The 144,179-nt window shown below is 39.8% G+C and overlaps 4 protein-coding genes across 13 annotated transcripts in view; 1 reads left to right on the top strand and 3 right to left on the bottom strand.

Moving 5' to 3' along the window:
• CAMKMT (calmodulin-lysine N-methyltransferase) overlaps positions 1-28,191 on the bottom strand; it is a 212,994-nt gene extending 184,803 nt beyond the window's left edge. The window contains exons 1-3 of one of the 2 annotated variants that reach the window (XM_063390809.1): positions 28,005-28,191; positions 22,423-22,589; positions 14,143-14,207 (exon numbers count right to left, since the gene is read on the bottom strand). In XM_063390809.1, the coding sequence (XP_063246879.1) occupies positions 14,143-14,207; positions 22,423-22,589; positions 28,005-28,178 (406 nt within the window). In that variant the 5' untranslated portion in view covers positions 28,179-28,191. Of the gene's footprint in view, positions 1-14,142; positions 14,208-22,422; positions 22,590-27,843; positions 27,969-28,004 lie in introns of those variants that run through there. The other variant, XM_063390810.1, reaches the window with a different exon arrangement.
• Positions 27,724-49,125, top strand: PREPL (prolyl endopeptidase like). 6 transcript variants are annotated; one of them, XM_063390805.1, is made up of 15 exons: positions 27,724-27,778; positions 29,145-29,387; positions 32,008-32,208; positions 32,730-32,796; positions 33,452-33,655; positions 35,657-35,780; positions 38,062-38,278; positions 38,845-39,030; positions 40,462-40,665; positions 41,402-41,577; positions 42,962-43,178; positions 43,359-43,508; positions 44,375-44,498; positions 45,398-45,504; positions 46,347-47,107. In XM_063390805.1, the coding sequence occupies exons 2-15, from the start codon at positions 29,169-29,171 to the stop codon at positions 46,425-46,427; spliced, it is 2,277 nt and encodes a 758-aa protein (XP_063246875.1). In that variant the 5' UTR covers positions 27,724-27,778; positions 29,145-29,168; the 3' UTR covers positions 46,428-47,107. The 6 variants fall into 6 exon arrangements, 5 of the variants coding, with proteins under 5 accessions (XP_063246875.1, XP_063246874.1, XP_063246878.1 ...); XM_063390804.1 differs by lacking the exon at positions 27,724-27,778 and adding an exon at positions 28,811-28,950; XR_010079398.1 differs by lacking the exon at positions 27,724-27,778 and adding an exon at positions 48,325-49,125 and having other exon boundaries at positions 29,168-29,387; positions 46,347-46,873.
• On the bottom strand, positions 47,255-63,385 carry SLC3A1 (solute carrier family 3 member 1). Of its 2 annotated transcripts, none has more exons than XM_063390801.1 (11): positions 62,501-63,385; positions 59,872-60,343; positions 59,046-59,225; positions 57,945-58,099; positions 56,771-56,896; positions 54,498-54,611; positions 53,651-53,775; positions 52,279-52,477; positions 51,389-51,535; positions 49,249-49,365; positions 47,255-48,425 (listed from the first exon to the last, which is right to left on the bottom strand). In XM_063390801.1, the coding sequence occupies exons 1-11, from the start codon at positions 62,702-62,704 to the stop codon at positions 47,985-47,987; spliced, it is 2,280 nt and encodes a 759-aa protein (XP_063246871.1). In that variant the 5' UTR covers positions 62,705-63,385; the 3' UTR covers positions 47,255-47,984. The 2 variants fall into 2 exon arrangements, with proteins under 2 accessions (XP_063246871.1, XP_063246872.1); XM_063390802.1 differs by lacking the exon at positions 62,501-63,385 and adding an exon at positions 60,881-62,455 and having other exon boundaries at positions 59,872-60,345.
• A 7,618-nt stretch (positions 63,386-71,003) lies between these two features.
• PPM1B (protein phosphatase, Mg2+/Mn2+ dependent 1B) lies at positions 71,004-131,692 on the bottom strand. Of its 3 annotated transcripts, none has more exons than XM_063390800.1 (7): positions 131,502-131,690; positions 106,381-106,525; positions 91,888-92,751; positions 89,862-89,979; positions 83,943-84,054; positions 80,675-80,732; positions 71,004-72,864 (listed from the first exon to the last, which is right to left on the bottom strand). In XM_063390800.1, the coding sequence occupies exons 3-7, from the start codon at positions 92,731-92,733 to the stop codon at positions 72,835-72,837; spliced, it is 1,164 nt and encodes a 387-aa protein (XP_063246870.1). In that variant the 5' UTR covers positions 92,734-92,751; positions 106,381-106,525; positions 131,502-131,690; the 3' UTR covers positions 71,004-72,834. The 3 variants fall into 3 exon arrangements, with proteins under 3 accessions (XP_063246870.1, XP_063246868.1, XP_063246869.1); XM_063390798.1 differs by lacking the exon at positions 71,004-72,864 and adding an exon at positions 73,481-74,671 and having other exon boundaries at positions 131,502-131,691; XM_063390799.1 differs by lacking the exons at positions 71,004-72,864; positions 106,381-106,525 and adding an exon at positions 73,481-74,671 and having other exon boundaries at positions 131,502-131,692.
• Positions 131,693-144,179: the final 12,487 nt, after the last annotated feature.

Genomic DNA, 144,179 nt, shown 5'->3' with positions numbered 1-144,179 from the left:
GCAAACAATTGTGTCAGTACCTGCTATTGTCCTTCAAATTGTTTCATATACAGATGAAATTTACAAAGCCTACTAATTAATATAAACATATATATACACATACAATGTATTAAATATATATCTATAAAATATGAAACATATTACATTAAAGCAGTTATACATATACATAACACCTTAACTGTATTACTTAAATTCTTTTTTTGAATTGTACTTTTGGAATATCAAGTACTAAGCCTGTTTCATTAACTACTTTATGCAACATTCAAGTTGCCAATTCAAAAAAGAGGAAGAAGAGTAAAATTTGCTAATCATTTCTATGCCAAGTTTCAATTATCACGCTCCTTATTATTCAGCACAGAAAACATTTCAATAGTTACTAGATTCTCACCTCATTCAAATTAAAATAATTTGGGGAGATTTTTTTTAATCAATTTTAAAGGGAAGACAATGTTTCTGATTCATTTGACAAGCCTTGCTGAAGACAATGAGATTCTTTATATTACTAAGCCAAGTCAAATTTGACTTGTACTAAAAACAATTGAAAAAATATGACAGTAATTCAAAAGCTGACAATGCTTTCAAACATTTGGGGAAAGATGGCACATTGCAGTTCTAGTTTCATCATCTTACAATAATTATGTCACCAATAGGATCTTATTTCAGGCAGGGTCAAAGTAAACTGCCAGGTAAAAAAAATCTCTGACAATATCTTATTAGAAAACACCCTGTTAGAAAACCAGGTTTTCTCCTCCATATATATAAAGTGAACATACAGGATTATGTGTAATAGCTCTATATATACACCTATGTACATACACACATTAAGAAGTCCATGCCAATCAGACTGATTTACCTAAAAATCATAGGCTAATCTCTTCTGAGCAGCACACACGTCTGTAATTGAGGAATAAGAAACATTTTGCAGTTACAAATCAAATCCCTATATTTAAGTGTTTTGATTTGTAAAAGTATCTAACAGGAATAACCATGCAAACAAGGCCACGCCAAGGTAAGGTGCTGCACCTGGGGTAGGGCAAACCCAGGCACAAATACAGGCAGAGTAAAGAACTGACTGAGAGCAGCCCTGGGGAGCAGGACTTGGGGCTGCTGCTGGGTGAGAGGCTGGACAAGACCCAGCCATGGCACTGCCAGCCCAGAGAGCCAAACGTGTCCTGGGCTGCATCCAGAGCAGCGTGGGCAGCAGGGCAGGGAGGGGATTCTGCCCCTCTGCTCTGCTCTGCTCTGGGGAGATCCCACCTAGAACCCTGCATCCAGCTCTGGGGGCCAGCACAGGAGAGACATGGACCTGTTGGAGAGAGTGCAGAGGAGGCCACCAGGATGATCAGAAGGATGGGGCACCTCTCCTGTGAAGACAGGCTGAGAGAGTAGGGGTTGTTCAGCCTGGAGAATGGAAGGCTTCAGAAGACCTTACATAAGCCTTCCAATACTTAAATGGAGCTAAAAGAGAGCTGGAGAAGGACTTTTGAGAAAGGCATGTAGTGATAGGACAAGGAGTAATGGCTTTAAACTGACAGAGGGCAGGTTTAGATTAGAGACTAGGAAAAAATTCTTAATTGTAAGGAGGGTGAGACACTGGCACAGTTACCCAGGGAAGTTGTGGATGCCCTGTCCCTGGAAGTCTTCAAGGCCAGGCTGGATGGTTCTCTCAGAAACCTGCTTTGGTGCAGTGTCCCTGCCCATGGCAGGGGGGTTGGATCTGGATGGTCTTTAAGATCCTTCCGACTCAAACCATTCTATGAGAATTTGACTCATCATTTTCAGCTTTCTGCCTACTTTTTCACAGTTCACATCCAACTATTACAACAAAGCTCTTTAAGTGATAAACATAGAAAAAATCTGTTTATTTTAAAAAGAAAAAAGCTAAGAAAAAATTTAAATATGAAAACACAGAATTTTCACTAATTATTCTCACTCATCAGCAGTTCAATCTGATCCTAGATAATCCTTCCAGAATTAGTTGACATAATCTCTCTCTGTTAGGCTGTCACCCCAACAAACAATAAAATGTGTACCTGTGTACTTTAATACAAAATATTTACCATATCATTTTCTGAAGAGCACATAAAGAGAATCCTCAAAAGGAAACACTACAGTAATTATGAAGAAATACATTTTTGGAATAATGACAATCACAACAACTTAAAGCACTTAGATTACTTCTACCAATTTTTATTTGTCTGAAATAATCTATATTGTTTTGCTGTACCTACTGTCAACTAAACTAAGTATTTGAAAATCTATATTATATATGTTGATTGCTATCATAATTACTTCTGCCTCCCAATGGAAAGTGTGAGGTATTATAACTTCTGGATTAACATGAGAGATGTGCAACTGGCTCCTGCACTGTGCAAGCATTTACATTGTAAAGCATTTATGAGTTACAACAAAGATTGGAGTGAATGAAGTATCTGCTAAGTAGCTGACCTTGAAAATATATTCAATACCTCTAAGATAATTTACATTTTTTGCAATGCTAGGTATGACAGGATGTTTCTAACCCTGGAACAGGAAAATTCAATGGGAATTGGAAGGATAAATACTGCTTTTTCAACAGGTCCTTTGAAAACAAGGAAAACAATTAAATAAGAATTTTATCTGAGCAAACAATTAGAAGGCATTATTTGGAGGGCTTCCAAAAGTTGTCTATCTCTACTTTGATTCATATGATTCTATTGTCTTAGTCGGTACCTATTTGTTTTTATTTCTTTGAATTATGTATATTCACAGACAATTTTACTGTCCATTTAAAAAATATAGAGATCTTCATTTTTAAATGCCAAATCTGTATGACCATTTTATTCCTGTGTATCTTTAAAATTTTGTGGGTCCTACTGCGTTTCTGAGTAGCTTAGAGGCAGCTTAAAACCACTGTAAACTGTTGCCTTTCGCTACTGCTACCATTTATATATAATTAATTTTAAGTCAAGGCTTACAAAGCTGTTCACATTTTAATGTTCAACATTATAGTAAGTAAAAAGTCTGCTTCTTCATGAAAAAAGTTACAAAATTCCTCAGGAGTGTGCCTACATACAGCAAAGAATAATTAAACTTCTGCATTCATTTGTTTTTAAACATTCATAAATTCCTTACCTTGATAGCTATATGTCTGAGTTTCTTTAGAAAAAACAATAATAACTGTGTTTTATGAAATTTAAAAAGCTCAAGAAAGTGAAATATGTCCTATTAAAAAAAAAAAATTGAACGCAAGCTTTGGTTTGTACCTTGGACTTGTGAATTTTCAACCTTTTTCAAATATTATTATTAATCTAAGGCTAGATGCAACAAACACAGTTCTTGTTATTAATTAATATAAGTAATCCTCTGCCCTGGTAGCAGTTATTTTATATAAATAGTTGACTTTTGGTTTCAGCACTTTCTCTCAGATGCACGTTTGAAAGCAATGCCTGCTAATCTCAGCTGGCAAAGGCAGAAACATGACAGTGCATAAATACTGACAGTTCACTGCTGTTTAATAAATAACTGCACTAGTCCAATCAAAAGCAACCAAAATCCACCTACATAAATATATTTCCTGAGACAATCTAAGATTAAGAATCTTCCTCTGTTACTTCAACCTAGGAAATAATCATGAAATGGACTCTGATTCACCTGTCAGTAAGTAAGCTTCTCCCACAGGAGAAGCTCTCTCTCACAGAGAATTTTATCTTTGTTAGTTTTCCCCAGAAAATACAATGCATGATTTTAAGAGCAGATTATGTTTGTGGACAAAATTATCAAACTGACTCCTGCTAGTAATAAAACCCTCTCTGTTTATCTGGCTAAACTCATTTTTAGTAGAGTCTTTAACCATACAAACGAAAGGAATTAATATTTTCTACTTTGGGTATGGCCAATTAAATAGTAAGTAAACCTACAAATTGTTTCAAATTGCCACCATTTAAAAATGAGAACCAAAATACAGCAAAAGTAAGGACCTCGTATACAAGCTGCTTTGTGTTTTATGTTTTATTATGAAGACATTACAGCATTTTTAGCCTGACAGAATTTATACTAAGATGCTGATTTGTAAAATGGCTTAATACTGTACAGTGCTTTAGCTGTGTGAATAGATAAACTTTATGGAATGAGCTTATGGTGAGGTAGGCTACTGTCTTCACATTCTCAATTCATACTTACAAGGCAGATTGGAGTGGGGTTTTTTCCTGACATGCTGTCATGAGAGATTCCCCAATACATCTAGTAATATTGCTTCTTGTCTTACTGTCCAAAAGGAGCTCCATGAAGTGAGCACATAAAAGCTCTGAGCCCATTTTCTTTGCTAACTCAGGTGTGCTGACTGCCTCAGCTTTCATGAAACTACCTTGTGTTATAACCCTTAGACTCATGTCTGAAACCATATGAATTCTACATAAAATCTGCAGCTACCTCATAGACAGTTAATAAGCAAACAAAAAGTTACACCTTCTATTATTTTTGACAGACACAGATGAAGCATCTAAATAAAGGAATGGATTTGAGATTGTGAATGGATCAAGTTAGGAATCAAACTTACAAAGAGGGGGAGTGTTAATGTCACACAAGTCTCAGAGTGTCAGCTGTGGTGAATTTCAGGCCTTACCACTCAAGTGTAGAAAGGCCTCCTTACCGGAAGGACGACTAAATTTTATTGTCAGAGCAACTAAAGTTCAGTTCAGCAATGCCCAAGACTCTTTTTTGACACAGCTCTAAGTCCTTCAGTTTTGGCACCCCAAATGAGTGGCATTTAAAATGAGAAGGCACTCCTAAAGCAAATTTAACAAAGATCTTGCAATAAACCTGAATGTGGGAAAGGGTAGAAGTCAGGTGGTTCTCTGCATGCCACCACTGTAAGATGGCTTGGTTCTGCCTCTCATTTCTAACCATGAGCAGCTCTGTAACAAAATAGACACTTCCTACCTCTAAAATGTATCTAATATTTATTTCACAAATGTAATATTGTATGGATTTTTTAAAAATAAGAAGAGTGCTTTGGGGACTACAATATTATCTTCTGAGATGATATAAACCACACATTTAAACATGACATCAAATACTACCTTAAAATATGGGGAATAGCTTAAGTATAAAGCCAATCTAAAAATCAATTGGTAAAAAAAGCCCTTCAGATAGTGAAACACACCTTCAAACAGTACTGGCATAGATGAGAAGAAAGTAAACTTAACTCAAAAGCACGGGTCAGAGTTTGACAAAAAATACAACAGACAAGGAGGTGGTGTTAAAAGGTATAAAGACACAAATTTCTTTCTTGATAGTCCTGAATATTATTACAGAATTCTATTTCTCTGGTGCAAGAGGCTCAAACACATTTGAGTATTCCCAAATTACCAAAAAGGCAGCAAACAAAATAATAATTTTAAAAAACCCCAAGCCTTGCATTATTTCACTTTCTGTCACACTTATTAAATTAGGGAGATAGGAAATAAAGGGTATTAGGGTAGATGACTTTTACAATCCTATATTCATTTTTCCTAGATTACCAAACATGTCACAAAACCAGTACATAGCTCAGAGTAGTTGCAGTTCTCCTTCAGGACACCAAAGAACTACAAGACAGAACTATGCATAGAAGCTTAGATAGGATACATCTGTAGTATAAATAATTAAAATAACAGCTTTCAGAAAATGAATGAAATTGTAAGGCAGAGAATCATCAGGTGACTTTCAGTACATAAGACAATTATGCATTCTATAATTAAGTATAATGTTTCGTTCAATTCAACCTCTCCCTCATCTTCACGTAATTAAAAACTTGAAACGGATTCATGTTTTTCATTCTTTTATTCTAGTCCATGATAAAGTTCAACAATAAAAAAGAAATTACAGATTTTAATTTAAAAACCATTCACCAGAGGAACAAGATAAGAGGCTTGTTTATAGGGCAGAAACAGTAAATGTCTTGTATCAAAACTTTAGAAAGTCTTTTGACAATTTCATAAGAAACCGGCCAAATAAAATTTGATTAAGATGGGTGAAGAAAACTGACTATGGAGAAAAATGGGAATAATTCTCAATGGTTTGCTGGAAGAGCAGGTGAATTTAACAGGTGAAGTTTCCATAAATGCCTACACCAGACTGTGCTCTGTCCAGTGTTTTCATTGACCATCTGAAGGAACATGCCTATGACATTAGTGATTTATCAATTTTAGAAGTCCAGTAAGTTGAAAGACAGGCTTCAAAGGATAAAAGCAATGAATGGGAAGAAGTCTGGAAACAGGAAGAAGTTCAACAGGGAAAAACACTAGGTTTAAAATTGGGGAAGAATAATCTGCTGCATAAATACACAGTTAGAAATATACATAAATACAGTTAGAAATAACTAATTCCCACTGAAGAGGAACAGGACTTTATGGCAAGTCAACAGCTCAACACGAGTCAAAGTCATGCTGTTGTAAAAGGAAAATTCAATATTGGGATTACAGGCTGTAAAACACAAAATCTCTGGTTTACTTTGCATTATAGAAGTTTCAGCTGGAATACTATACCCAAATTTGACACTCTTCAAGAAAGATACAAACCAAATGTATGGAGTCTAAAGAAAAGCCAGAGCCTAGCAAAAACTGTAGCTTAAGAAAACATGATAGAGTTTGGTTTGCTGGACGTAAGTGGAAGAAGATATAGACAAGGCCATGAGATGATTTAATATACCTAAAAAGTGATTGCAAAAGAAAATTTCAGTTTTTGCCAAGGACCAAATGAGTAATAAGCTTAAGCTTTAGTAAAAAAAGGCTACCATTAGAGATGAGGAGATATCTTCTACCAGTAAGGAGAACAGATGTGAAATCACCATTGCTAGAACCAGTATGTTCTAAATCATTGTTTAAGGGATAGTCACTAAAACCTTCTGCAGGTGGGCTGCAGTCTTAATTAAAAACCACAAGGCTGGACTCCAGTAATTCTAACAAACTTGCAGTCATTCCTCACACATTTTCCATTTACCAAACCATTTGTATAGGAGGCTCTTTTAATCCACTAAGTTTGCCAAAAATTAATTCTTTATGTTTCTGAAATAATGTCTTATCCATCTTTTTCCATATTATTGAAAATGTTTTCTAAAGAGCAGATAAACCTGATATAATTTTATTTAAATGTACATACTCTCAATAACAGTATTTAATTTATCAAGCTAAGAACATGAATACTAGCTCTACATCACATTTTCATCTGATCACTGCTATGTAGATCAGTTTTCATCATATATTTCAGTCAGAACTATCATCAGACAAAATATTTTAAATGGATATATTCACAAAATGTTTCAACTGCTCATTTCCAGAAATATTTTATTCAAATTAGGGGGGGGGGGGGGGTTAATACAATTTTAGGAATTGGTGCTGAATTAAATTGAAATCTTTCACTGTGACATTTTCAAAAGAAGACGTGAGTTGACCCATTTGAATATGATTTTTTAATATTAGATACAGTGCAACTTTTGAAAAGTTCTCAAAACCACACTTGAAACAAAGCCTAAACAAGGTTCAAGTTATGCACAACATTTCGGCTGCATTTGTATAGAGAAAACAAATAACAAGGACTGCCCATGCTACCTCCCCACTCCAGCCTCTGATGAGGCTGTAATACAGTTCAGAGAAATGCCCCATTGGATCTGCATGTCAGAAACCACCAGCAGCATGTGGTGGTGTCAGACAGAAGGGAGACACTCAGGATGCGAAAAGCAGCACTGAAAGCATGGCTAGAACATGGCAAGTGAAAGGAACTGTGAGAACAAAAAGAACAATTACAAAGAAACATGCAATTTACACAGAAACGGCAACAATCCAGTGCACATCAAACACATTTGAAAGTATTTATTTCAATTATGCCCAAATTTGAAATATTTGGGAAATATTTCTCAAATGAAAAAAATTTCATTTGCAAAAACTCTAAAATATATTGAAAGACTAAGCTGAATTAAAACCACACCACATCTTAAAGGGTTGCATACCATTGTTATCCTGCCCTATCTCAGTTAAGGAGGTGACTAAAATAAGTTATCTAAAGCAAAAGTAAATCCCATGAAATTAATTAAAATCATTCATATTCTTCTTCTACCAACCAAATTTAAGGTGTTATACTGTATCTTCAAAACTGTAATTAATGTAAATCAAAAGATCCAATTCCTCGTGGTAATCCATTTGGAATACATGGAATACTTTCAAAAATACTTCACGTTGTAGAAGATTAGCATGAGTAGTACACTTAGAAACATACAAATGCCAACTACTTTTTAAAGATTAAGACAACAGATGATACCAAAGCATAGCTAATCAGAGTGCCAAGGTACAAAACACTGCTCGGCAACACAGAAAAGTAACTGCAGTTGCTCTGAGAGATTCACATATTTTTACCAAAAGGTTCTCATTGGAATAACCTGAACAGGAGAACCAGTTCCTACAGAAGTCTCAATCTGACCCAGGAAGAAAGAGGCTACACAGAAGGGCTCAACTGGGCTTCTTCACCTCCCACTTCTCTAAGCTGCTGCCATGCTTGAAAGTAGAGGCACAAAGACAGATAATGTTTGGAATACATTAGTAGGAAAAAAGTACATTAGAGGAAAGGGATCCCTGACCACAGTTATGACTTCTCTTTTCACACACAGGTTCCTGATAAACAGAAGATTTTAGTGAGTGGGGAAAAGCTGAATATTTCAGGACAGTACTTACAACACACAAAATCACTGATGTTCCATCAGAGAACAATCTCATAAAAAAAATTCTGGTAGCAAGAGTAATTTTAAAGGTGCCTGCTTCTCTCCATATACTTATTTTCTGCTCCATTCCATACGCCTTATGTCGGTTATGTCAACGTGACTGTTTGGGATGATGCTGTAAACTGAATCATTGAAGTGAATTGGATGAAGCAGGGAGGGAGGAAACAGCTGGTTTTTCTAAACCCTGATCATGAAATGTTTTATTTAAAAGGAAGCTGCATAGTGAATAGTAAATTGTAGGTATCATAAATACAATATTTCATTCAAAACGACACGTATCGTTGCTATCCAAACACTCTTCCAGACAATTTATTTTTTGTTGAAGACTTCCAAAGGGCTCTGAGTTTCTGACATGGTAAATAATTTCAGACTGCCACACCAGAGGAATGAGAGAAGGCTCAGAGGACAATGGGTGGCAGTTTCTTCAGGTGAGAATACTGACTGAGGCACAGGAAGCATATTCCAGCTGGCAGGCTTTTCACCACTGGTGATGTTTATTCAAAACAACGTGGGAAACTCCCACAGCAGCATCTGAAAACTGCACTCTACTCCCTGGTTGATTCCAGGTAACATTCCATGAAATACAGGAGCACCTCTGCTGCCATAAAGGATGTCATCTGGGTATTGTCCCCAGGTAACTTTATGGCATCTATCCTTCCAAGCATGATCATTCAGTAGCTGCCATCATCTCTCCACTGACGAGCTCAGATATCTGAGGCACACAGTGAGAGCCCTGAAGAAACAAGCAGCTCTCTAAACCCATCTTCATATGCTAACAGAAAGAAGATATCCTTCTTGCTTTAGTTATTTGAGAGAACAGATAAAAGAAAGGATTCTTTGTTTTAAAATAGATTTTTAAATATTTTTCTTCAGTAAATTTTAAATAAAGTTGGATAATTGCCAGTTTTAAGTATCATTTTAGAGTTAATATAAACTCAAAAAAGGGTGAAAATTAAAGAGAACAATAATTTGTTTTCTTCTTGATTTGTGTTTCCAAAAACCCTTGATGTGAACTTGAAATTTAAGAAAAAAAATCCTTGCCTTATATTATTTTCATGAAAAATATTATATGAAGGGCAAAAATATTCTTCAATTTAGCTAGCTTATTTATTTTGGAAACATATTAAAAAACCATCCACAAACAACAAATTTTTCCAAAAACACTTGTTGCAGAGACTAGAACTTCTAAATGTAAAATTAGCATAAACGAAAACAGTTCTAAAAATGTTGAGCTTTTTGTAACAGTAGCTATATCCAGACACTATGTTTTCATGAAATGATGCAACATTTTCCACCAATTAAACTATTAAAATAAAAAAGTCAAGAAATAAGTATGTAATTCTACATTTCCTGGATTTCACATAGATTAGCTATTTTCCTCTATAAACAGAGGCAACAGAATTTAAACCCATCCTGTTTATATCAATCCCAAATGAAAAGCTTAAGTGTTTACAGGATCTACGCGCCTATAGGAGTAAAGATTTTGGAGTGTGTGCCTGGGCAGCTCTGTAACTGTAGCACCCTCTGCTGCTCTTTTAGTTCTAAAACATATAATTGTACACTCAGCCAAGCAGAAAATAAAATGAGCATGTGTTGAATATGTTGTTTCTTGAAAATGAAATTATTAACTAATGCTATGTACATTTTACAAGAAAATGTTTTGCTTTTACATGTATTATATTTTCAACTTTATACTACTTGAGCATTCTGGAATATCTTGCTTCTGTGATAACATCAGTGTTATCATAGTGGATGAGTATTTGAAAATACACTGTATTTCGCTTATTAAAATTCTCCTTTATACAGCCTGTAGCTTGCTTAGACTGTAGGCAAATTTTTGACCCCAATCATTTAACCTAATTTAAATGTTTACATATTCTGCAATGATTAGTTCCAAGACAGAGTCATATAAGCACTTCAGTTATAACTGCTTTCTCCCACTTGAAAAGGCAAGGGAAGGAGACACCCTCAAAAGTTTATCCTTGCAGAATTTTCCTTAATTTTTGGACAATTTCTTCTGCCAGGATGAGCGTGGTGTGTGGTTCCGGGGGCCAGCTGATGCTATCCCACAATGGCACCACCAAACCTTCTGCCTGGCATCCATCAGTTCTTTTAAAGGACTATCTCAGGACTAGAGACGGTGTCAGGTTGTACCCTCTTTTTAACAGATGGCATATTGTTGCTTAAAACGAACAGACTGATCCTTTCCTTCATTCCAGCCCTCTTTTCCCTGCCTCCTGTTTATGCATAGAATTAAAGCTGAATGAAGTGCATTTAGCACTGCATCCTGTCTGTGTGGAGAATTCATTTAGAGTTTTCATGTGGAAACCACTCTCCCACAAAGGATGAGCAGAGAGAAAAAAAATTCCACACTTTTCTAAGAAAGTGAAAACCCGTTGCAACTTACAATGTGACTTTTTATTCACAATGGCAATCCTACAGTGCAAATGCATCTTCAGAACTCCTTCAGCAAAAGACAGAATACAGGTGCAGGTATACAAATACAAAGTTTCAACGAGCCATTGTGCAGAGGCAATTTTCAGAGTTAACAATTGGGACCCTGCAATACACCATTGACAGCTTCTGTAGTTGGCTCCCCTTCTATCCAGAATTCTTCCTGGTGTAAGGCAGCACTTTTGGAAGCAGTCACAAGTATTCCTCAAAAGCTGCTTATTGATATTTTATATAATGCTGCCAGCTAGTGGCACATCTTGTACTGAGTTGATACCTACTGGGAGTATGGAGACAGTGGAATTAACTGGGGTCTGCTCTACCACTTCTCTTTTGATGGTATACAGTGATGTGGCTGTCATAGACCATAAGCACAGAGATCAACGTGGGAAACAGAAAGACCACAGAAATGCTCCCTGAAAGAGCTTGTTTTAACAGAATGGACTTACTAGAAGAAACCAAAAAACTCCCTCCAAACCACAAAGAACATGTTATTTGAAACAAATGATTATGTTTAAAAACAAGTATTCTGTTTAATACAAAATTATTCCATAACCTAATAACTTCTAGAAAAAAACATTAATCTTGCTGATAAATATTCAGTATGGCAACCAAAACAAACACATGGAGCACTAAAACATTTTCCTGTTTTCTGGTAACCCAGTCCAAGTAATTTAAGTGAAATTTAGTGGCCAGTAAACAAATGCTGGCTATGCAGTGTGTCCCAAAAGAGCACTGAAGTCTGTAATTATTCAGTGCATCCCCCTCACAGAGCACGCTGCTGTGATAGCACATTCAGCTCTGGCTAGCTCCATTAGTATTAGATATTAGGATAAATATTTGATACTATCAAAGACCGTTTCAGAAATATCTGGAGTTTTTTTAGAGTACACTACGATTTGATAATAAAAAGTTCTTGCAGAACACTACAGAAATTATTAAAAACAGTCAACCTAATTTTAGAAAGACAGCAGTGGTTACCCTTGGGGGTAAAAGGAGGCAACATAACACCCTCATCCTTTCCACAGAGGGTTAACACAAAAAGAGTCAATAAATACACAGGAAAGATCAGAGAAAGAGCCAATTCGAATTAAGGGATAATGGGAGTGCACAGAAATTCCATCAGGTATGACCCAAATAGAGCAGCTCAGTAAACACATGGTTGGGGGAACTTTACTATGAGGGTGTGACAGACACATCATTATTCTGGCTTAGATACTGAGAATATTTATTCCATACAGGTGGTAGCAAAAAAGTGTGATTATTACACTCCAAGCCAGTACTGCATGCTGCCAGAACATAATAATTTTACAGTTACATTAATAGAGTGTAATATAGAGTGCACAGTAAAACAGGCATAAATCAGCAATAAGTAGATCAATACAGACATATTCTTACAGACAAAGACATTTAAAAATGGGGAAGCAGTGAATCTGGAAATGACTTGGCAAACGCTATATATAATACCACAGCATGAACCCTCAGAGCAATTCTCAACCCAAAAAGACAAACGTGAATCTTTGTATAAACAGAGAAACAGTGAGAACTACAAATGTCATATTACTCCTGTGTTAGCACTGGTGGTGTGCCTATTAAGAGTGTAAGTCTTGTTCTACCATCTGTAATCAATAAAAAAGTAGCTGAAATACTGGAAGAAGTTAACAGAAGAGCTGACAGCACATCTATCAATAGGAAAGCATATGAAAACTTCAGCAGAGTGAATTCTTTGTGTTAACAAGGAAATCTGTGTAGATTGAGCACAAACTCAGCACCCATACAAAGAGCAAGAAATCGTGTTACCATATTACACTGTCCTGATTCATTACCTGAAGCGCTTTTGGACACACACGCACACAGAGAAAGTATTTTCTCTGCTGTTCAAAATAAATGCTGAAGTTGTTATATAATGAACTAAAGTTTATTGAAACATAGCTTTAGAATATTAAGCCTGGAATTTTAGATAAAACACATACATCAAAACAGTTTCTACATCATTGGCTTGATAGGAAGGGGAAATATGTATATATTTCTTGAATATCTGGCAAACATTACCAACTCTATTTGAAAACAAACAAACCAGCCTGAAACATAAGGCAGAATAACCAAACAACAATTACATGTGTATCTCTAAATGTTAATTATATAACAGTAATTACTCATCACATCAAAAATGTTTCAATATGTTTGCTCGGCTTTGTTTCCACCATCTACCACAATTTGATTCAAGTCCATTAATAGCATAGATAATTTCATTAATAAGTATACCAAAGCAGAGCCATACTGGGTCAGACATTGATGGCCCACTTACAGCTCATCTTGCCTCAGGTTAATGCAGCCAGTAACTGATGCTTAGACAAGAGTGAAAGATCAGGACAAACATATCATCCTCCTGCCCCATTAACTCTCCTAACATCCAGCATGTCCTAAGCCATAAGTGATGTCTGTATATCTAATAGCCACAGTACATTTTTCTTGCACACTTTTTTCCCCTTCACTTTTTGAATTTATTTCATGCTTTCAGATCCAAAACATTATTTAGGAGGAATTTCATAATTTGACTGAGGGCTTTCTTTTGTGTTTCTCTGGTTCGAGTTTGTTCTCTCCAAGCTAGAAGTACCCTTGGCTGCTTCCCATGTTCCTTCACTGCTGTTCCTCATACAGCCACTGCTGGCCCCTGGCCAACACAAATCAATGGGCTAAAATAATGTTTTATCCAGTCCGGTCACTCTAATGCTCCCACCACAGCCACAACCAAAAATAACCTGCACTGGGAGAACTTCAGGGTGCATCCAACACAAACAACTGTGCTACACAAAACTGTAATGCTATGGTAACTCTGACCACAGTCATGGAGATTCCCAGCTAAATGAAATGGTAGAGGGCTCATACAGAAATGTTTTATATTGGTACTGTTAGACTTTTATCAGCATAGCACTGTACTTAAATAAACAATGACTTACAGACATTTCCCGTGTTGTCAAAACTTGTAAGAACATCTTTAACATTTAAGAGGCCATTGTGAAATCTGGAAGAAAACATAAATAGTGACTTTACTGACACATAAACCATAAAAAACCCCTCCATCTTCAAAAAAGAGATTCACTGAACACATTCACTTCTCACCACCCTCTTTCACAGTGAAGCAGTAAACAGGTGCTGCTGTAGCCACCAGGGGGAAAACAAGGGGACAATCATCAGTCTTCAAAATCCCAGTACTGAAATCCATGAATTGGGGAATGTGTTTCTCAGAAACTACTATCAGGAGGAAACCATTTCCAAGGAACATCAATTTTTATTTAGTTGTGGAAGTCACATAGAGAAAAGGAGGAATTTTGGTAAAGCAATTTCTTTGAAAGAAAAAAACCCAAAGAGTATTTTTGAACTGCAGCTGTATGCATATTCCTGTTTTCTCCCACAAAATCAAGAATATTTAATTAAATTAAAGCTATTGATGAAATAGATTAATATGTTCAGTGAACTGCATTTTCTTTGGTTTTACATTTGCACAACCCATGTGAAATAAACATTCAAAAGTGGGGATAAGAAATTAATTACCTAAATTTCATACACCAAGTGCAAGTTTTAGATTGCAGTGAGCAAAACACTGAAAGCAGCAGAAAGAATAAGCACCAAAACTGAATAAACATTTACCTAAGATTTGCCTTTAAATGTGCAGTGGCGCACACGTAAAAAAGTATCTAATCTTGTTTTAAATACTCCAAACTAATCCAAGCCCAAAATGAACAAAGTATTAGTCTTACACTTTAGAACAGATCATACAGCTGTTTCACAAACACTTTAAAGAAAATCTAGAAGCAATTCAACAAGACAGCGAAATATGAAAATATAGGGTCTTAATAATGTTTCAAATATAGCTCCTAAGGCTATATTTGGAAACATATATTTGGGAACACACTAATTTGAAACACTAAAAAAATGCAATAAATCCAAGAATTTTAGCACCTACAAAATTAGTTCTCATTCTCTCAGCTGTTCTTTTCTGAAGAAAGATTGCTGTAAGAATGGGGAAAAAATTCAATCATTTTGCAAACATGAAATTGCATACTTATTGTGAAAAACCCACTATTTATAGCTTCTGATAAGCTTAAGGATTAAATAAGGAACATTAACTTGTTAAATTTTGAGAAGCACCAAACAGCAACTAGACTAATTCTCACAAAAATGAAAATCAAATGTAAATCAAGTTAACAAACTGAACTGAGCTTATGAGCAGAGACAAAGAAATATATGAGATGTTACAAAAGATTCAACTGGACATTAATACTCTTCTCCCAGCTACATAAAAAAACAGCAAAATTACGTCTTCTCTGTAGAGGAAGCCTACAAGAATGCTGATGAACCACATGGATTTTTAATGTATTTCTTTTTTGCAAGTTTGTTTTCCATCAAATTGGACAACCCATGCAACAGAGCTGGTGCAAGGGAAGTGACAAGAAAGGAGACAGGATTGGTACTCCTGCCAGCCACAGAGCTGCCCTTTAAATTCTCCCCTGCTGACTCAAAATGCTACAAACTTTGTAACTGCTTATGTCTGGGGCTGTTGGGGGCTCTTACACAACTGTGAACGTCTCAGCTCTCTAGTGGGAGATGCCGAGGAAGCAAAGTAGTTTAATCTCTGTTGACATGCAGGGTAGTCTTGGGTTTTGGTTTCTTTTTTTCCCCCTCTCAATTTCTTTATGTACATAGTTCATATCTAAAGGAGATTTATCATGTAACTCTCCAAGTGAAGCAAAGGTAAGGATAAAAATGTAGTAGGTCTAGTACCAGTAGTTCAACAGAATGAAGAAAGAAAAACGGAAGTGAAGTGTCCTGGTTTAGAAAACAATACAATTTAAGTACTTCAGGGTCTAAAAGTTACATGCACCTGTAAACAAACACGGGTTTGGTCTCTAACCCCAAATTCTGCCATAAATAGTGTGCTACTCAGTCCTGCACCTAAGAAACAGAGCTTGTAGTTTGGGATCCACTGCCCTGCACATACATCCCCAGCAGTTCTGCAACAGCTGCTGCTTCAGTGTCCCATCCCATCAGCTGCTCCTCCATCACCAAACCCAGAGGAAACTGCCAAGATAAAGAACATTTGTTTTCCACGAGTGCCTGTCACCATCACAGCTTTCCACAGTGCAGCTGACAAACACAGAGAGTCTTAAGTGTCTTGTGCACTGAATTATCAAAGTCAAGGAAAGGAATCACAGAAGCTTGGGATTAAAACCCAACCCTTAAACTCCCATAAATTTCCACAGGTATCTCAAAATACAGAATATTAGTATTCAGTGCTTTAGAACATACAATTCAAAGAAGTTCAAAGCTCAGATTGTGAGATCAACAAAGTACTTCAAAAAAAGCACAGGTAAGCATCATGGAAAAAGTGAATTTCAGGCTGGCGTCGTTAATCTGATTCACAGTGTTCTTATAATAAGTCTCTAAGCTACAATAGGCAAAAATTTCTATGGCTGAGGCAGTGAGTAACAGAATACAAATCTATGAACAATAAACTAATTCAATTCATGTTTCTCCTGATAAAAAGCAAAGCAGAATTCCTGACTCTGGTCTACAAATAAATCAACTTTGGATGAAGTCAGAGAGAGTGAGATCAATCTTTAAATATATTAATGTTCCTTCCTCTCCAATTCAAGCAACACAAGAGGCAGACTTTTACATGTATATAAAAATAGCTGTGGATAGTACAAAAAAATCCTTCAATAGGTCCCTATTAAGGTATGCTTTTCATCAACCATAATGAAAGAAAAGTAGGTTCCTTCTTTTCTTTTATATTATTCTTAAACTGACTGATGAAAAATAACACAAGTAAGTATGTGTCTATATTCACTTTAAAAACATACAAAAGCTAAGATAGAACACATTTCCCCATAATATTGAAAAGGGAAGAAACCAAACACAACACATCAACATACACTATTAACCTACTTACAAATCAAAAGTACATTTGTGAAAAAGATGGGATAATGGTAAAATATTACTGTCAAAGGTACTTCACAAAAAGTGGTGAATATCACCGTCACTGTGGCCCACTAAGAACCTCAGAGTTACTGCAAACTTTGCTATCTGATCAGATGCTCTTTTTGGGCCAGAGTATAGCAAAAACAGTCAACTCTTCTGTCACTCCAGTTCTAGATCACAGCTTAATATAGCAAGAAACCAAAACAAAGCTTCTTTGACTATAATTCTTTTTCACAAATAAACACATCTTGGGCAACATAATGGAACAATCATAGCTTGATCAGTGAATAAAGTATGTTGTCAAATCACTTTTCATCTCTTTCCTCTATTTCCACCTCCTGGGGCCAACCCTTTATGCTGCTAAATTTACAGATTGTCTCTTAGCATGGAATAAATGGAAGAAAGCAAGTTTGTCATATCCACATAAATTGCCCCTAAGAAGTAGGCAGTATTCCTTGAAATTCATTTCCCTTCACTTTTTAAGTCTCTATCCCTAAAACAAAAATACACTAAAAATTCAAAATGTTATTAGCAGAAATATCCAAGAGGAACAGCCAATGGAATTCAGTCCTATACCACCTTCTAACACACTGCTTGCCACAGACAAGTGGTGTCTCTGCATGCCCCTCATTTCTAAACCACAGGTCTAGAATCATCTAATAGTTTCTGTCATATTTTTATCTATAGGTTCATTCATATTCAGAATAAAGACATGACATCTTGCAAAGTACACTTAACACCTTTTACAAAGATTTAACCCTTCCTATAACCTGCTGACATGGTTCTTTTCAGTTCTGCACTTTAGTACTTGAAACAGCAAATGACTGATCAATGGAAAATATTTTACCACAGAAATAACTTATTTCTGCACTGTTTTCTTAAAATGAGCCTACAATTTAAAAGCAAATCCATATCCTGAAATAGAAAATTTGAAGATATTGATTGCTCCTTTTTTAATTCAAATAAAAGAACAATTTTCTTGTCTAAAAGGCAGGCACCATCTCCACAGTCATACAGTGCATCTTTATGATCTATAATCACTTCATTACTAAAACTATTCATACAAAATTCAAATTTAAAAGCACATTCCTGATGAGTAATACAAGGATTTAGCAAGGCAGTATCAAATAAATATTTTTAAATAGTTCTATTTACTTGCTATGTATCATCCTATCCCTTCGAAAGCTCATATTCAGCATATGCATAATTTTTTAACAGCAATACTGCCACAGTTAAGTAGAACTTGAAAAAAGCTAACAAACACACCTGAAAGTTCTGTGAATAAAAACACAGGGGAGATGTGGAGACAGCGGTGCTGTCTATGTCAAACTGGAGTGCTTGGAGCTCCCCCTGGGGATGGACAAGGAGGAACCGAGAGCTGATGGGTGAGGATTAAAGGCAGGGCAGGGAATGGTGACATTGTAGTGGGGGTTTGCTACAGGGACACCAAGCAGACGAAACCCTCTACGGACAGGAAGAGGAGCAGCCTCGCATTCACAAGCCCTGGTCTTCGTGGGGACCTTCAACAACCCCCATATCTGTTGGAGGAACAACACACCAGGGCATAAAAAATCGAGGAGGTTCCTGAAGTGCTTCTTTCTTCAAGAGGAACTAACAACAAAGAGAAGTGCTATGCTGGACCTTGTTCTTTCCAGCAAGGAGGGGCTGAGGGGAAATGTGAATCTCCAGGGAATCTTGGCAGCCCCAGGACCATGAAATGGTGGAGTTTGAGATCCTTAGGGCAGTGAGAAGAGTGCACAACAAGCTTGCTACCCTGCACTTCTGGAGAGCAGACTTGGGCCTCTTCAGGGATCTGTTTGGCACAACACCACAGGAGAGAAGAGGGGCTCAAGAAAGCTGGCTAATATCCAAAGATCACCTCTGGAACGACACATCCTGACAAAGAGGAAGCAGACAAGAAAGCCAGGAGGCCTGCGTGGATGAACAAGAAGCTCCTGGGCAAATTCCAACACCAAAAAGAAACCTATGAGTGTGGAAGCAAAGTCAAGTAGCATGTGAGAAATACACAGGGATTGTCTGACCATCCAGGGTTCAGGTCAGGAAAGCTAAAGCTCCATTAACATCGTCAAGACAAGGAAGCAGTGTGTAGGAACATCAAATACAATACAAATTCAGAGGAGACTATGCTAATCAAATGAGGCTTTGTATTCTAACACAAGAAATTTCATTTTGATACACCTTTCACTGCTAACAAAACCCCACACTCACCAGACAGTCCCTTCGATACCCCGGAGCTACTGTGAAGTACCTTAGTACCTAAACAAACCTCAAGAGACCACTTCCCACCATGTATTATGAATCTGCATTTCATTAAGCACACTGCAGGTCACTCTTTAACCAGAAAAGTTATGGGGATTTTTAAAATGAGTCGATGATGTTTTACTTCAAGGATTTAGTCAAAAATCACACCTAAATTCAGCTTAAATTTTTGAAGCTGAAAATTGCCTTATACTGGGACTTCTGACTTTCTGTTTTGGAAGATTTGTTATTAAGAACCATGTAAAAAAATATAAACTAGTGACAGAAAAACACGGCATAAGCTCTTCTTTCTGAGATGTGAATCCAGCCTGAATTTAGTTAGAGAAACAGCAAAACCAACAAAATTCCATAAAGCATACACATGACTGGTAGTTCCTACAAAAGCTTCTATTTGCCTGACAAACTGGTCCCAAGCCCCTTTAGAGCAGTAATTCCAGCTAGGTCATAGCATATCTGAATATACAATTTGATCAGTTTTGACAGCCCTTGAACTGATATAGCTTGACCTTTATACTCTTTGCCAAAAGCCACTAACAACCTTATGAACTTTCTTAAGTATTTAGTCTCGTCAAGATATTAGCTGACAACCCTTTTAACATGGAACATACGCAATGAGCTTTTCCAAGAAGATGCTAATGCATAAGGAAAACAAATGTAGATGAAAATTCCAAAGCACTTTTGTCAAGATTTTAGAGGGGCCATAGTAACATTTTTTTTTTTTCCTGACAAAAAGATATAAAAAGGCTTTCCTATTCAAGCATGCTGCTCTGGATTTACCTGACTGAAGTTATTGTTAATATAATGCTCTTGTTAACTTGTTAAAATTGTTTCTGCTGTTTAATATTATTATAAATAATATTTTGCCAGTGGATACAGAAAAACCAAGGGAAGACTGTCAGACATACAGAGAATCCTTAAGTTTCGAACACATGATCAGTTCTCAAAGGTCTAGGAATGCTTACTCCAAGATTTCTTATTTTCTATATATGTATGCTTCAGCAAGAAGAACTGTTGCTCTGTTATGTATGTTAAACTGTTCTGCTGACCCCCTAAATTACTGCTTCTGCAAAAACAGGGAAGAAACTTTATTTAACATCAACTCATGGTAAAGTAAATTTTGTTGCAGCCTATTTATATCTTCTTGGCAAAAAACACAGTATTTTCTCCTTCCCTTCTTCACCTCCTGCAATATTCTGAAATAATAAATATACTCTATGTATTGTCACTGTCTCAGTGTGGAGAAAACATTTTAATATAGAAGTGTAAGACTAAGCAAGTTCTGATCATTATTCCTAAAATGATCAGTGATTACTATTTTTAGAGGTCACTGAATATCTTTTGGAAAGGAACAAATGCAGAGAAAACATCAAATAAAAATCCCCACCAGAAGACAATATCCATATTCTCCTCAATATTCGGTTTTGGAAAGGTGGTATGAGACTGCTCCAGCACAGAAACTGTACATTTCCACTGAACAAGATTAAAGAAACACAATAAAATAACTCACAAATAAACATGCTTGTTCAAAGTCTATAGTTGAGCTGTGTCCTATTATCAATGAAACCACTATTAGGCAAATAAAATGATGACACAAAGTGGTGGAAACAGAAGCACATAAATGCCAGAGCAGGCTCAGCCTGACATTCCCTTGGCTTCTGTACTGCCAGCACAGGTGAACCTTAGCTCATCTCCCACCTTAAAACTCCAGAGCAAGTAAATCAAGTGACAGTGAGTGTTGCAAGCCACAACAGTGAACTAAAGGAGTTCAGGGCTGCACTGTAAGGGACTGCAGCCTTGTTCAGCCCAAATTCTACCTAAACACCTTGTGTTTCCTATCCCCAGTGTGCCTCTGAACACCTAGAAACAAGGAATAGGGACACTGCACAAAGGTATTATGTAGACTGCCAGGGTTTGAATTATCCACAGCATTCACTGGTGGTTTACAGGAAAAGTCTATACATGCAAAAACACAGCACCTACTTTTATTACTAACAGAAGTTTTCCAGTGGAAAAGTTTCCTTTTGACATCACAGAGTGTAAGCTTGGAAAATGGAATATTAGGACTTTATAAAGCTCTAAATAATTTTGTTCTTTATTTTACATCCAGATTGAAATTTAAAAAGATCTGCATGTAGTGCTGTTGTGTTCCTTTAGCATGGTTTGTTTTTTTCTCATGAGTTCATTTTAAAACCTTGCAAATATGTTGCAGTTTAATGATGGTCACTTGTTGCGTTAGATCTTAATTTCTAAGCTTGACTTTAATTTAAAGTTCCAGGTAAACAAAAATGCACTTTTTGATTTGGGCTCTCCAGAATACCTTCCACTGTGAAGAATGCAAAATCATCTCCCTACAGAGACTAATTAGATGGTGCTGAACAAGTATCAATTCAGGGATTCTTAAGTTACTGTTGGAAATCTCCTGAGGCAAACCAAGTATGATAGATACAAAACAACGTGGAAAAGAAGACCAAATATAACAATATATCGATATAACAAAGATTACTTCATTAAGTATAAATTGTTTTTTAGGAATTTGGCTTCCATATTTTAAATGAAGCACTAAGAAGAAAACTGAATAAAATACAGATCATTACCAAAAACCTTTTAGAACATTATTAATAACATGTCATAAAAATTTTTATTAAGACCATAAATAACTATGTTCAAGTTTTTTTATATCCTATTTATAACTGAAGAATGTAAAAATAAAAAGCTATTAAAATATAAAATACATGCTTGTATTTGCATTGTTTTAGTTACAAGCATCAGTATTTTTAGTCAAGCTCTGCCACTTCAGTGAAATGTACCAGAGAGTCAGACAAGCTGCTTACTGTAACAAACATCTAAAAATAACATTTATCAGTTTATTTGTAAACTATGTCCTAGTTACACAAAACATTGGCAGAATGACTGATCAGTTTTATATCTGAGGCCCATTCAAGGTCTTAGAAGGTACTTAAAACTTAAATTGTGGTTACCTTAAGGATACACTGTACTTGGGATAAAAGATGCTTCTATATTGAACCCAGGTCCCAGTTTCCTCTTCTGTATTCTGGTCTTCTATTGAAAAGAGATTGAACGATGCAAACCTTCTTACAGACACTTGCTGGAGATGCACATCTTTCAAGTGCTTTTTCCTCAGAACCTTTGAAACGAAGAACAAATTAAACATTAACACTAAAACTTCCAAGAAAAGAACAAACTCACGCCTGTTTAAGTGAAGAGGCAAATCATAATGGCTATGCTATCAGCTAGTAGTTATGAATAACCAAGTATGTCACAGCTGAACAAAATACAGTGGTATTGATGGTAAGGGTCAAGAGAATGAGTTATGAATTATGTCTAAATAAATGTACAGCAAATGTACTGTGTTCAGAAGTACACAAAGTTGCTTTTTTAACTCACACTCCAGCAAATTCATGCAAAAATTAGAGGGGCACACTGGGTCCTTCCTCTCCTTTCATCAACTTTCACAGCTCAAGCAGTGCCCCCCACAAGCAATTTCTGTGCCACTCACTGTCGCTATAGAGGGGGGGAAAAGCCAACAACAAAAGTATGTTTTGTAGAATTTAAATGACAAACCCAAAACCCCCAAAACTCAGGTGCCCGAGTGCTGTGTGTTCCCCTGACAGACTCATTCCTAGCCTAGAAGCTTCTGCTGCACACCTGCAGAGATGCTGCCAAAGTTGCCCAAGTTGAGAAAACTGCTCCCTGTCCCAGGCCTCAGACTTTCAAACACCACAGCTGTCTATTTATTCCCCTACCAGGCCCCCATAAGGGGACTGAGACATGAGCCAGACTTCAGGTGAGCCCCAAAACACTCTGAGAGCACCAAGTTCAGTGCTAAGAGACTGAAGAGTTCAAGGCACTGAAGAGACAAAATGTCATCTGCATTTCTTAAATGACTGAAACACTTGTTCAGGATAGTGAAAATGTGGGCTCTCTGTCCTGCCTAGTCTGCTGCACTCAACCATCTTCAGGGAGTGAGGTATCAACTCCTCCATGCAGGAAAACCCAGCACTCAGCTGTGAGTGTTTGAGCTGTGCCATTGCTCAGAACTCAGCCAGCATTTCCCTGCCGGACAAAAAGACTTATTCCTTAGGGCAGTGATGTGGAAAGAGGTGTCCTGGATTTAACTTCTTTCTCCTAACATTGGAGAGAAGACATAAATAATTGCCATTGCATTTTTTAAATTAAGGTGCATATGCAGTCCCCAGTGATCGATTTTAAAAAAAAAAAAAAACAGAGCAGAAAATAAACTCATCACTATAAATTGATAAGAGGTACAAGGAAGAGCTCCATTGAGTAGGACAGCACTGCAATTTACAAGTTTTTGCCCATTTGATTTATTTAGAGATAAATAAAATGAGAAACAGTTCTCCAGAATCATGAAACTTGAAATAGAAGCTTTGCATACAAAGCATGTGTAAAAAAAAAAAAATAACAGGTCACTGATTTTTTTGCTGTACCCAACCTGTGCTGACATGCTTTAACTGAAAATGCACTCACATTTAACAGCCTTACAGTTTGGGGCCATGACCTATTACTTTGCAGGATATTTGGAAATACTACATATGTGAGCAGAGCAATTGTGTTTGCTACACTGTTGGTTCCTAACAGCAGATCTGAGGCATCAGGTTTTCTGCTCTTGGAGCTGCTTTCACTGGCAGGTCTCAGCACATGAATGGCACAGGCATTTTCCATGGAGTATTAAAAATGTCTGGGTGCTGTCCATACCACTTCTAACACATGAAAAAAATACACACATGAAGGAAAATGCAAAAATATCAAAGCGGGGGAACAAAATTAAAAGACGAGTAAAATTAAGACCTTCACATAATAGCTGTGTGCCCAAAAACAAAGTGGACTATCTTGACAACTAAAGAAAACCAACAAGACCTAATTTCCAGGAAAGTGTGTTGTTTGGGGACTTCTTTAACACAATAGCAAGCCATTACTAACAGGAAAAGAAAATGCAGCAGCAACAACATGTTTCTATTTTCTAGTTTCTGTTGTAAAGAGACATCATCACATAGCCACTCTGTAAAAATTATTCTCTGGGTTAGCAGAAAATCTCATAAGCATTTGAATACTCAAAAGAACATTTCTCCCACAGCCTCAAACACAAGTCATCTAAGATCTGAAAATTATAACAGCAGGTCAAATCTTTTAAAACCCCAAGTATAACTGAGAAAACATCAAAACAGGACAATATGTTACATTATTTATATTTGTATCTTTTTACATAGGATCAAAGGGGGGAGGTGGTTCTCAAATCTGTTCCTAAAAGGATCACAGTTGTGTTAAACAGGCCACAAAGATAAGTCGCTGCTACAGAACAATCCACTGATAAAAACAAAAGGTGACAAACCTCTCTTAACTCATCACCAAACAGTCTCCTGTTCTACAAAATTCTGGTAAAATGTTACCACAGATCTTAATTGCAGTGCTGTTGGTATTTAGTCACAGTACTAAGACCATGCTTAGGACTCCCTATAAAACCTAAAACTGGTTGGTATCTCTTAAAAAATAAACCTCACCAAAAAAGAATCTCCCACAAACAACATGCAGAAAGGCAGTCTCCTGAAATTCCCTGTCTTTAAATGCGTCCGTCCTTGTGTTAGGCCTAGTTGCACTAAGAGCCAAATTCAGTAACAGCTTATGTTCTGCAAACCTCTGCCAGTTCTCTGGCAGTGACTGCAACATGGTATTTTGTACATGCAAGAAAGTTTCTATACAATCAGTACAACATAACCTGTAGGGGCACTCCAAATATCATCCATAGGACTATGGTATTTATTTTTACAAATAATTTACTTACCAAATTGTTCTATCCAATCATAAATCATTTACAAACTCAAAACTAACAAAAACATGGGAAAAAGATCTAAAGCACAGGCACCCTTCACAGAGAGATGAGCAGGAAGAGATAAAAATTTGTTTTAGAAGTACTTCTGTTCAGGAAAAAAAGTGTAATTGACCTATCCTCAATTTAGCTTTTATTTTTCAAGTCTGGAAGTTAAAGTCCCTTAGTAGGTGAACAAAATACTCCCAGGCGTGTGGTGTGACTCTTGGGGATGGTCCTGTGCAGGACCAGGGGCTGAACTTGATGATCCCGTCCTTTCCTGCCCAGCATAATCTGTGACTCTGAGACTTGTGAGAGAAGAGCAAGAGGAAGGTAACAGGCAGCATAGACAAAGAAAGCTAACAGATTTCATGAAACTTTCTCTAGGGAGCAAATGTACATACAGGGAGGAACCTAATGCAGGCCTATTGCTCTAACTTCCCTGCTGGAAACTACTGACTGGATAATGCCTCCAGCCACAGAGACTGGCAGAGCTCAAAACACAGCCTTAGAGAACTTATCCAGTCATTTACAAATGCACAGTAAATGGGTAACTTCCCTCAGCATTTTTTTAAATGCAAAAAATACTTTGCTTGGTTCTGACAGACTAAGTTTAAAAATACTGCGAAACTTTAAACTCAGTACATACATAAAACATTTCATTGATAAAGAGCACACAGGTAATTATGCAAACCCCTGGTTCTTTATGCTAGCTTCATAGGATACCTCATAGAAGGGCTTTTTTTTCTTAATTAAATCAGCGAGCATGCACTCAAGCATCCTTACCATAGTAAATCAATTTGTTTGTGCATTGAATGAAAGCAAATTCAAGATATAAACACACCACAGAACTGATTTCATGTAAGCCATTATTATAAGCAGTATGAAAAGCGCTTTTAAAAGCACTGTAAGAAACACTTTGATAGTGCTCCTTTAAAAATGGGTTTAAAGGAAGGTTGATACCTTCTTCCAATCCATAGATAGATCTGAGCACCACTGTAGCAAAGAGCATAGAACTGATTTTTACTTCAGATGTACCTGTAAGATTAAATTGATCCTTGCCCATTGTACCATATAAAAATCAACAGAAAAGCTAAAGAACATGGAAACACCAAGGGAATCTGCAGAGGGAAAGGTCACAGATACATGTAGTTTGAGAAAAAAAAAGAAGCCTTCTTCCCAAATACCTACATGCTCTCTTCCACAACCCCATTCTATTGTTATGAAAAGCTTCTTATGATTTTAAGAGACAGGAATATGCCAAAGGCAGTATATGTTGAGAAGAAATAACAGCTAGTATAGCCACAGAGTGCAGCTTACACAGTCTGCTAGAACAGAAACCTACCCAGACAAACATGATATTCCTACCAGTAACTTGGACATTTCCTGCTTTGGAGTATAATAAAACCGAATTTGGTCCTGTTGAACAGGACCGGCAAATTTAGAAACCAAAAGCACACACAAAGTGCAATATTGATGTTCTCAGGCCTCCCACTGTGACCCAGCTGCAGCCGGGTGTCCCTTCCAACCCAGCAGCCAGCAGTGACCCAGTGCCGCCCCTCTGCCCGCTCAAGGACAGCCGTCCACAGGCAGCTCCAGATGTCCATCGGCACAGAACCAAAGCTCAAGTTAGGGCTGTGAATTTCACATCCCATAACAACAATTGCCAATGAAACAGACCAGAGTTTTTAAGCCTTTATGCCTCCACTGATCTGCAGAGGCATCCTTTCCAACCTCACTCTGCTCCGAAAGGGTCTAAAACACTGTGGAAGGCTGCAGCTGGGAAGGTGCTCTTTACCACAGCACAGCACACTTGCTCCTTCTTCCTCCTCATCCTCCTTCAGACACAGCCCCTCAGCAAAATGCAGTTTCCACTGCCAGGTGAGTGGGGTCTTGCCCCAGCTCCCCACCAAAGGCAGTCTGGGGGGCAGGGAGCAAAGAGCAGGAATGAGGTGGCAGCCACCACAACCAGCCCCAGCGGCATCGACGGAAGGTGTCAAACCATGGCCTCAAAATCCCAGGGTGCCCTCAGGAGGTGGGGGTGCCTTGGGATGCTGGTCCTCCTCCCTTAACACAGGCCACGGACAGTTCTGGGGGCCTGCTGAAGGCACACTTCAGAATCCTAACATCCTATCACTGAATAAGCTGAGTTGGAAGGGACCCATCAGGACCATCGAGTCCAGCTCCTGGCCCTGCACAGGGCACTGCAAGAGCCATACCATGTTCCTGAGAGCATTGTCCAAACACTTCAACTCTATCAGGCTTCGGCTCTGTCAAGCTTGCCTGACCCCACTTCCCTGGGGAACCTGTGCCAGTGTCCAGCCAACCTCTGGGTGAAGAGCCTCTTTCTAATATGCAACCTAAACCTCCCCTGCACAACTTCAGGCCATTCCCTTTAAGTCCTGTCACCGGTCACGGGAGCGGAGGGATCAGTGCCTCCTGCCCTTCCGCCTTTCCTCTCTTTAGCGAGGGTCGGGTGCAATATACCTGTACGTATTCTTATTATTATCATCTTTTCCAGGGAGAGTGCTGCAAGCCCCTTTACATGACCCACCATAGCACTGCTCGCAATCCCCCTGTAAGGGGTGCGGGCAGCGCGGGATTCCCCGCACGGCACAGCCCGGCCCGAGGGAACGGGAGGGAGCCCGCGCTGCCCTCAGGCTGCGCCGCCGCCCGCCCGCCATGCCGCCCCTGCCGCCCGCGGGCTCCCCCTACCTGTCCCAGCAGCCGCCAGCGGGCTCGGGCCGCCGCCGCTCCGCTCGCCCCGCACCTGCCCGCGGCGGGGCGGCGCGGGGAGCCCGCAGCCTCGGCCATCGGCGGCGGGAGCGCCGGGAGCTGCCGCGGCGGGACGGAGCACTGTCTTGGGCGGCGGGACGCGCCGCTGAGCATCCAGCGGCTGTGGGACCGGCCGGGCTAGGGATGGAGCGGGAGGAGGGGCGCGGCCATCTTTGCTAAGGGCAGCGCCGAGCCGCTCTCAGCGGCCGAGGGAGTGCGGTGCTCTCCAGGCCCGGCACGGCGGGGCCGCTCCTCAAGACAGGTCGTCCGTGGCCTCCGCGGCCGGGGACGGGACTGGGTGTGGCACCGCAGCCACCCGGGAAAGCCGCGCCAGGGCCCGTGCCCGCCCGCCGTGGCTCCGCTTCCCGGCGCTGACATCAGCGGCGCTCGGCCGCCGCGGCTGCTGAAGCGCCCTGCTGCCATCTTAGTCACGGGCAGCGCCCCGGGAGCGCTGCCGCCCGCCCGGCAGCTCATCCCGGGCAGCTCATCTCGGGTAACTCACCCCGGGTAACTCATCCCGGGCAGCTCATCCCGGGTAACTCATCCCGGGCAGCCCCGGCCAGCGGGAGCGGAGGAGCGGCGGCACCGCCACGGCGAGTCCTTGCGCGGGCCGCGGGCGGGCAGCGGGGCCGCGCCGGTGCCGGCCGGACAGCGCGGCCCGTGCCCTGCAGCGCTCCTGCGAACGGGGTTCAGCTGCTGCTGCCCGGGGACCCTCGGGAGAGAGCGTGGGTTTGGTGTCAGATGATGGGGAAGTGAGGGGGCGACTTCTCCAAACTTTCCCAGTGCTCTGTCCTTCGGCGTTTGGACGTGCACAGTTGCACCTCCCCTTCTCCTCATAGTTTCACTGGAGTTAACTTTAGGCCGCCAGGAATGTTCAGGTTAAAATGTGAGTGCCTGATGTTAGCAGACTAAGTTTTACTTATTTTCCTCTCATTTGATTTCCATAGTGAATCGATGACATTTCTTTGAAAGAGGAAGTTTACCCTATGTATATTTCGTTTGTATGTATATTTCTGCCTGCAGGTTATATTATGTATATTTCACACACTCTGTAAATGATCGGCAGTTTGGGGTTTTCAGAAATTCCAGGTTGGCTGTCAAGAAATGAAGGTCAGGATGTGCTGCGCTGGACTGCGGAATCTTCTCCAAGGGCTGAGCTTCAGTGCCAAGTACCACTGCAAGCATAACCCTCCCCAAACAGTGCGTCCGTACAGTAAAGTAGGACCGAAGAAGTGCCACATCCTGGACTGTTCAAAAAGCACATGCACGCACAGGACTGCACCACCTGGGAGCGTCCTGCCATGCAGATTCTTTTCCTGCCAGGTAATTAAGTATAGACCTCATACCAACAACCACCTTGGCACATCTCTTAAGGGGCCCAGTCATACTTTTCACATGTTGAAGAAACACATTTTTCCCAGAGAATTTGAAGCAGAGGGATAAAGTCCAGGATATCAGTTACATTCAAGGACAGATGCCATTGTTCAGCTTTCCTATGCTGTTTTGACTTAAAACTGCATTTTAGTTGAGTTTCCCACTAATGTAATTTTGAAAAAACTGGTATCTTCCAGACTTAGGTAAAGTGTCAGGAGAAAACTGCAGGGAGAGATCAGCTAGTGTAGATGCAAAGTGTCCAAACTGATGATACCAGACTGTGAGCTGGCTCAAAAAACACTTGACTTTTCCGTGTTGACCACTAAGTCATGGTTTCCATCATATTGAAATATAATATTGACATCTCTCAATTGTGCTCACATGTTCTTATCTATATTTTAAAAGATATTTACATTGATTTCTATAAATAAATATTGTGTAATCGGATGGCAGTATATCATGCACAGAGTCAGAAAACAGTCTGAAATAATTTTAGGCTTCTGCCTCTGTGTCTCTAGTACAGATTTTGCTAGAGGTATTATAAAAGTTTACTGCAGTATGACAGCCTGGAAACTTATTTGTATGCATAAGCACTGTTTTAAAAGATTTATGTTTGGAATTATTTGATGCTAAACATGTTTGTCCTAAAATTGTTTCAAATTGACAGTGTTTCTTCAGAGGTGACACAAAGTTCATCTTATTATAACTCTTTTGTCACCATAAAGTAAAGAGTTCCTAAGTCTGTGTCTCAAATGTAAGCAAATGTTTCAGGGAGAACATAGGAGGTCTGGAGGGAGAAGAATGTGTGGTTCAGTTTACTCAGTGTTACTTGACTAACACAAGTGTTACAAATGCTGCTCTGTGACTCTGGTCCCGGGATGCAAACATGGTTTTCACCTGGAAGGAGGCTGTGTCTGTATGCTTTGGAGCAAATGTTTGCACACCAATTGTCATTGAGGTCCTCTGCTATCCTGAAAATCTTTCAATATTACTGGATTTTCCCCAGGCAGGGAGGTGTACTATACCTCTTAATATATCCCTACACTGTGACACCAACTGTATATAATAGTCCAAATTAATACAATGGGAATTGCTGAAAACAAAAGGAGGGCCATCATCAAAAGAGTCATAAAACATGGAACTTGTCAAAATGAGTTGTAGATACTAAAATTTTACATAGGTATAAGCAGAGACATATATGACATACAGCTATGACATATATGAGAGAGACAACTTTTTAAATATCCAGAAACCATGTTCAGGTCAGGAAAATCCTGAGCTAAAATTGTTTAAGGCTGGGGGAAATCATCTCTCTTGCCCCATTCTTGTGCTTTCTCAAGTATCCATTTATGGCCACTGTGAGGTTTTATTTGGCTGTGTCATGTTTGGGAGAAGGTGTTCCCTTACAGCAGTTTTGCCAGTGACTGGGGTGAGGTGGCACAACTTTGGTATCCAGCAGTTTGTTTCTCCTGAGCGATCATTGAGTTGCTCCAGAGCTTCTCTGAGAGCCTTCACAATTTCTCTGCCTTATGCCAGGTGAGGAAGCATTGGTGTGAACCAGTGACAGACACTCAGCTCCCAGCAATGATGTCCTTTATGTTCATAGCGAGTTCAGTAACTGGAGCAGATGGTTTCCCTTCAGAGTCTACTTGGAACATTCACATTTTGGTTCTCATGTTTTTCTGAAGACAAACTAGGAACAGACCAACAGTCCTGAATGGAAAGTGTGGATGGGATATGAAGCACAGGTGGCTTTTTAAGCTTAGACACATTCAAATCATACATTGAATGTTATAAAATGCCACTTTGTGGGATCTGTGCAGTATTATGTAGTGTAATAGAAGTTGTGAAGCTTACAACTTGATCAAGTGAGATTTTACAGCATGCAAGTATTGTTGTAGCAGTTTTAACACACTTTCAACATTTCTACAGTAGGAAGACAGCTTTGTTGGCAGTGAGGTATCAGTAATCTCACATTTTATGGAAAACCAGATCCTTAAACTTATTCCTGATAAAATTCTTGCAGAACCCATATCAGTTCACTGCTTCACTTCATTCTGTACCCTATGAACATTACATTAACACTTCTGAGGAGGTGGAGCAAGAACCTGAATGAGCCGCTAGGGCTCCTAGGTACAGGGACAGCGGTGTGGGTGGTGTTTTCTAGGAAAGGAAATGAGAAATTACTCTCTAAAGACAGGAAATTATGAAAGACAGCTGTGAAGAAGGAAAAATAACAGAATTCCATAAAATGTAAAACCTAGTTCTAGACCAGGAATAAATGTATTTTCTCATAATCAATTAAGAGTATGTATTAATACTACCCTAAATTTTGAAGAAAGGCCCTCAATAAATGTGTCAAGTAAAGCACGTTTGACTGTGCCTCCCCAAAAGATCAGGAAGAGTTAAAATAAAACACATTCCAACTGCAGTTTTTGTTTTTATTGGCATGTGCTTTTGTAATAATGCAAAGGTGGTTTTGGGCCTGTGGCTCGGGATATTGCCTCAATGTGTTCAGATTGGTGTGCAGTGTGCTGGCTTGTAGCCGTTGTTGTCTTTCCTTACTTAGCAGGAAGGAACAAAAGTCCCTTCCAAAAGGAAGCAAAATACATCCATAGCAACTTCAGACCTTTTGAAGAAGAACCTTCTAAAATCAGAGCAAAAAAACTGGAATAACATTTCACCAACATACAAAGCTATGACAAAGAGAATCAAAGAAAAACTGGAAGAACTGCACAACATGTATACACTCAATTCAGGAAGCCCAAGGGTAAGTGGCAAACAGTGCAAACATTTCCCATCACTGACTACAAATAAAAGACAGTGAAGCCATTCCTGCTATAAAATGCTGCTTTACTCATCTTTTGCTATAGAAGTTTTGAATATTTTAATAATTGTGCATAATAACAGTTTGTGTTTAGAAAAGCTTATACCTGTTACGACAGTGAATTTACCTTAATTTCTCCATAGGCAAAAGCAAGTAAAAATAAAATAATCATCTGGCTTTTGGATAAAGAATACAAGACATTGTAAGTTGCAAGAGCAGTTGTAGATGATCTGAGCCTTCTGTGAAATTTAGAGCAGGTAGAGCTAGCTTAAGCACCCCAACTGAAAAAATCTTTCTGATGTGTGCAATTCCTTCTGCAGTATGGAGTATATGTTCTGTCATTTGTTACGTTTATTACAACTTGTTGTAATTCTGCTGTACAGAAAAATGACCGTATATAGGGATTCAAAGGAAATGGTCTAATTGTGTGCTGGACTTGAAGTATGTTTGTTTGTGTTGAACAGATGAGGTTTGGAGAGAATGTGTACTTTGAAGAGCATGGCTGCATATTTCTTGCAAGAGCAGATGATGGTAAGGGATTTCTCTTCCTAATATGGTAGGATTCTTAAAAAAGGTATACATGTATCACTTAGTGTTCATTTCTTCCATTAATGCTTAACTTGTCTGTTAACTAAAAATACTTTTATACAATTCTGTGATAGAGTAATAATTCTAGAATCCTGTATCTGTAAAGGTGAGGTAAAGAGAGAGAATAGTATATATTGGTACTAAGGCAAGTTGCTGGAAAGGAAAGAGAGAAGACACTTCTTTTCAGAGCCTCAACTTAACATTTTGAAAACTAACATCCATGCTTTTTTATTTTTGGGGTGGGGGGGGTGGTGAAAGAATTTCTAATTTCATTTATTAAAAACAACCATGCTTGAGCTATCTGAGCTTTAAAATTCAATATGTTTAGTAGAAGCCAAGATCTACACTTTTGAAATATTTTAGTAATAACTACAGGAGTTTTTTCCTTGGAAATATATTTTTTGTTTATTTTTACCAAGTGCATTTACAAGCGTCTTGCAAGACAGATATTTAGTGTTGATAAATTCCAGTAGAATGTTTGTGAGTACTGGAGACAGATTTGTTAAATACAGACATTAAGAATCACTGTTCATTTTGACAGTGTCTTAATTACAGGATTTTTTTTTTTTTGCTATCTCTTTTTTTTTTATGTGAATAGGTGAAGGAAATGCTGAGATTTTATTCAGTGTTGAAGATCTTGGCTTTTCTGATGCCTTTATTCAACGGATCAGAATTTCACCAGATCAGAGATACATGGCCATCAGCTTAAAAAGTGAAAATTCTGAGGAGGCAACCTGCATTATTGTGAAACTTGGTAATCTTCCTGTTGTGGAAAAAGTAATTTCAAGTGTATTTAGCTTTGGTAAGTTGTTCATAAATATCCTGTGGATCACACAAGGTTTCAACACAACATTTTTCTTGGTTTAAAGATAGTATTTTTTTTGCTTGTTTGTTTTAAGTGAAGGCAACATTTAATCCCTATAAATGTTTAATCCTTATAGGATTGTTTCTTATGGTTTCTTTAATGCTGCAGTTAGGGGTTATCTGATATGGATGAAAGGGACTGCTTCCTGCATACAAGTTTTCCTTCACTGTAAAAGCACTCATACACGTTACAACAGTCATGCAGGTGATTTTTGCTATTGAATCCAATATGCTGTATTCAAAATATAATGACATGACTGTCATATAAAAAATTTTTTGAGGGATATTCTAATTGGTAAACCCTCACAGCTGCAACTGAAGTCACTGGTAGCTGTAGACAGTCAGCTTTGCTTGAAAAGTGTAGTACTTCTAGTACTACTGAGTATTGGCTGGAATTTCAACTGGAATCCAGGATGTGGGTCACACTTCAGAGCCCAGTGAAGTCAGCCAGGCCTTGAATCAATTCTTTCAGAGTAGATTACAGAGCTTTACATTGCTGTTAAAAGAAGCAGAGGTAAATGAAAGTGAATGGGAAAACATTCCTTTTTTATAGTATGTTAAAGAATACAGCAAGAAGAGTATAATGTATGTATGTATACAGTGTTCCACATCTTGTACTTTGGATTATATTGCCAGATGTCATCAAGTATGTCTAATGCAGTAAGCAATTTGCCTGGGCAGAGCAAAAAAATAGAAGTCTAGGTAAAAATTCCATGTTAAAAAAAATAAAAATAACAAGAATTTAATGTTGCGTTTCCACACTGAAGATTATAATACCTGTTGAAAACTAAACATGCAGATTTGCCAGTGACATTTTACACCATCCTTGAACATCTATCTAGGTAGATCCAGAAGAATCAGTACAGTTAAGAGACCAACATCCTGTTTCCTAAAGAGGTGTGACAGATAATAAGAGTACAAAAGATGACTATCAGAATGGTAAATTCTGTGAGTGTGAGTGAGGTACAGCAGTAGTGTCATGAAGCACAGAGGTGCCTCAATCATGGGCAAGAGAATTAGGTCTTAGAACCACTTGCAAAGTTTATATTGAGTGATATAAAATAGCAGGGAGACAGACAGAAGTTCCTGAAAATCTACACCTTGATTTTTGTATAGGCTAGGCTATAGGAAAACTTGGATTTTACCTCTAAAGGCTTGTCTTCACAGTGAATCCTCAGCTACCTGTGCACTTTGGAGCCACATTGCTGTTCAGAAAGCGAAGTGTTGGTGTTATTTTGGTGTTATTAATTCCTCGGGTTTTGTACTGAAAGTCATTATTTATGCATAAGACAGCATACAGCAGGTTTTAAAAGCGTATGTGTTAAACATCATTCTGTTGGCTGTATGAGCAGCAGAGATGGCAGGAATGTGGCTGGATCAGTCAGAAAAGCTTCAGAATAACAAGGCTCCTGTATTTAAACCTTTCTGTGTTGTTGGTGAACACATACACAAGCATAGAAAACTGGAGAATTTTTATCTCAGCGGTACCCATGGGGCACATGCATCATCTCTTTTCTCTAAATGGCTTGTGTGCAGTCACATGCAGCACTGCAGAGCTTATGATGACTTTATTATCTTGCTGACTCCATGTAAACATCTTTTTCTCTGCTGTTTTAAACAGCCATGTCTCCTATTTTCCTGTTACCTCCAGAACCCACACAGGGTCAAGAGTTTCCTATTACTGGGCCCTGCAACACTGACCTCTGCCTTTTTTTTTCAGTACATAATGAGATTCTTGTTCTGTGGTATTCAGAGAAAACATGGAAAAACCTTTTGGCTCTTACCTCGGTCCCCACAGGATGCAGAAGTCTGTCCTCAGTTCCCTGCAATCTGCAACCCACCTTTTCCAGCACTGGGTCCAGTGTCCGTGGAACTCCCATCTTCTCTCAGTAATACTATGCACTGTTCTGAATTTGATATGCATTTGCCTTTTTTCCAGAATGGGCTGCAAATGATGTTCTGTATTACACAATTCAGAAGAACCTTAAATGCCAGAATGTATTCATGACCACTTTCATTTACCAGAAACATACTAAGTTGGTTTATACAGAACAAGATGCAAGGTAATACATACCTAAAATATAACAAATCCTTTACATATTTTAGAGTATTTTATTTGTAAGATAGAACTGGTTTGGAAAACAAAGTGTTCCACATCATGTTTCAAATAGTAAAATGCATTTTTGTGTTCTGCTGTCAGTAGTGCCTTATGGAGCCTGAGAATGTGCTCTGTTCTCCTTTTGATATGCGATCAACAGAGATTTAACTTTCCTCTCTTACCTCATGAGTTCAGCTGAGTTTATAAATGTCAAGGTCACTCTCAGGTCAGGGTGTCCTTTAATGAATGTGTGACAGTTTCATGCAGGGTAAATCAGACTGTGGGTTTCATTTTGTTTTCTCTGCTATTGATGTCTGATGCATCTTTAAAAAAAATACATAAGTTCAGGCTAATCCTTGCTCTGGGTAATGGATGAGCAAAATCATTACAACATTCCAAGAGACAGAACTATTGTTGACTGAATACCCTCTCAATAACCTTTCTTTAAGCAGTGCTTTAGGAAGACAAGAAGGCTCTTTGCTAAATTGAGTGCAGAACTAGCTTTTCAGCATTGTAGCACATGGTATATTCATACAGCATTCCATAAATATTTGTGATTATTCTTAATGCAGGTTACATATTGAGTAAAGAAATTCCAATTATACTTTCATTGAGGAAAAAAAAAGAAACAAACAAAAAAAAATTGCAATGGAGATGGAATAAATAAGATCTTTTTTCAGCTGCATTTGATGCACAGTTTTAGAAAATCAAGTTGCAGTGACCTGGCACTTCCCCACAGGGAAACTGTTGGCATAGTTCTGAAGGTCACAGTCATTACAGTAAATTTACCAGAAACTTACTCTAAAGGTTCATGTGCTATTGCAGCTCATAGCTGAACTCCTTCATCTTGGCAAGACATTCTTTTGTATTGCCATTGAGCAGTTCTGTTCTGCATCTCACCAGCTCCTCTAGTTGCAATCAGATTTTTTTTAGAAGCTGAAAATTTCTTGACTTTTCTTTTTAAACAAGCTACAAAGATAAAAAAAAAATTACAGTATCAAGGTCATAATCCTTGGGGAGAAGTGTAATATGCATTTCAGCTCAACCCTCTTAGAGGCAGGATCAGCAGAGCTGAACTCTTGGAATCTCTGCTGAATGCAATGCCACATTCTTGCCAAATTCATGGGTATTAGGCAGGAAGTAGATTTTTCTTGCAGACTTTAGCTCCCCCTCTGTGCCTGTCCTCCTAAAGATGTCAAGAGGGTACAATTAGAAAAAACAATAGTACCCAAAAAATTTGAGCTCCTCCACCTGCAAATAATTACAGGCACTGAAAATGCTATCTAAAGCATCCTTTTCTTCACCAGTCAAATACTCTGAATCCTAGAGATCATCATTGCAGTCATGTATCTGATCTGGGTGATGCAGATTAGGGTACTCAACCCTGCATTTTTTGATGGAATTTGGATCTTTGTGTTGCACAGTTCTGCTTTTAAAGACATCCAGTCTTAAGGGTTCGAAATGGCAAAGAGACTGTTCTCATCCAAGGTGTGACATTCCAGTTAATTTAGATGACTCACAGAAATTTGAATCTGAATTTCAGCCTAAACTTCTCTACTATTAGAGACAGCCACTGCTTATCATTCTGCTTTTTGTTTCTAGATTTTGGAGGGATTTAAAACCAGTAGGTAGTTCCTAATTTCTTAGTTCCAAAACCAGTTCCTAGTTCCCAGCTTTACGACTCCAACACTGTCCATCTTGCCTCATATAGGCCTCAGTGCTTTTTTTCTTTTTAAATAGTACTTTTTGTCTTATTTGCTTCAGACAGTTAGGTCAGTAGCACATAGACATTTTATCAATCTATTTTTTAATAGCTCGTACTTCTGTTATTGTTGTTCCCACATGATGTCATTTATTATTTAAACTATCCATTACTATTTTTTTTTAACAGTGTTGTAAGCTGAATAAAAACTTCTACATTTTGCCTGAATTTTAAAGCCTGTATGCATCAATGAGCTTCCAGTGTAGCTCAATGATGCAAAAACCTGGATATAGTTGGGCAACAACTGAACTGCTTTCCTTGCAGACTTCAGGTCTCACACACAAGATTGAGGGGGTTTAAATCCCAGGGTAAATGCAGTAGAATTGGGTCTGGGAGCCAAGTAGCCTGAAATTTCTTCAGTCTGCCTACAGGGATGCTGTTTCTTACCTTGCAGATGGGAGCCCATGATTCCGAAACAACTGATGTATTTGAAAATACTGATAAAATTTAAGCTTTTTCTTTTTGTTTTAATAATTCCCTACAGATTCTTTGTAGACCTTTATTGCACAAAAGACAGGCGTTTTCTCACTATCAACAGCAACAGCAAGACAACCTCAGAAGTTTGGCTGGTTGACTGCAGACATCCCTTCGAGTCACCTGCCCTTGTACAGGCACGAACCCCGGGGGTCCTTTACCACATCGAGCACAGAGAGGACCAGTTGTACATTCTTACCACATATGGAGAACCTGCAGAATATAAGGCAATTCTGATAATTACATTCATAGGATGAATTTAGATACCTGTTGCACATCATATTGAAACAGTAAGGTTGGGTTTTAATTCTGTTCATCAGAGCTTACGGTAATAAATTAAGAGACGGAGCTGCATGGATTAAAAAGACTGATGGTGCTGCATGGAGTCTCACCTGTAGGAGGCCAGTTGGATCCTGTCTCCTTTGACAGCATCAGTGACTGTGCTTCAACAGTCATTTCCCCTATAACAAAACTTAAAGCGATCTCAGTCTGTGTAATCAAACCCACCTACAATTGTGCTGGCCATGCTGAAAGCACTTACTGTATTACAATCTTCTATGGAGTAATCTTTGACACTTGGTCTTCACCAAATGTTACTGCATTGTTCTTCCATTTTCCCTAAGTAAAGGGAGTTTAAAATCTCCAGTTTTAGACAGACAAACACCCCAAATACAAATAAGTATTTTATTGCGAGAAAAATGTTCTATGAGTTCATCTATAAGTCTGTACCTCTCATTTGTAACTCTTACTACCTTTTAGTAATACAAGGTGGTTTGTTGGGTTTTTTTTATAGTTGATGAAGGCACCAGTAACTTCCAGTGGCAAGGAGAACTGGCAATTAGTTTATGCACTGGAAAAGGAAACCAAGCTAGTGGACTTTGAGATGTTCAATGATGACTGTATTATGTTCCTGAAGAACGCTGGTCACCTTTATTTAAATGTGATTTCTTTGGTTTCACACTCAGTTCAGACAATAAAGGTAAGTTTTAGCTTGGTTTAAGCAGCACAATATTTTCCAGCTTTTTTTTTTTTTTAAATAACATAACAAAAGCAAAGATAAATTCCAAAAGCAAAAATGTTTTGGAAACTATTAATACTGGCAATTTAATCATTATGAATAATTGCGTTACCTGTGGCTGTTCTTCAGGATTTCATGTGGTGGCTTATTGCAGCATTTAGAAAGTTAAAGAGCAGCTATCCTGTGAGCCACTTCTTTCTTCAACAGATTACATCAAGCTCTTCACAATACAGCTGATTTCTAATGTAAAGCAAAATTTAGTTCCTAAATGCTCTACTTAGTTTTACTGAGCCTATTTTTTACACTCATTGGTGTAAGCAAGGCCCCTGTCACAGGGACAAGATTAACATTTAGAAAACAAGTATGGACACTGTCTCATAATAAATGGCAGGAGCTGATATTGCAGTACAATTGGTGCAAAGGATTTGCTTCCCTTCCCTAGTTGTAAAATACCTGTGGATTAAAAACAACGTGATTCAAGCCAAATCCATGATTTCTGAAGACCATTCAGGTGAAATATTTAATTGATTTGTTTTCCTGAAAAATACAGTCTGAACAACTCATAAGTTTATTGCAACAAGCTGCCAATGCTGCACTCTATAAAACTGCTACAGAAAAAGGTTTTCAACCAAGCACACTGTATGGTCTCCAAAATCTTCATTTTTTAAAATGGCCATAGTTTATTTATTCAGAAAGGGCCTGCAGTTACTCAGGAGAACTTGGACGACTCCTGCGTTTTCAGAAGCCTCTAGCAACCTAACCCAAGTAAGTAATGGCCTGGCAGAGGGTTTGGCTATGTCCCTGCTGCTCTCAAAGAATGAATCTTGATTTCTTTCATTCTTAGCAGAGTTAAAAACCTTAAATATAATAACAGTAAGTGTCTGAGGGTGAATGTGCCAGGAAAAGGTTTTGTTCTTCACAATGGCTGGCACTAGGAACAAAGTTAAGAGGCAGGGGTTTTCAGTGGCTTAGCATTACTGAGCTAACTCACAGTAAAAGCATAATAGCTGACATGGACTTGGCTGTATAACGTGTTGAAGTAGAACTGGAAATGCAAGGAAAAATATGATCTAAAAAATAAAACTAATGCAGAATCATTTCACATCTTTTCTTTTAAAAAATCTGCACTAATACCCATTTTAAAATGAGTTTGAATTAATTTTTTGTGTTCTTATTTAATTGTCCAGCTTTATCCAGTGGCCTTAGGGGAAAGTTCACCAGTCTTTCACTTTTTGACTGTTTCCTTACTGGATTTAAATGAAATACAGATTGTGCTACATACAAACTGAAGATAATTAGTTAATATCCAAAGTCTTTTACTCTGAAGGACAAATTAAGCATAATTTACTGAAGTAGTCTAAGTGTCTCACTTGAAATGCCGTGTTTTCTCAGCTGCCTACGTGGGCCTGTGAATTTGAATTGGAATCTCATCCTGAACATACCACCAGCACCTGCTATTTTCAGCTCTCCTCCCCAGTACACCCCCCTAAGCGTTTTGCATATTCATTTAAAGAAAATAATCTCATTGAACAAGCTGTGCAAGAGGTACCAATTATTACGAATTGTCACACTACACGTTTACTAGCTAAAAGCAAGGTAAGATTTTTCAGTCTTTTTCCCATTCCTTTTATTCTTTCCTTCCTCCCCACCCATTTAAAGAAAGTGCATTTGGCAGGGAACAGAGATTAAAAAATGTAAAGAGCAGTTGGTGCTATAGTTACTAAACAGTGGGTGTTTTCTTCAATGCTATAGAGAAGAACAAGAAGGAGTCGTGATTTTTTTTTTCCATTAACCTGGGTATTCCAGAGGAGATAACAGCACACGATGAGTCAAGAATCTTAGTATAAGTGAGACTTGGCAGTTGATGTGAGGGTATTGTACCCCCCATGATAAATGGAAAAGGTGCCAGCTGTTGAAAAGAACACCCCACAACCAGCTGCACAGTGCAGATCAAGGAAGGAAAGTTTTAACAGCCTGAGTTTAAAAATTTGGAGATGTTAATAAAGAGTTTGTACTGTGGTAAGTGGTAAACTATTGTTAATAACATATATTCTTGGTGTTAAAGGGGGAAGGAAGACTTGGGTGCTTTGGTAGTTTAAAAACTCCTCAGGTGTTGCACTTAAAAGAATTTATACTCTGCATCCAAAAGCCCACACAGCAGAGGTTCAGTCTCAGGCTTTATTTTTCAAGAGTGCTTTGTACACTCTAAGTGAAAAAAAATTACTGTAATCAAAAAAACACATTTTAAAATAAATAATTGAAGTTTTCATTGCCATGTGTCATTGAGATTTCTGCAATGTCCCTTATTGTAAAACTACTCCTTCTTTTCTAGGATGAAACTTCGGTGCCAATTACAGTTTTTCATAATAAGAATTCTAAAGAACTACACAGGAGACCACTTCTAGTTCATGTATATGGAGCTTATGGCATAGATTTGAACATGAGCTTTAAAGAAGAGAAGCTGATGTTAATTGAAGAGGGTTGGATATTAGCATATTGCCATGTTAGGTAAGTCAAACATAAAATAGAAATAAGATTTTATTTTGCAGGATACACAGATATTTGCTCATGTATATTTGAAGATGTACCAAAATGATTTTTTTCATGTACCTATACCTAATTATTCATCTCTTCTTAGATTTTTTTTATTTAAGTAATTTTTAAATTTACCTCAGGGGAAAAAACACAAGAGCACGCTACATTTTAGGTTTCTTAAATCTACATGATGGCTGCATGTAACTTTTAATCTTTTCAAATCTCATTACTTCTTATCTCATCTTTGCTCAGGAAAAAATTCAGTTACATGCTCAAATTGCCATGACATGTTATCTCCCTCTCCTTCTGAGAACATCGTGTGCTAATGCTCAGTCTGTGTCTTCTGAAAGCCACTTACATTCCACAGCAACAACTAAGCATTTAACCTGCAACCATTGATCTTTTATTGGCTAAATCCTCTGTCACCAGTTCAGCTACAAATCTACCAGTTTTATAAAACTGCCATGTACAACAGGCTTCAAATTTTTCCCAGTAGCTAAGGAAGGTAACAAATCACTCCAGGGAGGGGAAGGAAGGGGAGGAATGAGTAATTGTTGGAAATACCAGTCCCAAAACAAATTCAGCAAATACATTCCATCTGCTGTACTCAGTGGCAAGCATTGTGCTGTTCTTCCTCACGGCCCACTACGTATCTTAAGACAGTCCTACATGAAGATGGATTCATCATCTGAAGATGGCAGGCTAATCAAATCATCCATTTTAAACTTCAAACCAGAAGAGGAAGCTTCAGGTGGCTTAGAACCAAAATTGTGGTTGCAGATCAAGAAGTATAAATTATTTTTATAATTCTGTATTACAAAATGAAACATTTCAAGTAGCATTTGAAATTCACAAATTTCAAATAGGAGGGGGAAAAACCCAAACCCAACTTTCTAAGCAGAAGACAAATCCGGAGAGTCCAGTGTGGAGCTCAGAAATACTATTCTACTGTTTTTAATAAGTAATAGTGTTAGTAATGGAAGTATTGAAAATTATTTCAATCTTTTCACAGTTTTCCTGTATTAAAGGATAATATAATCTGATTTTATATTGCTACAATGAAAATGTCCTTTCCTGAAGTGTTGCTTTTCCTGTGGGTTCCAGGACACAAGCACATGAGGGCACAGAGTGCCCTTCTACAGTTGGTATTTTCACCAATCATCATGAATGGATTTGTTTTGCCTTCATGTTGTCTCTTTTAGCCATAAAGAAGGGTAAAGCAAAAATAGAGAAGAGTTAATTGGGAAAGCAAACTATGATGTGCAACTCTGTGGCTGCTGCTGTCCTTTCCTTATCTGAAGCTACGCCATGTAATGTTTTCTGAAGAGACTCCAACTTGAATTGCATTAAATTTCAGGGGTGGAGGAGAGCAGGGCCTTGGCTGGCACAGAGATGGATGTCAGCATAATAAACTCAAAGGTCTCCACGACCTCAGGGCTTGCATCACGCTGCTGCACCAACTGGGATTTTCTGAGCCCAAGCACACAGCACTGGCAGCTGCCAGTGCTGGGGGAGTTCTGGCAGGAGCCCTGTGCAACACTGATCCAGCACTGATCAGAGCCGTGGTTTTACAGGTGAGCAGCTTTTACAGATTGTAACATTAAACTGCATTATCTCTGTTACTGTACCACTCTCAGAACTGGAAACATTCCAGTTCAAAGCTTACTCTCCTCGTTTGTTTGAGAACACCTTGACTCAGATATTCAAGGTACTCTGTCTTATTTGCCAACTTTTTTTTTTCCATGACTTCTAAGGCTCCTTTCGTAGATGTTCTAAATACAATGATGAAAACTCATCTCCCACTGACAATTGAGGAACAAGAAGAATGGGGAAATCCATTAGAAGATGAAAAATGTATGAAGTATATCAAAAGCTATTGCCCATACCAGAATATTAAGCCACAGGTAAAACTATGCTCTCTGTGCAGAATACTACAGGCATAAACTGTAGTGGTTTATAAGAAAACCAAAAGTAGATCACTGAAATTTAAAAAAAACCCTCCAATATAAATTATTTCAATAATAATCTTACCAATAGTTGGAGTCACAAGTGACTACTGAAATTAACACAATGCCTTCTCCTGAATGATACAGGTTTCTAAACTTGCTTTTGTTTTAGGACTTTCAGGAAATAACAGATTGCTTTGTTGTATAGCAAATCTCAACACACAAATGCCTTCTTTTAGGGGGGAATTTTGACATTCTACTGTGTTTTACTGGCTTTTTTCAGACACAGAGGAAGGAAGTATTTTACATTGATTTAATACCTTTCTAGAGGTATTAAAATAAACACTGAAAGGGAAGAGGACCTATAGCTTTGACATTGTCATCTGAAGGGAAATCTCTCTTTACTTAACAATGTGTTAGCTGTGTTGCTTCATTAAGTAAAATTCTTACTATTTAAGAACCAACTTCTGTGCAGAAAGATTGCAAAAAATAGACCTCAACTATTGTTCTAAGGTAAACTATTCCATGATTATTACTCCCTTTTTACTTTTTTTGCAATCATCAGCAAGCAGACAGGTATCAGACCTTTACCAGGGAGAGGATGTTATGACATTTTTCTAGTAGATTATGCCCTACTATGAAGTAATTTTTCAGCCAAAATACTTTTGCAATTAGAGTGATAAAACTCAAAAAACACTAAGTAATTATGCAACAGATGAGTTTTAAAATAAACCCTAACAAGTTGTACAGTAAGAGAAAAATGTGATATTCTGTGAGAAAGAGCAGTTGTCAAGTGTTAAACTGGTTTTGGTTTTCAATCTCAGTGCTATCCATCAGTTTTTATCACGGCGTATGAAAATGATGAACGGACACCACTAACAGGGATTTTACAGTATGTTCAGAAACTCAGGAAGGCTGCACTAGATCATGCCAGCAGAAGTAAGAATGGTAAGAATAAGAATATCACAGATAAATGGAGTTAACTGAACCAAAATACTAATAGGCATGTAATTAAAGACCATAGAGATTGACTCCTCCTTAAATGAATTCAAACACAATCCCATATCACCAGCTCCAGTGCAGACCCAGAACACTCTCTGAGATGCAAAAACAAAGACTGGGAGCCCATGAGTGGAGCTCACTCTTTCCTTGGCCTTCACACAGTGAAGTTGTTGGCCAGTGCAATTGTTGGACAGTGCAAGGTGAGCCCATGCTGTCAGTCCAGCTGCTGACAGGGCCAGGCTGCAGTTCTCAGCAGCTCTTGGAGAAAAACCTTATTTTTGCTGCCATACAAACCCCTGCTTTTCTCACTTTGCTAAAGCTGCAGGTCCTTAGTCCAAGCTAGAATGACAACAGGGCCAAGGCTCAGATGCTTTTACACCTGAAACTTAACCCTGGCTTTGGGAGTTTCCAGCAAAAGGTACATTAAAGCCTGACTATTTTCTGGTACCATCCAGTCTGGGGAGAGGCTTTTACCATCATTACCAAAAGTGATCTTGAATAACCTTTTCTACATTTCATGATGCCCTGTCCCTGAGCAGCACAACTGCAGTGGTTGAGAAATTGCAGTAGGTGCTGTGGTTGGTGTTGTGCTCTTTGTGCAGGAAGAAAAGAGCACGTCTGTCTAAAAAAGACTCAGAGATCAAACACACTAATATGCAGTTATATGAAATATGCAGTTATTAGATATATGCAGTTATTAGAAATACAAGTAATTTATTCAGAAAGCCCCTCTACAATTCTCTTAAGGAATAATAGAAATTCTGTCAGGAAAAGAAAGCAGAACTAGCTATCCTTAAACAATTCACATACCCACTTAATTTTTTCCTTCTTCATTCAATGTGAAGTGATCACCAGCTTCATTGTTGCAGGAAATTGGATTCCTAATATCATCCTAGATGTCCAGGCAAGTGGCAGTCATTGTGAGTCATCCTGGGAGCACTCAGTGAGTGAGGTATGGTCCCTTTGTTGCACAGCTCCATAACATGTTGCAGGGTTGTGTCTCCTCAAAGGATACTTCAGCCTCAGTAGCTGGGCAGACATTGAATGTATGCTTAAACTCCAAAGGAAAACTTCTAGAGCAACTGCTGATTTCACATAAGTATATATATATTTACATTATATATATATAAAATGTAAAAACCCAGCAATCTTGATCTATATTTGTGTTTTTTATACATTATATATATACTTGTATAGATATAAAAGAGACAGTGACAGAACCAGATTATTGAAATAGCCTTAAAATACTGTTCAATTCCCACTGTAATGTGCTAAGAGCTTTGAATGAAAGGTTCCAAGTTGTACAAATCATCTTTCCAGCAGGAACAGTCTTGCTCTGTAGAGTATTAAGTGCTTAAAACTGTCATACTATTTACTCCCATCTTCCTCATGTGTAAAACATATATGATGGGTTGGATTTTACATTTTGAAATGCGTGATCTGTGCTATCAAAGCTATTATAATTAGCTTTCAAGATTTTACTCTTTATACAAGCACGCTTGTTAAAAGCAAAATACTCTCAACACCAGACATATTGTTACTGGTGTCTCAGACTGTCACAGTTGGATACAAATTTTATGACTCTTAATTTTAATAAATCCTAGAAAATGTTAATTGGGTGGTGCTGGCAGTTATTCCCAAGTTTCTTTCAGGAAAAGCTGGATGCTGTCTTAGGGCAAGGTATTTCTTAGCACTAATAAAGGACAGAAAGGTGATTAGAACAGCTGCACAAGAGCCTGAAAGTTTACAGTGCAAAGAAATTTACTTTGTAATAAAGTATTTTCACTGTTTTAGGTTGCAAGACACCTTGCTTTTCTGAACAGAGAACTAGAGGAAGTGTGCCATCCCCAACATCACAGCAAATCCTGCACGTAACTCCTAAACACACTGACCACCTGAAAAACTTTGGGTCAGATTTGGATTTGTACGGAAAGCAAACACCTTCTGCAGAGGATCTCTCCTCTCGGATCCCTGCTTGATGGGCACAAGCACACAAAGCTGGGTGTGGCATTGCCTTACAAAAACACATACCAAGAACTGGATTTCTGCCCTGCCAGGCTGTGCAGAAGCAGCTGCCAGCAGACACGAGCTTGTCCAGCAGCTCTGTTCACGTGAGGCAGCAGAGCAGCGCTACACGAGCGGAACTGGAGCACAGCAGTGGGGACCTGGAGCCTCACAGGAGAGTCACAGGCGCTTGGCACGGGCAGCCTTCCTGCCCAAGGCATCTCTTCCAAGGCCACATCTCACACAAGGCAGCAGAACTCCTCTGGAGCATCTGACACTGAAGTCTCACTACTTCCAGAACTAGTGCCCATGTGCAGGTGATGGTGGTTGCTGTCCTCTCTATCTGCACAGCAGCTGTGGTGCACTGACCATGCAGTGGGATTGGCCAAACTGCAAAGAAAAGCACTCTCACAAACGGGAATTTTAGCAGAACTCTGGTCTTAATACATTAAAAATCCTGCAGTTACCTTACCTAGCATGGTAATCTTAAGAAGGAGGTGCCAGAGTCCCTCAGGAGGACACGATCAGTGTGTCAGAAGGTGCCGGAGTATCTCCAGAGGATAAAACCAAAAGAATGTCCCCACTAAAGCAGCCCAACTCATAGCTTAGCTGCCCTCTGAGCAAGGCACAAACCTGCTGTGCGTGGCTTGTTGAAAGAGGTGTGTGGTGCACACCCAGGGCCACATTGACCACTGCAGGTGCAGCAAATGCAAATCAGAGCACACATACAAGTGTGACATTCAGAAGGGTTGGTTCAGCTGCTTCCTCTGAACTGAAGTACACACTCCTCACCTCAGTCTTAGGGCAGGAAAAGAAATATGAGAATGCAAACGTATTCTAACTCAGCAGGGAGGGGGAGAATCCACTGGAAATGCAGTTATGAGTGTGCAATTAGATATTAGCTATATTTTGTTCTTCTTCTTACTAACTCTGAGGATAATCAGAGTTGTTAGATTTGAGAGAGGAGGTAAAACATCACAACAGTATACTCTGCTTGCGGTCACCTGTTTCAGCAAATATAGGGCCACCCCTTTGGAATAAGTTTTACAAATCTGCAGACTTCAAAAAAGTTACAGTGAACTACCAAAGGCTTGGGATTCCACAGGAGCACTTAGAGACCAGCAACCTCCAGGGTCAGCACCCAGAAAGCAACTGTTCCCTCTCCTCCCTAAAATACATGCTTAAACAGGACAGTGTTTTAGAACAGATTTACTTTTCTTCTCCACAGACCCTAAGGGGGAGTTGATACCATTCTTCCTTTTCATCACAAATATAGATACAAGACAATCACATATCTGATTTTTCAGGGTATTTATTTTGTACACAAACAAAGTTTTAAAAGCTAAAGGCAGCTGAGTATTTTTAGCATTTCCCTGAAACTAGTATTTTCTAAATTAACATAAAAGCATAGATATTCTACTCCTCTGCTTAACAGTTCATGTACAGTAAATTGAAGGCCTTGGAATAACAAGCTTTTTCTGCCACAAAACACTTCCCTCTAAAAGCGTCCATAGTATGAACATGCTTTGCTGTTTTGTATTCAAGGACCAGGCCTTCTCCCTTTTCAGTTTTAATTAGTTGGGTATTGACCACTTTACCAGCATTGCTAAAATGAGTACTGAGTCTTATTACAGCTTCAGAGGGAAGGTTGGGAGCTTTGGCCTTCAGGTCTATTGTGGCCTCCCGGCCGAAGTTGAGCACCATCATGAAGACTCTGGCTAACCCATCCAGCTCCCTGACGTACACAAACACGTTACTGTCATTCCAGATGTGGCACATCCACCCCCGGTTCAGGGGCAGCTCCCTGCTCCGCAGCGAGGTCAGCGCTCTGTACAAACCCAGCGTCGAGTTGGAGCGGCTGCTCTGGATCTGCAACAGTCAGCACCAACAGGGTCAGCTCCTGGCCCTGCACCGAGGGAATGCAGCTCCCGCTCACTCCCCCTCCTCAGGCTGCTGGGAACGTGCCTGTCAGAATTCCAGGCTGACAATTATCCCTCTGCAAATCTGTCTGCAGATTTCACTGGAAAACTGCTTTTTCTCATGCCCTGCCTTGGCACACGTGCAGTGGCAGACACAGAGTTCATTAAGCACAACACTTCCCAGCACTAACGCGATTGCTTCCTCCCACAGCTTCCTTTCAGTACTGTTGATTCAGGAGAAAGCCACAGTCTTTCAAAGCTTGACACTGAATCTTTTTCACTGAGTCCAGTCCACTGCAGTCACACAGTTTATTTCACATTTTATATTTCTGCTATCTTAGATATTTTTTTCTGCCCTCAATTTTGGTCAGCACTGTAGGTCAGCAAAATCTGCTTGATTCGCTGCTCTACTTACGTTAGAGTTGGTCTATGTCAAGTTCTTGTTAGAAAGCCAGCCCTTTCTATAGCAATAGAAATGGGGGAAAGGAGACCAGTTTTCAATTTAATATCAAAAAGATTAAAAGGATGTTAAAGAGCCAAATTGCCCCATCAACATCATAGTTGTAGTTGCTCTGCTTAAATGAATATAGATGAAGTAGGCTCCTTGTTGTGCAAGGATTTCCTTTGCTAATAAAACTTGTGAGGATTCAGTGCTTTTTTTCCCCTTGAGTTTGTTCCTGCTGCCAATGCACACTACTAAAAGGAAGCCAGAGTAAAACAGATACATTAAAATATTTTGAGACCATTAGTTTGTCACACGTGTAGATACCTACTTCCACATTCACACTTTGGTAGTTGGGGTTAACAGGTAACCAGCTGCTGTTGCCTTCAGTAAAACCAGCATTAATTTTTCCATCCCACTGCATGGGGGATTTCCCTGGGAGGGTCGCCTAGAAAATAAAGTAGTGATTACCATAATAAAAATTATTCTTTAAATAGCAAGTTCTCACATCCCCCAAGTGATCCCCCTTTCAGTATTGCTTTCTTTGGTTTAAGTTAAAATTTAATGACAATGTAATTGTGGTCCAGTTCTAAGGAGAAAATGAGAACCAAGACAGTTCCTGAAATGGAGGGGATCATCTCAGATACAGCACTGCTGAGTAAAATGTGGAATTCCCAAATAACTCTCACTAGAGTTGTCATCCTTTGCAACAGATGGTTGGATAAAAGTTTTCTGATGACAGTCAGGATATTCTGATAAATATCTAGACATGCAGGAGTGAATATGTGAGGTAATGAGTCCTTAGAAGAGACATTGTTAAAGTAACAGCAAACAACAAGTAACTGCTGTTCAGTGTCTGTTCTTTTGTAAGTGTTGCACTTTTCACCCCAGAACTCTTCAAGCTTGCATTTGCAAGGGGTACAATTTTGACAGGACTGTTTGTGTTAGAAAGGTAAAATTATTATTTCCAAGTGCAAAACTATTGAAAACCGGCTTTTAGCTGATTAAAAAGTGTCAATGTAAAAAAAGTCTGAAGTTCTCATTTTGAAGAATTCAGGAAAATTCTGAAAAAGCTTCCTCATTGTTATTGAAGAGCTGCCAAAAGATCTGACACTTAAATTTAATGATATAAGAGGGCATAAAATATTTTGCACATACTTTGAGTGTTTGTTTTCCATGAAAACTGTTTTTCATATAAAGGACACTTTTCAATACAATCTGTCAGAGCAGCAGCCTAACAAAAGAAATTGTCACTTTCCTTTGTGACATTATAAATAATGGGTTTCTCCTTTTTAGCATATTCTGAAAAGCAGGGGAAAAAAATCCCAAGTTTTCAACACTGGCAACATTGCCTCTCATCTTTACCTCTTTCAGTGTCTCCTGAAGTGTTTGAAATGCTGGGGCTAAAGCCTATATCCTCCTGAGCAAATACTCTCCATCTTCCTAAGACACCCATTAATCGGGGAACCTTCCTCTCCAGACTGAGTGAAGGGTGGGTTTGCATTTGTTCCAAAGCCCTGAGCCGCAGGGTAGCCACTAAAAGAGAGTGAACCCTGAGGAGCTCAGGGTGAGCCACTTTCCTTAAGAGAATCACTCTGTCAGCAGTAATCAGCAGCAGCAAGAAAATGCAGGAGATACTCTGACCTAGGGGTTTCTCAGAGGAAATGGGATTTCCTTTTAAATCAGAGAATCATTTCCTCCCATCTGAATTAGACAAATCTGGAGATGATCCTGTGCTTCAAGTAACTCCCTTTGACACAAAGCTAGCCAATGCCATTTCTAACATTGCCAGAGGCTGCCTCTTTCCCTAACAGAGGCTTTCCACAGGGAAAGCAGCATCTACCATAGGATCATGTTCTAATGGTGCTCAAATATGGCCAGGAGAGGCAGAGATGAGCTGTTCCCTTTTGGGACAGACTATGCCTGATGACCAAAAGTCACTTCTGCTGGCCACCACCTTCATGCAGATCCCTTTTTCTGAGCTTGGGCACACTCAGGACAGCCGTGGCTTGGACAGAATCAGAACCATGATTTCCTTTAAATAACAGCCAGGAAATAATGGACTCTGACATAATGATGAGGGTGCTTCCATGGGAGGAAGGAGACCGCTCAGTTCCTCTTCCCTCATGTGTCTGCAGCACATCCTCTCTGAACCAGTGCTGGCCCTTGCTGTCCTTTCTGCTGAAGCAACACTGCTGGAAACCATGCAAGGCTGATCCAGACAAAGACAGAAATCAGCACCCATAACTGAGGTCTGCCAGTTCAGACACACACCAAGGCCTTGGTTCTGGTCTCTGGCCTGGCCATTTCCACTTACTGTACAGAGGTTTGCCATGAGGAACACAGAAAACCATTTAAGCAGTGAGAAAGACTGGGTTTGGTTAACAAAACCAAAGTTCTTATGTTTTTGAATCTTCTGTTACCTGGCACTAAACAACAACAGGACCAGCATTTACAAGCTCTTCACTTACATTTGCTGATGCAATGTTCTCCATGCCTATTTCTTCACCATAGTAAGTTACAGGAGTGCCAGGGAGGGTTAAAAGCAGCATGTTCATGACATTGATGTACTCCTTCCCAATCCGAGATGAAATCCGAGCAGCGTTAGGGCTTCCAACCTGAAGAAAACATCATTTTGTTAAACACACATTATAAAATTTCATGAATATGTAAAATTGATTAATTAATTTAACAAGGTAGTAAATGTTTTGGGTTTTTTTTCTTTCCCTTCCAGGGCTGTGAGGTCCATTATCTTTATCTTGCTGCCATTATAAACTTCTGTCCCAAAAAATTTAATACACAGAAGTCCTGCCAGCAGCACATGAGGCAGACGTGAGGAAGAGACAACAAATAACTCTCCCTGCTTACAGTTCTCTGCTATTTTCTATTTCTGTTTCTCTGCTGTGTGAGGACTGCTCTGCTTGCTTTGAAAAGATCCTTTGCACATTTCAAACATGCTTCCTAGGAAAAAGAGCAGTGTTTTTTCAGTTAACTGCCCTCCACTGCCTGTTCTGCCCTGGCCGTGGGTAGGTTCCAGAATCCACTGCAGTGAGTCAGTTTATGGTCAAAGATAAATTATCCCAATTCCATTCTCACTGGTGGTTTACCATTGGAGACACTGAGGGAGAGGCATGATCATAAATTCCCTTCTGTCACCCTTGCATGGGGAGTGGAACTGTTACCGAAGGGCAGGAGAGCCAGACAGTGCCAAGGACTCCAACTACAGCAGCTGAGAGTTCTCACAAGGACAGCCCTGGGCTGGGCTGATCCCACTGAAATCAGGGTGTGTGCCCATGTGTGTGTGGCTTCTGTCACCCACAGGAGCAGGCCCTTCCCATGAGAGCTGGTCTAGAACCCTTACTGCCCAGTTTGGCCATTTTCCTGCAGGCATGTTTTTCATCCACGAGTCGACAGCTTCAAAAACACTGTTGCCTGATAGATTTTTCATGTTAATTAGGTTGAAATTGAAGGGAAAATCTGCTTCTTGGATAAAAGTCGTTCCATAATACATCATTGTTGCTTCAATGTCTTCCTTTTCATCATCAATAGAACCCATGAATCTACAAAGAAGTACACAAATAGCTTTTGTGGCTCATTTTTGGTTACACAGAACAGAATAAAGCTAGAAATGGCTGGAGACAGAGCATTAAGAATTATGTTCACTTCCCCCTCTCCATCAAAAAAAGATTAATACAGAGAAACAATATTTTGTAAGACAGACAAGAAATCAAGGAGAAATACTTCTTGGAAGTTGCTGGAGAAAAATCTACAAGAGTCAACAGGAGGCTTAAGTATCTGACTGAAGATTTATCTTTCTGAATCCACGTCCACACACTCCATTCCAGCAATTTCCACGCTTTCCTCCACAGAAGAGGACCTTGAGGTCCCCCAGGTTGACCATGAGCCGCCCATGTGCCTTGCAGGTGGCTCATGGCATCCTGGGCTCCATAAGGAGAGATGCTGCCACAAGTGAGGGAGGTAATCCTTCCCCTTTAGTCTGCCACTGAGGCCATTAGGGATGGAAACATCTCTCCCAGGAGGAAAGGCTGCAAGGTGGGGCTGTTCAGCCTGGGGAAGGGAAGCCTCAGGGAGATCTCATCCATGTATTGAAGGGAGGGGGCAAAGGTGACAGAGCCAGGCTCTTTTCAGTGGTGCCCAGTGCCAGGGCCAGAGGCAATGGGCACAAACTCAAACACAGGAAAGGTGTTTCCCTGTGAACATCAGGAAACTTCCACCAGTCAGGGTGACTGAACCCTGGCACTGGTTCTCCAGGGAGGTTGTAGAGTGCCCATTACAGGAAACATTCGAAAGCCTGGACAAGTTCCTGGGCAACTGCCTCCAGGTGGCCCTAAAAAGTAGAGAGTTTGGACCAGAGAACTTCAGGAGGTCCCATCCAAATTGAACCATTGTGTGATTTTAACACACTCTGATTGTGTCTCACCTGAGCTGCACTATTAAAACTAAAGAATAAATCAGGCTATGGTTGATAAATTAGTGTCTCTGTGATGAGAAGGGTTTCCTTTTCTGCTTAGCTCTATACAGTCCATAGGGGGAGCAGAGCTAACAGGGACAATTCCTTTCTGTGTACTCCGGGGAAGAGACAGTATAGCCTATGCACCGCTATCTGCACTGCAGGGTTTGCATTTCTGTGGCACATTATGTTATTAAAAACCATTTTATTGCTAGCAAGAGGGAGATGAACATTAGAACAAACTGGCAGCGGTGCTGGTTACCTGTATCTGCCAGGCTCCGTGCTGAATCCGTTCATGGTGTGGCGGAAGCTGCGGATGATGTCGTGCAAACCAACCTGCGTGGTGGTGTAGTCGTGGTAGAGCTGGGAGTAGGCTGTGATGCTCGCCTTAAAGCAGGGTACAGTACCTCACATTAGTTCACCAATGCTTTAGGTTTCAGAATTCTCCAAATTCTTCTCATTCTCTCCTGAGACAATGCACCAGTTCATGAAATTTACTGAAATGAATCCAGCATAAGAACAGTAACAGCACAGAGCTGAACTGCACTTAAGGAACTCTGGAGTAGCACAGGACTGATAATTTGATAGTTTTGGTTCTCATCCTTCAGCCAGGAAAGCTCCCCCCACAGCACCAACCAACAGAGCCCATCTGGAGCAGCGAGCACAGCAGGTGCTGTGGCCTCAGACCAGGTTGGAAAGATGGGCAGTGCCTTGATACAGTAACACAACACCCCCACCACCTTGGAGCTGGCCAGCTGTCTGGGACCCCCAGCTCCACAGAGAACAGTGTCCTAGTGCTGGCACTACCCGGGAACATCACCAAGTTCACTATCAGAGCAAAAGCAAGTAACACAAACAGCAGTGAATGTGTCTGGTCATCTCTCATTTTGACACATGGCCCATAACAGCGTTTTTTAGTTTTGCTCCAGTTCTTACTGGGGCTTCTTCGTGGTGAGTGCTCTTTGTGCAGCATGCCCAGGACCCACCCGCCTTCCAAGGCTGACCTGATTTTCCTATGGGCACAATTAAGACCCAAAAGAGTCCAACCAGGCATTCTTGTCTGCGTAGGAAATGCAGGAAAGAAAGCAAAGACAGAACATATACATTACTCCATCCTTTTTCACTGGAGGCTCATCTCGGAGATGTGTTGCTTCTAGGAGAAATTTAACAGCGCTGAAACTAAATCCATCAACTCCTTTGCCCAGCCAAAATTTTATAATATCCTAGATAAAAGCAAAAATTGAAAACACTGAGTGAGCCCACCCCGTTTAAAATATTATACTCTTAAAAAGAAAACTAAACTTGTAAGGAGGTGTTAATACATAACAATTCAGTTTTTGACTTGTACTTCATATTTTCTAGAAGCTAAAGTGACTCATGTTGATCTAAGGTCAAATTAATAGCTAAATAAAGTATGTCTTACTGTTTCATTCATACAAAAAAAGAAAAAGACTAATCTCTAACTTCTCCCATAATTCAGGAGACCAAAGCCAAGGCATGACTCGCTAAAAGCAATTTCTAATCCATCCATCAACACAATTGGGCTCATGCTAAGTGATGTTGTTGACGAACGCTCCTCATGGCTGCACACAATTAGAACACACTGATTCAAATATGCAAGAATATGTTGTTCTGCACAAACCTTGCCACCAATTTTCTTTTACACAATAGAGCTCTTAAGACATTTGTTCTCTCTTATTTGACTGATGTAATTTTTTTAAATTTTATTTTCAGATTTATTTGTTGATTTGCAGGAACATGAGAAATTATTAGCCAACAATTACAAATGCTATTGACTTGAAATGTCACTATTAAATTCCAATATCAGTCACTATTAGTAAAATTGTATCCCACTTTACTAACTATATTACCACAGTTTTAATTGCCCTAGTTTTAACAAAAACTCCAAAGTTCAGTCACTCTTGAGCGGTTTCTGCAAGTGTCCTTTTAGTTGTGATACTTGTCTTCGTCTGAGGAAAAAAATCTTTTTTTATATATTTTTAGAAGATGTCTATTGACTTGCCTTTTAAAAACATATAAGTACACTTGTCTAAACAGGCTGCAGTAGAATTAGTCCATACTCAAACTGTACAGATTTTTGTTTGGCAAATAAAGACTGCCTCACTGGGTTACTTTGTAGTAGCACCATTCTGAAAGCAGCAGCTCCCACACTGAATCTCCCCAAAAAAGTTCATGCTTATACCTGTGCTCAGCACTGCAAACATCGAGCACTGAGTGGTTCTCCCTGGCACCAATTGACATTTATTTACACATGAGAGCCTTAACATGAGTGTGGCTGTTCTTGGGTGCCCTTGTGCTGCTGAACCAAAGACTTGAGCTTCTCTGCAAAAGTCCATTTGCTTCCTGCTCAGCCCTCCTATCCTTCTGGAACAGGATTTTGAATTAAAATACTAGACAAAAATTATTCTTTAACATGATGTTCATATACATTTACCAAAGGTTGGTGTTACCAGGACAAACTTCCCAGCTTTCATGTATTCTTTGGTTTTTGCATAGCAAATGCAGCATCTCTTTGCTACTGGAGTTTCAATAATCCAGGTAGCATTTTAAAAAAGGAATTAGCCAGGACCATTAAAAAGCATGTCAGTGCTATAGGGGAAAAAAAGGCAAGATGTGGTATTAAGGGAAGTATCAAGACACAGAGAGGTTCCTGGCAGAGTTCTTCAAGGACTCAAAAGCAATCTCATGGCGTGCTTGAGTTAAAAGATATGACCAGAAATGTTTTGCTTCTTCAAGCTCATGCAGTGCCCACGTGGTGAGGGGAGAGGCCCCACAGAGCCCATCCCAGGAGGGCTGGGCAGCTGTGAGGACCAGCAACAAAGAAATGCAGCACAACTCAGCAGAACAAAGTAGCAAACACTTAATGATTCAATTAAACACGTGAAGCAGCTGTACTACCTCCTGAGAGATAACTTACAGAAAGGGGGAAAAAGAAGCAGCAGTTGTCAGGCTCCCCATATTCAGGCCTACATCCCCGTATTTTAATGAATTCCACCCTGTCTGCTAGGAAGCAGTGCAGAGAGGAATGAGATTCCATCTGAGCAGCACCATCACCCCACTCTCTCTGTGAAAACACTCATTCTCCCCCTGGAAAGTCATGCAGACCGATCGAAACTCACTATCTCCCCCTTATCCGAATTACAGGCATTCCTTGTAATTCAAATCAGCATTGCCTCTGCTTTCCTGGAAACTCAGACATCTCTCTGCTAAACAAGGGGCCACCTCTCCATTTTACTGGCCAATTAACAACTCTTTGTATCAGCAGAGATAAAAACTCCTCTGCACTTGAGTCCGCTCTGCAGGGGGCTTCAGTGCAGAGCTGCTTTGCTGCTGGCTCAGCAGCAGCGGGTTTCATACTCACATGGATTTCTTGCTGGACGGCAGGGTTGCGGAAATTTAAGTCTGGCTGCTCCTTCCCAAACTGATGGAAATAACATTGCTTTCTCACGTCGTCAAACTGCCAGCTGGAGCCCCCAAAGACACTCACCTGCTCAGCCAAGGGAGAGACACAATCAGAACCACTAACTTAACACACCTTTCCTCCTCTGCTACATTAAACTGTGGAGCATAAAATAAAGCACAAAATGACTAATCAGTGGGCTACATTTTGAACAGATTTTGGTACTCAGCATTTTCATTTCTTTTTGCCACTAGTTGCTCTCCCTTTAGTTGTGTTTTGCCACATGTATTTAGTGTTTAGTGTTGTGGATTTTGAAGATTCTTTACTAAGTTAACTTTCACTGGGAACTACCTGGAACAGAGAGGAAAATATGGGTGGGAACATTTATTTTGGAATTGCTTATCCTAAAACTTATTAAAAACAGCTTTAGTTAACTTAGAGTTTTCTGCAATTTAGTATTATCCCTTTGAAGGGCCAGCAACAGTCAGCAAGTTAAAAATGTTAAACTTTATCACCATCTCTGTAATAAAAGATTCCAAAAGCTAAGATAGTTCTCAAGACTCTTAAGTTTAAAGAGAAATTATACAAATTGGTACAAAGTATTAATTTCACCTTGAGTTTTTAGCATATAAAAGTTCCTAATCATGCACTCACCAGGTCAAATCTAAAATCTATTTGAAACAGGAAACACACTTTCTGGCCTGATCATTTTCCAGAAAAAAAGGAAAAATGCCAAGATCACCTTGTTTGTTTCCTTCCCCACCAGCTATGATTTCAGAGGACCTGACACGCAGTTTGTAGAGCAGAATACCCAGACATGGAAGGGAGCATCTGTGAACAACTTGTCCACAACCTTTTTTTTTTTCTTTTTTTTCGTGTTTGTTTCATGAAAGAAGATTTACCACTGAGGTGAAGAAATGCAAGTCATTTTTAAAATTCCACCCGAAGCAGGAACTTTTCCAGTGACCCCCACAACCTGGTTTAAATCTTAATCTGCACTGACTCACGCAGTAACATCAGTCTGTACCTCTCAGCAGTCATGTATAACCCCGTGGACACCGGGACAATCACGTTAGAGCTGCCTTTGCCCTGTGGCATCCAGCCTGGGATGTGTGCATGTCCCTTCCGTGTTTACCCAGTTGTTGGGAGGCACGGCGGAGCCACCGGCCGCCGGGCAGTCCTGCCAGATGTAGTAGTCCGCGAACTTCCCCGTCCCATTGCGGCTCAGCTGAAACCACCGGTGTTTGTCGCTCGTGTGGTTCGGGATGAAATCCACTATCACCTTTAGCCCTTAAAAATAAAAACAGAAACATAGAAAAACCCCATCAACGCCCCCCCCAATTTACAACATTACATTTAGCATTTTAAGACAACGTTCATATTTTTTCTAAATGCACTATCAGAGGGATTTGGGCTTCTTCCATGGGTGGAAGAAACCACCATGGTTTCTGTCTGGTAACCCGTCTGGAGGAGGGGCAAAGAAAACCCCACAAAATGTACCAGACAACCAAAACAGTTAGACCTGACTGGTGTTTGCAAGTAGCTGGAACACAGCTCAGGAGGGAAAGAAGGGTGAAGAAAAATATCAGAATAGATTTCTGCTGTTATGAACCACTTTCACTAACTCTGACTTTATCATCTGTCTTGCACCTCCCAGGTGAGAAAGGCACTTCACCAGTCTTGCATCCGTGAACACACATTATTCATCACCCTTCCTAAAGATCAGACATTTGATTGAAACCACAAATATTTTCAGACTGGCAAACCATTTTCTGTTCAGCTCAACAGCTGTAAGAAGAAACACCTGAGCAAACATTTGGTCTGAGGCATAAAGGCACCAAAGCAGGGATGCAAGGGCAGGAAGGAAGTGTGTGTTCCTTCATGTTCAGCCAGACAGAACTGTACCTCAGCTTGATCCCAGCCTTCCAGTGCCCATAAGATAGGCCTCAGGGAGCATGGATGGGTGCCAGCCACAAACATCCTCCTTGCAGAGGACATGCAGCCACGCTGTGTTGCTGCTGTAGCTCCCTGTGCCCTCTGTCCTGCTTTCAGCACTGCCCCAGAGCCAAAGGGCAGGAATGGCAATCATGGAGCTCACGTTGCTGTGGAGCTGCTTTGTACCCTTTGCTGACACCTCCATCTGGCTCCTGCTCAATGCCACCACGAGGGGACTGCCAGATGCACAAACTGAAGTCTCTACAAGATCCATCTTTTTAACAGAGGAGGTACAGCTTACCTTTTTCATGTATGGCTGCAATCAGATTCTCAAAATCTTTCATGGATCCAAAAATGGGATCAACGTCATAAAAGTCTTCAGCTCCATATCCAAGGTCTTTTAAAGGGGACTTAAAGAAAGAGGTGATCCAGACAGTTTTGATATTCAAAGATGTAATATGGTCCAGTTTTTCTTGGATACCTATTTAAAAAGAAAAGGACATCATCTGTTCAGAAAAAACATTTTTGTTCATACACAGGTCTCTATCTTCCTGACATGTTACTATGGTATGCACCTACAGAAACAGTTTCTGCCCTTGCCAGTACTGTACAGTGTGGCTATCACTTCTTGTTTAGAAATGCATTGTCCATTTTGGTGTTGAGCCTTCCCTTTCTGCAGGGCAGCCTCAGCTCAGCAACTGATGAGTGGCATTGCTTCCTTGCTACCAGGTGCCCCATCTCCCCTCATTCTTATGAACTGATAACACCTAGACCATGAAGAAAACAAGAAGTAACATATCCTTCTCCCCTCTTTGTCAGTTCTAGTTTTCCTCAGGAAGAGCAGCCACCAAACTTGATGAGGTGCCCACTGGCCTCAGTTTTGTGGAGGTATCTGACTCTGGTAGCAACTGTGCTGCTGCTTGCTCTCAGCACCATCTCTCAACCTCCTTTCTAATTCCCCACTCAGACATAACTTGAGCAAGCAGCTCCTGGATTTTATTCACATCAATGAGAGTTGCTATAAAGTTTGCCTGAGAACTTTTCTTCCTTGTCTCCATTAAGGCGGCTTTGTCTGTTGGACTCATACACACACAGCTGTTACACAGCAAGAACGAAAACTGACCCACCTTTCAGATCCCCATTGCCATCCATGTTGCTGTCCTTGAAGGAACGAGGATAGATCTGATAAATAGGACTAGCCTGCCACCAGTAAAGGCACTTTGGAGAGAGAGCGATGATGGCAATCGTAGCGCACACAAGCACAACGGAACCAGCGATTATGAGCCAGAAGAGGATCTCCCTGGTGACTCTGTAGCGGGCTTGGCTGGAGAACTGCAGCAAGACTTCCTTTGGCATCCCAGCATAAGGCTTCAGCACTGGCTCCTCCACAGCCATGGGGTCCACATCAACAGTGCACTTCTCTGGCATTTCTTCTTGGCTACCGGTGTCCGTGTCCTCAAACGCCTCATTCTGAACAAATCCATTGTTCTCCACACCTCCCTTCTCACTCAGCTCCATAGGTAAGTGCCCAGCTCCCACCTCAGCTGGTTTACTTGACAGGTAGCCACTTGACAGTCCTGGAGACTCTGGCCACAGCACCTTTGTTCCGTGAAATAAGAAGCAATGCAATTAGCTATTCTGGGTTGATAATCAATCCTGACCAACCAGTCAAAGTTCAAAAAGGGACAAAAAGGGCAAAGTGCTCGGGATTTTCTGCATATTCTGCATCTTCAGCAAGATAACAAAATACTACAAGAAAGGGCAGTCCTCCTGGAAAGTAAAGCCTATTGTTGGTACCAGCTGAGCACAGTTATGTTTGCTCTTGCTCTCTCCAGTACACCACATTTCTCTTTCCTTTGACAGCAGGGAGAAATTCAGGTTTTACCACTATCAGATCTAGTATATATGCAGCTTTCCAGAGTGGTCGTAGTCTCCCCTGCCTGAAGCAGTCTGAATATGGGTAATTTAAACATGAACAGCGAGGGAAGGAAGTGTTGCAACCACTGGCCCAAACACAACAACACAAACTAAGAAGAAAATATTCAAAGGGTGGTTGTGCTGTCTTTTTCAGAGTTTAACTAACCCACCCCAGCCCACCCCCAACTCCTAAGCACTACCAACCGCTGTGGTACATACCGATCCAGCGACTCACAGCAGGGTACATGGGCTGCATTACTATGCCCAGAGCCAGCCCCGGGGCAGGACAGGATAGCTCTGCACAGGCACAAGCAAAACTCAAGAGAAAACCCCACTGTCCACTATTAAAATCCATCCCCTCGTTAAAAATAAAATAAAAAAACAAAAGAAAAAAAAAAGAGAGAAACGTTTAAAAGAACCTTTCCCTTCTCCCTCTTTCCCACCTTTTCTACTTCTCTAGGCAGGAGAAAGCACTGCCCAAAGTCTGCACAAACATGCACATCTGTACACATCTGTGCGCCCTAAGCTCCAAATGCCTGAAGTCAGCATCAAGACATCCCTTCCCACCAGTGCCTCCTGCCCAGCACACCAAAGGACACAAAGCATCACAGATTTGCCAAGGACCTGCCCTATCACCTGTAAAAGTTAACTCCTACCTCTGACCATACGGTCAGGGTCCTAAGGAAACTCAAGGACAGCTGCAGTCAAGACAAGGCTGGGCTGTGACTCAAAACAAGTGTTTATTATGTTTGCTGCAAGCCATGAAAGAAGGTTATAAACTATGGATTGTAAGAAGTCCAGCATGCAATATTCAAATGACTCAAAAATGTGTTATTTCTTTGGTAGCTGAGCTAAGAAGAGGTATTTGATGCTGACAGATTTAATCCTTCCACAGCAGTGCCTGGCAGCAACCTCAGCCTGTGCAGCATCAGGCAGCTGTGGGAGCATCCCAGATAACAGCTGTGATGTCAGTGCCTGCAATTCAGTATTGCCAGGAAATCCAGAAGTGGGAAATTATTTGACACAGTTTCACTCTCATTTAATGACTTTACAGTCTTAACATCATCATACCAGTAAGCTGTAAAAATTTCCAGACAGGCAAGGAGCACTCAGGGCATACACTTGTATTCAGCACAATGCTAGTGACTCCTCACTCCATTTCAACTGTTTCATTTCAATGACTTAACTTGCAATTAAAGAATGTGTAAATACAGAAATTTTTTTAGACTACATCAAATGCACAAGACCTGGTACTCTCCTGCTTGCTTTTACCCCCCTGCCAAACTCAGAGGGTTAAAAGTGCAGATATCTTCCTGCATACACAAAAGCTCCCTCAGTCACCCAAGCACTGCAAAGCAAGTCAGAGGCAACAGCAAATGATGGCCAAAACGTTGCCATCTGCCACAGATGCACGGGTCACATAAGCCAAGGAGACTCAGGACAGTCAGGTGCAGAGTGTTACACCACCAATACTGCTGGAATCAGAGGGGAAACCAGTTCCAAGTGAGTACTTCAGCTCCCTCCCATCTCTTTTCTTTAGGCCAGTTAATTTTCTGATGTTACTGCCTACATGGACAGGTTCACTTGATCTAAGGACACAGGCAGCTTACCCTTGGCACACATACTTTTACAGCTGATAAAGGCCAATGTAGCACCTCACTAGTCAGAGGCTGCCACTGCTCTCTGTACGCCTGGTTGGGAAACCATTCCTTTCCCCTTATTTGAGCATCTTGCGGGAGCAGGCTGCTCTGTGAATCCCGCTGTGCGAAAGCCATGCCTTCAAAGGAGCCCCTCGTGTCCTAATGTAATCCCCAAGTAACATTAAAGGCTTATTTATACCTTAAGTAGGGCAGATCGTGTCTTAATTGCCAAGCAGCGTCTGGCTGAAAAGAGGAGGATTAGAGTGCTCTGGCAGATAAATGCAGCACGCAGGAGGCGGAGGCCATGGATAGAGGAACCCAGATGGATCCATGTGTGCGCCATCCCTGCTGGCTGCAAGGGCACGCAAGGATCCGGCGTCACTGTGAGGTTGAAACAGAACATAAGCCATGCTGGAAACTACTGAGTGGCAGTGCTGGTGAACACAGAGTCTGTGGAGTTGGACTGAGCGGGCTGACAGCCGCACCGCAGTCGCGTCTCACACCAACCCCGCACTGCTCCGTGGCAAGAGCTGAAGCACAAGCAGGTACCAGCGGAACACAGGTACACTTAGGGTAGACACCCGCGCCTTAAATCATTAAAATGCCTCTAGGAAGCTTGGAGAAAATATACAGCCAAGGAGCTTAAAATAGCTCTGGTTGATCAACTACCACAGGCCCAGGAGAACAAACCCACAAAATGATCAATTACCACAGGCCCAGGAGAACAAACCCAAGAATCTGGTATCGTCTCCTGTATGATTTTCCTCACAGACTAAAAATAAAACCACACAGGTATTTTGTTGTTATTACGGACCTATTTTTTTCCTCTTCTCATCCTGCGAAGTTGCTTGCCTTAAAATTATTTGATAAAGGAATAACGTAAACTTCATCTTAGAAAGGCAGATCACCAACAATTCCCACTGAGCTTTAACTTTTTCCTTTTAAAATATATTTTATGCATGCAGGCATTATGCATCTGGCTTGCTCTCAAGCAATTCTGAAATGGTTCCCTCCTGAGCTATTTCACAGTTTAGCAGGAGTAACTAGCCAGTGCAACTGTGTTAGCAGAATCCACTGAAAGGCATTAAGTAGTAAAGAAAACACTTCATATTCTGTGCCAGTTACTCTGTTTACCTCAGGGTTAGGTAGGGAAACAAAACCAATCTGTATGTGGGCAGTAATAGCTGCTATCTCCACACAGATTGCCATGGTTATTTCTATAAGATGGAGGGGTTAATTTTCACAAGCATTTCTTATATATAATTATTTAGATGCACTGACTGACTTAGTCATCTACTGTTTGATGCTCTACAAATGCCAAGTAGCTTGCCAGTTCCTCAATACCACACATATTATGCTGAAAACCATGCAGAGGGGTGATTATGCACCCCAATGTGCTAAGTGTAGGAAGACATTTATTGTTAAGAAGTTCTCTTGCTTTATGCTTTTTCATTAAAAGGTTTGTTGCCACTGGAATTGGTCTGACATAATGCACTTTAAATATAACCTCATTATTTACAGAATCAGGGCCAGATTTACAGGTATGTTTAAAAGGCAGACACCTCAGCAGCAGCTTTACCTCAGCAGCTCCCACAAGACTGATGGATAATCTGACCTTTAAAGTTACCTTTCACTCAGCACTAAGAAAATACTCCCTTGACCTGGAGGGCAGCTGTCAAGAGAGAGAATGTCTAAGGGAACAAGTTTCTGACACAATATCTTTTACTGTGAGTATGTCTGAAGTTTCTGCCATCAGCCTAAAGTCCTGGTGGTGGCAAAATGTAATTGCAGAGGACACAGTGACAGGGTTTGGTGGGGGTTTTGTTACTTTTTTAATGCTCTTAGTCCACTAATGGACTATGTGATTAAAGGTTAATGTCATTATAAACGCTGTAATTAGCTACTGCTTGGCTCACGTGACATTTCAGGGGTAGGTTTCAGGGGAAGGAGGCACCCGGGCCCTGCCCCCCACAGCTGATCAGCAAAGCTGGTTTCTCCCACTATTTTTAATGACAACAATTATCCACTAATTCCTGCTGCTGTCATAGCTGCAAGAACAAGAGCACGCAGCTTCCCCCAGAGAGTTAAACGCTACATACAATCCACAGAAAAACAAACTCCAGGTTTGTTGTCTCTCCAGAAGCTCACTCACACTAACTGCTCCTTTCAATCTGCATTCTTCCCTTTATGTCATTCATCTGCCCCATTTCTGTCCTAGAGAATGACAACTTCCAAAGGATTTTCTTTTCCAGCCTACTCCTCAAAACCTTTCCCAGCAAGAGACCCAGACCTTGCTCTTCCCCTTGTATGCGCTGGAGAGGTTCAGCATGGTATTAAATCATGGCAGACTGCTGAAGTTTGGATGGCTGTAGCTCAAGAGAGACCTTGTGTTACTGAAACATCCCTGAAGTGGGAGATCTGCAATACAGACAGCACAGCCAGGCAGCCCAACAGGAAGCAAAGGAGAAACCCAAAAAAATAAAATGGCATCCCACCACACCACTACCACATCCACCCTTTGGGTTACCAAAAAGACAGCATCCCACCAGCGACATCTGCCTTTGCCAGGGCTTATCTCTGAGAACAATTTACATGCACTGAATTGGAACCTGAGGAGCAGGTTTTGGTCTGCTGAGCACAAAGCACTTCCTCTTGTGGAAGGATGAAGGATTTACTGGAAGGGGCTGTCAGGCAACAGCTGTCACTACATGAGCACACCTACTGCCATACTATACAGGATGTACAGCTTTTCACAGTACCTCAGCCTCCCCATCTGCAGAACTACACACAGTATCACAGACATGTATGATACTCCATATAAATTTACTCCTTTTCCCTGTTTCTGTCAGTGCATCAAGATAGGCCTTCCTGCAAACAATGTGCTTTTTCACAAGTATGAATTTAGTGGCAGGTATTCCATAATGAAACCTACTCAGGTTGTGCTCCTGTGAAATAATTTCCTGCTGGAAGAGCTCAGTTCATATGAAAAACCTCCAGTGTGTACAGAAAGCTTCACTCTGCAGTACTGAAGTGCACCCCACGCCTTTTACAATGGCTGCTTCTGACCAAGAGTTCATGGATTCCACATCAGACCATTAACAGTCCAGCAGCAGTAATGTGTGTAAAAATCCATGTGAGCACTGGAAGTGAAACCAAAGAACCAAAGGCACACGTTCTGTAAAAAAAGCCCCAAACCAACAAAAATCCTTTTCTTCAATTCAGGACCTAGAATGCTATATAGCAACAGCTGCCATGTGCAAGGGTCTACACTCAGGGAAGGGGCTCTCTGACCAGCACAGACTAAACCTCTGTATCAAGAACATGTTCCACAAGTACAAAAAGTATTTCCCAGATATACCATTCAGTATGAACACAGGTAGTAGAACTTCACCTTAATTTCATATTCACCTGAACGTACTACAACTTGAAGACAATCTTCACCCCCTGTAAGTTAGAACTTCTAAAACTCTAAGTTCTACTCTCTTAAACACTGCCTAAAACAAGTTTTGTTTTGGAACTGTCGGGCATTTAAGGACCCAGCCATGTGAGTGAAAGCACTGCTTGGTGCAAGGTGAAGAAAGCAGAAAGCATCACCTGCAGTGAACACCAGCCTTTCCATTTCAAACTTCATGAATCCCCAGAAGTGTGTAGGCTCTTCAGTGCCAGATCTCACGTTGCATACTGGCATAAAATAGTTCTGGCACCTCACTTGTTTATGCTAGTGAACCAGAGAAAAACAATCCAACATCCTACAAGCATTCACATAGTGCACTTAAATGCCGTGCTCCATTCTCTCCACTCGAACGGAGAAGCGATTGAGTATCTCACACACCCATTTCCCCCTCCCAGGATAACTAACACACGTTTTTGCTCTTCATTCCATATATATGTGAGGCAGTCTCTCACAGCTCTCATGCTGCTATGCTATGCTCTGCTATGCTCTCAGGGAGTCTGTTGAGTCAAGTAAAAGGGAGCAGTGCAGACCGGTTCTCTTCTGAGTGGATGCCCTGCTTGCTTCTCCAAGACAGATCTTTCAAATATTTCAGTACTGCAGGCTGAACTGGAAGACAGCTGTACAATGGCTTCAAGTCAGTGAAACCACAATACCCCATTTGGTACATATTTTTCTCCTTCCCCTTCATTTAATATAAATTTTTATATTTAATGCAGTTCAAAGCATAGGAGCTACTAAGATCGTATGTTAAGTCTCATCTTAAAGATGTAACGTAGTTGGTCTTTGTTGGGTTTTGGGGCTTTTTTTCAGTTCACATAAGCAGCACTTGAAATAACAGCATGTAAAGAAGTTGCTGCAATTACTCCCATGCTTGGACCTCTGGGGGTTTTTTTAATAAATAAGAGTGTGAAGTTAAATGCAGTAGCTGTAAATCTCTGAAGCAGCAGCATGGAACTTCCTACATATTTTTAAGGTAAGGACAAATAGGAATGAAGAGATGAATGTAAAATATATTTCACCATTTAAAAATTTCACAGCCAGCATAAAGTAAAAATTACTAAGAGCAGAGACTGAGACATTCTTGTAAAGCACCACACTTTCAAACACCTTGACACTGTGTTAGCAGAGCATTTCCAAAAACTATCTCCTTCCAAAGTAAATGCAGATTGATTGGTGCTGGAAAAAGTATTTTGGTTTCATTTCATACATTTTTTGCTCCCAGAGTTGAAATATTATTTAAAACACATTAGGAAAACATATCTGCTTTACATACCCAGGCCAAAATCCTTGTTGTACCATTAAAAATAGATGCATTTATTAAGATGACCACTGCATAAAGGACTAAAAAAATTTCCTCACATCATTCAGTTTCCCCTACTAACAACAAATTAAATAATGTAAATTATTTGAAGATTAGGCAGGCATCCACTATTTTGCATCTGAGTAACCTGCCAAACAAAATAAAAACAATATTCAAAGAATTTGTTTGATGGGAATGGAGTTACCACAAAAATAATGGGAAATATCTCTTCATTAATGCAATTTAAATATGCATTTTAGTTCAAAGTTAAAATGCATTTACTTCAAAGTTTCCAACTAACTTCTAAATGTAGGCTATTTACTCATCTACATGTTCACCCCCAAACAAGTAGCTAAAATACATCAGTATAGAATGATGCATTTTCACCACAGTTTCTCTTTTTGCACATTTTTAAAAAGACAATTCAGGGAATTTTTGAGAAAACATAAGTCTTGCAAGGAATATAATATACACAAATAACTTTGGATTCTAAGTCCTGGATGGTAACTTCCAAGACTAGAGTTTTATCTCACAAGACAGAATTTTACTTCTACGAATTTCTGTCCAATTTCTTTCACTTCAGTTTTGCAGCTCTTTCAAAATGATAAAGGCAGGACACGATGTCATTTTCTGACAGAACCTTGCACTTAAGTTCTCTGAATAATATTTGTTCAAAAATATCCCTCATCTACCAAACATATTGCAAAAGTCACCTGAAAAAGGCCAGAAAAATCAGTATATCTATATTTAAAGATCAGATGAACTTCCAGCATTGCCATCAGGGGTCTCATGAATTTGATTCCAGCTTTTTAAAGTTCAAGGGCAGGGTCCTTACAACACTACATACTATTGTACCATAGACTCAACTTCCCCATGACTCACCTTAGACTCCAGAAGTCTGAGAAAGCAGAAAACCAGGGTCAAAGTTATTTCTGAAGCAGACTTGACACAACAGGAAAGATTATATCCAACAAGATTGTTTGAATTGGTTGCCACAAGTCTTTAGAATGTGTGTTCATTCTTACTACAGTGTTTTTCATCCTTTACTGGGAAGAATAGCTGCTTTTAGAGAAAGATTACCCAACTGTGGGAAAATGTCCATTTTTTTTCTCCTATCAGCCCATCCCCATGACCTGAACTCTCACCAGTCTTTGTTAGGTTTAAAAGCAGGTGCTGATGCAAGCATTAGTTGATATTAATTCAGGCACTTATCACAGCAATCACTGATCAGCACAGCAAGGACTTTTTCAGTCAAGCTGCACACAAACAAATAAGGAAACTCAAGGAAGAATCAGAAGGAATATCTCAGTAATCCCCAGCAGTCCTTAAATCAAGACATCACAGCAAAGAGAATTTTAAGATTTTTGAAGAAAGAAATGTGAAGTCTTTGGGAGAACTTGACCTTTCAGATGTACGAAGAGCTAAAAGCACGGCAGTACTGGTGAAGTGAGAGAGTGAATGATGGAAATGAGAGATGAGCACCAAGAGTGAACTGAACACAAACAGGAGGCACAGTCATGCTAAAATGCAAAAGTCGCTCGTGTTTTGATCAACAGAGAAGCAGCCAGGTACGAACATGAGACAGCACAAACCAAGAAGAGCTAAGTCAGATCTGTACAGCAACAGCCCAAACAAACACAGGCAGGACAAGTTCAGATAGGCACTCAGGGAAAACGCGTTACAAAGACATGAGAGGTGGAGCCTCAGCTGCATAAATTGCATACTTACTTGGATTAGACTGCATAAATTCAGTGACTTTGGGTGTCCTTTCTTGTGGTTTTGTCAAATTGCCTTCATCTCTGGGAGTAACCCATGGAGTTGCTTACCTGCACCAGTGCAGCTCCCTCCAACTTCATTTTCTGTTTAGAGCTAAAAAAGAACTACACAGAGCTAAAAGCAACAAGCTTTCAGACAATCATCAAGCCAACAAACTGCAAATTAGTTGATAATTAAAAACCGCTTAGCATTGTGGCCTTCTTTTTTTTTTGCCATTGTAGGCCTATACCTAATGATAGGCAGCATTGCTTTTAGCTTCATCTTCCAGAGGTAAAAGTTGCCTACTATAGTCTCGTTCAATGCTGGAACTAATCTCGAGCTCCTATTGCTTTTGGTTTCCACTCAAAGTGCCAAAGAAAAATGACTGGTTTTCTGGGACTAATTTTACTTTTTAAGATTCAAGCCAGTGATTATGGCTGACAGTATACAACAAAAGCTCAGAGATGAAGCGGCTGACTGAACTCCACTTTACACACGACACCAAGAAACTACCTAGCCACTAACAGCCAGCCTCTGATGTGCTAAAAGAATCAATACTTTAACAGTTTGTTTGGTTTTGTGGTTTTGGATTTTTTTGTTGTTGCTTTTGTGTTTTGGTTTGTCTTTTTCTAAACCACCCAAATAGGAGCATCAGTATCAGATTCACATTTAGGGCCACAAAAATGATGGATATTTTGGCCAAGTCTTGCAAAGGTTTGCAGGCAGGCTCAAATAGCCACAAGAAGATCCAGCCTATTAAGAGGAGACTGTCATAGTACTTAACCCCTAATATGAGACTTCTGAGGTCAGAGTGACATCATTTATATTTGCTACTTCATTACCCCCTATTCCATGTAACACATTAATGAGGAGCACTTAAAACAGATCTGTATTTTGCTCAGAGAACAGATTTGAGAACTGACATGGACTACTTTGCCTCTGTTAGAGAAGAAGTCACAAAAATGAAATCAAGCCAAATTTGACACAACAGGAAGATGCCAGGTGGAAGAGGTACTTCCCACTCTGTGTTCTGCATAAGTATCTTTGCATTAGTTACCAGGTGGCAATGAAATCAAGACAATGTAATTTTAAAATGTTGACAAGTTATGTCAAATATATGAACAAATTTCATCATTCATTCAAATTTCTCACACTAAGAATACAAAGTCAACAAGTGAAGTTATTCCCAGGCTGCTGAATTCTACACAGTTATTTCAATTAAACTGAAAACATGACTAGAATTCATAACCAAGTGGATGCATGAATGGCAAGTAGTGATAATTCAGGGAAAAAAAGCTGCCTTGATTTACACTTTGATGTAGCTGTGCAAGTTGTTATCCTTCTCTTTGAAAAACCTCTGTGTGTGCTTCACTTCGATACAAGGAATAAACCCTTGTACTTGAGGGAGATTATCCACTAAACGTAAAAGATCTACACCAAGAAGTGTTCATGGGACTGGAGTCCATGGAGTACCAGAAGTCTCGCCAGTAGAACAGGGAATTAAAATTGCAGCCCATGAAGAAAGCATGAAGAGGTTATGCAGTACAAACAAATCCTACAAGAAAGTTCAAAGGAGTTACAGATTTGTAGACTCAAAAATCTTCAGGTTGTTAGTAAAGATGCCCATTCTACAGTAACACTGACTATTCAGGCAGGTTATTACCCTGAAGTATTAATATCATGGAGGATTCCATTCTCCTTTTCCACTTAGCTAAAAAACTATATTAGTAAGTGGGAAAAAAAGATCTGTAAAAGTTAAAAAAAAAAAAATCTGTAGAAGTTCTAACATGAAAGCATTAACATCAGAGAAATTTCTATTCAAAACTGTGCAACAGTGAAACGTAGTATGTTTAAGCTCAGATCTCTAAGAAATTTCAAGAAATGAGTTGACCAAAAAGTTGAATCTGAATTTTTAGTCTTTAAAGGAATGCTCTCCCATAGCAGTCTAAGACTCCAACTGAACTTGGGATGGATTTGTCCTAGGAACACTAAATGTTATTTGCCTTTTCTTACTCCCACAGAGAAGCCCAATTTGAGACTTGTCATCTTCTGAGACAAAGGGGCACATCTGCTACTGAGCAAACAGAAATCCATCAACTAAGAGACCTCATATATCTTACTGAGTTATCTTTTTATATGGAACATTTTCATCCTCTCAGTAAAGTCCTTCCCAAGAAAATAGAAAGCATGTCACACTGTTTTAGCAATCCTTTATTGAAGATAACAAGTTGGTTATGTTCACTGTATTGTATGAAACATCACAATATCATACTGGGAAGGTACTATCAGTACAGGGTTGGATCAGAGCGGACAGTCTGAACAATAAACCATTTTGCATTCTTCATTCCCTATCTTTTAACAACCCCAAAAAAACCAGTAAAGGGACAAATACCTGTTAACATCATCATTTAAAACACTTTAACTTACAAGGCTAAAATCTAATGAATAAATAAAATATACTGTGGCAATAATCCTCTCTAGACCAAAAAAAAAAAAAAAAAATTAAAAAAAAAAAAAAAATCAGATACACAGTGAATCAAAATGACTGGAATAGCTGGCCTTCGGCATCAGTATGAAAGAGCGTGTGGTTTGTACAGACTCACCATGGGGATAAAGTTACAGAAAAATACCATGAATTTAATTTCACACAAAACCAGTTGATGACTGTCATTAGCTTAAAACTACACACAAGGGCAATTACATCCTCGCTGAAACACAGTTTAAACAAATAGGAAAATGTTTACAAGGCATCCACAGCATGTAAATCATGTACAGATGGATACATTCACTGTTTCCCCTCCCCAATAGCTTTTATTTTAGATAAATACTTTACTCTTCCCTATTTTCAGCATTTACTGGACTCATTACATGCACAACTCAAAGAAGTCAGAAAAAAAGTCAAGGTTATTGCAAAAATAGAATTAAACTAAGAATCTTCAAGTACCTTACATGACAGCCACTCTGTACCATGCCCATTGCTTATAAAATGAAAGGTCATTGAACCCATGAAAATATCTCTAATATTTTCTTAATTTAAAATAGATAATTTTAAGTGTATTTATAGTAATCTCAAAGTGATAATTTGAACTTTGAAAATAATGCAAACAATTAAAAATTATACCCATATTACACAAGACTTCTGTCTGTATCTTAAGCTGAAAAAAATCAAAAAACTATAGAAAACCACATATAGAACAAAAAAATAATCACAATTTACATTATAATAAAGGCAAATTTTCAGCATTTTTAAAAAAAAACCTGCAGCTGTGAGAGATGTCAAAGCAAGTCACTACTAACTATAAATTCACCAGTTCGGTTTTTTAAAAAAGACTTTCTCTAGCAAGAGTTGAAGGGTGTGTTGTACACATGCGTAAAATTCTTACTGCTTTTAGATGCCTAGAATCTTCATATATTATTGCCAAATACACTTATCTTCAAGCAAGCAGTAAGCAACGTATCACAATTTGGACACCGCAGGGAAACCTAACGGTCTGGTAATACAGGTAAAACTGGAAAATTAAAAAAAAAAACCAAAACACATCTGATAGCGTATTGCCCAATTGAAATTACTTCCAAGCCACAGAGCTGCAAAGCCTTCCAACTCGGTCAAGTGAAATAAGAAACATCTCAAATAATTACTTGTACTCTCTCTCATGCTTGTGTGTTGCATGTTTCATTTAGCCACAGTATCTTCAGAGTACACCTACAATCCCGTGCACCTCGGGTACATACACCGATCTGCTGAGAGAATATTCCTTCCTTCCTTCTTTTTTAGGGCCAAAGTTCATTACAGATGTAATCAGTATGCCTGAGGCTGGTAAAAATACTGTAGTACAGGCAATGCTAAGAGTGGCAAGATCAGAAAACACAAAAATGAACAAATGATGGAAAATTCTAATATCTTTCTGCCCATTTCACAAAATGTTGGAAATCCACCAGAAATTTTCCCTTGTATTGAAGAAATCAGATTTAAAAGTTTTTTTCCCCCTTTCAGAATCAAAACCATTTTAGCAGATTTGTAAGGCTACCACGGATCTTCTAGATCTCCAGAACCCTACAGGAAAAGAAGAGGAGAAATATTACTACTCACCAATACAAATGAAAACATTTTGTTGCACTTTGGATTTCAGTGGCATAATAAAGAAGAACACTAGTGTAATACAGAAAACATTTTCCTTGTTTTCCATACCTGTCCACTTCCACACACACATATTTCCTGTTTGTCAACATCATGATGGAATTTCCTTTTATAAAACAGGAATCCAGTAAAGGTCTTATAGCAGAATGATTTTAAATCAAGATTTACCTAAAATTATACTAAATCACAACCATCAATACATGCTACATCTGCGGACTACAAAACAAAACAAAAAAAAGCTGTACAAAGTACTGCGGAATTCAGGTTCTCAGGTATTCCTGGTCCGAAAGAAATTCTCACAGGGTCATTTTCATGAAGGCGGTAGAATTTGTACCTATTTTGAACAATTATATTTTTGTGTAAGTGTTATGTTATAAACTGACAACTGACACAAGACTTCCAGATTTCACTTATTAGCAGAGGAGCTACCACTACTGCCAAGTCCCCATATTATCACCGACCTACCCAAAAGGACGTACGCGTATGTGCTGTACCCCAAGAGACAAGGAAAAGATTTGGCAAGAAGGCAAACTTTAGAAGAATAGTTTATTCATTTATATGGCTGATATTCAGCTTGAACCTGAGACATGTTGCCAAATACAGGACTATGAAGAATGCTCCAAATCCAACATCACTCAAAGCTTTGTAGAAACCAATGAACACCATGAGTTCACAGCAGAAGCTGTGAAAAGTTTCAAGTCATGTCAGAATAACACTTCAAAGAAGGTTTATTACTTGCTTAAAAGAGTCAATATGCATACACATATTATTCCACAGCATATTCTTTATTTTCATTTGATCACAAATTATTGTTGTAACTTGACACTAGGTACTAAATTTAAGTACATTTTAATTTCTGGATATATGCTATGCTACCTGAGAAGTGATAATACCATTGTCTAGAAAAATCAGTATTTATGATGAACACTGGATACAATCTAAACTGAAAAAAATTCAAACATTTCGTAAGTGACAACCTAAAATGTAACAGCTTTTATAATTTAGCTGTAATAGAAACTATACACAAACCAAACACAAACATGCAGTACATTATGCTGCAGAAAAAAAACCCTGAAGAATTTGTATAGTTCAATTAAATTGCACAAAAGATACAACTAAGATGTAAATTACTTTACAATAAGCAAACATATATCATCAAAACTATTATTTAATAATGTTTTCAAAAGAAAAAGTTTAAAAATGCCTTTTTGCGTACTCAGATTGCTGTTGTTGGTGACACAGGATTTGAAAAAGGAAAATCAGCATCTCAAACGGGAAGTTAAATCTTGCTACACAACTTAGGATGCAATTACTGCAGCATCCCACAGTAGCTGAACTACTAAGGAAGGAAGAGCTCCGTGTAAACGATCTGTGCACTCAACTACGGCGAAGCCAGAGACTCTTCAGGCCGGCAGTGCCCAGGTGCGCTGGAGGCAGAGCGCGGCGCGGCGCCAGCCCGCTCGCAGTGTCAGGCGCGCCGCTCGCCGCTCTGGTCGCTGCCCGCGGCCGGGCCCGGGGGCGGAGCGGGGCCGGCGCGGCCCGGGGGCGGCTCGGGGGCCGCGGCGTCCTGGGGCGGCCCCGGGCCCTGCAGCTGCGCCAGGCGGTACCCGGCCAGCATCTCCTCCAGAAGGTGGCGGTAGTTGCCCCTATGATTAATCCGCATCTGCCTCAGCGCCTCCGCCAACCTCCCCTGCGTTCCGCCTTCCTCGGCCGCGCCGGGCTCCTTCGGTTGAGATTCAACACCCCAAAAAGATCAGGAGTTAAACTAAAAGATTCTCTAACCACATAAAAAGAAAAAAAAGAAAAAAAAAAAAAAAAAAAAAGGAAAAAAAAACCCAAACAACGAAAGAAAAAAAAAAAAAAAAAGCAGCAGCAGCAAACCGAAAAACCAATCTTTGTTTCAAACTGAGAAAACATCTCTTATTTGAATGTAAAACACCTTATTAGCAACATACAACTTAGAACAGTGTATTTCATGTTCATCCTTTTCAACAACACAATTTAAGAAATGATAACTATGAAACTAGCACTAATAATTTCAGTTCATTTTGAGCCAGTCAAAGTACCTCTTCCCAATTAACTCCATCTTTATTTCAAATGTCTTTGATAAATACAGATGATACCCGCCACAACTCTGGTCATTTATCAGTGGAAAATTTTGAACATTTAAGCTTCTTTAGCCAGATCAATATATTTAATTGTAAATTTCTGCACAGCTAGAAGCAGCACAGTTCTGTGAAAAACTCAGAGAACAGATAACTCTACCAATAGCTGTTTAGTTGAAGCATCACATCAAAATAAATGCTCAGTGTTTTAGTGAACACTCTGATTTTTGCATGCATGATGCTGCCAGAAAGGAAGCAAGCAGCTACTCATGAGCACAGGAAATGCTGGTATTTGAACAACAAAGACACAGCTTTGGGCAGATTGTGTATAGCCTAGAAAAATTAGCAGGGAGACCAGTTATTTAATGTCAAACCTAAGAACCTACCGCACAAAATCTGAGTATTGAGTGCTGGTTAAGGAATGGAAGTCTCCTCAGCAAATGAGCTGCTTGGTTACAAGGCTTCAGTTGAAAAAAGTGTTGTGTTTTTTGGTGATAGACACGTGCATCTGCTACAGTGCTCTGACACTGATACCAGCTATTTTCACTTTCAAGCGCTAAAGCAGTACTGTTGCTTTAAGGGAACAGTACATTTTAAATTATTAATACATAGAAACTTATCAATCCAGACAAATGAAACTCTCTGGAAGCTGGCAGATTTTGAAAGACATTGGAAGCCAACTCCAGACTGCCTTGTTTTCATGCTGACCTCATTTTATTGTCATGTAGTAACTACAAGTACTGCTATCATTCATTTAAAAGCTTAATTGCAGTATTGAAAAAATACCTTGAGATCAGTGAGATTTTTGCATGCTCTATGTAACGTCGCTGAAATGGAAGCCCCAAGACTGATTAGCACAGTCCAAGTTAAAATGGGGACAATTTTACCACAAAAATGAGTATTACTGCATACAATGGCATCCCTCTAAGTTTAATTTGTTCAGGAAATAAGACATACTTTCACTGTGGTTTGCTGGTCTTAGTTTGAGATGTTTTGACTCCCATGTACTAGCATTTTCATATTCAAATATTCAAGAGAATATTCAAGAACTCGATACTCTCTTCTCTTCAAGAGCACAGTGAGGAGAAGCAAGATAAAGGAGGAAGTTTTAATGTATGAAATGGAACTGCATTAATATCTTATAAGCACAGTGTCAGCAAAAACCCAGGGCACCAAGAAGAGGCTACATATGTATCCTGTTTCTTGGTTTGACAAAGAAAAAACTCTGAGTTATGTATATACTTAGCTAATATTAAACAGGGCAATATAGCTGAAGACTTCCCGTTTTTTAAAATTCAGAGAACATTTAAATTCCATATTTTGTCTACTCCATCAGTTTTGCTCTGAGGTTGACATTAGCACATATACAACCTGAAATTTCCACGTTTCACAATACCAAGATCTTTAAAAATTCCTTTGGCAGACTGAAATGAATAATTTTGCTCCATGCAACACTGAAGAGTAAAAGCAATAAGCAGTATAATAGCAGCCCTGAGGCTCCTAAGCAATTCAAATGCTGGTAGGAGTTGAATTAGCAATGCTGTTAGCGTTTGATATTCAAACTCACATCCTGCATGGTGTTGCACCCTATTTTACAGCAGGCTATTTTGTGCTTCCCTTCCCTTGTCCCTCAGTGCTAACAGACAAGAAACCTCACAGACAGTAGGACAGAAATTGCCTCTTTTATATATTATACACCATAGAGACAGAGATTTCTCTCTAATGATGTGTGGCTAGAAGAGGTCCCTGAAAACTATGGTTATTGTGCAAGGTAGCATTTGTCTTCCTTAACATTTCAATTCAACTGAAGTGCTACTGACCATAAAATCAAGAATAAATTTGTGCTAGCTATATTCAACATGAGCATTCACAATTTTTACGCAAGTTTTGTGCTATTAAATTATGTGTATAAAAAGGGCTGCTATGTGGTAAAGACTGGATTTACGATGTTGTGAGAATGGTGGAAAAGTTGTGTCCATTTACAGTTTTTTATGTGTAGCATATGATTTGATTCAGCCAACTGCCAGAGTGTATTATTAGTAAAAACAAGAGAGAAACATGACTGATATCAAGTAAGATGCTTAAAGGCAGCTTTAAGCAAATGCCACTGGAACTATTAACACAGCCACTGTAATTTTAACATTGTTCTTTGTGTTTAAGGATATATAAATACAGTGAAGTAGTCTAACTGGATAGTAGTCTCCTAGTGTTAGGAACAGATCAAAAATCAAAATGGTCAAAGAAGTAGAGTCACAGAGAAAGGGTAGTAGCTTAATACAGGAAGTGGAACAACCCTTCAGTGGTAGTGTAACATCACAATGCTAACAGTTATTTAGCTATGAATACATTCTTTTAAACTTCCTTTAAAGATCTGAAATCATCAGGCCCCAATACATAACAGATTCCTATGCTTTCACTTATATTTGTAAAGGCACAAGCCATCACATTTACAGCAGAAGTCTCTGCTTAAACAATGGCAAAGTTGTTCACTGTGACTGCAGCACAGGGCTCTCCAGCCCTGGGTTTATAAAATTCTTGTAATCTGCTGAGATTCCTAGCAGAAAAAACTTAGGACTGCTATACCCTCAAGCCAGACTAGTGACCTCTGAATACTGGTGTAGTAAGGATTCTTTTATTTCTAGACTCTTGCTCTGCATGACATCTCCTTACTTAGGCTCTATTAAGGTTGAGTTAAGGTTGCTCAGAAAACGCACATGGGAAGAATAAAAATCCACTATGACTAGTTTGGATAACACCCGCCCCCCCCCCCCCAAAAAAAAAAAAAGAAGAAGAAAAATCTAAGTGCAACACTATCTGAAACGTTTACAGTGCTGAGTAAAACCAAGCTAATCTAGAAAGAGATGCAACCAAGGTTTTAATTTATACACTAAGAAATACCTTACAAAGCTATTATGATCCAGTTCACAGAAACTCATGGTAACTATTTTTAAATTGTTCATAAACACTAAAATGTATAGTCTCTAGAAGGAAGCCATATTCTCAATTGCAAATGTTAATCTGATTGTTTGGGTTGCTGTTTGTGGGGTTTGGAGGGGGTTTTTTAGTCATTTGCATTAATATTTTAGCAACTAACTACATTATTATTTTGCTATGATAACAATTGCTCTAGCCTTATACACAGCCATAAGATGGCAAATGACTGCCCCAGGCACAGCTTCCAGTCAGTAACAGAACTATTCTGTGCAACACCACTCTCAGCAGACACAGGTGCACTGTTAACTACACATGGGGAAGGATGCGCAGGTGCAAGTCAGGTGTATCTTTGTGCTCTGCAGACTCAGCATCCATGTCTCTAGCACCTAGTTTTTCATATGAACATCTTCTCTCGCCTCATTCTAACTTAAACAGGAGCATGATTAGCCAGATTTCTAGGCAATGTCATCATGGGGATATACTGTTTGTTTTCTTCCTACCTTTGTGTACTGTTTAAATGTGAGATGTGTAGCAACATTCTCACTGTATGCAGACATTCTGAACAGTCTGACTTGGAGTAACTGGACAGCTTCCTTCCCTCTACATCTCTGGACACTACAGTATCCAGGTCAGAAGGCTACAAGATCACCACACAGACACCTGAAACTGAGTAAGACCAGCAAGCAAGTCGTGTTTTCACTGTCTCAGAGAAGAGGCCCACTAGATTCATCCACTTCAAGGACATTAAGATAACTTGCTGGGAAGATGCAAACAGGAATTGCATCCTTCACCGAAGGGGAGTTCGTTCTCTCAAACTGCTCTGGGCTAATATCACACAGGGTGAAAAGAACACAGGTGCTGACTGGCAAATGACAAGCTATCACAAGATCGAACTAGAATTTAAACCACTCTATTTGCACTTTTATATCAATATAAGAAAAATTTAGGAAGTAGGCTGCAGTCCATTGTTCACATGTCTTTCTAAAATAAACAAATTAAATGCCAAACCAACTACTCAGGGATTTTAGTGGCAAGAAAGGTCAAAGCTGTTAATGGTATCTTTTGTAAGCAAAAAGCATATTCAGGTTAGCTACCTCATTTTATTAAATTAAATGGATGATGCACAAACATTTCCTGAAAGAAGCCAATAGACAAACGGATGCTGTACTGCATATTAGGATTTTCAGCAAACTTGCAGGGCTATTAAGAAGTAAATCTAGACTTAGAACAGGTGCATCATAAATGGAACTATGGCATATAACATTTCCAAAACGTAACCATTAGACAAACTTTCATGTTTTTTTCTTAAAATACAATTTAATTCGTAAAACCTATGCTTTTTAATTTTTATTTAATTTTTAAATAAGCCTCATATACCAGTAACTTTTCCCCAAAAAGCAGGGGAAGTTCTGGCTGAACACAAAAAGTAGTAACAGGCTGACAGAGGTGCAGAGTTTCCTGAAGGACTAAAGAAGCTAAAAAGAGGACAAATTTGTGTATCTTGGTTTGGGGTACTGTTGTACAATTTCTTGAAAGTCAAATGAAAAAAGTATATCCTATCATTTTCAAACTAGGCAAAGGAACAAATCCTAAAAAATTAAGAAGTTAAGAAATTTCTTCTCCATTTGTATGCCAACAGAATAGTGTCCCCTTCCACCCACACAAGCTTTCTAACTGAAGATAATAAATGAAATATAGGCAGTTAAGAGAAGAGGACAATGGTAAAGACACAGTAACAACTGTAGTGAGACTTTACTTACTATCTCATGGTGCACAACTGATCATTTCAAGATATTTCAAGTGCAACACCATTCACTGTAATAACTACCTGACTGAGAGCCTGGTAGCCATCTCAGAAAAAAAAAATCACAAAAGATTTACTAGAATAGGAATGGTACTTCCACAAAATAGTTCACATAAACTGTACAGGAAACGACAACGTGTACAAGCTCTGATGTTCATCATTCTTCAGTTTTCCAGTTTTTAAATAAATTTAGCCACAGTTGACAGAAACACCAGATATTATTTACACTAATATTAAGAGCTACCTAATGATCAGGTTTAGAAGTACAATAAACCATATTTAAGCATACTACTTAAAATTCAATTTTTGTAGGAAACAGGAAGAAGAAAGTAAGCCATTTTAGAAATCATAACTGAAGTCATCCAAAATTACTTTTCCTTAGACCAGTAGAGATGGGACATGAAAAGATAGTGTAAATGCAATGAAAATGGTCAATATTAGCCTTGTAATCTTTTATATTCAGTGTACCAAGGCCTTCTTACAGAAGACAACAGGAAGTGTGTTTGCCCCCTCTTGTACTACGTGTCAGGACAGCAGACATAACAGCTGTTAGTGACAGATTTGCTGACTGCAATTTTTTTACAATTATAAACCGCAGCTTAGAAAAACCCTGCACTATTGCCTCATAGGTTTGACTGAGAAAGTGGTAGTCATTTAGATGTTGAAAAAGTCTTTCAGAACTGGGTGTCAGTTTTCTGTCTTTTCGAGGAAGAACTTCTATATCAAATCCATCCAAAGCAAGATAAAACTTAGCAGTATGCTACAAAATATGTACCTTGTATTTCTAATACTTTATTCCTAGTGATAAACACTTTTGCTTAAAGTATGACAACTTTGATGTTTGCATTAACAAAGAGGTTTAGCAATCAAAATGGGAACTTACCCCCTCACTGTCTCTGTGTGGATTCAGCCTAGTATACACATTTTCAATAATATTACGCCTAAAAAGAGAAGTTTTAAAAAAAATTAAGCAAAACAAATTTCAAGACATTGAGAAAAGTTTGATCAGAGTAGGCATTCTCAAGTATTTAAGGCATTATTCTTTTAATCTGCCTTTTAGAAAGATGAAACCCACACTCTGTCTTTACTCACTTTCAGTAAGAATTTGGGGAGCTAGCAACTGGTCAAGATTTGTAAAGCCTGAGCAAAGTAAAACCATTTTCTTACCTTACCCTCCCCATGGTCCACCTCTTCTTAGAACTGCATATTCAGATTTTGTCAAGAGTAACATTTAAATCTATATTTTGGTTGTTATAAAAAGTTCTTCAAGTTTGAACAATTGATGATTTTCTTGCCTTATTTCTGGATGTGGTACTTGAAGACAGTTTACCTTTTCCCTGTCTTTATTACACATACAGAGGTTACAACTTGCCTACAAAATTCTGAAGTGTGGTATGCAGAGTATACAACCCCTGAGATGTGTTTTCTATTGTCTATTCACACTGTAAAAATTAAAATACAAAAGCCACTAGATTTTAAATTAGATTTTTTTTAGGGTTTTTTTTTTTGCAGCAGTGCCATTTAAGGCCACACTTTCACAGGCAGTCAAAATACACACAAAGAACTTGACAAAAAATAAAACCCATGATATAAACAGATTTCTGATGGAAAAAAAGGTCATGTACTCACATTTTCAAATCAAAGTTAAAACTGGGAAACATTCAGACAGCTATAATAAATATGATCAAAGTTACTGACAGCTTCAACAAAAAAGAACTGCTATGTGGACTAAGTCTGGAAATGACCAAGATCTCTAAAAATTGTGTTTTACAGAATGAGGGGCACCAACTGTTGACTCTTCTAAAGAGCACAAAGGCATCAAATGTCAAATCAGCAGCAAATGTCTTGAATATACATGGCTCTTGATGCAACAGAACTTTCTGCCCCAGAATACTGAAGATGCTACAAGTTTGATGAGGCTCCTTCTGAACATATTTGAGAAATCTGGAAAGGATGAATATCTGAGGCAGTACGGGACCCCTTGGAATTGGTGGAAGATCTTCCTAGAGAAAAGGAACTGAATCTTTTAGCCAATGACAGAGGAAAGGGGTCTCTCCATTTAGTTCCACATTTGGTGACAGAGGAATGGCACAATTCTGACTACATGTCTGTACTACATAAAGCAAAAGCACCTCCAATGTAACAGAAAACGTCTGGACAGTCCAAGCAAGACTACCACAGAAGCAGCAGGTAGCCACTGCAGTGGGTTTAAACAGCCATTAAAGTGAGCTTCTTGGAAATTATCCCATCTTTTAAATTCACTTTTCTCTCTTTCACCAGTCTATTTCTCTGTGCTTTTCTTTCATGGGAAAACTCAGGAGCAAGATGTTGAGTGGAGCTACAAAAGCACAGAGGGCAGAATAGCTCAGGACTTTTGTTTACTTCAGCAACAAACCTCCATTCTTGAGGTAGGATTTGAAATCACAAGGGGATTAGAGTCAAGCCAGAAAACAGACTTTCGAGAGTATGATTTTATAGGATAAAACAGCATCCTCAGCTGACCACAGCAGAGTTGACACCTGTAAATCTCCCATCTCAAAGGGTGGGCCAGCAGGGGCTTCTACATAAGTGAGAAGCTTTATAGAAGGAATTATACAGTGCCAATGTAAATGGAGCTATTTAAAGGGTTCCTAAGGTTTGCAAACTTCTAGTCACAGTAACACTGTATTGCATTTCTCCAGCTCAGACATACTAAACGTTGGGAACAACTTTAACTGGTGCTACAACCGTGGATGACAGCCACAGGTAAGTTCTTTTTGCAACCTGTTTGAGCCAGGTCTTGATGTTCAAACACAAGGACAAAGCGTAACTTCTTCATGACCTGGCAACATCCCAGGACAATTACCTCAGGAAAAAGAATATTCTCTTATTAGGACAAAAGTTTTAAGTTACACAGTAGGTGGATTGGGTTGTGCAGTAGTATTTTTTCCGAGACTTCCATTAATTTCCTGCAAGTAAAATCAACTTACATATGTCACTGCCTGTCTTTGTCCCAAGTTTGGAGGCCAAGAACAAGTTACTTAAGACTGTATAATATTCTCCTGAAAGAAACTGCAGGTACACCCCTGAAGTCAGGGGACTTGAAAAGTCAAGATGAAGAGAAAGGCACCAAAATGTAAATTCTGAACCAAGTCCATGAAAAATGTAACCTGGATCACAACAAATTAAAACAGAATTTATATGTCAAGGGTCCAGAACAGTGCAGCAGTACATGATGTAGTTATTAATGAGCAAAATAACAAAACACAGCAACTAGGAGGCAGCAAGAAGAACAGGCACAATAAAACTTCTCTGAATGCCTGGAATGCACACAAGTGGAGAAAAAGGTCCAGAATGTACAGATACTTCCAAGGCTAGAAAGATATAATCAAGGCAAACAGTGCTCATTAACAAGTACACACACTGAAGATAGATGTACACACACACACACACAAATGCTCAGAGAACAGGACTTGATATCTTGTAAAATACGAATATTCCAGAAACAACATGCTCTGTGCCAGGGAACAATAACCAGTCCTACTGTCTGGGGAATTCCAGATTAACAATTGTTTATGCAAACCTAAATTATTTTCATTAAAATCCTTAAGTTAGGGACTGCTAGAACATCACCACTGGGTTCCCCAGAAAATCAATGTACTTTCTGAAGGTTTATTCCTGTTAAGTTTTATGATGCATATTTTAGTTCAGTGTTCTTGGTTATCATTCAATTTCAGACTAAACAAATAGAAACAATTTTCTTATAAGAATGTTTGCTGAGCAAATAAGTACTGTTCCAAACTTATAATTAAGTGCTTGGGAAAACATGACATGAGGAATGATCTCCTGGCATTTTGATATTCACGTTGTTTGATAGGTCTTAACAAATGTAATGCAGTAAAAAGCCAAGAACACATATATTTTTACTTTTTGAAATGGCCAATGGACATAATAAATTAATGTTATGTACCAGAATATGATTATGTGTCTCCTCTTTACCATTCTGGACTAGGAACAGTGACACAAATGTTTATATGGTGCAAAAGCTAAACTACCTTCAATTATAAAAATTTGTTTTGAGTATAGCTATTACAATAAGAAAACTTTAAAACATTTAAATGAAAGACTGTCAGTGAATTTAACAGTTCAAGAAATTCCAGTACTGTACTCACTTGCCAGCTAAACCACCTCCTGGTGGTAAATTAGGGATATTCTCTGCAGTTAAAATACGAATAACATGAGCAAGATCAGGCATTCCTTCTTCACCCGATTTTTCCATAATTTCTAGTTTAAAAACAGAAGAAATCCTGAATTAATATCACCCATTAGCTAAGACAGTGAAATATAAGATATTATCATTTTTTTAACAGAGGCATTATGAAAAAGTTACTTGTAAACAGGAAAACACTCTTTATATTTTAGGTTGTCCTTGCATGGTAGAACAGTGCTTAAATTGAGTCTGTCTTTCCAGTATGCATCAAGCCTTACTCTGTAAGAGCATGTCAGAAGCAGACTGTGAATGAAATACCCTGGAGATAGCAGGCTGCTCTCTCTGAAAAAGACAGCGCTGGGAGTCTGTTCCAGTCAGCTCCCCCTTGCAGTGCAGCACGTTACATGCCATAAAGCCAATGCTTCCCCAGGACTCTGTCACACTTCCCTGGGAGTAACACCTTGTGTCCTCAAAGGCCCCAATCTCCAGGGCATAAACACTCTGACCACCATGCAGTCAAGAGATAGATAATGGAGAGATAATATTAGTACTCCAGTGGTCAAAACAGAATATGGAACAGTTGAGAAATGATTAAAAATACTTACTTTAATAGTAATTAAAAAATATATTCCATTTTCAAAGCTGACATACAACACAAGTCAAGTCCAGTGCTAGTAAGTTCTTCCAGCTTGGAAAAGAACTGCCTAAATTGTAGTAAATCTTCACATACTCTCTTTCATCAGGATTGCTGTTAAGATGAATGTGTAATACCTGTGTATACACACACAGATGTAATGCTACCAGCTTCAGGTCATCAGCCCCTACTCATTTAACCACTACTATGGCATAAAAAGGGCTGGACTTGTATGCACAAGCCTTCTATTTTTAAGAGAGGATATTTTTTCTAGAAATCAACTAAATTAAGGAATGGAGTGCTACTTCTTGTAGACACTGTCCTAGATAAAAAAATATCTTTAAGAAGAATTAAGAATGAGTCCTCCCAAATATCATCCTAAACAAACTTCAGTCATTCTGTATCTTGACTACTATACAAAGATAAAAAACAAATAATTTAATTTTTTTACAATTGATTATATTCTGGATGACTGAGTTGGAGCCTGCAGTTTATGAGTTTCTTAAGTTAGCAGAAAAGCACACCACCTCCCTTCCTCAAACCCTTCATCCTGAGTTCCCTAGTATTTAAACCTCAGTTGATGTCTACCACTTTCCTAGGAAGCAAGCAGTATTCAGGCTTCTCTTAGGACTACCAAGATGAACCAAGTGCTTGGCAAGGTACTCACCCACTTTGCATGAGGCAGATCTGTAGCCCCTCAAAGCAATCACTAGTAGAATAATTAGATTGTAACAAATAAGGCACTATTATGCTTCTAAGCCCCAATTTTAAGCCAGCACCACACAAGCTTTGCAAAGAATAAGATATGTGCACTACTACTAGAAGTGATTAAAATTAAAGATTGCTCCACAAAACTTGATGTGTATTATCATCCATCATCCATTAAGGATGAATTATGGCTAGCAAAGGAAATGATAGCTGAGTAAGTATGCCCGAATCTTAGGATTTTGATCACTTCTTCCACACATACCCACACAAATTAGCCACAACTCCTCTTATAAATTGCATCCTTTTGAACAGTTCTGCTTTGGAGTAATTGTACTGCTATAATATAATTTTGCTGAGATACATTTGACAGGAAACGTTTCTTATGAATATATACTTTTTATACCAAGAGCACACCTGGTTCTGTGTACATAGGAAAAGCAGACAAATAGCAAGCATTAATAAGAAGAAAAACTATGAAAGAAAGCAATTTCTAAATACTTATTGCAAGCATAAGGGGTTTATATCTTCTTAAAAAGGAATGAAAGCAATCACAGCTAAGAATTGCTGTATGATTCTTGGTATTAGAAACATATACATTTATACTGTGTAATAACTTCTCAGGGAGTGCTGAACTGAACCATGAGCATCTTCTCTCCATTTCTAGAAGGTGGCAAAGAAAGAGTTCCAGCTGAACTAAGCATTATCTTTTTCTTCTCCTGGTATCAGAGTGAGTAATTTTATCCAGAACCTGTTCCCTCTCTCAAAAAAGAAAAAAAAAACCAAACAAAACCCCACCTTCCTAACAGAAAATTGAGAATACAGCAAATGACCAAGCATGACCCATTGTCATTACACATCAGTTGGCAGATACACACTGTGGATGTGCTTGATAAAGGCCACCAGAGAAAGAAATGAAACGTTTTCAGAAACAGATTTAGGGGCATTTACAAAGTTTTCAGCTTAATCTCTGTGATGTTAAGAATAACCCTACAGATAGCTTTGCATTGCTAATATAATTCAGACACTTAGAGAACAATTCCTGATATTATTATTCCACATATATATATATATGTATATTCATGAAAATCCACTACAAGTCTACTAATTAACTTCTAAAGCATTTTTCACTGAAAGCTCAAGACTTCACTCACGGATAGGCATTTTGAAAATTCACATAACACTTTTTACTGAATTTTATATAAATTCAGGTCCCCAACCAGACAGCATTACAAGTTCTCCATGTTCCAGCACCTCCTTTCATGCCCAGCTATCAGATGATGACAAATCAGTTTTATATACGGTATATATTCACCATCCACCTCAGGGGATTAACTGAGGATTTACCAGTAAGACTGTTTAAGCCTACACAGATCATGTGCCCCTACTTATGATTTCCAGGGTTAGTTTTTTGGGGTTTTGTGGAGTTCTGTGGTTTGTCTGTTATTAACTGCAATTCACCCTTTCAAATAAACTGAAACATATCAGAGAAGTGAATTGACTTCTGTGCCTGATTTTCTCTTTGTGGGACCAAGCTTTGGATCTCTGAAAAACAGAGAGCAGAAAGTAGTATTTGCAAGGGGCAGTAAGGAAAGGGTGACTTAGCATAACCTCACTACTGCCCAGACCCCTGTGGGAGGTGCCCTGGCCATGGCAGTGGTGTTGGAACTAGGTGATGTTTAAGGTCCCTTCCAACCCAAACCAGTCTGGAACTCTGATTGTGCTTTGGAGATGGACCAATTAAATGACTCAAACCAGAAGCAGGGCTGTGCTCAGAGTCATAAATGACTCAGGCACAAGCTTAACCTCATTAAGTATTTCAGTATACTCTACAAGTGGCAGCTTTGGAATGCAGTTATCCACATTCAGTCAACCTCAAAACCCAAACTAGCAACAGAGTATTGGTATGTATTTCTTCCACTGGAAATCTCTGTCAACAATGACTTGCTGAATTTGCTTTTTAATCAATCTGTTTAAATAAAAAAAAAATCTCTTGGTATTAAGACAATAATTCTCTTTTAAGAACTCTGGAAAGATCTTAGGGAACTACTAACTCAACTCCTTATACAAATATACAAAATCTCAGCATTCCATTTGTGAATGTACAGAGCACAAACATTACATGCTCAAATATTAAACTGCTTTTCTTTTAATTTTTTTTACTTTTTTAAATCTAACAAAAGCATGCCTTAAACATTGCTTTTCTCCCTGAGCCAGAGCTTAAAATGCCGAAGTTTAGTAGTGAAAAAACCCCTGTTGCCCTGTTGTTTGATGGGTTCATACAGTCAGCTTGAAATTTAAGGTCCACAAGAGAACAGAAACAGAACAGTGTGTATCATTATGAATAAACAGCAGTGATCAAACTAAAATTGCTTCAGGAAATCCCAAAGGATTTTATACTAAATGCTAATGTTGCCCTGATTTATATTAGTCACTTAGTGAAAGTGGAGGGTATCCAAGAGAGCTCATAGATTACATTTTTGACAACATCTATCTTTGTAGCTCGGTAGTTCCAAGACAACTTTACTTTTATCAGAATGTTTTTACTACAGGTACAAATCTAATTGTTATTGGCTATCAGCTAACTGCACCTTGTGAGCTGTTAATAACAATTTTTTTATGCTGTTCTTGTTAATTTGTGTTCAAATACCATTATTTGCTTTTTGAAAGGAATAGTCAGCCTCTAGAAAGGTATTTTAAACAAATCCATATTATCAGTGTCACAACATATCTACCAGGCTTTATGTTTTCAGAGTCAAAGACAGTTCAAATTGTCACGCACAACTCTTTCATGCAGAGCTTTCTGCACTAAGTTAAAAGACAAATACAAAACTGATTAAAGCAGTTGTCTTAACCAAAAATAAACTCCGGCTTCCAAAACATTTACCAACTCCAACACTTGAGATACTACTCTTGTCCATATGTGGTTTTCCAAAGGCAAAAGCATTCCTGCTCACTACTTAAACCTTTAAATCAGACTGTTTTAAAAAATTCCAACATATCTCTAAACAATTTTCTTCATGCTGCTTAGTGGTTTGAAGCATTTTGCTAAGGTTTTTATCCTTTCTGAACTAATAATATTCAAGGCACATGTGTAAGGTAAACTGCAGTCCCACAACTTTTTTTTCCCTTTTAGTTACAGAGACTGTCAAAATTACGATTTCATAGAATTTATGAATGCAAAAATCTGTTAAAATTCAGATAGCTATTTCAAGTTCTTATGAAGACTGTTTCATTTACTTTCTCCACTCCTTGTCATAATTTCTCAAATATGCTAACTGTCATTTCTTGCTAAATACTTGCCTTTTAAAGGCCTTGAACTAATTGGTCCAATCAGCAAAACGCAGAACGACACAGGGAACTCAAGCAGGGAAAAAAAATCAAGAGCTGAAGCAACAGAAGTTCAAGCTTTGGAGCAATTAATTTCTCTGAAGCACTGAAGCTAAACAATCATTTTGGGTTATATTTGCAATGATTCCACATCAATCTGGACTACAAATTCTCAACTATTTTTTTTGGTAAATGTATTATGTAGTTAAATGTGGTAACAGAGCTAAAAATAATCAGTTAAGACATTAGTTAATCCAGACACTCTGATCACCATTTATTTGACAGCTTTTCTACTAATCTTAGCATTCACTTACAAAAGCAATAAAATCCACTGCTGTTCCATATATCTTTCACCTATTTACTAACAGAAAGCAGCCACCAAGAAGCTGGGAATACTAACCTGTACCCACTGTGCACACCTGACTGCTGCCAGTGAAGGCAACTGCTCCTGGCTCTCTCCCAGAGCCTATTACCAGTTCATGCACTCCACTCTGACACAGAAGATAACAGGTATTTATCTTAACTAGTGTCATCTAGGAAGCCTGGGATGGAAGCCAAATTCCAAGAAACAGGCCTAGAGCTAGCATTTGAAGTGACCACTAGTGCTCTCTAATCTCAGCAGAAATTAGAAATATACAACCCATTTCAATTTAGTTCCCACTTAAACAAGAGGAAAAGACACCACACACAACAGCTGTGTGCTCAGACATAACTCATACCTGAAGACCTTTAATACACATTAAAATTTAGGGTGGCTACATCAACTATCTAGATTATTGGGACATTGACACAAAAACCCAGTACAGATGTTTCTTTCTGTCAAAAACTTGCACAGAAAAAGGGAAGAAATAGTACAAATATCTCCTTTAACATTTCATAAGCAGGACATGAGCAAGATCACAATTTACTGAGCTGATACAACACTCTGCAAGATCAGCAGTTGCACTTTAAGCCAGCAGTAAAAACTTAAAGCTCATATTAAGAAAATGTTTGTAGAATACCAGAATAAACTAAGCACATGGCCTAAAACATTCTTCCTGACATACAAAAGTTCAGAGTTATAACCAGGCCTGAATTTAACCCGACATGAAGTGGCATAATGTCTTTCATGGCTTTTGTTTTCATGCTCAAGATATTATGATACCATTGTGCTCACTATCACCATCAAACTGTGATTTGTTCACTATCCAGTGAACTAAGTGGATTTCTTACCTTCAACCCGTGATTCCAAGTACTTATCCAACTCAGCATCTTTTTTCACTGCCTCCTCTGAGACCTTAGGAGCATTTGGAAAACAAACTAATACAATACTCATGTTATCACGACTCCCCTATGTGACAAGAAAGAAAGAGCAGTTAGTATCTTTAGTCTTGTTCTTCACCTTTCTACTCTAATTACATTTGTACTTTTGCCAAATACAGTACTACAGATAAACCTGGAAAAAAAAGAAACTTGGAAAAAATCCTGTATTTTCATCAATAGGAACCTCTCAGTGTCCCAACTACATTGCTCACTAGAATTAATTTGGCTGATTTTGACTGTATATTCTTAGTATTGAAGTCTAAATAATTAATGGACTTATCTACATGTCAAATCATTTTAAAATAGCACCAATAAAACAGGTCAGAAATTAGAGAGTTGTGTAATGCTACCTTAAGCCAAGTTGTAAAACAACTCCTGTAGCAAAATTAAATGCAGAATACTCCCCTACAGTATTAGAATAGCTTATCTCAAGCAACTAATTTGTTTCAGTTGCAGGGCATTCATGTAAGCCAATACATGCATTGCAAGTCTGTTTATCAGAACGCACCTGTGTCACACAGCACCTTGAAGCAAGTATAAAATAGAAATGTTTCATAAGGCCAAGCTGACCTTACTGGCTATGGTGTGCTCAAAATACCACCCAAAGGCTTTTTTAGATACTAATTTTAATGCCAGTTCTTTACTGGCATACTCTGATACCATTTTCCTGTTCACAGTTAGTTTTCAAAATTATAATTCACAGCCAAACTTAAAAACACAGTTTTAAGTCTCTTGAAAAGGGATCCAGCAGAATCATAATTTAAACCACTGGTTGGTTTGGAAATAAAATCTTAACTTCACTTTTTTTTGTGTGTAGAATATGAAGTGCCATTAGTCACTGCACACCGTTGTTGTGTAAACCTAAGCTAGTGGATAGTTCTGATCACCTATCACAACAAAGCCTTCTCCTGAGGCAATTAAGAATTTGACATCACAATTAATTCCTTCAGAAATACTGCTTAGGAGTTAGCCCACATTCTCTTTTGTACCAAGCATATGAGGACACCTATGACATAGTATTATGTGCTACAATCCACAGCATGAAGACGTAATACAACATTCTAATATTGTTACAGAGAACCAGGGTCTGACTTTGGAAAATAAACACATGGTCAGCACCCAGTTTTACTGAAGTATCCAGGAGTGACCATCCTTTAACAAGGCTGGTTGAGTTCTTGGTCAGAAAATCAATTTAAACAGTATTTAAACCAATCATACACTGTATGGTATATGCTGGAATACAGCCCTATTTCTGGAAAAAACACACAACTTACCCTTTAGAGTCACAACTGTGAATTTCAGTATTTTTCTCATAATTGCATGTTTAGTCTGTGGCCTAACAAAGGAACTCTCTTTGTACTAGCAGGAGTTGCACGTTCAGGGAATGCTGGAAACGGAATACCTATTTAACATATGTAGACCAACCAGTAGTTGCTCCAAACAAACTAAATGTGAGGAGTGGAAGCAAGCTCAGATGCAAAGGTGGTGTTACTCCATCTAAGCTACAATGAGCTGAGGGCACAGAGGAGAGACAAGCAACACCTTGAGGAGGAGATGGTGCCAACACTGGTTTTATGCACAGAATACAAACACTACACAACTTCAAAGAACCAAATACTCCACAAAGTACCTTGCTCAGAATAGATTAATTTTACAAATTTTGTATTTACAATCAAAACTTAGAGCTGGAACTATATGCAAGCATTACTTGGGGGGGAAAAAATCCTTTATTTTTGCAATTGCTATCACCTTTCCAAGCATATAATAGAGTGAGGCTGTATATTCTTCAGCAAGGATATACAGTCAAATGGGTACAGAACTTTGAGGAAAAGAAGTTGGAGAACAGGAACAGTAGGCCAGAAACATCTGTTCACACTGTACCCATCTAACCATAGGATAATTTTAAAACAGCTGCTTGGAGAAAACAGTAACATACCTTATGTAAACAAGTGTCCACTACCCAATTGCACACTGTTTCCAGGTCATCTGATACTTCAAGTCTAGACTTTACAAATTCACAGAGCTCTTCATTGCTCATTACATCCCAGATTCCATCACAGGCCAGGATGATAAACTCATCTTCTTCTGCCCTTAAGATTTCACACACCTCAGGCTCTGGAGAAACAAGTTGTTCTGTAGGGCCTTTACCATCAACACATTTGTAGTCATAGTCCCCCAGAGCTCGAGAAACTGCCAATGAACCATTAACACGCTGAATCATTACACTGCCTCCTGCATTCTGGATTCGCTCTTTCTCCCTCGGGTTGCAAGGTTTGTGATCCTGTGTTGAAAAACAGACTTGTCCATTCCTATAGAGAACAGCACGTGAATCACCACAGTTGATAAAATATACATGCTCAGGTGAAATCATAACTCCCACTGCTGTTGAGCCACTTCTGTCCATGCCATTTCTGAGGTCTGCGAAATTGCGCATATACTCATCAATTTTCAAAAAGCCAGTTCTGATCCCACTCTTGACATTTTCCACTGAAGGTTCAAGAGCAGATCCAGGTTTTTCTGTCGCCCTGAAGTCTTCATTGTTAGTGATGTGTTCTAATAAGTGCGTGGAGCAGTAATTTGCAACACGAGATCCTGCGTGACCATCATAGACAGCAAAAAAGGACCAGTCCTCTAAGCCATGGGGAATACCTACAACAGCTGTGTGAGCATCTTCCATTTCCACTCTCCATCCCTGCATACTGCTGAGGCCGTAACGCAAGCCATTCCCTGCACCGTGAGCATTATGTTTTTCAGTTTTTGGTTTATCCAAGAATGCACCCATGTTTATGCAATATTGAATCTGGAAAACAAAGAGAAGAAGTCTTATTTATAAAACCATCATTCCATATAAGCTTTGTCGTCTGCTTCCTGTGTTTCTTGTTTACAAAACAAGTGATGAAGCACGCACACACGCAAGAGTCAACAACTATATTAGAGGGAAAAAAATTAATACAGGACATAAATGAAGTGTGAATTTACAAACCTCTGTTTGCAATTTTAGTATTTTTTGTTGGGGTGCTGTCTTTTTTGAAGAGCTACTTCATAAAAATTAAGCAATCTCCATATGAAGGTAGAGTAATTCCCATACCTTTGCAGCCCTCTGATTTTGTCATCCTCTGCAGAGATTAATTTATGACAGAAAAACAACAACTATATCATTCCTACTTTCTTTCCAGTGTTACTGTGGCATGAAGAAAATCAATTCACGTTCATAAATAAGAACGTACTGGTCTTGCTAGATTTGCACGTACCATGCTACTTCTGTATTCTTGGAAGGCATGGCAAAAGTGACCATAGGGGAACACAGATCATCTGCCAAAGGAAGCAAGGCAGTAATTCCACTTAAATACAAGAAAACCTCTCACAGGAATCTTAACAAATTATACTTAGTCCTTCAGAAAACAACATTTCAATATTTACTGTAGAATCACAGAATAGTTTTGACTAAAAAATCTTTAAAGATCATCTTCTTCCGACCCCTCTTGCCATGGACAAGGACATCTTCCACTAGACTAGACTGCACAAAGCTCCATCCAACCTGGCCTTGAATTCTTCCAGGGATGGAGCATGCACAGCTTCTCTGGGCAACATCTTCCAATGTCTCAACCTCACAGTAAAGAATTTCTCATCTCAAATCCAAACCTACCCCCTTATATTTTGAAGCCATTGCCCTTGTCCTATCACTACACTTGGCCAATAGTCCCTCTCCAGCCTTCTTGTATGCCATCTTTAGGTACTTAAAGGCCTCCATAAGATCTCCCCAGGCTTCTCTAGACTGAACAACCTCAACTCTCAGCCACCCCTCAAAGCCATTCCTGATGTGCTTCCCTGGGATTTTAAGCTGAAAGATCTTGATGTTAAAATTTATTCAATTACAAGAGATAGGAGCTAAGGGAAGTCAGTAATCCACAGAAATTTAGAAGTTTTTCAGTATTTGGAGACCATCTCCAGAATACAAGATCACAGGAGAAATGTGAATAATCTACATTGATGCTTTAGAAGACGTCGGATTTCCTCTCCTGTACTAGACTCAAGTGTTCTACATAGTACCTTGCCTTTTACGAAGTCAGCAGCGAATACATTCTTTAATCCACAGATCTCAGAAACTCAGATATCACAACTTCACACCACGCTAAAAGTCATCACCCTATGAAATCTTTAGATGTGAAAATTACAGCAAATTTAATCCAAAAAGAATTGGCAAGAATTCTGCCATGACTGATCCTAAGCAGTCACTCATCTCTGACACAGTAGTACCCACCTACAGAATCTACAGAGTCATGATAACCTAGTTCTAGTTGAAGAATTCATTGCCAGGCCAGGAAGAGATGAATTAATCCTTACTCTATGGAAATATACAGAGGATTACACACAGATAAACCAAAGTTCACGCTACCTCTGTGCTACAATCATCTCTATGCAGTGCTGAAGGTGCCCACTACTACAGAGGCCCTGACAGCTTGCTGGGCAGTTTTCTGTAACACTGTGAATCCATGGAAAGGACACATAACGCATCTCCATCACTGAGACACGTACTCAAAACTTTGCACAACCTCTTCTCTCAAAACACCTGATTTTGCCTTGAAGACAAACAAAATTAATCTGTGTCAGAGTTAAGCAAGGCAGTGTAACGTACCACCACTAGACAGAGTTCTCAGCAACCAGTGTGCTCAGTAAAGAGCTGAACAAGTTCCACATAGCATAACATCAGTAAATGAGACTTATGAAAAGATTCTAATATCTCACAATCACTTATTCACAAATTATACACAATATAAAACTATTTTAAAAGCACACAAAACATTCTTACCAGTAAAACTGTCATACAGGACAGAAACGTTGCCAAAATGACAGATATCCTCCTATACTTCATACCTTCTATGAAATTCCTTTTGTTGTGTTAAGTATATCCTTACAGTCTTAAAATCAAAAGTGTGGAAGAAATCATGTGACTGAGTGAGGAAAAAGATCAAACCCCATGTAATTGCAAAGGCCTGTGAGCTCAGTATTGTGTTGTGTTTCATATCCGTAAAATGAAACACACTTTAAAATAAAACAACCGCCAAAAGCCTGTGTCACACCTTAGATTTACTTGCTTCATAAGTAGTTTCGCTTTTTTACAACTCATAACAAAGTGGGGAAAAAAGAAAACCACACTATTCAAGATCATATTCTTAATAGTCTAAATATTCCATTTAATATTGCAAATAAAGGATGCAGAGATTTACTTGCTATCAGTCTTGTATCCTTTGCCTCTTAGGCTTTCATCACACATCTCCCAGAAGAGCACAGCTACCTTTCCTGTCCCTCCCCTGACAGTTTTGGAAGACAGCTTGGCCTTTTCTCCTCCACACCGAAGAAACTTGTATCTCCCCTCTCCTCACACATCACAGGCTCTGGCCCCTCAGAAACAGAGTGCTCCTCTGCTCAGCTGGCTCCTCCATGCCTGTGCCTTGCTTGAACTGGGAGGAGAGCAGTCCACACTGCATTCCCGATGCAGCCTCACCAGCTCCAGAGGAAAAGCATCACTTCTCTCAAAAGGCTGGATACATCTTTTCTAGTAGGTGCCAAACTTTGCTCCCTTCAGACACACTGCTCTCTAATGTTCAACTCATTTGTCCTGGCTCTCCACCAGGACCCACCCAGTGGTTCTCTTCAGCAAAGCTCATTCCTCAACAGTCATCAGCTGGGCTGTACAGAGGGGCAAGGTTACTTTACTCCTGGTATGTTATGTGATTATACCTCCTGCAGTTACCATCAGACCACTGGTTCAGCCTACCAAGACCCATCTGCTGCTAAGGCCTACCCTTGGGCTGACCATTCACTCGTATCACGTATTTTAAGCATGAATACCATTCCACTGTTCAAATTTGAAACGAAGACTTCATCGTACTTCCTCTTATCAAACCATCTTAACATTTCTTGAGGGAGTAAAGGCATTAAGCCCCAAATGTTTTTGTAGAGCCAGATTTAGTCTCAAGATAAAATACAGTCACCAGAAGAACAAATGAAGCACCCACCTGTAAACCAGTAATTCAGTCATGGCTTTAATCAGCATAAACTCAAAAATTCAGTACCCTTTAGGCTTGAGATTTATTTTCCAAAGATCCCATTTTTGTATGAAATGTAATTGAATAACAGATTGGTTTGAGAAAACATGCTAATTTCATTGGGGGTGACAATGTTTATCACACATAAAATTATTAGTTGAGACTTTCAAAATCAGCAAGATCATGTCTACTGTAATTCCCCAAATGTTCTTGGAAATGGAGAAGGCCTTAGTTATTGTCCATGCTCCACAGACCATTATTTAAAACACCATATATTACTCAGATCAAAAAATCAAAAAACCCTAGGATTCTCTTCTCCTTGTAGTCTTTCCAATCTTGGAAAAGGTTGGAAAAAAATTAAAACAAAAATAATAATTTTTTTAAAAAAGCCTATTACCTAGCAGTACCAATCATCACCAAGACTCAAAGGCTTTTCAAATGCCTTTACAGAGGAGAAATTACTTTATAGGAAGAAATTACCAGTCTTTGCTCCTCTCTGGCAATGAAGAAGCTGAATCTCAGCAATGCACGACCAAAGCAGAGGCTCCAAATACCTCTCTAGTGCACAACGCTCACCTCTACTTTTACATCAATAGCTGTCATTTCCAAGAGAGTTCAGGACAAGTCTCTAACAAAAGCTGATATCCCAGAGCAAAAATCTAACCCAAGGTTTACTTCTCTGAAGTTCCAACCTATATTTTTCTCTAATGCTTTCTACCAGAGTGAAATCCTACAAGAGGCCCTTATGTCTTATACAGGAAACATAGGCAACAATTCAGGCTCAGGAAACCAAAGACATCTAGCCTTTTGACATACAGAGGAATGGAGTCAAGTGTCATGTCCTCTGACATGCAAGAACAATTCATGATCAATATCCTTTCTGCTCCAGCTACACAGTGAAGACTCTTTGGTCTCAGAGCAATCATATATGAAAGAGCCTTAAAATCACTGTGCATAAGCTTGTGTTTCCATTTAAAAGACAAACAACCCCAACTGCTGATTTTCACCAAAGATCTACTTAGAAACTGACAAACAGTTCTTGCTCGGGTATAGGTATTATTTTCTACTATATCATAAAGGGGAAATAGGCAGCTACTTCAAGTGGAAAGCATGTTCCTTTCAATTTAGATTTATATTTAACAGGCAAAAATATTTACTTGATGACTGCCATAAAGGCCAGAGCTGTCCTGACTTGAGCTGGGATAGAGTTAATTGTCTTCCTAGTAGCTGGTTCAGAGTTGTGGTTTGGATATAGTATAATGTTGGTAGTACTGAGTGTTTTAGCTGTTGCTAAGTACTGTTAGCTATACTAAGTGAAGGACTTGACAGCTCTCATACCCTGCCAGGGAGAAGGCGGGAGGGGCACAAGAAGTCATGAGGGACACAGCCAGGACAGCTGGCCCAAACTAGCCAAAGGGATATTCCGTACTGTATGACATCATGCTTAATAATATATAAACTGGGGGGAAAGCTGGCAGGGCTACTGCTTGGGAATGGCTAGGCACTGGTCAGTGAGTGATGAGCAACTGCATTGAGCCTCACTTGTTTTTAATTCTTTATTATTATAATTTGCCTCCTTTTCTGTCCCATTGAACTATCTTTATCACAACCCACAAGTTCTCATTTTTATTCTTCTGATTTTCTCCTCTATCTGACTGGGCCAGGGTAGTGAGTAAGCAGCTGTGTGGTACACAGATGCTGGATGGGGTTAAACCATGACAGTCATTTTTGGTGGCCAATACAGGGCACAACAGGTTGAGATGACAAATCTGACTAGAACTTATCAGAAGAAATTTCTTTTAAGTACTCATTGTTATTAGTCACTGGTCACAGCGGTGATGTATTTGCTCTCAAAGCTGGTGTCCTTGCTCATAAAGTTGCATTATATAATACTCTACTGGTATATATTGCCCCTGCACTGTTAGTGCCACCCATGGGAACTGCACTAAGGTTATGCTGTTGTACTCTTCAACACTGGCTCATAATATGACAGAACTGTCGCTGGTGAAACTGATCTGGTATTTGTGCTCTGCACTGCCCACATCTCCATAGTTTGGGAGCCATCTATAGGAAACTACTAATAATTACAACTCTTACTTCTCTGAGACCCAATCCATCGGGGAGATTGGTACCTCCCTTCATATTCCCTTTTTCCTCTAGGCCAATAAAAACAACATTTGGGAATTTCTGATATCCTTGGGATGTTCAACCAGCATTCCTATTGCTGTGTCTTCTGCAAGTGTTCAAGGTCTTGTTTAAGGACTGACAATTATTTCAGAATGTCACCCAGGGATCTGCCCTGAGGCTGGATAGTGGTAAGAGGCAGGGTGTGGGGATGTTATGGGCAAGGTCGGTGGGCACCTCGAGTGCTTTGGAACTACAGCCCTGAACTAGTGCAAAATCTGGAAAGACCAGTTAAATATTTGGAAGAACTATGCTGCCACCCTGGCAATTCCAGAGAGACAAACCCCACGGTAACATGCTGTGGCCTGGCCCAGGCCTACTGAGCCGTGTTCAGTACTGCACAGTACCCCTGAGGGGAAAAAAGAGCCTCTGGATGTGATGACAATAATGGGCACAGGGGCTATTCCACCCCAGTGACAGGCACTGTGGTTGAACCAAAGCACCAACGCAAAAGCCTGGATCAGCCCTGCTATGCACAAGGGGAGAGAGATGTGGAGGTGAGCTCACCTAGTGAGGGGTGAAGCAGCAGGGCTATGATGAGAAGAGGTGGGGGAAGAGGCAAAACGCATAAAAGACATAGTTAACCATCTGATCCCTATCCTTGAGTGAGCTGTGACATGCAAAAAGATTGCAGCCATCAGCCAGGCAAGTGCATCTCCTGGGTGCTCCAATGCTGGAATAACAGGCCCAGTAACCTGGAATTAGAGGGGAGAGAAGCCAAACAGCTGGTATCCCATTCTACAGAAGTGGGCATTAACAAAGCAACTGGAAAAGGGGCACAAGCGCTCAGCCTCTGTAAGTGACTCCTGTCAGGTATGAAGGAAAGGTATTCCTTCAAGGAAGATGTTATGCCACCCAGGCAAGGGGACCGTCATGGATACAGGCATCCAGTCTCTGAGGCAATTAGCCACGCTGGAGGAGATTTATGATGATGTGGACAACAAGCAGTTATCCAAAGACCCAGATGAAGCCAAGTGCACACAACCCATGTGGTGGAAGTTTGCATGGGATGCACCATTGCCATACACCATCTCATTGGCAGGAACGACCGGGAAAGATGGAGAGGGACAAACAGTGGACAAATTGGCCAAGTCCAATCACAATAATACAAACAAAATGCCTCTTCCTCACTACAGGCCTGTATCTTGGCTGTGGACAAGGAATGCAGATGCATCCTATTCCCCACCTGTATGGACCACTGTCCCAACTATTAGGAGTAAGCATAAACAGCACAGGCCACCCTCTGTGACCACAGAGGACATGAGGAAGTGGGATGAAAAAAATCTAACTTGACCCTAGAGGCATGAGTAGGGAAATAGTACGGAAAAATCACAAGAGAGCCATACTGCAGGACATTCCTGCTCCAGTCTCTAGTGGGCAGTTCCCCAGACAGACTAGAGAGGTTACTCTTACTCCTGATCTTCAAGGGACTCTGACTCACATTTACAAGCAGCGAATAAGTAGTGAATACTACAACCAGGACTCCAGAGGCCCTGCCCCCAGCCAGATGGAGGAAAGAAACATCTGGGTTTAGTGCACTGTGTAGACTGGATGACCTTGCACAGCAGACCCGCAGCAGGAGCCGAAGGCTCAGGCAAACACTGCTGCACAGGGACAGGCACCATCTGTGTTTCTGGAGTGGCAGGGCAATCCCAACAGCTGCCTCTGTCGGAGGCCAAGGTGAGCCTGACTGGGAAGGAGTGGCAAAAGCACTCCACTGTGACTAGCCCCAAGACTCGAGTGCATCCTTTGCCTAGACTATCTCACGAGGGTGTACTTCAAGGACTCAAAAAGGTACTGCTGGGCTTCTGGTAGAGCTGCCTTGGAGACAGCTGAAATGAAACAGTCATCTACCTTGCCCCATGTCCTGGAGGACACTTCTGGTGTGGGTCAAAGAACAACAGGTACCATCACAACAGTGCAGCGGTATCACACCAACCAAGACACCCTGACACTATCCATAAGTTCATCTGTCACATGGAGAGCCAAGGAGTGATCAGCAGAATTCACTCACTAACATCCCATATGGCAGTGCAGACTAACAGCAGACTGTCATGGTCTGAATGCAGTCATGCCACCTTCGAGTCCAGCTGTGCCAGACCTGCTGGAACTTCAATAAACTGCAGTCACAGGCAGCCAAGCAATACACCACAACTGACATTGCTAGTGCAGTTTTCTCAAGCCATTGGCAATAGAACGCAGGCCCATCCAGAACACCTGGAATCAGCTATTCCAGGGGAGGAAACAGACCTACTATGAGCCATGGACTGATCTAAAGAGTACTGAAACAAGGCAAAGTTCTAGAACACATTGATGACAACATTATGTGAGGTAATACAGTAACAGAAGTTGTTGAGAGGGAAAAGTAGTTCAAAACCTTCTGAAAACTGGTTTTGCCATAAAATAAAAAAGGTCCAAGGACCTGAACAGGAGATCCAGCAATCATCCACAGGATTGCATTTGCTCAAGGATCTGGGTGCACTTGGTGGGTAAAGCAGAAGGATGGGGAAATCGGATGTGAACCTCAAGGTGATTTGATTCTGGGTAAGAACAGTGAATGATTTGAACTGTATTATGTTGTTTGATATAAAATATTGTAGGCTGCCACTTCTATGGTTGTCAAATGCCATATTAATGGTATTGCAATAGAATTACCCAGACTAACGAAGAACACAATTCTGATAATAGAACCAGACAAGCACAGCAGTGGTGGAACTAGCACTGGCTTCAGCATAAAACAATCCCACACTACACACATTTTCTCTGGCCCTGAAGGACTACTGTGACAGATGAAGGCCGAAGTCATGGACTAAAACTCAACAAACATTTTGAAGGTATGGGCCATACACTATGGGAATGATTCTCTTTGTATTTATCAAAGTACAGGAAAGGTGATAGTGATTACTTGGTTGCATTGGAAAGTAAAGGACCTGGTAGGGTGCAAATGGCATAGAGTAGTGGATACAGCCCTGCTTTCAGGTGAGACAGGGTTAGTTTTCTTCCTTGTAGCTGGTACAGAGTTGTGGTTTGGATACAGCATGACAAAGTTGATAGCAACAACTAAAAATACCAGTGTGTTATGTAGTGTTTATACTAAGTCAAGGTCTTTCTTGCTTCTCATATCCTGCCAATGGAGAAGGCTGGAGTGGCACAAGTAGTTGGGAGGAGACACAGCCATGACAGCTGGTTCAAAGAGGCCAGAGATACTCCAAAACATGTAATATCATGCTCAACGTATAAACTGGCTAGGGGCTACTACTCACATCGGTGGGCAAGTGGTAAGCTATTGCATTGTGGATCACTTGTTTTGCATATTTTAATTATTTTTCTTCATTCCCTGTCCCATTAAAAAGCCTGTGTCTCAACCCATGAATTTTCTGATTTTTATGATTCTCTTTCCCATCCAACTAGGGAGGGAGGAAGTGGAGTGAGCAAGCAGATGTGCAGTTGTTGGTTAGAGTTAAACCATGACAGCAACCAACATAATTAGATTACAAAGGTATAAAAGCCATAATCAGAGTTTTTGTAGATGCTATAAAATAATTTTCACATCACATGGCAGTTTCATAAAAAACATCAGAACTAAACTAATACCACCCTGATGGCCAACAGTCCCAAATGCAATAATGTATCTTTTCATAATATGAGAATGGTCCAACATAAATCTTTTGGGCTTAGGTCATAAAAGTGTACTGTAAAATGTCTCTTCCTCAGAAGGATTCACTCAACAGGCTAGTCATTTCTAATAAGTCAGTGCTGTGGAAAAGAAACAGTGCCAGAGTTTCCTGTTACAAAGCACATGTGCTACAGCTATAAAAAAAGAATGACATTTCAAAAGAAAAAATGCTGCACTACATACTAAAGATGTAAATGAGAAATAAATAATCAAAGTATCCATGACAAACAATTCAAAACTGATGGAAATTGCAAGAAAATATAACTTCTCTGGTTTAAGTAAAGATAACCAAGTTTAGTCCTGGTAGAAAGCTCCGCTGTCTCCACCTTGCAGTCTCTCTAGTGTGTGTTATGTGCACAAAACAGACTTTAGGAGGTACATTTGTCTACACACACTGCATATAGTTTTGATTTTTTGATCCCAGGCAACTTGGTCTTGCTTCTAACTTACTGGCATTAGAACTGTTTGCACGACATGAATTTACATGAGGGCAATAGTTACTGGAGCTTGGCTGTGACAGCTACTGACTATATCGCCACAATACTGACAGAGTCAAACAATGATTGCAACCTAAGAATAAGATCTGAATGTTTTATTTTCACTTAAAAATGGACTACATAGAAGAACAGTTATTAGCACCCCTGGGTTTTATTTGGAGGATTTGGGTTTGTTTTTAGGTAATCTGTGGCCATGGGTGTTGGCTTTAGAAAGGATGTCAGCAGACCAAAGATACTGACAGAAAGAAATTAAGCATCAACATAAAGTGTCAATAGAGAGACCCCTACCGAAAGGTTTTCCTCCTAGAATGTCGTGAAAGAAGCCAAAGAGGCTTCTAAACCAGGAATTCAAAAAAATTTTGCAAGTCATCCCCATTACCAGGGAGCATACATGCCTAGAAGCTACAGCTGTAATTTTTAAATTTATTTCAGCACCTCTATTGTTACAACAGCTGGGAAAAAGAACCAATAACAAAGATTAAAAACCACAACTTCCCCCATCACATGACTTTTAAACCAGCAAGTTCCAAAGAAGATGAAGATTTCAGAATGAACTTCGGCTATTTCAAATTGGTCTGGAGGTACAAAACAATCACAGGCGTAATTTAATGCTGTAGATTCACATCTATTTTCACTGTCAGTAGCACTACCTGAAAACACTAATGCTTCTGCTCTGCCTCAGCTACTCACCACTACATTGTGCCAGCAATTTCTTTTCTTTCAGAACTGCTGGCTGAGATGTTTTTGCCCTTACTCTTTGAACTGTTTCACTCAAGAAGTGCTAAGTTAGCTTTAGTGTTTTGAAACTTTGTGATTTTCACTGCAGCAGGCTTGGAAGCCAGCAGCTTACACAGCAGAACCAAGGGGGCTGTAACCTTCAGCAGAAAAGACATAGAAAGGAGTACCAGGACCTAGGTTAAGAGCTATAACCTTTTTTCTGTGTTGTTAACACAAGAAAATACATGCTTGTGGTCCTTTCAGAGGTTAATTTTATAGTCTACTTTCTTGCACTTGACAAAAGTATGGATGATGCTACTTAATTACAGATCTTCCAGCTCAGCTATGTACAACCATCTGTCTCCCATGAACAAACTGCATACTTTATGCTGAGGCTTCCTATTTTTCTAGAATGCAGCTCAATAGGTATAAAGTTAGAGATCACACCTCAGATATTCAAGACGAACTTCACAAAAACCTTGGAAGTGGACTCTGAATCTAGCTTTCTAGTTACTGCACTTAGTGCAATCTCATCAGTGCCCAGGCTGATGTATTTTTTAGTCACAGAATCTTTATCATGTAGCTTCCTTATTCAAGTTGCAGAAGTCAATTTCACAGATCTGTGGCCAAGTGAAAACTTAAAAAAAACATGCAGTGCTTTTCTTAGCTACACAGAATTCTGTGTTTGCCAGTGTAACTTCTGATTATCAGCAGCCCTTAGCTCAGACTAGCACCACTGATAGGGACTTAACTGAAGAAGTATGCAGTGTCATTCTCACTAAGAGAACTACTCTTGTCCATGTCTTAATTAATGTCACCCATCTTAAGTTTTCAGGTAACTTATTCAGCTTTTTTTTTACCAAGACTTCTCTAAACACTACACAGACTGGGAAATTCAATCCTGTTTGTTACCTGCAAACAGTTTATCTGAGTTACAGAGTAACTACACAAACAGTAATACAGGACATAGGCAAATACCCAGGTTGGTTCACCAAATACAACAAGGCTGGGCTCAGACAGTGCAAAACCAACACCTGCCCAGGAACAGGATGGAAGCTAAAGTCTTTAGAAGTAAAGATAGCTCAGCCTAAATGAGCGTTCATGCTCTTTTACCATTTTCTTGAAATAGAAATTTGGTGCACTGACAGTTAAGTGAAACAGGCCTACCTGGTTAATTCAGATATTACCTGTCCAGGTTTATTACCTTTGAAATCACATTTTGTCCTTAACTCAAACCCTGCAACTCAGTATGGCTTTATTACACCACGTGCAAGCCTGCACTGTACTGCTGCCTATCCCTACTGACCATACTATGACAAGACTTATATCCTGTGATATTTGCTGAAATTCCTCGTCTGTATCTGCTCATATTTCCTGTAGCCAATATGCACGCTCTCACTTCTTCACTGGGCTGTTCAAAACAGATGGACAGGTGGCACTTGGATACTACAACGCACTAACTTAGCATAAAAGTGATCCTTCACAAAGTTTTTAATTACTTCTATGCAGAACTACTCTTTTGGTTCACTAAATTTATTGAAAGACCAAGTGTTTTGAGTTAAATTTAGTTTGCTCCTTTGCAATCATCAGTCTAACAAACAGCAACTAAGTTTTTAATACAGAAACAGTACCTCAGATTTTGAAGAAAAAGAAACAAAATTATCCACTACACTACTTGTATTAAAATTGAAGAATTTTACTCATTAGCATGACATTATGTCACTGGGAGTGAGTTCTCCCTTGCTCTAGATTTAGGCATTTAAGACAACTTTTCTTACCTTTTGCCAAGTCTGTTTACAAAAAGCTTCAGACACTTTTGTGAGAACAGGGTAACAATGAATCACCTACTTATATCATCTGTGAATTATTCCTAAACAGGTCTGGAACACCACAGTAAATGCTCTGCAGCAGGTCTGCAAAACCACAGTGAACCAATACACCTTTATTTACATAATTGAGGGGTGGTTTCCTGATTCACACAAAAATCTGAGGAAGCTTGACACAAGGGTTGGGCTGGATGAGTGCTAAAGGTCCACTCAAATTAAGTGTGATTTGCACAGTACAAGAAAGGTTGTGCCTTTTTTCAACATGTTACATCACTGCAAAGTAAGTACAAACATTCAATCAACAAAACACTAACTGAAAAACCTGAAAACAAACCACACTTGAACCCTTCTTTCATTTTAGCAGCAGAAAAATCAACACCACCTCCTTGGCACAAACCTGTCACTGATTTACAACCTATGCATTATTGCACTTCAGAGTTAAGACAGAGAGGACTGCTGCAGACTAACAGCCCAAACTCCTGCCTGCCACTGCTGAAAAGAGGCAAGCAACTCTTCCTGACAAAGACACAAACATGTGAAATCCAGAGTGAAAAACCTTCACTTGATTATCATTCTGAAGAGAGATACATGCAATAAACCTATTTCAAAGACAGTCCTCAAAACACATAGTCCCAGTTTAAAAACAGAACTAAACCTTTTAGAAGCTTACAACCCAAAACATGCAATCTCTATGACAGGTATTTGTGGTGATATGGGATTTTTTCCATTACTATAGTCTTACAGCATTGTATTTAACCTTTTTTTAAAAAGGATTCAAAGAACATTGAGTCTTAGTTTCCTATACACAAGTTCAGAAGAAGGTGACAGAGTGTGACAAGAGTTCTCCATCATCATCAGATAAAGTTAATGACAGAAAACAAGCAGCCAAAACATTTTCACTGACCTGGAAAAACACATCAACCTTTACCCTTGAAAAGGTGATTCAAAAGCTGAACCTACAGGGAATCTTGTAAGGGAAATTTTGAGATTTTCTGTAACTGATTAAAACAGGTAATTTAAGTAGCTCTGCTGCTGTTAGTGCATTTAAGGATATACAGACCTTGCAGGGAAAAAAGCCACATGCAGACAGTAAACTGATCTCAACACAGTGGGCAAAACACTTTATGACTTTTACCAACACTGTACAGTCTTCAGTACGAGAACGTAACTTGTCCAAAATCTGGTCAGCAGACATTTTAGGTGGTGAAAAATGACATTTCCCTGTCCCCCATCTATTAACTATTGCTTTGTATTGTAACAGAAAGAAACTGTACTTGAAATTATATTTCCTCCCTATTAAAAAATAACAGTAAGCAAAATTCAAATACATTTAAAGAAGAAAAAACATCACTTTACCCCATCTGTTTAGAAATTTCCGTTAAATCTATGGTCAATTACAAATTGCAAATTAAAAATACAGTCAAAGTAAAAGGAATTGCATATTCCCATAAATTTCCTAGCAGCAGAATTTATTCTTACCTGTAATTTTAACCTTGTCAAGGTTTTAGTTCAGTGCTGAAAGAATTAGTTTACATTCCTGCTGCCAAGAAGCATGTAACAGAATGACTTGCAAAACCTTGAGATAACAGTACAGGACACAACATCTGCTTTATTTTGGTATTTCCTAGAAAGAAACAAAGGAAGTAGTTAGCTACTCCAGATGGTGTACAACAGATTTGTAGATTAATTTTTTCATGAATACAGCTTTTTGCTAAATAGAAGTGTTTGAACTAAAGCTGTGCTGGGATGTGCAAAGACCCTTCAGAAAACTCACTAAACAGCATAGTCAAGATTTATGCCAACAAAGAACCAGATTAATACTTTTCTGTGTTTCCCTCACCAATACTGACAAGCACTTAAAAAGTCATCAGCTTATTACCTGCCATTCAAGTCCCTAAATTCAGTAACAGAAGGAAGAGCTTTTGCATACCTGCTAGCATCACTGTGCTATCTTAATTTTATTCACCTACTCAGATGACAGAGTACATTCTTCGAGTGTTTGACAAGACTTAAACCTACCATGGCAGCATGTGTAATTTGTGAGCTCTTCATTCTGCTCCCTTAGATGTAAAAACGCACAAGAGTTTAAAACAAAAGCAATAAGCTTCAACTCCAAAAGTATTTTAGATCCTCTGAAATAGTAATCATTACATTTCTTTAAAAATAGTTTCTGTAAAATTAACCAGAAATTCACCTTAAAATGTAAAAATAGTGAATAATAAATAATTCAGATATGTGGATCAACAACAGCATTAACCCATTGTTTTGAACAGGATGCAAACACTCAAAATGCTTCATGGATCAGGGACTATATATTTAATCTTATAAACCACTGCACCTTATGGAAGTTGTCATAAGAATACACTGGTAGAAGGAACTATCGCAGGAAAAATTCTGAGTAACAGCCAGCTTTGTCTGGGACAGGAGGGAAATAGAAGGGTTTTTGTGACAGTGAAGGATTATAAACTGATAACAGCACTCTGCATGAGCTGAGTGATAAAGGAGACCTAGTACAGATCTTGACTTTAGGCCCACGGATGGAAGAATGGAGCTATGACAACATTTCATTATGACTTGCCTCTTCCAAACACTCAATATTGCTTTTCAACTAAAAGGTGTCATAAGCACAAAATTGCTCAAAAGGACTACTTAATCACCTTTTGAAGAATTGCAGGAGTTCAGTAAACTCTATGCCCGTAGCTACACTGCTGCAAGCCCAGTATTCTCTCTTCTTATGCACCACAATAGGATAGATTGTTCAAGGAACCAAACTAATCCAGAAAAGTCAATTATTTCCTGTCACTTGAGGTCTCCAAACCAGCTTAGGAAATGCCAGATCAGACAAGTGCCAACGACAGAAATGCGGAACCAGGAGCTGCTGCCAGTTCATATTGGTTACAAGTACTGTGTAACTACACCTTAAGCTGCATCCACTAAATCATTAATGAACTCTGAAAAAGGATCCTAAATCACTGTATTGAACTACGAGGCAAAAGCCCTCCCCAGAAGGTAAAAAAGCTTCAGTAAAAAAGTTGTTCCCACATCAAGGAACTTCAGGGAGTAAAATGAAACACAGCTGGTACAAATTGTTACAAAACTGTAAAATAGTTCTTAAACCCACGGTGTTTTAGGGCACAGACACAAAACACGTGGCCAGGACACAGCTCCCTCCATGCACTGTCTCCCACCTTCACAACACCCCCTCAGCCACGAGGGTTACAAGTGCTTGCACTACTAAGTGCTCAGGAGCCTCTGTGCTTCTATGGCCAGTAGCCTTTAAAAGTGGCAAACTCACAAAAGCAGCCCTAGCAGATGAGCATTATGCTTTTCAGAAACACGAGCCTGGAGCCCTCCCAGATTCTACTCTACAGAGGACTTGAGAGCATTCCTTACACCATGACTTAAATGATGACTTTTAGCCAGAAGCCTGCTTACAGTAGGGCAGATTCAAAAATAGGTATTTTAGGCTAAGAGCATTTTACCTCAGAATTTGATTACATTTATACATTGATTTACATTTATTTGTATTCATTTATACATTTATACAAATTCTATATGCACTATGTCACTTCCCAGAAGTGAGGAATACAGTATTCAGTGTCCCAAAATGCAAAGGCACTTTAAGATATACCCTCCACCACTGAATATGGCACAATGAAGGGACACTACTTCTACTTAATCTGCACTGCAGCGACTCTTACCTCTCCAAATAAGCTGCATGGTTTGTTTCCTCTCAGTATAAAAAGACATTCATGACACAGCTTTGAGATAACAAACCATTATATCCAGCTCCTAACAATCTGAGTGCCAAAAACGCTCACAACACAAAAATGAAAATGTCTTGACCAGATTGCTCATCATAAATTACATCACAAGAATAAAGCTGAATGCTTCCTATTAAAGACTTAAAAATTTAAGATGTATTAAGCATTTTACTTGGGTCACTTAAGTCTTCGTACTATGTAAATGTGTAATATTTTAGTAGGACTAAGTTAGTTCAGTAAAGTTTTTTGCTACTAAGACACCAGCACCCTACAGTAGGACAGTTTTTAATTGAGAAGAACTTAAAGCATTTGAATTTGACCATGTTTACAGTAAGGTAAGACCAAACAGACAAAGCCATCATAAGGAATTCACTGCTAAAGAAGTAAATTCAGTATTCCAAAGCAAGCACATTAAGAAAAATTATAGAGTCCGGAGAAATTTGAAGAACCCTATCATGCTATTTTACAGAGTATAGGCATCAAATGCTGATTTTCCTGATGATTAAATACACACTTAATAATGCTGGTAGCAAAGCACTAATGATCCTCAAGCTGAACCCTAATGTTTAAAATAAACAAAACCACTACAACATCCAGTCCTTTGCAAGCTTCCAAACTCTGGTTAGAGAAGTACCAGAAAAACACAGTGTTTATTCTGCCTCACAACCAGCTAGAGCTGGACTCTGACCCTTCACGGATAACAAAATCACAGCTGCTTTAAAACAAGCAAACAAACAAACCAACTCATGGGCCGAACACCAACAGAAAGAGCTATAATACGAAATGCCCTGATCCACCCTATGACAGCACAATACCACCACTGCCAATATTGTCCCCCAGAACTGTAAGCTCACACACACTCAAAGATTCTGCAGAAGAGAGAAGAAGGGAGAAAGAAAAGAGCAGCAGTGTATGGCACAGGTTAGCTGGTAAACTGCAACCTACCAAGGGCATGTTTCCAACATACAGTAAACATAAGGTACCATCCCTTTCTTGGAAGAGGCATTCATTGGGCTACCTGCCTTCTTGGGGACAGTGACAGCACAGGGGAATGCACCAGTGCTGAAAATTCATGCAGTAGTTCTTCCTTACTGTATCTATATGACAAAGCCAAAACTCAACCAGGAGTTATTTTCTGCTTGCTTACTTGATACAATGCACAACTTCCACCCTAAAGAGAGAGTTGTTCATCCACTGTAATAAAATATAATCAATTCCCTCTACATTTGCTAAGTGGTTCTTCATCCTGTACAGAACCAAGACTGAACAAAGTCTTGATTTGTGGATTTGCAGGTGTGGGAGTTTTTGGTGAATTCTTTTTTCCCCTTTTCAAACATGGAAGCTGCACTAAAACATTCATATTAATCAGTTAAAGTAAGGAAACTAAAAACTAAAAACTTTATGAAGCAATGTTGGTGCTTTATCCTTTTTGAAGCACTTAGTATAATACAGTTTTGAAAAACCTGCGGAAGTATCCTTCTACTGTGTTTTAGAAGCAAAACCCAGAACTACCTGAAAAGCTAAATGCCTTGAAACAAGTTTGCTTGAGACTCCAGTAAAAGTTGAGTTCAGCAAGTTGAATTTTGCAGTTAAAGTTCTATAGCCAGTTTGTAATTTAAACTATTAAATACTGAACTTCCAACACGAGTACACTGTTAGAGCAGTATTTCCCACTCACCTAAAAAGCGTGCTAATACCATGGGCTTAGCATTTTAATTAGGGCCATACTTTTAAACATCACCTCACAAATGATGGACATAAGTTACAGCATCAGAAAGCTGCTTTTTGAAGTATCTTACCAAAGTTATTCTAAACTTTCTTCCTGCAGACCTGTCTTCAATACATATTTGCACTTTTGTAACTCCTAAATTCTCTGTGACTCACTTTCAGGGAAGCTTTAGGTCAATAAATTCACATTATGATTGTGTGGGTATTTTGGCAGCAATGGTAGCTCAAGTGATATTTGCTCTCAGCAGCCCATTCCTGTTCCATGCTCTGTGGCTGAGCAGACAAACAGACAGCTATGCTGGTACAAGTGAATGCCTGAAGCAGAGACTGCTCATCTGGCTGATGAGGAAATCAAACTTTGTTGAATTATACAAGCAGAAGATGAAGGAAGACCAAAAGCCAGCCTTACTGGAATTCAGAACGCACGTATGCAATCTGCATTTGCCTACTGGGAGATCACTGGCAAGCACTTACTTCTCTATTCTTCTGTAACAGATCCGAGTTATGCTCAGCGCAACTCAAGCAGAGAAATGTGGAATCATGTCACCATCAGTTATGCCGGGCAGCTTTGCAAGCAGCCAGCTTTAGGAAGAGAGGAGGCTGGAGAGCACAGCCATTTAACTTGCTTCAGTAAAAACACACAAGTACAAAGCTCTTTCATTTTCATTTGTTTGATCTTTAGCTTAACTAAGGAGAAGGAAGTACCGTCAAGAGTTAAAATGTATTCCATTTATATTAGTTTTCTTCAAATAAAACCCCTCAACTGAAAAAACAAAGCATTGTATTTTACTCTGAACAAACACGATCATTTGGGCTACCGGGAGTTTCTAGAGAAAAGCTTGCAAAAGTTTTAACTAACTTTTATCTTACCTTACATAATAGCTGTAGTGCAAATAAAGTTCTAGACACATCATGCCTTCCACAGCAATCCAAGAGTCCCAGATTGAGAAAGAGGTGATTGTATTCTGTATGGGTTTGTGTTTTTCCTTAATGCAAAGGGCAGAGTGCACAATCATCCATCTTCCTGATGGGGACTCAAAATTCCAACTCAGACACACTCAAGTGATATGCATGGGCAACCTGAGATCATATTTACTATTACTGCAGTGCCTATCATTTGAGCACATTCTTATAGTTTCCCCATGAAGCAAATTTAATATCACATAACTAGCTAGAATACCTGGGTAACAATATCTAATGTGTCCATTTGAAAATATCAGTCCATTTGCCGTCTTTGTCAACATCTGGCCTTCAAATTGATGTTTTTTTTTAAAAAACCACAACCATTACTGGTAGACTACTTAAATTTTGTAAATGTCCCAAAAACCAGCCTGAGCACTGGTCAGATATTCTGAGAAAGAATCCATCATCCTGTCATCCAATAATATAATTACAAGGCACACCTTTTCTGAAGTCCTCTGGGACAAAACAGCATGTCCCTAAACCACACCACATTTGACAGTCTCATCCACTCTACCTACTGTAGCACTATTAATGAGTCTGTCACTCCTTTGCCTAGACGAGAAAGGTATTAGTAAACTATAGTACTATTCAAGTTCAGAAGAAATCTTGAAAATAAAACCTCTCTGTTGATTATGCAATAGAAAAGGCTTAGCCCTTTCTAGTTAAGCTGTTCAAAGAAGGCATCTTAAGCATAAAACCATAAAACTCCTACAGAATCGTCAGCAAAATCAGAGAAAGCAAAATAGTTCAGATCAGCTAATTCAGTAGCAAGTACATGCTTTTGTATAACAAACTTCATTGTTACAAACCTCCCTGCCCTGTAGTATAAAGAGTTAAGAAAATTGACATAATTGTATAATTTCATTGCTAAGACAGCAAAGATGACTGTGCTATAAAATTTTTTGATGCTTTAGCTGTAGGTTACAGTCAAAGTCTGATAGTTTTCAAAAAACCATCAATATCCCTTTGAGTGTCTCGTATAAAATGATCAGAAGAGGAAAGAACAGATTACCTGTAGATGGTTATCTCGACTAATTCCTCTGTGACCAGTATTCAGTGAATTTTAAGCTAGAGTCCTCAAAAATTAATATTTATCTGGGTAGAGAACTTCACTCTAGCTCCTATTGGATACATTAGAACATTTAGAACAGGTCAGCTTCTGAATCAAGTCTTGCTACTATTATTGAAGCCAATTAGGATTTTTTTATCCTCAATACCATATCTTAAATTTCTGCTGTTCCTGACATCAAAAGAAAAAAAACCCTTAAGCCTACGTTATACATGTCTTTCTGCATAGATCTTGTATTTAGAACGAATATCCCACAAAGGAGTCTCAGGCACAACAGCATCACATTTTGTCTCTTAGGGGAATAAATCACATGTATTGTAATATACATGCATGCCAACTGTTTTTGGCATGTTCGTTTTTTGCTATCTTACAAATACAACACAACCCTAAGAGTGACCATGAGTATATCCACACTTCAGAAGGAATTTAAACTCCACAAAGTGGGGTGAAAAACAGAACATGTCAAAATCACACTACTTCAGTTAGGACCAGGTACAAAAAACACAGCAAGATTTGCTAATGCTGGTATGTTTGACAATGACGGAAATCAATTGTACCAAATTTAAAAAGGGATAATATGAATGAGGTTTTATTTCTTTACATATGATACTAATGATCAGAGGAAGGACTTATCCTCTCTCAAATAAGGCTTCTCTTCAACTTCTAATGGTAAGTCTTTGGTTATAAAGGCACTAAAACTGAGCCATCACAGCAGATTTAAAAAAAACAACAACTTGGCCACTGCTGATGTGCAGACAGTTACAGAAGGCATAAATTCTCCACCACACTACTTAGACATTTGGATCTATTTGTGGCTTTTTTTAGCCATGTTAACACTTGCTAAATTTATATACATCAGGAGTTAAATTAAATGCAAAAAAGGTCATTCAACGCCACAATAAAATCACCAGCACGTTTAAATTGGTAACATAAGAAAACCAGTACTACGAGCTGCCAAATATTAACAGTTAAGATCCTATAGGCATTTTAATGTTTACTGCAAAGCATGTAAACATTAAAATGCTATTAAAAGCTTGCAAAGAGAGAATTCAGGCATCTGTTATGTCAACTCACTGCCTACATACACAGTCTTTCAAAAGAACTAATTTAAGTAATACAGGAACTAAAGTCTCCAAATAGGAATTGTTAAAATACATAGTTATTATTATATCTCAATTACAGTTTTAGAACATTTTCTCCCTTTGTCTCTTCCATGTTGAGATGCTTCTTCTAGTTACTAGCAAAGTCAGTTCAGTAACACCCCTGTATCACTATTAACAGAATCAACATGTAGAAATGTAAGGGCAATTAAAAATTTTTAAGAGTGTCCATTTGTTTAGAATGCCATTTCCTTCTTGATAACACAGATTTATCACCTTGTTAAAGCAGCCTGATTTGATTCATTTCAGGTAAGGCATAGCCCAAGGCATTTTAAGGCAGTTATAGGCAATGCTGAAGAGAAGCAGCTGATCCTACATGATATATAATTATGCACTCCCATACTGTAACAGAACCAATATACCTGTAGTCTCATGATATTCATATCAATCAAGTATGGTATGGAAAGTCATGTTTCAGATCACAGATGACTTGTCCAGACTACTTCAGAAAACACACTATTCTCCCCACTGCTCTTTACAGGATGCTCTACTTCTCCATTAGGCTAGAGAAACTTTTTAAGAAGTCTAGTTTAAAAAATTAGTGTCTCTAGGAACTGCAGAGTGAAGCAAACTTCCATGAGCTTTTTTTCTGGCAGCAGACTCCAGTATCCTTGCCTGGACAAATGGAATCTTTTTCAGCTATCTGCATTGAGGCTATCTGAACTGTTTCACTTGTCATCTACACAAGAGTATTTGGCAAGAAGCAGCCACTTGGCAACTTGTAAACTTAAAAACTCAAATTTTGGTCCAATTCATATTGCAACTTCAGTTCCACAATAAGTCACTCAGACTGACTTTTAATCAGTAGTCTAAACTTTCAATCTGCAATATATAGTTCAATGCTGAAGTTTCAGATATCTCTATTGAGTACAAACTGTTTTAATTTTGCACTATACCAGTATCACAACACATGTTGAACTACACCTGCAAAAACTGAAACAGCAATTCTGTCATTAAGAATGTTAAAACTAACATACAAGTAGATCATGCCGATTTTCAAGTAATCAACATCGGAGAAGGTGCTTAAGGGCATGACAGGGAGTCAATGACATAATGATAGACAGGACAGCCGAAAGGATTCCAGGAAAGTTAGCATGTTAATAATTCAACATTCACTTTATGCTACTCATCACTTCAGACATCAGCTGCAGGGAAATTTGGATAATACAGATTAAGACACCATCTCCAGCTCCACCAAAGGTTACTACTGCTCCTGTACACTGCTGGCTGCAAGACATGCCCTTGCTAGATTGAACAGTGACAGAAACATCTCAGTACAAAGACACATTAAAGAAACACATTAATTGTAGCAAGGGGGCAAACACCCTATTCTGTCATCCCATTTAAGACAACTTGCCAAGACATTTTAAAATGATTTCTATATTCCAAAGCTCACATATCAGCCTTACCACTTTAGTACCATAAAGTTTGACCTGCATGTATTCTACACATGTATATTCCATACATGTATTCTATATAGTGTAACAAATCATCTGGATCAAACTAGGAATCCATAAAATAATCATGGCACACAAAGGAATACTCTTAAGTATTTCGGCATTTGCAGAATGACAACTGAAAGAATCAGACGAATTTAGCAGTTTAAAAGAAAAGCAGACTATTAGCTTGGGGATTACACAAATAATTCAGTAAAACCTACTACATAAAAAACAGACCCCCAGTCACAAAAAATGAGAAATAGGTACGTGAATAGAAGACTGCTGATCTCAGCTTTCAAACAGATGCTGAACACAGCGCAATGAGTGCCAGTTACAGCAGGCTTCCACACCCCCAAATCTGAAGAGCTGGCATTAGGCAATCAGCTGCCTATATTTAAGTGCTCTTTACACATTAGTCCCCAAAACATCTTCCACATCCTTCTGAGTGTCTCAAACATCACTTCTATGAGTGGAGACCATGGCCTTGTATTCTCTCTTCTGTGCAAACACCTGCTCTGTTAAAGGGATAGCTATGTACTCCAATCCTCAACGAGTGGCTTGGGTTAGAAACAACTTTAAAGATCACCTGGTTCCAACCCACCTGCCACAAGCAGGGACACCTCTTACTGGACCAGGCTGCTCAAGGCTCCATCCAACCTGGCCTTGGACACTGCAAAGGACAGGACATGAACAATTTCTGATTCCAGTGCCTCACTACCCTCACAGTAAGAATTTCTTCCTATTATTCAATCTAAACGCACCCTCTTGCATTTTAAAGCCATTATCCCTTGTCCCATTAAAGCACATCCTTGTCAGAAGTCCCACTCCAGTTTTCTTGTAGGCAACCTTTAGGTACTGGAAGGCTGCTCTAAGATTTTCCCAGAGCCTTCTCTTCCCCAGCCTGAACAACCTCAAATCTATCAGCTTTTACACAGGAGAGGTGCTCCAGCCCTCAAATGAGCTTCACGGCCACATATACATATACACACACACACACAGATGTTTGTATATATACTCCACTTTTCCCTGGGAGTGATGTGGGAATGACACAACCAACATTTATAAACTGTGCATGTAAGCTGAATGGCATCACTGCTGAACAATGCTTATGGCTCCTACTACTTGACTGTGCTCAAACTCACAGAAAGGTGACAACTGTGCAGGTGCTTGAAGCTATGGCAAAAGAAACATTTCGACCATTTCCTCCAAAATGCAGTAAACCTGCCCTCTGAAGCCCATTTCCTGATATTTTTAAAGTGACCAAAGCATTACTCAAAAGTGTGTTCTCTGTCTGCATTCAGACAGAATTACACTAAGCTCAGCACAGGATCGAACAGTAAACAAAAAAGAGTTACTAAGACACTGCCAATTTAGTAAGACATTCCATATCATGCAACTTAGATATCAGTTTTATCAGTAGCAACACCTACACTACTTAAAAGAGAGCTCTGGAATAAACATTAGCTGCAAGTAGCAACCTACTTGACTATTTTAATTAAGGGACACAGCCACAGCTAGCTTATATACCTCTGATCATTAGTGCATTTCAACAGAAATATGCAGAAGTATTTAATAGTTAATAAAGAATGATAACATTCTGCAGAAATAGTATAATATGCAAGCCAAGAACTCAGAAACAGTACCATTTTGCCAAGTCTCAGTACTCATGCTTTGTGTCATCTGATCATGGACAATTTTGAAAGTCTTACCTTGAATGCAGTACAAAAATATAATTTCTTCCAGTTGTTTTTTTTTTTTTCTGATTAAGATTTACTTTAGAGACTCTTCCTTGTATATTGGGGTGAATAAAGCAGAAGAGCCGGCGAGTCTAAAAGTACTAAGATGGAGGAATTGACCAACTTCTGTCCTAGTTCAACACAACATTCAATAAAATCTGTAACTCAAATGCTTAATAGTAACAGTTAAACAAACTAATAAACTCTGTGACCCATTGGAACAGGCCAAGCTAGACAACAAGTTCCTATTTGTCTGTGGCAATGCCCCCAAACACCAAGTGACCGCTTTTCACTTGCTAAAGATGAAAGTATGGAGTGAGCTAAGATAGCAACAAGTCGATGGCCACTATGTGCCAAAAAAACTCCCACTCTCAATACGAACCACCTTTACAGATGTCATGTAAGCAAATCCATTTCCAAACCAGGAATACATAAACCATATGACAGGGAGAATCTGCATACAATCATGTGTACGTATGCACATTTAAGTGCAGAGATAATGGAGAAGTCTGGCATACTAATGCAATTGTTTACAGTAATATATCCACATCCTGGATGCAAAGGAAAAGGAAGACTAGAAGGTGAGATTCAAAGTTATTTTAAAGCACAGAAACTATGACAAAGAAATCACAAGCAGAAACACACTTAAAACTCTCTTGGTTACAAGAAACAAAGTTGCATTTGCCCCAAACCCATGAGAAGGGCTAGCACAGTTAAACCCACCATAACTTCACAGACCAGAATACTGCTTCTGCAGCAACAATCTGCCTCAGGCGTTGTCATTTCTGGAGACTGTCTACGTGTAGAATTTAAGATGACAGTTCACTTTCCTCTTTGTCTAGACTTGTGAGAAGAATCTAATCTCAGAAAAGCTGAGATTTAGTTTCACTACCCAGCACACTGCCTACCTCTCTCTGCCCAGCAACCTCAAATGCTCTACAAATCACTTTGTTTTACCTCAAGGTTCAGAATACCAAAGGTACGTGAGAGATAAAACATATTGATGAGTATAATGTTCTAAAACTTCATTTTTGACACTGAAAATGAGTATTTTTCCTTTCTTAGATTAAATGTTTATTCAGTGAACACACCTTATTTATTCCAAGCCTACTCAATAGGCAGATTCTAAGTAACCACTGCTTAATACCAAAAACAGTCAATAAGAGTAAATGATTATGTTACAACTATTTTATTTAGTAGACAGTAAGAGTTCCTTGAGGAACTCTAGTTGTAACTGCTGTCCAGACAAGAGTATCAACCACTGACCAGCCAACCTTTAAAATGACTCCTCAACCAGTTCTCATTTGTCTAGTCATCCTCCCATTTTGACTGCAAATAGGAGTATGCTGAGGGATACCAGAACACCTTGCTAAGGTCAAAATTAAAAATCACTGCTCTATCCTCAGCTGAAGACCAAGTCATTTGACAGAAGGCCATCAGGTCAGTCAAGCATGACTGACCCCAGTAAAGCCCGGCAGACTGAAAATACCTTTTTCAAAAACGCTTTTCCACAGATTTATATAAACTATTACTGTTAGTGCTACCCAAATAAAGCAGTATTTAACATTTTTATTAAATAACACGGAAAGCTTTCTTTATTATATAACATAGTAAGGATGCCTGAAACAGTAAACAGAAACCATCTCTATGCTTCAACAATTTGCAGAATTCAAATGTTCTGAAGCCTAAATACAAGAACTCTGCACATAAAAAAAAAAAAAAAAAAAAAAAAAAGGCATTAAAAAAAAGCAGGTCTTGACATGTGAAACACAGACATCAAACAATTCTGTTTCTGGCTAGTTTTCACGGTGTCTTGAAAGACAAGACAGTAAACAGCAGAGGTTATAAAAGGGAAAACTTGGTCTTTGTAACAGTATCTAAAATTTATTACAGAAACGGATGGCTGAGGAAGAGAAAGAAATGCAAAAGAACAGCAAAAGACCAAGAAAACTCAAACACGTTTCATTATGAATATTATAAAGAATTTCTAGAATTCAGATTGCTTCCATCTTTTCAGATCGCTTGAATTTCTCCTCAGCCTTATTGCAAGAGACCTCCCAAACAGAACAAATACGGGAACTCCTGGACACAGAATCAGCCAGTGCCTGACAAACAACTGCAAACTCTATTCTTTACTAGTGATGCCATATACTCATGTTTCACCCAAAATAGTTCAGTCCCTCTGCAGTTCATCAAAACCTAGGCTTGAAACAGGCAGTGGGTAAGATACTCTAACTGCACATTAAGCAGTGACAAACACCACAGTGGATGAGCTGAGGCAGTCCTCCTACCCCTAAGGAAATTTGCAGATGTGACAAAAAGCACAGAAAAACAGCCTGACTTGCTCAGAAACTTTCTGACAAATTCCTTACCATGACCTTTGTTATGCAAAGTTTTGGTTTCTGTTGCATTCTCATGTACCTACAGATATTCTTGTCAGCAAATGCTGGTATTTAATTAAACTGGAATGACTACTATGAAGGGAGTCATATAAACATCTGTAGCAGGCTATGCATCTAGGGAAAATCCAAAAGAGAGGATGGACCTTTTTAATTTAGTTATAATAGATGTTTTAATGTCAACATTTGATTCTACGTTCTTTTACTTTAGGACTGCAACATGACTGGTAACACTGCTAACACTGTCCCAGTTATGTGACTTCTCTACAGCCTTCAGCAGCAGGAGCATTCCAAGCGAACACAGAACTTTCATTCACAAGATAGGTTATCCCAAGCACCAGTGCCAAGAACCCACGCTAGTACCTGCACCAGAACCTCATCTGAAACACCTCAGCACGCTGTCTTACAGTAAAAGTGAGGCTAAGCTGAACTCGTCACTGCTGTAAGCCCATCTCCTCTCATGGGCAGTTTCTGCTTCAGCTCGGGCATCAGTAGCTGCTCTCACATCCTCATTGCAGCAGGCTGATTCAAGAAGCTAAACTAAATGAAAATTGATCTCAGCAATATGTACCCGACATATGCACATTACCCAACTCTTACCACAAGATGAGACACAGCCCAGTGTCAACATGAGCAGGAAGAGGATCCTGCACACGGTCAGAGGCAGAAAACTGCAGAAATACAACAGCACTAACATACTTAGGTAACCATACAAGAACCTCTTCCTTAATGAAAGTCAGGATTATGACTGGGTTCCAGAAGCAAATGCCCGAGTGTGTGCAGAGGCCTAGCAAAAACTCTTTTCTGTACTGTATCAACACTGAAAAGTGGTGAAAACCAACCTATTCTAAGGACCTTTAAGGAGAGGAATACCAGATACTCACCAACTGGGCAGCATGCAGCAAAAATCTCTTTGGGTAGAGTGAACAAACTCCCCATAATGAGAGACAAAACCAAAGCTGCATTATGTACAGTAAGTGACTCAGCTTCCAAGAAGATGCTATACCCATTGTTTTGAAACAGCTACAAAAACATAACAGTGGTGCCTGGCTGACAAAGGAGCTGATATATCTAGTGCCCAGCACTCTCACCAAGGTAGCCTAAGATTTAATAACTAGAAACCAACCCAGAAGAAGCTAAGTTTCAACTAAATAACATGCTAGCGACAGGAATTCTCCTGTCTATAGAATTTTGAAGGCACTACCCTTCAGCAGTCAAACCTAGTAAGCGTTATTGCTTTTTCCCCCTCTTAATGTAAAAATTAATCTGAGGTCACATCAGCTCACTCTTACTTTCCTTCTCTGAACAGAGCAGTTCAAAGTACATCTTTTCAGCCATCCAAAGACCTTAAAAGAATCTTTGCCTCTTCAGCAACAGTGATGCAAGTTTACAAATTCCATGACACTTTAAATCCATAAAGCACTAAGTTTTCCACTATCTGCAGGACTTTCTACACAATCCAGGGTGAAGAATCCCCAAAACTTGCACAGTTCAGGAAAAATCACTACACACTAAATCTCTTGTCATTCCCCCCTCAGTCCATCTCAAGAGTAGACTCAGCAGGAGAAAATGAGCCCAAAGAAACTAAGCATAAACAAAAATAAGGACAGAGAAAGAAGACTAATAGCAAGAAGCTCTTCCCCATCTCACCCATCAATGTCAGTGGCCAATTTTTACTTGTTGGGTTTTACTCATGCCAGTATCAAGAAGAGTCAGGATTCCCCTGAAAGGCAAGCAGAGGTAGTGGCAGGCAGCAGAATCTGGTAATAAGAGGCAGTGCAGTGCATGTGCTAATAAAAATCTTTAAAATGATGTACAGACAAATGAACAAAAAGCAGATCCCAATGATGAGGGCAAGAAGGAATACTCCTCGACGAATACTGGGCTCTGCCTACTCAAGTATTCTCTGGATTAGCTGAAGTTATCAGTGAATTTATGCAATAAATTCTTTAGAAAGCATTGTAGTTTTCTTCTTTACTAAGAACACTACTTTTCATGTTCTCTCCTGACTTGTTTCAGTTTCTCTCTTGCAGTAACAGCATCAGACTTTGACTCAGGGAAAGAAGAGGATAAACACTGACTGGAAAAAAAACAACTTCTGAAATTGGAACAAAATTGATTGTGCAGGAAAGGTTGCTCACAGATAGGAGACTGGTTGGTTCATCACTTAATGTACTAGCAGTAGCTTGTGATACTGACTACCAAAAAGAAGGTAAGTAGCAGAAAAAGATGATGGAGTTTCCAATGCAGTGCTCTAGGACCATTCCTTGACTTTAGATAAAGGCTTTTAACACAAATCTGACAACTCATGACAGATCTAAGCTGTCACATGTGCTTTGTATGCAAGAGCTTGTTTTGATCAGTGCTTCAATACACAAACAAACAAGACCTTTGGAGGAAGGGACAATAGGGAGAGACCTATTAACAGGTTTTCCACATTAGCTTCCTGTTCTTTGTGAAACTTGACAACAATCAGGTTTCAAGCCTGGACAAACCTTAAAATACCTTTCCAAAAAATTAGTTACTTCAGTTACGACATTGCTAGCCCCAAATTTTTATTTATACAAAACACATCTGAATCTGCTAAGCCTGAACAAAACAGAACAGTGAAAAAAGATTACCTCCAGTAGTAACTGAGCCCTACATTCCCTCTCTACAGATTCAGGAAACTTCAGATTGAATTAGTGTGGTTGTAAATACATGTGTGAATATATGGTATTTTTGAAGGAATTTTTTTCCAAATATGAATTAATAAAGTACAATTGCAGAGTACCTTCCATAGTGACATTTTTCTAATCATGTTAAACTCTCTTTCCTGCCATTGGCAACAGCAGCACACAAGCTAATTTCAAGAATCCTGAACTATACTGGAATTGTATCTCTTCCCCTGTGATTCCAGATGTACAACACCAAAATCATGAGAAATTGTTTCAACTGTTTGTAACTTTAACCCCTTCGCTCCAAAAGTCAGATAGGCTAAGCCGACAGCATTCCTTTTTTTTCTTTAAATTAAAACAATACTGTGACAATAGTCAAAAATCACAAAACAAGCTGTTTTGTTTAAACACAGCTACTATACTTGAGTTCATGAAATATTTTCAAGAAGTTCTCTGGCCTAGAATTACTTGTGTTTGGTATGTTCTAGTTAAGAACCTGAAATATCATCCAATTTGATTTAATGTTACAAACTAGCTATCGAGCTTCAGCGGCTCTTAACCTCCATCATTTTCACACTCAAATACTGAAAGAAGACATAATGGTACAGACATGGTTCAGTATATGACTAACCAAAGGCCAAACAAAAGTAAAATAAGTTTATTGTTTACTATGGTATAAAAGTAAGATACAAAACACCACTGGCACTATAGCAGAATCCTAACTATCCTTTCCTTCCACATCACACACAAGCCGAATAATTGTTTTAATTTGAAAACACAGGAAAATGTTAAACTATCACTTCTACCACTTATGGAAAAACAGATGAGCTCTTAAGGTCTGCATGCAGAGGAGACTGCACAGCTACTTGACTCCAGCAAACACTGTGAAACATCTCTTTCCAATGTAATCATCCACAAAATGGTATGCTTGTCTTTTCCCTGATCCCACAAATTACTTGTAAGAGACAGACACATTGAACTGTTTCCAGTTTCTTTACATCATGAGAGATGCTCAGAATCTAAAAGAGGGCTAGTTAGAAAACCTCACACAAAGCAGACAATTCCTATTATTAATGCATTTTTTTAAATTACTGAATGCTTATGAACTGGAGGTTATCTTTTGCACAGCAGTTTGAATTGCAGTGCACTTAGGGAGGATTTACAGAACAGGTTTCACACTCCCCTCTTCCTCCCAGCTCCAGCTATTGTTTTCACAACATTGTTTTCATCTTGTTTATGTAAAAAACCTCTATTATTTGAAGTCTTGTGTACAACCTTCTACTTGTTTAGATAACTACTCCTTAGAGTAACATAATCAGACACAACCTAGACTTTGGATGAGTCCAATAAATTCATCCACCAGCATAAGCAATCAGCAAAGAAAAGAGCAGGAAAGACATTCTCTCAGAGAAAAGGAAAAGTGAAACAAAAAAGCTCTTGCTGTAATATGTCTCCTAGAAAAGGACATAGGAACAGAAAACATGACAAGCTAGCAAATGGACAAACACCCCATCTGAGGAGTCCATTTGATACATGCATAGGCAGTAGTCCCACAATTACTGAGTAACACTCACTGAGTGTAAATCCCACCTGTAATTAGACATTGTTAATAACCTCCTTAGAAGCAACACTTCAGTTCTTACTGACGACACCCAAAGTGAGGCACTTGTGAGCCTTCACAGCCTGTACCTGCACTGGGGTCTCTTGAGCTACATGAAGCAGCTTTACTTTCCAAAATGAGGGACTGAACACTACCTGGGGGAGTCAGTGGACTGCCTCTGCTAGGTCTGCAGTCAAGTTTTACAACAGCTGAAATAAAAAAAGAACTTCATATTTCCTTTGAACATGAACACTCAAAAAAAGGTACCCTTTTAGTGAAAAGCCAGCTATACACAATTTTTATCAAATGTTCCACAGAGAACCAAGCCTCTTAGACACCAGAAGCCAGTGCCTGCAACTAGTACTATATCTGAAGAGAAGTCTTGTGCACAAGCCGGTATGCAGAGTACCTTTTGACCAGGATACGATTTTCCTGTCGGGAACCAGAACAAATAGTACAGACATATTTTATTACTATACTAGGTAAGGAGAGCAGGAGAAGAAAGGACACAGAAAAAACCCTGAGTAACATCTGTGCTATATTCACCTTTCCTACTTTTACAGCTCTCTGAAGGTGGTGCTTTGGGTATAGACCCACTTCAAACAGAAGCAAAAGGAACAATTTCTACAGCTGTACACACTGAAGACAGAACTCTCAAAACAGCCCACAGTACCACACAGTTTCAGTACAGTACTTCTCATCTGAAAAGTTTCAAAGCACATGACAGTTTCAGCAGTTTTTCAAGGTCACAAGGGCAGTCACAAACACACGTCCCTGCCCCCTCCAATTGCTAATCCAGCACCCTCTAAATCCAGTCTAGCTGTACTCCAGAGACTTATGCAATGTGAAAACCCTCATTCACTTCTCTCCTAGAATCATGGTCCAAAATCCTATATGTGGTATCACATATACAGCTGCAATATATAAAGGCAACTTTACATCTGTCAATATTTATTTGGATGTGGCTTAACAAGCACATTGAATTGTCTGAAGAATCTTATCCATCTTACAAAGAACAGATTTTCAGCATCCCTTAAGAAGCTGCCATGAAGAACATAATTTCCTATTTCTAGATATGTTCCCCAAAATGTTTAGGGTAGTATGCTTTTAACTTTTTTGGAAGAAACTTTTAACAGTGGTAATTATCTCTTAAAAAACAGACAACCAACAGTAACACAAGAAATAACATTAGTGGAAAATAAAACCCCAGCAAGCACAGCTACAGTGCGTGTTATCTGTGTCCCACAGTTTCACTGAAACACAACTCAAAAGTTTACACAAGGGTAAATATTTCACAAATAATCAGGTCCTATGAGTTTTGTGGAAAAACAGTCACATCAAGGAGAGACATCCAAACTCTGCCCCCCGAGGACAAGTGCAGCAGAAGCTCAGCTGTATTAGCAAAACAATCATGCCATACAGGACAGCCAGTGCCCCAAACACATGAGAACACTTACAGAACTCACAACACCCTACACCCAGAAAAATCCAACCACAAGACACAAAGCCACAGGAAGTCAGGCTTCATAACTTGCTGCTCACACAGCTAGTTTCATTCTTGATTAACTGAAGTAAAACCATGAAAAGACCTACTCTCCAGAACTTATTGCAGTTTTACCACCAGTTCTTTTCACACAAAAATTCAAAACTAGTGACAATAATTTAGGAACAGATATTCAGTTACCAGTCAATATACACAAGCAATCCTTGGGCAGAGAGCAGCAGGACAATTTCTGCAGGCCTGGCAACACTCAGGAAGCAGCAGGGGGTAGAAGCCCATGCTCTGCATGGCTCAGCACCCTCTGCAGTGCTCTAAGGCGCCTTTTGGAGACCCGGTGGGTACAGCTGTATTGTCACCTCAGCCTGAGTTAGGAACACGCTTTGACGTAAATCTGTCACCCACTTCCTGTATTTTAGTTCACATCTTATAGAAGTTTCTGAATACATGATCTGAACATCTCCAAGATTAACCTACATCAAAACTCTGGGAAAGCATGGAACATGCTCAGCCCGCAGATCCAGACTACAATTAGTCTAAAATACACCTCAGTAACTACACACACTGGGGACACTGACTCTACCTAACTTACAGCTTCACTCTACAACATTCTTCAAGTGCAACATAGTGCTGGCTAATGTAAACATAATCAAGTGGCAGATATTGTCCATTCATTTATGAGAGCCTCAAGCAGAAGGAAGTAAACCCACAGACTTAAGCTGCCAACATGCACCTCAAAAGCCCTAGAAAGGAGACCTGCACAGGGTGCTCCTTTTTCTGGAATAATGATAGCAGTAGTGTATCACCACTCATCCACTTCAGTTTCCATCCCTTTACAAGTTAGGAGTTTCAAAAACTAGTGGGATACTGTAGAAAAGCTTTCAGAATAAAGAAAAAAATAACCCACCCAAGATCTACATACTTCATGCATCACCTACAATTACTGTTCTATAAAGCTTTTCAAATAACATTGAAAACACAACTCAATCAAAGGCTGCACTAGAGGCAGTGATAGGAAACGAAGAGCAGCATGTACGCAATACTGCTTTTCATGATTTGCACATCAGCTTAACCAACAAAGCCACCCAGAACAGTTTCTTTTTCTTTTTGAATAAGCTGACCAACATAATATTCATTGTTTCACTTGAATCAAAACATCAGTTCTTTACAAGTAGTTCCACCACTGAGATGTTCTCTCCTGTTACCAATTTTTCTTTTTCTATAAAATTTTAAATAGAAGATCATGAGTTTCAAAGATATAGCTGCCTTTATACCAGGACCAACAAGCTGGTGAGAACAGACCAAAGCAGTACTGCATGAAAAACCTACAATAACTTGCTCCCTCCTCTGCTCAACAAATCCGTATCATCTCACTTCATTAACTCCTTGATAAAAACTATTAATTCATATGCTAACAATGCAGAGCCATGTTTGCTCTACATTGAGTAAAGGTCAAGTTCCTGTACTGGGGTGCAGACACAAAAGCAGGATTATTGAAGATGACATTTTCTGTTAACACACTAATCCCATGAAAATGGCAAAGAAGGAATGCCACTTTCCTTTGTGATTCAGCTGCAAGTTTGTGGTTATTGACATGTCATTACCATAGTCACTAAAGAGCCACCTTAAACTCTCCAGCAGCCCAGTCTGAAATATCCTTATGCAATGTTTTTCTGATCTGTTTTATGTTAAGTCTTGCCAAAACAGACTTAAGCACCTAGTTGTACTATTTATTTGACAGAAAACTCCATGAATAAAGTTATTTCCCATCAAAGATGAGGAGAACCTACGCCAGGAGATAGTCATGTAGTGACATCACAAAATGACACACTGAAGTAATGTTAATAAGAAACTAATGGTGCACAGGGAAAAAAAGAATAGTGGATAACATTTTTCACAGCACAACAAAAATATCTGGGCCTGAGTAATTTCCTTCAAAATTATAATAAAGGCTGCTGTCTGCTGAGACACTGAGTTTTGCCTTCTGTCATCATTCTCTACATTAAAACATCTTTGTGCTTTACCTCCCAACACAGGGTTTTCCAAGACACAGAAGACTAATTTAACCTACATTCACTGGCAACCCTTATGTTTCAACATGCCAATAATGTCTCAAGAAACTGAGATGAGCTGAACTGCTCATCTCAAGAAACTAGAGATGAGCTACCCCAGCTCAGTAATTTCTTACCATCTCATGAAGATTTTCAGCCCAGTTTTCTTCTGGAGTGACACACAAATTCTTCCAAAAATTTATCTGACTTTATCATATGATACAAATATAAATTTGTACAAGATTTAGGCAAATTATAAGCAGTTTGAACAAAGTTTCCCATAGTAGACATCTGTCTAAGGCTGAAAGACATCATCCAAACAGCTAAGGAGTTTGCAAAGTTGTCTGTTAAGTAAAAGCAGTACTGATAATCTTTCTGGAAACTCTGCATCCTTGTTCTTACATCAGGGAACATCTCTCAATTTCTCCTTTCTGAGCTTCTCTAGTCAGAGGTCATCATTCTATTTGGGTGGCTTTTTTTTTTTTTTTTTTTTTTTTTTTTTTTTTTTTTTTTTTTTTTTTTTTTTTTTTTTTTTAATTTAAGAAGCTGTAATCACTAGTCCAGTTTTTGACATTAAATTCCCTGAACATTTTTTGTATATCTGATATGCTGGAGGTTGGGGCTCAACTGGACTCCTCTAAGATGCATAAAACATTTATCTCACTGCCTGCTACCAGGCAGTGAGAATGAAGTCACAATTCACATCCTGTACAGCTGTAAGCTAAATAATGAAGACCATCAAGCATAAACTGAAGAACAGAATTTTAAAAGTAACACATAGGGAAGGAACCAAGACAGCAAAATTTTGATTTCAACAGTTTTCCAAAGAAATCACCACTGCTCTCCTCCAATTTACTAATAAGAACAATATTCAGATTAAATCACTTCAGTAGCTAAAAGGCCCAAGATCTGAAGAATGCTTCTTTTTCACAGGGGAGGGAAGTGCAGCACTGAATTCAGAGAGATCAGTGGACAAATGACAAGAACTGAAAAAACAAACCCCAAACAAAATAGAGCATATTTGATTAAGGTAGTGGGCAGAAAAAATCAATACTAGGGGAAAAAACCAAACAAACCAACAACTATGGACACAAAGATATGCATGGCCTTTTACAGTAATTACTCTCCACAATCCAAACATGGGAGTCTGGAGCTTGGATTCTTTCACCAAGTCTTTCCCATTCACTTGGAAGAGACCATGCTTGTAAAAACCAATGGTTAGCTAATTATCTTCCAGTGCTGACTGGAAAAGAACTGCCATTTCGCACTTCCTAAGCTACAGCAGTAGACCTGTATGGCAGATTTAAGCATTCCTACAGGACTGATGATGCAAGGCACAACCAAATGATCAATTTTCATTTTTAGTGTTTTTTTTTTTTTTTTTTAAGAAAACAAAAAAAAACAAAACAAAACAAAACAAAAAAAAAAAAAACAAAAAAAAAAACAAAAAAAAAAAAACACCAAAAAAAAGACCAAAAGACCAAACAACAGAAACCACAGTGCCAAACCAAGCACACCGCTGCCCTGCTGAACACTATGGCAGCACTCAGCAAGGTGTGCTGCAGTTTGCCCCATTTAAGGAGGACATTCAGTACTCAGTGAACACTGCTCTGTGCACATCCCCATCCCTTGCTGCCGTCTAAATAAGCCCTTCTCCAAAGAGTAATACAAATAGTTCATAAACACAGATTTTTACATCCACTATGAAGAGCAGATTTTAGTGCCTTTCCCTTTTGTAATATGTGAGCAACACATTCATGTCAGAAATACTCTCTAGTCTCCATTGGACCCCTGAGAGCAGTAGTTCTTGACAGCGAGCACGTGAAACGACTGTTGAACACACAGATTTCACAGGCTTGAATTTCAATTGTAATAGGTTTTTATTTCTTGAGACAAGATTACTAAGTCAGAAGCACACATTAGTGATTATCACTGGAAAAGTTTAAAAGAGCAATGCAGGAGACAGGAAGAGAACTGGATTGTCCAGGATAACTACAAGACTACTCATTTCTTTCTCTCATTCCTTATGTCACTGATCACCTCATGGCTACCACTATAAAAGAAAAATGGGTTCTCAGCACCCTCTACGCAGCCCTCTCCATGCTATGTTAATTACATTTCCCTCATCCTGATGTTGTGTGCCTTAATTAAATCACTGCCCTATGTAACAACCTCCTCTAAATATCTGCAGAACAACAGATGAGGGGCTGTGCAAATAAATAGACCATGCTATCCCAAACCTGCAGAACATGGGATACACACAGGTAATTACTCCTCATTTCCAACTGATCCAAGCAGCTTTCCATTCGACATGGATCATCTCTTCACAAATCTCTGACCCTCAAATGCTGATGCACTAACCCTCTCTCAAACACAAGTATACATCCAGTATAGAAGATTTCATATACTCTGGATATGCAAACTCAGGTAAGTGTTAAGGGAGAGAAAATGCATGTAATAAATACATATAATGGATGTACTGGAGCCCCTAAACCCACACACACAGATGAGCTTGTCTACACTATGTGGAAGGGCTTTTAGTTAGCTGCTGACCTGTCAACACCATTATAAGTGCTAGTTTCAGCAGAAGTTTCCTCTTAAAGTTAATGTTCAATTTATCCAGTGAAACAAGCAGAACAAAATAAACAAACAAACAAGAAGCACTTTACCAGAAACCCCTTGACTGTCCTGCCATCTCCTTTAATCCAGTAATATTCATAACAGTACTAAATTGCCTCATCATCTTTATTCACTTTTTTTCATTTTCACTAGGTGTCATAACTATAAAATATTTCTCTCCATACTACGAGCAGCAAAGAATCTCCACAGCCTCCAACCTGTACAGGACCCTGGAGCCAGCTGATCATCCCTCCCCCACACCATTTCAACTTTTGATAGCCTCAGCCAAAAACGCCTGCCTCCTCTCTCTATACACAGACTAACTAACTCAGCAATACGAAAACTCCAGTTTCCCTTTTGCACAAATACCATTCCCCTGATACACACACATATACATAGCCTAACATAATCTTCATCCTGTATACAAATTCATCCTTCCCCCTATTTTCAACCATACCTAAGTATCTACCCAAGACCCCCTCACTTTCCCATAGTCCACAATCGTCCTTGAAAATTTACCTACAAGACGACAGCTTTGATGACCTAATAGAAATTTAGAGTGCCTGATACCTGTCAAAAACATATATAACTACAGCTCTACAGCTCCCCAGCACATGCACAGACTTTTCTCCAAAAAGTACTATCCTGATCCAAACACGTGGCATCTGCTGCATATTTTCCCATTTGTATTCCATGGACCAAACAACAAATATCCAGCCTTTCCATTTCATTACAGGTGAAACATCAGCTCACAGTTCCTCTCAAGTTCCCAGGACACAGACGACGTTGCTTGCTGCTGTAGCCCATCCCCACACACCGGACAGAGAGCTCACCAAGCTGGTGACAGACGAGCATCTCTCTCAGCTCCCAGTGCGAGCAGCAGACAAACCAAAGCACAGCAGTAGGAACACGCATGACTTGCTGTCCACATACCAGCTCGTATTACACACGAAGGTCTCGCACATTAGGTCTAACCACACTGGCCACGAAACAAAACAAGTTCAGAACCTTGTAGCAACCTGTTACCACTGTGCCTGTAACTCGTACACAGGCTTCCCTACCACCCAAAGCCTCCCTCCTCCACAGCCTTTACATGCCTGCCAACTTAGCACCTTACTTCTCCCAACACACAGAAGCCTGTTTACCTATTACTCCTAAATTCACAGGCCTTCCTGTACCACTACTCCCAAACACATGTGGTTTCACCAAGCACCTGCATCCCCATGGTATAAACACATCCCTCAACCTACCGCAGCAAAATAAGACAGGTACAGATTTTTCTAGCTGCCTCCAACTCAGCTCAGGAAAATGACTCCCTCCTTCCGAGAGAGGCATTACTGTAAATTATAGTAAAACTATATGCATTGGGTTCGCGGAGCCTGCAAGCTTCAAACTACGAGCAAGAACTGCCTTCAACTCCTTTCTCCTAAAGGCTCCCAGGCACTGCCCATCTGCCTGTGATTTCATCCCCAGCTCGTCACAAGCACCCAGGCCTCACGGCAGCTTTTTGCCCCCGACACCGAGGCCGTGCCCGCCGCTCGCCCCCTTCCCCCAGCCCAGGGCCCGTCGGTAACACGGGCCCGGCACTCCCCAGGGCCCGGCCGATGCACGTGCGCGGCCGGCCCCCGGCACACACCGGACACCTCCGCCGCCTTCCCCGCCGCCACCCACGCGAGGCCAGGCCTGCCGGCTCCCCAGCCTCAGGGCCGTGCGGAGCCTGGGCCGTGTCAGCGCGGCCCCGGCCCTGCCTTCTCCCGCGGCGGGTGGAAGGCGGCGGTCGAGCCTCGCGGCGCCCGCTCGCTCCCCGGGTGCGCACCCGCCGCACGCCGTGTTCGCTGCCCCGCCCGGCGCCGCGGCCCCAGCCGCGGCTCACCCGCTCAGCCCCTTCCCCCGCGCTGCCCCGGCCGCCCTCTCTACCTGTGTGCCCCGCGTCCCCCGGCGCCCGGCGGCGCTGCGGGGCCCGGCGCGGGTGCGGGCGCTGCTGGCTCGGGCTCAGGCGCGCGCCGCCCCGCGCTGGCCACCGCCGGCCGCCGCCGCCGCCCGGTCGCGCACTCGGAGCGCCGCCAGCAGCGCGGACATGTTGGAGCCGCCGTCCCCCCGCCCGCGTCACCGCTCTCGGGAGAGCCGGGCGGGGCCAAGCTCACCCCGCCCGCCCCGTCACGCCGACCACTGGCTGCCGGCCCCGTCGGCACGGCCCTTCCTCGCCGCCATTGGTAGACGCCTTCGCCGCTCACACGCAGGCCCCGCCCAAAAGCTTTCCTCTGATTGGGTCTCCCCCGTCTGCTTTGGTAATTATTGGCTGCGGCTCTCGTCAATCAAGACGACGGCGCACGGACTCCGTCTTTCTCCGCACTTTTTTTTCCGGCCTCGGAGCCGCGGGCAGGACTGACGGAAGCGGCTGTCAGCGAGCTCCCTCGCCCCTCCCAGCCTCCCTCCCGCGGCCACATCCCCTCCCTCCCGGCGGCGCGGTTTGCCTGCAGGCCATTGGCTCCCAGCGCCGCCACTCCCGCAGCCTCTCTCGCCCCGGCCGCCGCTTCGCCAAGGGGGCGTGAACCGACCCGCCGTTGCTGTCTTCTGATTTGCCGTCGCCCCTGCCAATCAAGCGCGGCCGGCGGGGCAGCAGAGCGCGGGCCGGCCCGCGCGCCGAGCCGCTCCGCACGCCGATTGGTCGCGGGGCGGGCGAGAGGCGCGCGACCTCCCCCGTGCCCCACGGGGGGCAGTGGGGAGTACCCGTATGTGCGCGCGATTACATCACCGCCAACCAATCAGAGCGCGCAGAGGCAGGTGTACCTCCCGAGGTGGGCGCGGCCTGGCTTCCCCGGCGGGAGCCGCTGCGCCTCGCGCGGCCCAGGAGCCGGGAGCTGGGGTCGGTGTCTGCGCCGCTCGGGGATACCGGGGCTGCTGGTGTTACCGCACCAAAGAGCGACGCTGCAGGTGTCTCGGTCCTCTAACTTCCCGTCTGCACGCCGGGCTCCAGCGCCGTGTCCCGGCTCAAGGGACGGAGGGGCCGCGGCCCCGTTCCGGTGCTCGAGTGAGGCGTCTTGGGATCGCCCTTGCTAGCCCACCGAGCCCTGCTGTCACCGGGGCCGCCTGAAGAGTAGAAACACTGAATAAGAGAATCAATTAGGTTGGGAAAGACTCCGGACTTAATCTAATCTAACCCGTGGCCGAACACCACCATGTAACTAGACCATGGCACCGAGTGCCACATCCAGCGTTTCCTTAAGCACTTCTAGAGATGGTGACTCCAGCACCTCCCTGGGCAGCCCGTTCCGATGTCTGATCTCCCTTTCTGTGAAGAAATTCTTCCTGATGCCTAGTCTAAAGCTCACCTGGCAAAGCTTGGGGCTGTTTCCTCCCGTCCTGTCACTACTTGGCTGTGAGAAGAAGCCGAGCCCCACGACCTCCTTCCGGTGCTTGTAGAAGGTGACAGGGTCACCCCTGAATCTCCTCGTAGCCCTGAGTGGCGGCAGGTGGGAAGCGCAGGGGGGCAGCTGCTCCCGCCGCCGCCGCGGGAGGCCGTCATGAACACCCCAGTGGGCTCGCCTGCCCTTCGCTGTCTTTCTTGCCCCAAACCAAAACTGTTTATTGAGGAAAGAACATGAAAATCCGTCTGATCCCTCGTAATCCCGTGCTATTCCCACCTTTCTCAGTCAATGGCTGGCTGAAGCCAGCTGCGGTTCACCTCGCTGGAGAGAGACCCGCTCCTGCCCCTACAGCTCTGTATGGCGGTTCAGCTGCTGCAGTCACACCCTGCAGGCTTTCCTGGGAAGCTGGAAGGGATATCCTTGCCTTACACTCCCGAGAACCCAAACTTGAATGTGCTGTCTGAAGAACTGACATATCGATTCCCACACTCGCTGATGCCCTTGTGCCTTTCCTTACTCTAGGCGTTTCCTCGCCACACACTGAATACATGGGCGTGAAATGAACACCCGTCACACGCAGGACTTCCGCGGCTCAAAACACCGCTTGTATAGCATTTTTATTCATTAGTCTAGTCATTTGCTAGAGTGTTTAAAAAAGCAACTGACCCTGGAAAAGATGGGAGCTTCTCTTTCTGGTGTTGAAATTCTCTCCCAGTTTTCCACATAGGCACATGATGGGATTATTTTCCAGGGCCTCCAGAGTTATGTCCACAGTGCAGAAAATACTATGCAGCCTTTCCCTCCGAGCTCATCGGCAGCACCACTCACGTTAGGAAATCCTTGCACAGAGCTGAGAGGACGCTTTTTCGCTCACGTGACTGATGCAGCCCCGGCTCTCAGAGCTGAAGCTTTGCTTTCAGTGGGTTCAAATGCACCTACTCCTCACCAAGAAGATGGGGTAGCTCACCCCTGTGTGCCAGTGCTGCTTCCCACAGCTCCCCACCAGTTGACAGAGCTGAATGAGAACGAAACCTAGATTGCCTCAGCACAGGCACTCGTGAGCCAGTTCGGAAAGAGCCAGAATGCTGAGGCTGCGGTTACCCTCCTGTCATAGAAAACTTGCTCACAGACAAGCTAATTTGAGTGCCCAGACCCAGCTGCCAATCAGCCTAGTTAACTTGGCAGTGTCCACATGAGCTCAAGATACTTTTATACAGCTAGGGATCTTTTTCCTTTTTTTTAAATTTTTTTCCCCTTTCCTCAAGCTTATACCTCATAGTCATTTAAATATAATTCGTGCATTATTAAAACAATGACATATCTGACTAAAAATTGCTGCATCTTAGGGTTGATGAATGCAAAATTTATTTAGCCTAGATATTTCTTGGATTTTTGAAACTGTTTTTATTTTAAGAGATTCACTAGGAATTTTTTGAGAGCTAGGCACTATTTAAAGTAATGGTATATCCTGCACGTTTTTCAGCAGGTATGGAACCAGGCTATAATTTTATCAGGTCTCTGTTTGCATCCTCTACTTTGTTTCTTGGGCACCTGCCAGAGAGATACCCTGGCTAGCGTTAGACAGTTTTGCTCAGTATGTAGATTGTATATTCAGTTGCTACTGACTCTTCTCTCTAATTTACTGTAGCAGCTACAATTTCCCCAGTGACAACTAAAACAAAAATACTGCAAGAAATCACAAATTGAGCTTTCAGTTGTCATTCAAACCTTCTGACCCTCACTTTCTCCTTGCTTCTAGGTTTGACAGGGGTTCTGATCCCCTTCTTTTCACCTTCAGCTCTAATTTCATATATGGTTTTATAACAAATTTAGAAAAAAATAAAATACTTGCTTTCCATATCATCTCACTAGCTGTACAACCTTTACAATTCTTTGGGAAGAATGGACTTCCCAAAATAACAAATATTATCCTACATTTTCTCTAAAGTAATAAGTGATATCCCCTACTGCCTTTCAAACATGACCTGCTTAAATGTTAGAGATTAACTGAAAACCTCTGTCCATAACCCAGCGTAAATGGCACATTCCTAATCAGTAGAAAATGTGCATATCTGGCTGGTTTCTGTGGGCTAAAACTCAATGCTGGCATTGCTCAAGAGGTGTGTGTGGCAAGAAGCAAGCAGCAGGGACAGGCAGCAGGGGCGAGTGGTGAAGTAATAAGTAGGTGAAATAATGGTTTGTATGTGGCAATGTGGAGTTAATGGCTAATCCAGGGATTTTGTACCATTTCATGGCTGGCTCCAGTTAAGCTGCATTTAAGATTACCAAGGCAGGATATTTGTGGGAATATTTGTGCATTGCATCAATGGTGATGTGGGCATGCCCGAAAGAGCTGGCATTTTTTAATACATGCAATGCCCATTTTATTCTTAGCGGTGATGAAAATAATTATGAACTACAGAAATGGTAATAAATGGGAAATAGCATGGGATAAAGATAATATGTAAACAGCTTTGATATTGCACTAAAGAGGAATGAAGGTGAGTTCTTCTACAGGGTTTTTAAAATTCCTATTTTTTAATGTTCTATTGTTATTGGTGAGACTATTTGTCCTTTTAGCAGTAGCTATTGACAAATCTCAATGATTAAATTTGTTTAATGTTCAAATTAATGAGCTATAAACCAGGTCCTGCCAAAAATCAATCCCTTTGGGAAGCTACTTGATCTGACAGTGTTTTCCTGTCATTTCTCACCTTTTACCTCTGTTTTTTATGTTGGCTGGTTGTCTGAAGCATGTATACATCTAGTGTTTTAACTGGCCTTCATACTAGTTTGACAAATGGTGACTGCTCTGGTTTCACAAGAAGGCATTCTCAGACACTGACAATGTTCATGGTACATGGTTACTTTTTTATCTGCAAAGCAAACAAACTCTTTTATTTTCAGCTGGGTAAACTTCCCATGGAAACAAATTCACTGAACAACCATAGTTAGTTCTTTACCAGTTGCCTGTGTGCCCCTTCTAGATTACACCATCTGTGAAGAAAGGAAGGAAATCACCACAGATAATAAGGTCATCTTCACATTAAGAAATGAACAGAGAAAATTTTGAAAGATTCATGTAATATTTTGCCTTGGTTTTGCTCAACAAGAGGAAAACTAAATGTTAATACAGCAATGGGGAATAGAAAGAATATAGGATGGGTAGCAAAGAAGAAAGGACAGATACAGACAAAGGCAAAAAAGTAATGTTACTGTGTCAAAATGAAATAATTGAAAAGTGCATATACTATTTCCAGGACTTTGGGGAAAAAATGGAGGAATTTTAGAAAACAGTTCAGGACGCCCTCCTTCTGATAAAAGAAAACTCAGTTCCTAACCAGAACATGTGGATTAGAAGGAGTTTGTGGTTGAGAAAACAGAGAAGTAAAAAATAAAAGTGTGTAGTAATATTCTATGTTAAAGAAATTATGTTTTGCAAATGAAAGGTAAATAATAAAACAACTCAAAATTTAGTTCTGACTGAGAGAAGAGGGCCCTGAAATAATTCCAGACCCTAGGTGGAAAGTTTGGAGGTAGTTAGAAAACTCCATATTGTTGAAGCGATGGTACTGCTGGGTTCAAAGAAATAGCCAGTGAGATTTCACATTCTCATTGAATAATTTGGGGGATAAATACTACTCATAGTTGTGGCCATTCTGCACTGCGTTAGTGAATTAAATTCTTCTCCATACTGTCACTGAACCTGTAAAAAGTAATGCTTTTGGTGGTTCAGGAATATACTCTTGAAGGCCTGATGGTAAATAACAACCCTGGACTGTGATGAAAGGTAGGGTGAAATAAAATAGAACATTCTCAACTTCAGAAAGGGAAACCATGATAAATGAAGGGACCCGGGAACAAAATCTTCTCTTATAATGAAAACTTGAACATGGAAGAAGCCTTAGGTACTTTGAAACCAAATGACTGGGATCCTGTGTCTCACAGAAGACAAAATGGTTTTGAGGTAGAAGGTTCAAGGCATAAGTGGAAAAGAAGTGGTATCAAGAGAGAGGTAATAATTATAAGCAGACAGCATGAAACAGAAGAAGCATCTGGTTTGGGAAGGATCTCAAACATCAATAAAGTGGGAGAATGAAGGGAGAAATTGTCTGGAAAATCAGGTTGATTTATGGTATAAGGCATATGAAAAAGCAAGATATTATCCAGCTGTGACATAATAGTGTAAGAAGGAAGTGTTGCTTTCCGTTCAGGAAGGAGTGGGGTTTACAAATAGTTTACATCTGATTCTAAAACTAAATGTGTATTTTTGCCTCAATTTTCAGGAAAGATGGCGATCTTGAACATGGGGTTGGAAGGCAGGATAGCTAATAGCTAGGAGGAAAAGGAAATTGCTAGCATTTCATATAAGATGAAAGTAAAACACAGTTGTACAGCTTCTGGGCAGAAAGAACAGATAATGCCCATTCCAGAAGTCAGAAAATTGCGCCAAATGAGGTCACTTGTCTGTTAGCAAGCTTTTTAAAGTAAGTATATCAGGAAGTGACAAAGTGTAATGTTTGTTTACTAAAGGTGGGCCTTACCAGGTTAACCTAAGATCTTCCTTTGATAATATCATTCAACTTCTAGATAAAGGAGGAGATGACAGGAATTAACAGAGCGGTATCAGAGATTAATGGAGGTGATGGAGAATCCATAGAGGATAAAGCAAAATCCAATGATCAGAAATGAGGTGTCTTAGTAAAGGTTGTTCTCTTTTCTTCCTATCATCACAATTCCCCACACTTCTCCAGGGCCCAGGATAAGTTTTGGGCTTAAACCTATCAGATATCTTCCTTAATGACACTGATACAAGAAAGTGGTGGGAAATAAATTTGTAAATGACCCAGTGCTTAGGGGTACCAACAGTAAAGAAAACTAGGAAACCACATACATTTAAACTGGTGGAGGAATAGAAATGCAGTTAACCTCAAGAGTATAAAAGCAAGACCTCAGTATCAGAAATTTCCTCTAGCTGCTGGGAGCTCATCACTTGGAAAAGATGACAAAGAAGGACAGAATATAGTAGTTTATCACAGCATGATATGAAATGTCATTCAGCTTCAGCATTAGAATGACAAATGCAGTCTTAAGTGTGGCTGGGCAACAGGTTAAGTGCCTTCACACAGGCACTTAATTGGCAGTGTGGAAGTACTTATTCGGAGATGCTCACAGGCAGCTGTGAGCTGGCTTTGAGATGTAAAAAACCAAAGGGCTTGATGTGCCATGATTATTTCTGTTGCCTTCATTTCAGCTTTGTTCATGTTGTTAAATTGGGTAGGGACAGACAGCCACAAGCTGTCAAGCCAGTTTGTAATTAAGCCATGACTTAGCATGGCTTAATAAGTTACTATGCCACAGACAAGCTGTAATAGCTGCCTCTGTGTGTGCTCCCAGCTCACCCAGCTGCCGAAGGAAAACGTGCTCAATTCAGCTATGATAGGCTGAAGGGACAGCATAGCTGAAGGGATGCCACAGCATCCTTGCTGATAAGGAATAACTTGCCTGGGTAACCCAGTAACTTGTGAGCACGTGTTCACACTTTTCCTCTCTGCCACTGGGAAGCTCAGACCTCAATGCAGTATTGTAGGTAGCACAGGACACAGATCAGAAGTGTTAGTTTTGTTAACTTCTTGCTGTGATGTCTCCTGTTCCAGTCTATAATATTGCTAAACATTTTGCTTTGGTGTTAGAATACCACTTTTCACTTAGACTACTCTCATCCACCATCCCTAATGGGTCTTCATCTTTATTACTGCCCTGGTTTGTTCTTCACCGACTAGATTTATCTTTAGATTTAGATTATCTTTTCTACCTTTCACTGAAGTATTTTAAGAGAGCTTAGTATGTTTTAAGATAGTTCAAAAGCTTAAGCATGTCAACAGTAAAATATTTATGTTTTTATCATCTTTTAAGCTTATGTTATTGAAGAAGTCAATTGAGTTTGTCTAATAAGCTTGCTTTTAAGCTCCATAAAATAGATGGAGTCTGGTAACAATATCCTCTCAATTTTTAAACATCTTTCAAATGCTGCATAGACACAATGTTTTATAGCTGAGACCATTCTAATGAAAATTTAAAAGTAAGCATGAGAGTAAAAATAAAAATAAGCCTGAAGAGTTTAGCATTGAAATATGCAGATATCAACTGAGATCTCTTACTGTCAATGCAATTCCATTGGTACTTTTTGCTGCCCACTTATACTTCTTTCCTAACCATAGTCTCTAATAGTAATCTAATGACAAGTTAACATCTTCGTATTTAATCTTTGTGATATTTTCCTAATTCATTTGGAATTATCATTACTGTTAATTCAATTAATTAATTATTGTTAATTATTAATACTGTTAATATTTTACCTTTCCTTACGGTAACTATGAGAAGTAATTACTTGGGAGACTGGCAAATGTTGCTTCATAAAATCACTAACATTTTAGAAATACCTTTCCACATAAAATCACTGGCACTTTAAAAATACCTTCCCACATTTCCATTCACTGTCATCTCTCTTTTTCCCCACTGTAGAGGAAGAATAACAGCTTGAGGACCCCAGTGAGAGCAGGGGCTTGTAGCACACACTGTTCCCATGGGTAAGTGAAGCTGTCTGGAATGGGGCAACACATCCGGCAGAAGCAATCTGATCTATGTGAGTGGTCTCTTATTCAAATATGTTTCTGCTGAGGGCATTCTGTTAAGATCAGAGGAGCTGTTAAACTGGAATAGATGTGACTCACTATCCTTCTGAGGGGAAAAAAGCACCAGCAACCAAACTGTGCAGTGTGAAGGGGAGCCCTAATACACACTGGAAACATTATCAATGAATAAAGCAGGTCCTGAGAAGATTTTTTTTTTTAAGACTAAGGGGCAAAAAGGTCTTCTGACAAACCTCATGCATGTCCAGTAGGTCACTGAATCTTTTCCTGAAGGTTCTGCTGAACTGCATCAAGTAATTTATACATGCGTGCAACTGCTCAATACCAGTTTAAGTAGAAAGGAAAAGTGGCAAGAAATCAAATGAACTAAGAAAATTCAGCTTGTGGCCAGGGAAGGGCCTCTTTCTCTTAAATCTTGTTATGGCTAAGCAGTGCTGTTGGTATCTGTGCCACTGGTGCACAACCCCAGAAGAAGTGGCCCAGCAGACCAGAGCTGCAGATGGGAACTGTTGTGAACTTGCTAATGGAAACACTTGGTGGTGACCCAGTTAAAGAGTCGCCAACAGCCAACTCTTCCAGTAAGATCAACAGGCTGCACACCAGCTTGGGGGGTAAGGATAATGAGTAGGAATGACAGGAAGGATAACACTGACTCCAAATGGAGCCCCTCATTCAAGAATAAAAAGAGATAATTATTCCTTTTCTGCATTTTTGTAGGGTAGCTTGATGGGTGCTGTCCCTGACCACCAAAGCTGCCCATGTCAGACACTGTCACATTACAGCTATTTCAATTTTAAGCTCTGAGCAAAGAGCTTTGCTTTCTGCAGGCAAAATCCAGGTACATCCCATGTTGTCTTGCAGTATCCACAGTTCAACAATTAACACTTTTAATTTTAAAACATGTAAGCATATAATGAATCTTCACAAAGAAAAGCAAAACAATGTATGCCAGATTCCATGTCATTGTTTATTACCCTTTTTTTCAATTAATGGTGTATGGGTTTTTTTCCAACTATATACCAACAAAACAACTGTTTTAAGTTTTAAAAAGTATTGTCAAATCCTTTGTTCAGGTATTAAATCCCTCCTAAAAAAGAAAATGTCTGTATTTCCTGCTAGCATATCTGCATGAATATAATTCATGACAAGGGCAATAATTTATATAAGCTATTCTGGATTCTAGAAATTATATTAGTGTCTGGACAGGGAAAAAAACCCAACGCTCAGATACATTCTCACCATGGTGACCTAAGAGAGAACTGTCACAACAGAAGCTGCTGTTGCCACTACAATTTCCAGAGCTCCTGCTGTTTGTGTTGCTGTCGAAGAGAAAATCCACTGCCCTTCGCTGCACTTAAAGCTCAGTAAGATCAGATTGCAGCTTAAAGATAATGTTCACACTTTACTGTACATCAGTATCAAAGAGAAAATGAGATGATCAAAATATGCCAGCCATAATAACAGTGTCAACATGAAGTGTGCTGCATATTCCCTTTGAGGTGCCGAGCGCTCTGACTCCCTCCTGTTACAGCAAAGACAAACCAGCGTCGTGATCACAGCCTGTGGGGTCAGCTCTGCTCAAGCCAGAGGCCACCAGTCTTGGCAGGAATACAACCAGGTAACAAGTAGAGGACTGATTCCCCTCTAAGGAAAAATAAAATCTCGTGATGTTTTTGAAACACAAAAAATACATTAGCAGTTATAGTTATCTCAGAGAGAATATAAAATAAGAACAGTCTTGTTGACTCTCTGCACAATAATGGTCTCAAACATTCTCTGTTCCCACACTCCACCAAAGGACTGTCAGTTACTATAAGCATGTTGGGAAAGTCCTTTTTGCCTACTAGAGAACTACTAAGTCAGTGAAATGTGTAAAGCCCACCTTTATAATAGGTTACCAACCCCCCAATAAATATTATAGAAAACAAAATATTTAAATAAATATTATGTATATAAATAAATATTTGAAATTATTAGACAATATTTTCTGATTTCAAAGATAATTGAAAGCTAGTGACAAGGGGACCTCAGAATTTAAATGTGAATGTTCTACTTTGCAGAAATGAGCAGTTTCATGAATTTTATACTCTGCAGTACAAAAATGAAACAAAACCAACAAAGCCTTGATGATAAGACTTGACATTTTAAAAGCAGTGTTTCTGAAAGTGAAAGGGCCCCCAGAAGACCTCTGATTAGCCTGCTCATGATCAAGAAACTCTGGAATAAATAACTCTGCAACTGCCAGGGTATCCATAATTAACTATGGCTAAGGGAATTAGAGTTGGAAGTTACTGTGATAGTTGCAAAGTTTCTGATATGATAAAGTGAGGAAGTAAGAGGAATGAAATTATTTGAGAAAATTCTCCAGACCCTAAGCTGATCATCATTATTAGTGGCATCACATGTCTGAACCCTATGAATAAAGCAATCCATTATTCACAAGCTATGAGGTTAGGGTCTGATGTACAGTTGATTTTATTATATGTAATTTATGAGATCTTAAAAAGGCATGAAAAAGAAGTTCATAAAAGAAGTTCCACTGCCTGGGAAATGGAGACCTAAATCAAGTTATAATTCAACTGACTTTCTTACTAGGAAGGTAAATCTAAATTTGGAAATCAATGTGTCAAAGGATCACTGCATATCAGAGATTATTCCATTTGAGGCAAGAGAAAACAGATTTCATTTGCATTCATCTAAACAACTCTGGTTGGTCAAAACTGCCATACTATATATTGGAATTGCCTCTAAATTGAAGGAAGCAAGGGAAGAGAGATGGTCCAGAGAAATGTTTTGAGGTTTAGCCTCTCTTGCAGTTGGGGAGTCTCTCATGCTTTGGGCAGGGGACAGGCATAATCCAGCGGAGAACTAGATCCTGATCCTGATCCTGTACTGACTCCTTGATTCCTGGAGGCAAGCTGTGAGTGACTGGCAGAACAATGTACATATTGAAATTGGATTTTCTTTTTTCTATGCTTTTTGTTTGTGTGTTTGTTTCCATGTTTTTATCATAACCTTGACCCTTGTTTTACTAGTATAATCCCCCCCCCCCCCCGTTTAGCTTTACTTTGTTATAACAGAGATTTCAAGTAAGAGTGGCAAGCACAAGTAATGCTATTTCTAAAGAAGCATAATGTCCAAATAAATGACTTGGCACACAAACCCTTAGGATGCCCATAATCTGGGAGAAATTTGAAAAATCATGGTGTTTCTTAACAAATAGCAAGTCAGCATTACACCATGGGAGAAGTCTTTCCAGTGGGGCATTTATTGAACACATGAGATCACACAATTGCAGGTGCTCAACTGAGATTAAATCTTTTGGAAGTTACACAGTGCTGTAGCTCTACCATGGATGCAACAAATCACAGGGAAGGAAGGGCAAGGCAGAAGAGCAGGTGGAACTCCAAGACAGTCAAATGAGAGTGCCACAGGGAACCACAGAGTGTACCACTGCCAGGAGAAGCCAAGTGAGTATCTTACATCTCTAAAAAGATTCAAGAAATGTAAATATTACAGTCCATTGCAAAAGGGTCTAATAACAGCAAAATTCTGAAAGCTGGAAAAGAAAGAATAACAAAATAATAGCCAGACAGCACTAATGCACAAAGCTCTGACATGTTAATAAGGTCAGCTTTTTCATAAAGTGTTTGAAATAAAAATAATTAAGAGAGGGTCCACAGCTGAAGCATAAGAAGCACAGAGGTAAGTACCTAGTGGACACTGCCAAACACACTGCTGGCACTGCCATATCACAGTATGGTACTGAAAACTGGATGCTAGCAGTGAATAAGCTACAGAGGAACAGAAAATCTCAGTGCCTGTTTATTCGGCTAGAGAGGGACCTTTGGATCCAGGCTTTGCAATCATGTATGTTTACCTAAGATAGGCCAGTATTAGCTTAAACACCATAAACTGCTTATTTGCATTTCTAGAAGAGGCTTGGGAATTTTCACTCCTTGAGAAAAATGTTGCTTTTTTCAATTACCAGCACATCACTTTCACATTGCCATTATATTTTTTGCAAATCGGGAGTAAAAGAAAGGAAGATGAAGTATTTAAAGAGATGTCAAATAGAGCTGAGGCATCCAGTGGCTATGACCTCTAGGTTTATTTATTCAGTCTGTGGCTCTCTGGAATAGGCTGTAGGCAAGATGACTTGCTCTGGTACTGGCAATAGCCTGTTCTTTACACCAGTCTTTCTAGAAGCCCTTTCCCTCTCAGCAGTAAAACACAGGAAGGACCAGAGCCCCTTGAGAAAGAAGGCTTTTAGAAATGAGCTCCTGTCAGAACAATTAATCCAGTAATCACTCTTTTCTCCTCACAGGTCTGTAGCACAGCTTGGAAAGCAGGAGACCAGCAGTGAGATGTCTGAATTACTTGGAGATACTACTTTCAGCTGCTATATTTCTTGGGCCCTCATGTCTTCGATGTGGGAAACTTGTTGCAACCACCTGTTGGATATATTCAGTCATGATGGCACTTTCAGGAAATCGCCATGTCCTGAAGCAAAGGATGCAGTGCAGTACATGGGCCTCTCCTTTCTTTTGAGAAAGTTGTACTGTGTCAAAAGT

This window comes from Prinia subflava, chromosome 2 (genome assembly GCF_021018805.1).
Source record: "Prinia subflava isolate CZ2003 ecotype Zambia chromosome 2, Cam_Psub_1.2, whole genome shotgun sequence".
NCBI classification, from domain to species: Eukaryota; Metazoa; Chordata; class Aves; order Passeriformes; family Cisticolidae; genus Prinia; species Prinia subflava.
This window is presented reverse-complemented; position numbering and strand designations above follow the sequence as displayed.

What these genes read in the sequence shown, in the direction of transcription:
- PREPL (XM_063390805.1), top strand. Translation starts at nt 29,169, where the DNA reads ATGAAGGTCAGGATGTGCTGCGCTGGACTGCGGAATCTTCTCCAAGGG. An exon ending in TTAGCATATTGCCATGTTAG is followed by an intron (nt 41,578 to 42,961) that starts GTAAGTCAAACA and finishes ATTAAATTTCAG; the next exon opens with GGGTGGAGGAGAGCAGGGCC. An exon ending in TGCCAGCAGAAGTAAGAATG is followed by an intron (nt 44,499 to 45,397) that starts GTAAGAATAAGA and finishes TTCAATGTGAAG; the next exon opens with TGATCACCAGCTTCATTGTT.
- SLC3A1 (XM_063390801.1), bottom strand. Translation starts at nt 62,704, where the DNA reads ATGTTCTGTTTCAACCTCACAGTGACGCCGGATCCTTGCGTGCCCTTG. An exon ending in TGGCAATGGGGATCTGAAAG is followed by an intron (nt 59,226 to 59,871) that starts GTGGGTCAGTTT and finishes CTTTTTAAATAG; the next exon opens with GTATCCAAGAAAAACTGGAC. An exon ending in CCGTCCAGCAAGAAATCCAT is followed by an intron (nt 54,612 to 56,770) that starts GTGAGTATGAAA and finishes GCTTTTATCTAG; the next exon opens with GATATTATAAAATTTTGGCT.
- PPM1B (XM_063390799.1), bottom strand. Translation starts at nt 92,733, where the DNA reads ATGGGTGCATTCTTGGATAAACCAAAAACTGAAAAACATAATGCTCAC. An exon ending in GGAGGTGGTTTAGCTGGCAA is followed by an intron (nt 80,733 to 83,942) that starts GTGAGTACAGTA and finishes TTCTCTTTTTAG; the next exon opens with GCGTAATATTATTGAAAATG. An exon ending in CACACAGAGACAGTGAGGGG is followed by an intron (nt 74,672 to 80,674) that starts GTAAGTTCCCAT and finishes TCTCAACCGAAG; the next exon opens with GAGCCCGGCGCGGCCGAGGA.